Source organism: Dendrobates tinctorius, unplaced genomic scaffold (genome assembly GCF_039654945.1).
Source record: "Dendrobates tinctorius isolate UK_male_01 unplaced genomic scaffold, ASM3965494v1 ptg000077l, whole genome shotgun sequence".
Lineage (NCBI taxonomy): Eukaryota > Metazoa > Chordata > Amphibia > Anura > Dendrobatidae > Dendrobates > Dendrobates tinctorius.
Window position 1 is genome coordinate 6,530,815 of NW_027361745.1, and position 144,179 is coordinate 6,674,993.

The 144,179-nt window shown below is 45.1% G+C and overlaps 1 protein-coding gene across 1 annotated transcript; it reads right to left on the reverse strand.

The window, feature by feature from the left end:
* Positions 1–4,450: 4,450 nt before the first annotated feature.
* Positions 4,451–105,894, reverse strand: LOC141096665 (vomeronasal type-2 receptor 26-like). The gene is made up of 5 exons (XM_073583378.1): positions 105,890–105,894; positions 105,342–105,633; positions 28,169–29,197; positions 18,601–18,712; positions 4,451–5,355 (listed from the first exon to the last, which is right to left on the reverse strand). Exons 1-5 carry the CDS (start codon positions 105,892–105,894, stop codon positions 4,451–4,453), a joined length of 2,343 nt encoding a protein of 780 aa, XP_073439479.1.
* Positions 105,895–144,179: the final 38,285 nt, after the last annotated feature.

The following is a 144,179-nucleotide window of genomic DNA, read 5'->3' on the forward strand; positions in this document are numbered from 1 at the left end:
GTGTGCTTGTCCTTGGTAGTGCTTTGTAGCACTGGTACCTTCTGCTTAGTAACCGCGTTCCAGCACCGTCAGCTGGTCGACGGTTGTGCCATTGGCTCTTGTTCCTTCTGCTGCCCCTCCGGGTTCCAGCACCGTCAGCTGGTCCTCGCTAATTTCATTTGCTCTTGCAGCTTCTGTTACCCATCCGGGTTCCAGCACCGTCAGCTGGTTCTCGGCAGCGCCTTTGGCCTAGGTGCCTCCTTCTTGGTATCCGAGTTCCAGCAACATCTGCTGGTCCTTGATAGTGCTTTGGAGCACAGGTACCTCCTGCTTAGTAACCGTGTTCCAGCACCGTCAGCGGGTCCACGGTTGTGCCTTTGGCTCTTGTTCCTTCTGCTGCCCCTCCGGGTTCCAGCACCATCAGTTGGTCCTCGCTAGTTTCATTTGCTCTTGCAGCTTCTGCTACCCATCCGGGTTCCAGCACCGTCAGCTGTTTCTTGGCAGAGCCTTTGGCCTAAGTGCCTCCTTCTCGGTTTCCGAGTTCCAACAACGTCTGCTTGTCCTTGGTAGTGCTTTGTAGCACAGGTACCTCCTGCTTAGTAACCGTGTTCCAGCACCGTCAGCTGGTCCACGGTTGTGCCATTGGCTATTGTTCCTTCTGCTGCCCCTCCGGGTTCCAGCACCGTCAGCTGGTCCTCGCTAGTTTCATTTGCTCTTGCAGCTTCTGCTACCCATCCGGGTTCCAGCACTGTCAGCTGGTTCTCGACAGTGCCTTTGGCCTAGGTGCCTCCTTCTTGGTATCCGAGTTCCAGCAATGTCTGCTGGTCCTTGGTAGTGCTTTGGAGCACAGGTACCTCTTGCTTATTAGCCGTGTTCCAGCACCGTCAGCTGGTCCACGGTTTTGCCATTGGCTCTTTTTCCTTCTGCTGCCATTCTGGGTTCCAGCACCTTCACCTGGTTCTCTGTAGTACCATTGACTCTTGCAGCTTCTGCTACCCATCCGGGTTCCAGCACCGTCAGCTGGTTCTCGGAAGTGTCTTTGGCATGGGCACTCCCTCCTGCCCAGCCTGGTTCCAGCACGCCTGCTGTTTCCGGGTAGTGTCAATGTCACTTTGCCACCAATACGTTGTCCTGTCGTGTTGCGGTTGGGTCAGCCGAGTCTATGGTGCCTGCAGTTTCGGTGCTTCATATGTGGGCCGCGGGTTCTGGCAATAAAGGCTGGTTCCGTAGTGCCAATAGGACAAGCACCCCCTGTTGGACTGTGGGTTTCAGTAACTCCGTTCTGCTCGCAGCCTTGCAACTTTGTTGATTATGGGTAACTTGTGCTATCCATACGGTTTCCAGCACCGTCAGCTGGTTCTCGGCAGAGCCTTTGGCCTAGGTGCCTCCTTCTCGGTATCTGAGTTCCAGCAACGTGTGCTTGTCCTTGGTAGTGTTTTGTAGCACAGGTACCTCCTGCTTAGTAACCGCGTTCCAGCACCGTCAGCTGGTCGACGGTTGTGCCATTGGCTCTTGTTCCTTCTGCTGCCCCTCCGGGTTCCAGCACCGTCAGCTGGTCCTCGCTAGTTTCATTTGCTCTTGCAGCTTCTGTTACCCATCCGGGTTCCAGCACCGTCAGCTGGTTCTCGGCAGCGCCTTTGGCCTAGGTGCCTCCTTCTTGGTATCCGAGTTCCAGCAACATCTGCTGGTCCTTGATAGTGCTTTGGAGCACAGGTACCTTCTGCTTAGTAACCGTGTTCCAGCACCGTCAGCGGGTCCACGGTTGTGCCTTTGGCTCTTGTTCCTTCTGCTGCCCCTCCGGGTTCCAGCACCATCAGTTGGTCCTCGCTAGTTTCATTTGCTCTTGCAGCTTCTGCTACCCATCCGGGTTCCAGCACCGTCAGCTGTTTCTTGGCAGAGCCTTTGGCCTAGGTGCCTCCTTCTCTGTATCCGAGTTCCAGCAACATCTGCTGCTCCTTGGTAGTGCTTTGTAGCACAGGTACTTCCTGCTTAGTAACCGTGTTCCAGCACCGTCAGCTGGTCCACGGTTGTGCCATTGGCTCTTGTTCCTTCTGCTGCCCCTCCGAGTTCCAGCACCGTCAGCTTGTCCTCGCTAGTTCCATTTGCTATTGTTCCTTCTGTTACCCATTTGGGTTCCAGTACCGTCAGCTGGTTCTCAGCAGTTCCTCAGCCTTCTTGTACCTTCTGCTACTTTTCCAAGTTCAAGCTTGTGGAATTGTTTTTTGATTCTCACTCTGGATCTCCCTGACAATGACCCAGAAGACAATGACCCTGAAGACCACACCGAAGAAGAACAAAAAGATGACCCTCAAGAAGATGGCCAAGAGGACAAAGAACATGAAGACAACCACCAAGATGCAGAACAACAAGAGACAGAAGACGAAGAAGCTGAAAAACCAAAAGCAGAAGAACATTAAGCATAAGACTAAAATTAAGAGACAATGATATTGTCTAAATTATAAGCAGAAGACTAATCACTGTTTGGGGTGAGTCCATTCCTCCTCATGATGCCCCTGGAAAATGCCTGCTGCTGCAGGCCAAACAGAAAGAGGACAAATCCTGTTGTAAATCTTTTGTGACAGGCAAAACGGAAGGTGTAATCTTCAAACTTTTATAGATAACAACTACAGGAATGCCTGTCACAAATAAGAATATGATGAAGAAGAAGAATAGGAAGAAGATGAAGAAGTAGAATATGAAGAAGAAGAATAGTTAAATAAGAAGAATATGAAGAATGTAAAAAAAAGAATAATAGGAAGAAGGTGAAGAAGAAGAAGACGATGAATAAGGTGAAGAAGAAGTTGATGAAAAAGATGCTGCTGAGGATGATGAAGGAGAAAGTGTGGGAGAAGTGAAAAAGAAGGTGAAGAGCATAGAAGTAGTGAAACATACATATCTGAAAAAATATAAAAGAGGTTAACATAGTCAATATCTTTGTAACTCCAAACATCTTTAAAATAAAAAAAATATTCCTGTCATTCCATTTGATTGGTCTAAACCTCTATGGCTTTAATGACTCCTACAACTCCCACAATACATTCTACATTATTATTAGTTGTTTTTCTTCATGTAGAATTAACCTACAAGGAAAGAAAGGGTTTTTTTCAATTCCGATATTTCTGTTCCATTGACTTGAATGGGACTTCCGGGATCGGAATCGGCGATACCGGATATTTTTTTAGATCGGCCGATCCAATCCGATCCGATATTTTTCAATATCGGGTGGTATCGCTCAACACTACTTATGAGATAACTCTGAAAAGCGGCAGTGGATCCCGGTGATTCTGAGACTTTTTTTTCATGACTTCATATTAGTGGTTAAATTTCTTTGATATGACTTGCGTTTATTTGTGAAAAAATGGAAATTTTGCAGTTTTCAAACTTTGAATTTTCAGTTCCTTAAATCACAGAGATATGTCACACAAAATACTTATTAAGTAACATTTCCCATATATCTACTTTACATCAGCATAATTTTGGAAGCAATTTTTTTGTTATGAAGTTATAAATGTTAAAATTTGGCCAAAGATTTATAATTTTTATTACACCAGTTTTTTTCAGGGAACGCTTCACATTTAGAAGTTACTTTGAGGGGTCTACATGATAGAAGATACTCAAAGGTTACACCATTCTAAAAACTGCACCCATCAAGGTGCTCAAAACCACATTCAAAAAGTTTATTTAACCCTTCAGGTGCTTCACAGGAATTTTTGGAATGTGGAAAAAAATTTTTAAAAAAAATATAACTTCAGATCCAATTTTATTTATTTTAACAAGAGTAACAGGAAAAAATGGACCTTAAAATTTGTTGTGTAATTTCTTCTGAGCATGCCGGTACCCCATATGAGGGAGAAAACCACTGTTTGGGCGCACGGCAGAGCTTGGAAGGGAAGGATTGCTATTTAACTTTTTGAATGTAAAATTTGCTGGAACAATTGGCAGATGCCATTCTGCATTTGGGGAGCCTCTGATGTGCCTAATCAGTGAAAATCCCCACAAGCAACACGCTTTTCGAAACTAGACCTCTCTGGAAACTGAACTAGATGTTTGATGATCACATTGAACCCTCTGGTGCTTCTTAGAAGTTTATAACGTTGAGACGTAAAAATAAAAAAATATCAAATTTTCCTCAGAAATATGTTTTTAGCACAAAATATTGCATTTTCATAAGAGTAACAGGAAAAATTGCATCGCACAAGTTTAACATGGAGAAACTGGTAAAAGATTCTCTTCAAGGAGGAAGCAGATAATTTACTAAAACCACTGAGACATTTCTACATTTCCCAAACTCTAATACAAATATGGGACGTCCTGATAAATGCATCAATTACTGGAGATAACGGGATAAGAAATGTGTAAATGTTTCTTTTATATATAGGTTGATAGAGAATCTTGCATCTTACTTTATAATGGTTTCTATGGGTCTAATGTACAGAATTAGTCATTATCAGTGGTTACTAATAGTTTGCAGTCATTCTTTTCTTTTTCCGAGCAGCTCCGTTTTTTTATTCATTCCAGATTTAAACAAAATAATAAAGCATTTAGGGAAAAACACACAACCTAAAAGTCCAGCACTGGAAGCCATCACCGCAAATATCTCCACAGCCACCATGGTCTTCCCTCTGGTGCTCAGATAAGCGGGGATCATAGAAATCCAGACACTGAGGAACACCAGCATGCTGAAGGTGATGTACTTGGCCTCATTGAAACTGTCCGGTAATGTCCTCACCAAGAAAGCCAGGACAAAGTTCACAGCTGCCAGGAGCCCCAGATAACCAAACATGGAGTAGAACCAGCTATCTGAGCCTTCATTACACTGAATGAGGAGAATCCCAGGATGAGACTCAGTGTCCAGATCTTGGAATGGGGGAGAAATAGACAACCAGAAAACACAGATTACAACCTGAAGGGAAGAACACAACACTATGGTATAGGGCAGTTTCACATTCAGCCATTTTCTCCAAGTGCTTCCAGGCTTGGTGGACTTAAAAGCAACACAAACCATGACAGTCTTGGCGAGAAGTGAAGAGACGGCTACTGAGAAGAAAAATCCAAAACTGGTTTCACGTAATCTACAAGTTACATCATTGGGACGACCAAGGAACAAAAACACAGAGAGAAAGCTGAGAAAGATGGAGACAAGGAGGAGGTAACTCAGGTTCCGGTTATTGGCTCTCACAATGGGAGTGTCCCGGTAGGAAATAAATATCCCAAATGTGAAGCCGGTCACAAGGCATCCAAAGACCGAGATACAGGAGAATACAAAAGCCATTGTGTCATTCTGGTAAGAGTTGAATTCCACCACTTTAGGCAGACATTGGTCTCTCTTCTCATTTGGCCATTTGACATTTTGGCATTTCATGCAGCTCTCGCTGTCTGTAGGAAAATTTCACGAAGTGTTACTTTTATTGTGGGAAGAATAGCTATCTATCTATTATCTATCTATTTATCTATTTAGAAAAAATGGAGCCGAACACTTTCCAAATAGGTGGGTGCACAGGCCTCCCGGCAAACAATCTGTATACTTGCCAAATATAAAGTGGGTACGCAAAGTATTCAGACCCCTTGAAATTTTTAACTCTTTGTTTCATTGCTGCCATTTGGCAAATTCAAAAAATTTCTTTTTTTTCTCATTAATGTACACTCTGCATCACATCTTCACTGAAAAAAACAGAAATGTAGACATTTTTGCAAATTTATTAAAAAAGAAAAACTGAAATATCACATGATCACAAAGAAGGTCTAGGAAGAGTTCTGGTGGCCCTAAACGTCTTCAATTTAAGGATTATGGAGGACACTGTGCTCTTAGGAACTTTGAGTACAGCAGAAATTCTTTTGTAGCCTTACCCAGATCTGTGCCTTGCCACAATTCTGTCTATGAGCATCTTGGCCAGTTCCTTAGACCTCATGATTCTCATTTGGTGTGACATGTGCTGTTGCTTTTTCTGGAAAATTGGGCTAGTGTTTGGGTTATAGTTTGTTTTTTATGTTGAGTCTCAAGAATGGCTATTTCAGCATATAACGTGTTTATCTGTTTGTGTAAATAGGAGGAGATTGAAATCAGCTCTCCTCCGATAACCAATTTGTGGGCCTCCCACAGGATCAGGGCTGATACCTCACCATTGCTATTTTGGTCAAAATAATTAAATGTCTTGGTTATACGTTCACGCATTGGGGGGTTATGTAAAACCGATTAGTTAAGTTGCCAAGATCTGCAAGGGGAAAAGGGTTTATTTAGTCAGTCATTTCTAGAGTTACTATTGAGTGATCAGAGGAAACATTGGGTAATATATTGGACCTTTTTGCACTAGAGATATTTTTTGGGAATAAAAATATAGTCTAATCTATGATAGGACCCGTGGGGGTGAGAATAGAAAGTAAAATCTCAATCATTTGGGTGCAAGTATCTCCAAATGTCAATCATTTGCGAGGAGTGGACACGTTGCTTTATTCTGCTAAGATCTCTAACGGAAATTGCGCTCTTCTTTTTCATTGTGTCTATTCACGGTTCAAGCGCAACATTTAGGTCACCTCCTATAATAAGGAGACCTTCTTTAAAATGTTCTATTTTTTTCAGCATCGCTAACAACCATTTCAGAAGTTTCTTGTTGGGGGCGTATAGGCTGCAAATCGTAACTAAGTTCCCTGCCAATAGGCCCTTGACCAGCAGAAATCTCCCCATAGGGTCAGATAATATTTTTTGCATCTGAAAGGGTAGACCTTTTGCTATCACCACCGAGACACCCCTCGAGCCTGCTTGAGTGGTGGTAGCGTGGAACTATGTGTCATAGTGAGCACGTTCAAAATTGTGGATTTTATCTGGTTTTAAAGTGAGTTTCTTGCACTAGGAGAACATCCGCTTTTTGTTTTTTGAGATGGGCCAGAGTGTGTCGTCTAGTAGTAATAATAATAATAATAAAATTTATTTCTATAGCGCCGACATATTCCGCAGCACTTTACATTTCAGAGGGGATTTGTACAGACAATAGACATTACAGCATAACAATAATCACATAGATTATAACAAATAACACAAGGAATGAGGGCCCTGCTCGCAAGCTTACAGTTTATGAGGAAAGAGGTAGACACGAAAGGTGGGTGGTAACAGTTGCCCTGATTGTATGCACCAGCCATAGTGTGCAACAGTACAGACACAGAGGGCTAATGGATGCATAAAGCTTGAGGGAACATGATGCGGGGAACCTGGTTATGGTAAAACTTTGTACTGTGTCACCCAGGGATAGTTAGGTTAATGTGTTGAGGTGGTAGGCCAGTCTGAATAAATGCGTTTTCAGGGCACGCTTAAAATTATGGGGATTGGGGACTAATCGTATTGACCTGGGAAGTGCATTCCAAAGAATTGGCGCAGCACGTGTAAAGTCTTGGAGATGGGAGTGGGAGGTTCTGACTATTGAGGATACTAACCTCAGGTCATCAGCAGAACGGAGGGCGTGGGTAGGGTGGTATACTGAAACAAGGGAGGAGATGTAGGGTGGTGCTGAGCCATGAAGTGCTTTGTGGGTGAGGGTAATAAGTTTGTTCTGGATTCTGGAGTGGATGGATAGCCAGTGTAATGACTGGCACAAGATAGAGGCATCGGTGTAACGATTGGCGAGGAATATGATCCTGGCTGCAGCAGAGTAACTTGTGAATTAAGGCCATGTGCATTGAATATGGCAAAGGAAAATACCTTATCACGAGTATCCATGAGTATGAAGGGGGGAGTTGGTGGAAGTCTGTTGGATAGGTGTCCACTGTTGCTTCAGTTGTTCCATGACGTCCAAATTAGTCAGGTATGGAGGAAAAAGAATGGGGGGTGTAGAGGGGTAGAGAGACAGAAAGGGGGAGTTAAAGAGAAACAACATAAGTTTCATCTTTGAAACAATTCTTAGCAAACTACTAAAGATTTGGTCAAACAACCTTTCAAACATATTTGTCGGCAAACAAGGGAGACGAACTGCAGCACCTATAGCCTTGATGGGCATGTATTCTGTGGTAAGATGTGGTTAGGGGATGTGAAAATGGTAGGGGAGGGGATGAGTGGGTGTTAAAAGGAAAGGTTACGGTAAAGCAACACTCATAATGTCATGGGAATAGAAATACAATAACAACAGCATCGCCAGGAATAATGCAAAAGAGGGAAGAATTTTTGTGCCTGGGTGAAGACAGTTCGCATTTTCATGTTGCTTCTGTGTCCCCCTTTGATAATGGTATCTTTGTTGACTTCCTCTTCGGTCTCTGTGCCTTGGGAGAGCCTGCGGTATTCTACGGGGATGGGGCTATAAGGTCAGGAGAAGAGAAGCCGTGTGGAAGGTCTCTAGGTCAGGATAGGTTTCCAGGATGATATCTAGAGATTTGCAAGCATTTCTAATATCGGCGGATGACCTGGCCTGAAGCCTTTTTTCACCTGCGGAAATAGAGATCCCAAAAGGGAATAGCTAGCGGAATCGGTAGCCTTTATGAATCAGGGCATCTGTGAATGGTTTAAGAAGCCATCGCTTCTTGAGAGTAGTGGTTGAGAGATCTTGAAACAATTTCAGGTGTGAGCCTTCATAGACAATCTCCTCCGACTCATGAGATCTACGCATAATCAGTTCTTTTGTATGGAAGTCTAGAAAACGGCATAGGACATCTCTTGGGGGTTCACCCTGCTTTGGATGTAGAGACCTGTGTACTTGTATAAGTGCAATGTCAGTGGGGTCTTCATCCAGCAGTAGTTTTCCAAAGATCTCCTTGACCGCCTTGGCCAGAGCATCAAATGCCACAGTTTCTGGAAGACCTTTAATTCGAACGTTGTTTCTACGCTTGCGGTTCTCGTGATCCTCCAGGGTTGAATGGATGTCATGCAGTTTGTTTTCGTGGACTTTAAGCTGTCAAGGATGCTATTAGTGTGTTGTGACATAGCTGATTGGCTTTGTTCCATGTATTCTAGTCTGTGACGCTGTTGTGATAAATCATGTTTGATTTCAGGGAGTTCTTTTCCGATAGGTTTAAGAGCTTTGGACAAGATCCGTTTAATGAAGGAACGTGTTACCAAATTGTCGCTTGATTCTCCACCTGTGTCGGTGTCGCTTTCAAGATCATAGTCTGAGCCTTCTTCTATACCATGATCCATATGGCTTGGGGATCTAGTAGGGTCTGGAAGAGCAGTTTGCTTTTTCAAAAATGTATCCACTTCGGCTTCAGTAATGGATTTTAAGGGTTTAGATGTGGAACGTTGTGTCTTCACACCAGATTTCCCCATATTTATACACAGAGAGCTATAGGTTCTTGAAATTGTGGTTTAATCAGGCATCTCCCCTTGCTTGACACTAGAGGGCAGTCTAGGCATTCATGTCAACAGAACGATATAGGCCTGGGGAAGGGAGGCACTTTTCTGAATTGAAGGGATTTTAGCCAGCTATTGGGAACCAGAGTCACTGTGTGTGAAGAAGGCTGTCCAGTGTGAGCGCGGAGCCTCAGATGATCTTATGCAGCACAGTCCGCACAGTTAAAGAAAAAGGTTGGCTATAAGCCTTGGCTGAGGGGACTGGTGGGATCTGAGAGCAATGATTTGCTAACAGCAAGGTAGAGGGGGGGGTGAAGAGTGCAGGACAAGAACTCTTTACAGAGTGACTCACTGTGCCTGTTGAATGCCCCCAGTGCTGATGTAATTCTCCCTCCCTCACACAATTCCCCGCAGCCAATTTGTATGTAAACCAGGTCCTTCCGCAGTTCAGTGTATGTGCTTTAGTCGGCCTGTAGCACCGCAGCTCTGGGCCCCTGTCACACCTCCAGTCATTCAATGGGCGTGATCTGGATTATTATGAATAAGTGCGCCCATCTCCACTCACAAGCCAGGCCCCTATATGTGGAGAGATGCCAGAGGAGATGAGGAGGTGCAGGAGGAAGATGGCGGCAGCGCTCAGCACCACGCTGCAACGCAGTTCTCACCTCGCCCGCCGTGGGTCAGGAAAGCACCAGCCAGGGGTTGAATCACAGGTCAGCCTCCCGGGGGTCCCATGCAGTTAGTGGGGAGAGGTGAAGAGATGCCGGAGGAGATGGGGAAGCGTGGGAGGAAGATGGAGGTGGCCCTCAGCACTACACCGCGGTGCAGCTTTCACCTCGTCCTCCGTGGAACAGGGAGGCACCAGCCGTGGCATGGATCATGGGTCCATCTCTTGGGGGTCCCGCGCGGTCAGCGAGGAGAGGAAGTAGCCCTCCGGTGGTGTCAGGTGCATCTCCCAGCACCAGGCAGTATCTTATTTGCAAGGAAGGCCCAGCGGGGGAGGTAGCCCAGGCCGCGGGTCCACGAGGCAGCAAGTGAGTGGGTAGGGCTGGCAATACGCGTCTCAGGTGAGGTCCGGCCATGGGGGGTTGATAACAGGGCAACCCGGTTGTATGGAGGGGTTGGAAGTGGCTGGATGAGCCGGATGGGGTCTTGGCTAGACAGAGCTCCCTCACATGTGTCCTTCCCCGTCGGTGGCCATCTTGTAACTGTGACATGTACTGTGAGCTGTGACGTCTTAGGCTACTTAGGCTACCTCAAGTACCCTCACTTGTCTTCCCTTCTTTTGAGGTCCATGCCGTCAGACTCTACACCCCCTTCTCCATGCGAGTGGCGGTGGTGTATCGTCCTCCCGGCCCCTCCCATCAGTTCCTGGATCATTTTGCCACTTGGCTTCCACATTTTCTCTCCTGTGACATCCCTACCCTCATCATGGGTGATTTCAACATCCCCATTGCTCTTCCCCTCTCCCCATCTGCTACTCACCTTTTATCTCTAACCTCCTCATTTGGCCTTTCGCAGCTTACTAATTCTCCAACGCATGAAGACGGAAACTCCCTCGATTTGGTCTTCTCTCGGCTTTGTGCAGTGGATGATTTTGCAAACTCCCCTCTCCCGCTCTCTGACCACAATCTTCTTTCATTCTCTATCAAGAACTGCCAGGCTGCTCAGGTCACCCCCACTGTCCAGACTTATAGAAACATACAGGCCATTAACACCCAGAAACTTCTGAAGAACTTGCAGTCTTCATTGGCCCCTATCTCCTCCCTCTCATGTCCTGATTCTGCATTGAAGCATTACAATGAAACACTTCAAAGTGCCCTGGATGAATTTGCACCCCCTATAAATAGAACACCACAACGCAGACGGCGACAACCCTGGCACACGGTGCAAACACGTTTCCTGCAGCGGTGCTCCAGGTGCGCCGAACGTCTGTGGAGAAAATCCAATCTACCCGAAGATTTCATCCATTTTAAGTTTATGCTTAGAACATACAACACTGCCCTTCACCTCTCCAAACAAACCTATTTCAACACCCTCATCACCTCACTGTCCAATAACCCGAAACGTCTCTTTGACACTTTTCATTCTCTACTCAATCCAAGAGTACAGGCCCCAACCACGGAGCTCCGAGCTGACGATCTGGCCAATTACTTCAAAGAAAAAATTGACCAGATCCGACAGGAAATTATCTCCCAATCACCTCATACCATGCACTGTCCTCCCTCCCCCACTGCATCTAACTCACTCTCTGATTTTGAACCAGTCACAGAAGAAGAAGTAAGCAGGCTCCTTGCATCTTCTCGCCCAACTACTTGCACCAGTGACCCATTTCCGTCACAGCTCCTTCAGTCCCTCTCCCCTGCTGTCACCCCTCACCTAACTAAAATATTTAACCTCTCTCTCTCTTCTGGTATTTTTCCCTACTCATTTAAGCATGCCATCATACATCCACTACTTAAAAAACCATCCCTCGACCAAAACTGTGCCGCTAACTATAGACCTGTCTCTAATCTTCCCTTCATCTCTAAACTCCTGGAACGCCTGGTCCACTCCCGTCTTATCCGCTATCTCTCAGAAAACTCTCTTCTCGACCCTCTCCAATCCGGTTTCCGCTCTTTACACTCCACTGAAACTGGCCTCACTAAAGTCTCTAATGATCTGCTAACAGCTAAATCAAATGGTCATTACTCCATGCTAATTCTCTTGGATCTCTCTGCAGCATTCGACACTGTGGATCATCAGCTCCTCCTCACTATGCTCCGTTCCATTGGCCTCAAGGATACCGTTCTCTCCTGGTTCTGCTCCTATCTCTCCGACCGCTCCTTTACTGTATCTTTTGCCGGTTCCTCCTCCTCTCATCTTCCCCTTACTGTTGGGGTCCCCCAAGGATCGGTTCTAGGTCCCCTCCTCTTCTCCTTGTACACTGCCCCTATTGGTCAAACAATCAGTAGATTTGGTTTCCAGTACCATCTCTATGCTGATGACACCCAATTATACGCTTCTTCTCCTGACATCACGCCAGCCTTTCTAGAAAACACCGGCGATTGTCTAAACGCTGTGTCTAATATCATGTCCTCACTATATCTGAAACTGAACCTGTCAAAGACTGAACTCCTGGTGTTTCCTCCCTCTACTAATGTACCTATACCCGACATTGCCATTTCTGTGTGTGGTTCCACTATTACTCCCCAGCAGCAGGCCCGCTGTCTTGGGGTCATACTTGATTCCGAGCTTTCCTTTGCCCCCCACATTCGATCACTGGCTCGCTCTTGTCATCTGCACCTCAAAAACATTTCTAGAATTCGACCTTTTCTTACCTTTGACTCTGCAAAAACACTTACTGTTTCTCTTATTCATTTTCGTCTCGACTATTGTAACTCTCTTCTAATCGGTCTCCCTCTTACCAAACTCTCCCCCCTCCAATCTGTCTTGAATGCTGCAGCCAGGATCATATTCCTCACCAATCGTTACACTGATGCCTCTACCTTGTGCCAGTCATTACACTGGCTACCCATCCACTCCAGAATTCAGTATAAACTTATTACCCTCACTCACAAAGCCCTCCATGGCTCAGCACCACCCTACATCTCCTCCCTTGTTTCAGTATACCACCCTACCCGCGCCCTCCGTTCTGCTGATGACCTGAGATTAGCATCCTCAATAGTCAGAACCTCCCACTCCCGTCTCCAAGACTTTACACATGCCACATCAATTCTTTGGAATGCACTTCCCAGGTCAATACGATTAGTCCCCAATCCCCACAATTTTAAGCGTGTCCTGAAAACGCATTTATTCAGACTGGCCTACCACCCCAACACATTAACCTAATCTATCCCTGTGTGGCAGAGCCAAAAGTTTTACCATAACCAGGTTCCCCGCATCATGTTCCCACATGCTTTATGCCTCCATTAGCCCTCTGTATCTGTACTGTTACACACTTAACATTATGACTGGTCCATACAATCAGGGTAACTGTTACCACCCACCTTTCGTGTCTCCCTCTTTCCTCATAGACTGTAAGCTTGCGAGCAGGGCCCGCTTTCCTCTTGGTATTTGTTATAATCTACTGTATGTGATTATTGTTATGCTGTAATGTCTATTGTCTGTACAAATCCCCTCTGAAATGTAAAGTGCTGCGGAATATGTCGGCGCTATAAAAATAAAATTTACTATTATTATTATTATTACTTTCACACATCAGTTTTTTGCTGTCAGGCATGATCCGGCTTTTTTTAGAAAAAACGGATCCGGCATAAATTTTGGAGAACTGTAGAAACGGATCCGTTTTTTTGCTGGATCCGTCTCTGTTCCTGGAGGCTGGCCAATTGGATCTGAGCATGCGCAGACTTAAAAAACCGGATCCGGTTGCTGGATCCGTCTTTTTCTGGATCTGGCGCATTCCGGCGCCCATAGACTTTCATTGTAGCAAAAAGCTGGAAGCGCCGGATCCGGCGCTTCCGGCTTTTTCGCCGGAGACAAAAAATGTTACAGTAGACGTTTTTTCAAGACGCCGGAATGAGACAAGTTGCCGGATCCGGCAAAAAACGGATGAAACGCAATGCCATCCGGCACGATCCGGCGCTAATGCAAGTCAATGGGGAAAAACCGGATCCGGCATTGCATTTTGCCGGATCCGTTTTTTCCAAAAAAAGCCGGATCGCGCCTGAAGGCAAAAAACTGATGTGTGAAAGAGGCCTTATATAGACAGGTGTACGCCTGTACACATCAAGTCCTATCAGTTTAATTACACACAGCTGGATTCCAATGAAGGAGTAAAACCATCTCAAGGAGGATCACATGGAAATGGACAGCATGAGACTTAAATATGAGTGTCTGACCAAAGGGACTGAATACTTATGACCATGGGATATTTCAATTTTTATTTTTTAATACATTTGTAAAAATTTCTACATTTCAGTTTTTTTCAGTCAAGATGGGGTGTAGAGTGTACATTAATGAGAAAAAAATGAACTTTTTTGAATTTACCAAATGGCTGCAATGAAACAAAGAGAGAAAAATATAAAGGGGTCTGAATACTTTCCGTACCCACTGTATAAAGACCACAAATAGGGAGCAGCACTCTAAAAATTACTTGACACTTTTACCCCCAAGGGTGGTTTCCATGTTAATGCCCAGGCCAATTTTAACAATTCTGACCACAGTCACTTTATGAGGTAATAACTCTGGATTCCATGGAACCTGGAACATATTAACTTTTTTTCACAAAAAAATTATTTCAGGTCCAATTTTTTTTATTTTACCAAGGGTAACAGGAGAAATTGGACTGCAAAAGTTATTGTGCAATTTGTCCTGAGTACTCTGATACCCAGTGGCGTAACTACAAAGTTATGGGCCCCGTTGCGAACTTTCAAATGGTGCCCCCCGATGCCAAACTATCTGGTACCCCATCCTGTTATATACTTATCCCCCATACTGTCATTGTTCTGTAATGTATAAAAGAAAATAAACCATTATACTCATCAGGGGCTTACATGGAAGTCATGTGGATCCATAAAAGAAGTATAATGCACCCCCATAGTCCTCTATGCAATATACTGCACAGTTCATAGTCATCCATGTAGTATAATCAAGTGCACCTCCATAGTCATCCATAAAGTATAATGTAAAGCCCATAGTACTTCATAGTAGTAAAATGTACCTCCTAGTCCTCTTAAATCCGAGCCCCCTGGATCAGATTACACTGCTGGATTACAGATTCATTCATTTCCATCCTTTAGCACAGTATATACATGTATTTATATATATATATACCGTATATACTCGAGTATAAGCCGACCCGAGTATAAGTCGAACCCCCTAATTTTGCCGCAAAAAACTGGGAAAACTTATTGACTCGTGTATAAGCCGAGGGTGCACAGTGAGTGGCCTCAGTTATCTACACAGTATGTTGCCCCAGTTATGATGCACAGTATGTGGCCCCAGACTATGCTGCACAGTGAGTGGCCCCAGTTATCTGCACAGTGAGTGGCCCCAGTTATGCTGCACAGTGAGTGGCCCCAGTTATCTGCACAGTGAGTGGCCCCAGATTATGCTGCACAGTGAGTGGCCCCAGTTATCTGCACAGTGAGTGGCCCCAGTTATCTGCACAGTGAGTGGCCCCAGTTATCTGCATAGTGAGTGGCCCCAGATTATGCTGCACAGTGAGTGGCCCCAGTTATCTGCACAGTGAGTGGCCCCAGTTATCTGCACAGTGAGTGGCCCCAGTTATCTGCATAGTGAGTGGCCCCTGTTATCTGCACAGTGAGTGGCCCCTGTTATGCTGCACAGTATGTGGCCCCAGACTATGCTGCACAGTGAGTGGCCCCAGTTATCTGCATAGTGAGTGGCCCCTGTTATCTGCACAGTGAGTGGCCCCAGTTATGCTGCACAGTGAGTGGCCCCAGTTATCTGCACAGTGAGTGGCCCCAGATTATGCTGCACAGTGAGTGGCCCCAGTTATCTGCACAGTGAGTGGCCCCAGTTATCTGCACAGTGAGTGGCCCCAGTTATCTGCATAGTGAGTGGCCCCTGTTATCTGCACAGTGAGTGGCCCCAGTTATCTGAACAGTATGTGGCCCCAGATTATGCTGCACAGTGAGTGGCCCCAGATTATGCTGCACAGTGAGTGGCCCCAGATTATGCTGCACAGTGAGTGGCCCCAGATTATGCTGCACAGTGAGTGGCCCCAGATTATGCTGCACAGTGAGTGGCCCCAGTTATGCTGCACAGTGAGTGGCCCCAGTTATGCTGCACAGTGAGTGGCCCCTGTTATGCTGCACAGTGAGTGGCCCCAGTTATGCTGCACAGTGAGTGGTCCCTGTTATACTGCACAGTGAGTGGCCCCAGTTATGCTGCACAGTGAGTGGCCCCTGTTATGCTGCACAGTGAGTGGCCCCTGTTATACTGTACAGTGAGTGGCCCCTGTTATACTGCACAGTGAGTGGCCCCTGTTATACTGCACAGTGAGTGGCCCCTCTTATGCTGCACAGTGAGTGGCCCCAGTTATACTGCACAGTGAGTGGCCCCAGTTATACTGCACAGTGAGTGGCCCCTGTTATACTGCACAGTGAGTGGCCCCTGTTATACTGCACAGTGAGTGGCCCCTCTTATGCTGCACAGTGAGTGGCCCCAGTTATACTGCACAGTGAGTGGCCCCAGTTATACTGCACAGTGAGTGGCCCCTGTTATACTGTACAGTGAGTGGCCCCTGTTATACTGCACAGTGAGTGGCCCCTGTTATACTGCACAGTGAGTGGCCCCTGTTATACTGCACAGTGAGTGGCCCCAGTTATACTGCACAGTGAGTGGCCCCTGTTATACTGCACAGTGAGTGGCCCCTGTTATACTGCACAGTGAGTGGCCCCTGTTATACTGCACAGTGAGTGGCCCCAGTTATGCTGCACAGTGAGTGGCCCCTGTTATACTGCACAGTGAGTGGCCCCTGGTATACTGCACAGTTTGTGGCCCCAGTTATACTGCACAGTGTGTGGCCCCAGTTATGCTGCACAGTGAGTGGCCCCTGTTATGCTGCACAGTAAGTGGCCCCATCATGTTGCTGCTGCCCCTGACTCCCTTACAAAAAAAACAAAAAACCTGTATGCTCACCTCCGTCGCTGCCCCCTGCTCATCAGCGTTGCGCTCTGCAGTGACTGTGCAGGCAGAGAGCGATAGCGCTCTCTGACCTGAATGTCACTGCAGAGGATGCAAGACAGCAGAGCGCAGGGACTGGTGACTATGCCTCCCAACCCCCCCGTTCATACTCACCGGGTCCTGGCGCTTGTCTCTTCTGCAGCTCCCCTGCTTGTTCCATGTTTGTCGGCGCTGCTCTCTTCCTGGTTCAGCGGTCACGTGGTACCCACTCATTAAATATGCGCATATTTAATTTATCCTGTGGATTTCACACTCTATACATACATTTGAGGATTTCTTCTGTCACAGAGTGTGCCCGATTTGTAGTTCTCCCCTCTCTGAGTACTGTTTAGGATTAATTGAGGCTAGATATAATTATTTACATGTGACCATATTGTATATTGATCTAATAACATATGGTTTATATCTATATATATGATTACCTGCACAAGGTGTAGAAGCAGGGTTTGTGCGGGTTGCTTGATTGTTTTTAAATGTTTTTATTCATGTTGTCAATAAAGCTTTTTCCCTTTTATAATGTATTGGTGTGCACCTCATATAGTGGTCTTGTTAATAAACTTGTCAACTCTTGATCTGCCTCCTGTTTGTGACGACATCCCATATTCCTGCGATTTCTACAACAGCGGCGGTGACCACTGCAGACAGTGCTGAGTGGTGACTGGTGCAGACAGTGCTGAGTGGTGACTGGTGCAGACAGTGCTGGGCGGTGACTGCTGCAGACAGTGCTGGGCGGTGAACGCTGCAGACAGTGCTGGGTGGTGACTGCTACAGACAGTGCTGGACTGTGACCACTGCAGACAGTACTGGTCGGTGACCGATGCAGACAGTACTGGGCGGTGACCACTGCAGAAAGTGCTTGGCTGTGACCGCTGCAGACAGTGCTGGATAGTGATGGTGGCAGTGAATAGTGACCGCTGCAGACACTGCTGGATGGTGACCGCTGCAGACACTGCTGGGAGATGACCGGTGCAGACAGTGCTGGGCGGTGACCGCTGCAGACAGTACTGGTCGGTGACCGATGCAGACAGTGCTGGGCGGTGACCACTGCAGAAAGTGCTTGGCTGTGACCGCTGCAGACAGTGCTGGATAGTGATGGTGGCAGTGAATAGTGACCGCTGCAGACACTGCTGGATGGTGACCGCTGCAGACACTGCTGGGAGATGACCGGTGCAGACAGTGCTGTGTGGTGACCGCTGCAGACAGTGCTGGGCGGTGACCGCTGCAGACAGTACTGGGCGGTGACCGGTGCAGACAGTGCTGGGCAGTGACTGCTGCATACAGTGCTGGGAGATGACCGGTGCAGACAGTGCTGGGCGGTGACCACTGCAGACAGTGCTGGGCGGTGACCGCTGCAGACAGTGCTGGGTGTTGACCGCTGCAGACAGTGCTGGGTGGTGGCTGCTGCAGACAGTGCTGTGTGGTGACCTCTGCAGACAGTGCTGTGTGGTGACCGCTGCAGACAGTGCTGTGTGGTGACCGCTGCAGACAGTGCTGGGTGGTGACCGCTGCAGACAGTACTGGGCAGTGACCGGTGCAGACAGTGCTGGGTGGTGACCGCTGCAGACAGTGCAGAGGCTGAATTCCCTCACACCGATCCCTGAGTGACGTCCTGCTCTGCAGTGTGTGAATGAGGACGATGCGGAGCCCATCTTCTATAAGAAGGTGCCGGATGCCGGTTACACCCCTCAGACTGTACATACCGGTTATATTGGAGATCTCGCCTTCTGGACACGGGACGCAGTCATAGCAGCAGGTGTGAATTGTCGGTTTCCCCTTTTTCCAGCTTCCAGGTGAGCAGCGGGATACTGGGACCTGAGAAACAGAAGAGAACGTTACCGAGGGACAAAGACTGAATGCTGATAAATGAGACCAGTGAAGGAGCCACAGGGTGGACAGGCCGCAGGACAATTTAGAGGGTGGGAGTGAAGGGGTTAACTTGTGTGACAATCAGGAGGGGAGGGATTTGTGGTGGTGTTCTGGAGTCTGATTGGTGGGAGGGAGTTTTGGAGGTGGGGTTATGGGGAGATATATAAGGGATGGGGAAGGTTCCTGCCTTCTCTTGCACCCTGGATCCTGCTGCCCACCCTCCCTTCTTCCTGTCACATCGGTGGGGGATAGGTCCAGGTTAGAGGCTGGTCCAGTGGTGATGGCATTTGGTGGGAAGGTGCTAGTAGGGTATTGTGGCTTCTGTGACAGTCCAAGGCCATTTGGGGGCGTAAGTCCTGTGAAGTTAGGGGAACTAATTTAGTGCTATTAATACCTCATTCTCTGGGCTGGTGCGGTGCGACCGATGAAGATTAGGAAGATTGTGGGTTCTGCCTCTGCACCAGACCTATCAGCTGGGTAATGTTATATAATGTTCGGGGTGCCAAGGCTGTGAGCGCCCCAAATTTGTGGCAATGTTTAATAAAAGGCTGCTGCGGCCATTTTACCCAAGTCGCAGGAAGTCAGGGGTTTATTTCATGGATATTAGTTATACAGGTAAGAATTGATGGTTACATTTAACACGGCCAATAATCCCTCTTTAATTTGTCATGAGTAGAGACAAATGAATTAATCCTGAGAAATCAAATTTGTGATGAATGTTAAGAAATCCGCAGATCCCAGACAGTGCAAATGATTTGTGATTTTATTCATTCAAACCCCCCGAAAAAAATGCTGCCTCCATTTTACACATTGCACAAGATTACATTAGTCACAAAAGGGTCAAAAGACTTGAGGTGCAAACATGCAGTTACCTCATCACATGGTATAACTCAGGCAATGAGGTCAGACTATCACAGGCAGTATAAGAGCTGAGGCAGGGAATGCAGCAGACATTTTACAATTATTTAGAGTAGTGAGAGAACAGCAACACTCACAGCTCAGCAACAGATATCAGAAGAGAAAGCTCTAAACTATTGGACTAAAACTCCAGACAGTAACATGTTGTGTGGAGCTCTGCAGGCAATGAGAGTAGTATTCTGTAAAGAAAACAGAAATTCAAATGATAGGTGGGAGAGATAGGAGAGGAGCCAGCAGAAGCAGTGTCATACGCACCCGGTGTCCTTTAGAAAAGCCGGCAATTCAGTGCGCGATACAGTGAAATCATACTGACAGGTTTAATAAAGAACCGAAACAATAGATATAGACACATAGAAAACACACACACACACATATATATATATATACACATGTCCTTGAGACACATATATATATATTTATATATATTTATATTACATAGGGTTTATTTACATAGAGTTTCATAGATTTTATTTATTTAGATTATATAGAGATTATTTATATAGTTTCATAGAGTTTATTTATATTTCATAGAGTATATTTCATAGAGTTCTACATGAATCCAAAGGGAGTTTGTAGCTATATTCCGCGCTGCCGCTTTAGACAAATTCCAGGAGAATGCTGTATGATTGCAGTGGTTTTATTCTACGCGTTTCAGGGGTCTCATGCCCCCTTCATCAGGAAATACCACAAATACATACAGGTATCACAGACATAAATAGGTTTGTAAGGATGCTGGATTTCAAAAAAATGAGCGCCAACAAGTCAGATGATGCAGTGTCAAAGTTCAATGACACCACATGGTTAACAGTTAACCTAAGATATATTACAAAAGAATACGTATTTTAAAAGATTTTTTGATTAAATTTTCGTTTACAAAACAGATAATAAAGTCAAATTTACGATTTAAACAAAAAAAAAAACAAAAAAAAAACAAAAAAAACAAAAAAAAAAAAATATAGCTACAATATAGCTACAAACTCCCTTTGGATTCATCATTTCTTTGGTCACTGAAGACCTGTGGATCTGCAGCAGCCGCTACCTACACGCTCTTATCTCATCCTAACCAGGTGAGCATATTTCATGATATACTGTCTTTTGTAACGTGGATAAGACCCTATTGCGCTTTTTTGTCTCCCCCTTTTTTTGCAATAATAGAGTTCTACATAGCATAATAGCCGCAAAATCAATTGCCGGCTTCTATAAAATCATTCCCCAACCCGACATGAAATGACACATGGTTACATACAGTAAACCATTTCATTTCATGCATTTTATTAAATGTCCCTGACTAATAATTAAATTAGGGTTTGTGTGTAAAATTTGGGACGTCTAGGTGTTAAATTAAGGGGTTAATTCGTTGGGAAAAAATGCGTGGGCTCCTGCGGCAAAATCACAACCAGAGAGGTAAATCAGGTGAGTGAGAGCAGATTTTAATTGCCTTGAGAGAGACCATTGTTTTTACCCCCCGGCTACATGATCGCAGTGTACTGGGGATTAGGAAAACATCTGAAGTGATGGCCGGGGGACCACCACAATGCAGGGAGACTACGGTACACAAGATGAGGTGCAAAGAACAATGGGTTAATTTATTTACAGGCAAGGAATGTAGTGTTAGGAAAGTGTAAACAGGGGTATGCAATGACATAAAACAATTTACAATAGTGATATTCTCTAGCTGGACTGTACAAATGACACAGTGCACCAACTATGACAGATCAGTGTATTCTTTCAAAAGGCAAAACAATACAATAAAGTACAGTATTCTGCTACTCTAACTATAGCCTGACTCGCCGCTGCTATTTCGGCCACATGGCTACCGTGCTCTGACTATTTCAGTCTATCCTAAGCCCTAAACATGTGCTCACATGGGGTTAACACTCACGGTAAAGTTGGTGTCTCAGTTCCTTCCTGGGGGCCCCCTGCAGTTCTCTGCAAGATGATGCGATGTCCTCCCTGGCAGCTCTGTGCAGTGTGGTCCTGTCCTTGTGTGAAGATTCCAAGCCTGTTCCTAGAAATGGTGAACTCCATCTTCTGAATTCCTTCCTTGTAGATCTTCATGGCTCCTCACAGTATCACAAGAAAACCACCTTCGTTATCCCCAGAAGGGTATACACAATCCACAAGTTCAGTCAGTTACAAGCTGCACGTTTTTCTCCTCACGTCAGTCTCCTGCAGACTCCCAGCTCCAAACACTCACTGGCAAAACAGCCCCTCCCCTCTCCATAGCTGGAAGAGCAAAACAAAGCAGTCTTTTGAAGGGTAGAATAGAATGTACCATCGCATCAGCCAAGGGGGTGCTGTCTCTTAAAGGGGCAGCGTGTCTCTGCTGTCCATAGCAATGTCAGCCCCTTACACATCGGCAGGGAGGGGGCTCCCTGTGTGCTTCCCTGAGACCGCTGGAGCAGTGCAATGTGCTGCGCTGCTTCAAGAGTCTCCATCCCTGCAAACCCCTGGATCCAAGATGGCCGTGGGGGCTTTCGGGGGCCGGCCTGCAGGGAGGCGGCTTACTCAGTGCCTGATGAGGGTCTAGTTTCCAAAATGGGTCACTTGTGGGGGGTTCAACAGTTTAGGCACATCAGAGGCTCTCCAAATGCAACATGACACCGCAGACCATTCCATCAAAGTCTGCATTCCAAAACATCACTACTTCCCTTCCATGCATCGATGTGTGCCCATACAGTAGTTTTCTCCCACATATGGGGTATCAGCATACTCAGGACAAATTGGACAGCAAGTTTTAGTGTCCAATTTCTCCTGTTACCTTTGGGAAAATAAAAAAAATGGGGACTAAAAGATCATGTTTGTGGAAAAAATATGATTTTTCTATTTTCATGCCCGGGCGTTAAAAACTTCTGTGAAGCACTTGGGGGTTCAAAGTGCCCACCACACTTCTAGATAAGTTCCATGGGCAGTCTAGCTTCCAAAAAGGGGTCACTTTTGGGGGGTTTCCAGAGTTTAGGCACATCAGGGGCTCTCCAAAGGCAACATGACACCCACAGACCATTCCATCAATCTGCATTCCAAAACATCATTACTTCCCTTCCAAACCCTGACGTGTGCCCATACAGTAGTTTTCTCCCACATATGGGGTATCAGCGTACTCAGGACAAATTTCACAATAACTTTTGGGGTCCAATTTCTCCTGTTATCCTTGATAAAATAAAAAAATTGGACCTGAAGTAATTGTTTTGTGAAAAAAGTTAAATGTTCGTTTTTTTTAAACATTCAAAAAATTCCCGTGAAGCACCTGAAGGGTTCATAAACTTCTTGAATATGGCTTTGAGCACCTTGAGGGGTGCAGTTTTTAGAATTGTGTCACTTTTGGGTATTTTTTATCATATAGACCCCTCAGTGACTTCAAATGTGATGTGATCCCTAAAAATAAAATTGTGTTGTAAAACTGAGAAATCGCTGGTCAACTTTTAACCTTTATAACTTCCTAACAAAAATAAAATGTGGTTCCCAAATTGTGCTGATGTAAAGTAAACATGTGGGAAATGTTACTTATTAAGTTTTTTGTGTGCCGTATCTCTGTGATTTAAGGGCATAAAAATTCAAAATTGGAAAATTGCAAAATTTTCGCCAAATTTCCATTTTTTCACAAATAAACGCAAATTATATGAATTAAATTTTGCCACTAGCATGAAGTACAGAAATGTCACAAGAAAATAATGTCATAATCACCGGGATCCATGGAAGTGTTCCACAGTTATTACCTCATAAAGGGACAGTGGTCAGAAATGTAAAAATTGGCCTGGTCATGATTGTGCAAACCACCATGGGGGTAAAGGGGTTAAATAGGATATGTTTTTATTAAACACTAGCTGAAGAGCCCGGCGCTGCCCGGGCTTTGTAACTAACAGTGGTTAGTTATAACAAATTATAATTATCCTCCATCCCATAGTCCCATGTCAATATACCCATCATACATATCCACGATCCCATAGGCCCGTGCCCATATACCCATAATACATATCCTCCATCGCATAGTCCCATGCCCATATACCCATCATACATATCCTCCATCCCATAGTCCCATGCCCATATACCCATCATACATATCCTCCATCCCATAGTCCCATGCCCATATACCCATCATACATATCCTCCATCCCATAGTCGAGTGTCCATATACCCATCATACATATCCTCCATCCCATAGTCGAGTGTCCATATATCCTTCATCTCATAGTCCCATGCCCATATACCCATCATACATATCCTTCATCCCATAGTCCCGTGCCCATATACCCATCATACATATCCACCATCCCATAGTCCCGTGCCCAAATACCCATCATACATACCCTCTATCCCTTAGTCCAATGCCCATATACTCATCACACATCCTCCATCCCATAGTCCCGTGCCCATATACCCATTATGACATCATCATCATCATGGCAACCGTTATGACATAAACAACCCCATTGCAACCTATGATGAATCAGTGTCGCCATGACAACCATTGTGACATCATAATGAAGGGCGGGGCTTGATGCGCACACACTTTTTCCCCATTATGTAGATAGGGGCAAAATTGTTTGGTGAATTGGAACACGCGGGGTTAAAATTTCGCCTCACAACATAGCTAAGGACACTCTCAGGGTCCAGATGTGTGACTGTGCCAAATTTTGTGGCTGTAGCTGCGACGGTGCGGATGCCTATCCCGGACATACACACATACATACACACATACATACATACACACATACATACACACATACATACACACATACACACACACACATACATACACACATACATACACACACATACATACACACATACATACACACATACATACACACATACATACACACACATACATACACACACAAATTTAGCTTTATATATTAGACTAGTGTTGAGCATTCCGATACTGCAAATATCGGGTATCGACCGATATTCACGGTATCAGAATTCCAATACTGAGTTCCGATACTTTTTGCATATCGAATACCGGAATCGGAAGTTCCCATAATGCTATGAGCCAGTTTGATTTGATTCAGTCAATCAGGAATCCTAAGAAGTGTGGGCACATCCTGTTATGCATGTTAGGCATGTTAACTAATGGCATGGCTGTGACTGGCTGCGAGCAGAACACCCAGCCGCTCCTCCCCCAAACATACGCTGAACAATGATCTATGGAAATTGAAACTATTGAGGGAGGAGGAAATGACAAGTTCTTATTTCAATGCCAGAACACCCCCCTGGACGTTTATCTTAGAAGCAAGAGATGATATCTTGGAAACCGTGCAGACTAGCCACAGAAGGTAAATTACTTTTTGTCAGCATTCTGCAGCCCAGATATGCACTGAGATTATGTGAAAAGCCTGGACAGCCTGTTCTGTTATGTATTTCCGCCAACTTGGATCGCCCGCCAGGGCTGGTGGGGTACTCGGTACCGGGCCCATTGGTTTCAATGGAAGATGTCACGGTAGCTGTGACCCGGTCCGTGACCCCACCGGTGGTGTTTGGCAATGAAGATGTTAAGCCGACGCTGCAGACAGATCATCTGGGACAGATGGTGTGGTGCAGCAATGATGTTGTGGCCCTCCACAGGTAGGGCTGTAGTCCCAGGGCAGTGTAGATGGAGAGGTAGTGAAGAGACGTAGATGGTACCGTGCCAGGCACAGAGATGTAGCAGTGCTGAGTGTGTTGGCGCAGGAATAACTGGAGGACACCAGGGCTTGTAGTTCCAAAGCTTTACTCACTGTCTGTTGTGCATACAGGTGCCTGCATCCGTGCCGTGTCCTCCAGGTCAGGGGCTCAGTCAACCTCCAAGCTAGATGAAGCACTCCGTTCCAACACTCCGCCAACATATGCCTTTTCTGAACGTCTCCCTCTATTGCTACACAACCCCTTTAACATAGTCAATATCTTTGTAACTCCGAACAACTTAAAAAAAATTAACTCCTGCTATTCCATTTGATTGGGCTAAACCTCTATGCCTTTAATGTCTCCTCCACCTCCCCAATACATTCTACATTATTCTTAGTTGTTTTCCTTCATGTAGAATGAACCTACAAGGAAAGGAAGGGTTTATTTTAATTCCGATATTTCTGTCCCATTGACTTGCATTGGTTTCCGGTATCGGAATCGGCGATATCCGATACTTTTTGGGTATCGGTCCGATCCAATCCGATCGAATATTTCCCAATATCGGAAGGGATCGCTCAACACTATTAAACACCCCATTTGACTTGCATACACCCTGTTTGTGTTCCAGTGACCGAAAGTTCGGGTCACGTGACTGACGCAAACGCTGTGGTGCCTTTTACATATTGAAGGGGTGATAACAATTCGGACTAAATGGCCTGGAAAATCATGTGACGTGAGCTCCAGGAACCGGAAGCACAATGCACAAGCACTGGGCGCATCGAACAAATTGAGGCTGTATGCCCACGATGCGATTTTGAAGCGTTTTTGCCTCGATTTTCAGTGCAAAAACGTTGCGAAAACATTTTAAAAACTCGTGCAGAACGCACCCCATGCGTCCCTATGACATCCCGCACATGCGGTGCTAATGCTGTGCTTTTTCCGTGGCGAAATCGCATCATGGAAAAAGTTGCAGCATGCTCGTTCTTTTTGCGGAATCGCAAAGAATTGCCGCGATTCTGCGCCCATAGGAATGCATGAGAACCGGTTACTTCCCGCATGTGGCTATGCCCACCATGCGCAAAGTTAAGCGTCTCATGTGTGGATGGGACCCACGGTGTGGAGGAGAGGAGACTGTCCTCCAGGCCCTGGGTACAATAACTGTAAAAAAAGAATAAAAAATAAAAAATCGGGCTATATTTACCTTCCGGCGTCATGCGCAGCCTTCCCGGGCCTCAGTGTTCCCAGTAATGCCTTGCGGCAAGGACCTATGATGACGTAGTCTCGCGCTACTCTAGCGGTCTCGTGAGATCACTACAGCACCGCGAGACCAACGTCATCACAGGTCATGCAAGGCATCACTGGGAACGGGAGCGTCGCTGAGACTGCGCGGGACGTCGGAAGGTAAATATACCCCGATTTTTTTTTTATCATTTTTAACATTCTATCTTTTACTATTGATGCCTCATAGCCGGCCTCAATAGTAAAAACCTGGTCACACTTGTCAAACACTATGTTTGATGAGTGTGACCAACCTGTCAATCACTTTCCAAGCGATGCTTCAAATCACTTGGAAAGTGCTTGAATTTCGCACGCGAAAATCGTGGCAAAAACGCGAACATAATCGCGGTAAAATCGCGCTGGAAAAAAAGGCGCGGTTTCTGGGAAGGAGTCCGGTTTTGAGTGTCCGGTTTAAAACGCTACTTGGGCACATAGCATGAAGGAGTTTTTTTCATGTGGGTTAGAAGCCCGGTAACCACCGCAGTGTGCGTTCCATGGACCGGAAGCGCCTTATATCAGCCTGAAGTGCCTGCCTGCATCATAGAGGAGATTATACTATACCATGTTATGTCGAGGGCTTTCTTAACAGAAAGTGGTGAGTTTTTTCTGAGCACTATCTCCTTTTTAATTCAGCCCTGTCCTTCCTTTCACTCTCTGCAGACTGGCATAGACAGTGGAGGGACCACGTGTCTCTATAGCACTTAGCACTTTATCTCCTATTACAAGCGAGTCTCCTGATGATTATGAATGAAACGCGTTGGGACACCACCTGAGGGAGAGTGCAGGGTATGTTTAGCACAGGGGTAGTTGTGGACTGCCCTTGTCAGGGCAGAGTCTGGGGAATAGGCCATTGTTAGCCCCATAGGGACCGACAGGGTATTTTCTATTCCACAAATTGACTGAGGATCAATCTGCGACACAATATTTACTACTCCCCCTTCATACGGTCATCTGATTGATTTCTCTGTATGTGACCATTACTGGCAGTGACATCATGCTGCCACATATGTTATACTCCTCAGATTACATGCAGATACGATTATACTGCCGGTATTTGGTGACTAGGTGCAATCTATCGGAGCACAGGTTTTTCCCTCATGACAGTATTTCTTGTATTCATATAGATTCTGATCCCGGCTACTGCAGGTTGAATCCTTTTCATCCTGGGTCGGGGTTTTTCCCGCAGTTGTTGTCTCATTGACCATAATCTGCTGTGGATAAAACCCCACCTTTTTGCACATTAATAGGTGGCACTTATTGTTTCCACATTTTAATAGGTAGATTAATAGCGCCATAGCTTGAGAATAAGCAGGGACCCGATCATATTCACTCATCTCCACTCTCTATCCCTATTCCCATCACTTGGGCTCCTACAGTCTCCATCTTGCTTTTATCTTTATCTTCAGTTTTATTTGGGGTTTATGATTTTCATTTTGGATTTGTTCTGTCAGACTAAAACAGGAATACAGATAATGAATTACAAAGTAAGAAAATTATGTAGATGAATTCAGTATGTAAAATATATTATGCAGAATTCATATTGATGGTTAGGGGAATGACAGAGGCCGTGTATGATCACATCTGTAATATAACGCTTCTCACCTCTGCGTGTTTCCATGTTATAGACTGGGTGCTCATGTAAAGCTCTTGGCCACTGACCGCCCATGGTGTAAAATGTCCTACTTCAATATTTTGTACAACCTTAAGACCAGTATTATGAGTAAATCTCCAGTTTGTTATCATATATGAATGTACAGCTTCCCCGTGTTCATTGAAGTAATTTATAGGCTTCGCTGTATCCGGTGAATTCTTCGTCATTTGGATGAAGCGCTGTAACTTCCGTGTGTATTGTACAAATCCGGGTGTGGAATTTTCTTGATATTTGTCTTTTACAAATAAGAACATTTCATGTAGAGCTTTAGCCAGAACTTCTACTGCGTAATATAATCTCGGAGAAAACCCTGATGAGAGGTAATTCCTTATACTTGGCACAATAAACTCAATCGAATCAATATCATCGTCCACTGTCCATTTAACTGAAACAAAGGAATCTTTATCTCCATTATCTAATAGAGAATCTAATATTTTCCAAAATTCTTTATTTTTGGTTATAGTGTGAATTTTCGTGTAGTTTTTCACAATGTCTTCCACACCAGGAAAAGTTTGTGATGAAATGTCCACTGCTAGACTTCCGTTCAATAATGGAAAGTCTTCTTCTCTAATGAGGTAACTGCAGACCCAGAATGGTGGAAAGATGAAAGTTTTGTCAATAAACAGAAAAGTTAAGCGCCCTATTATATCAAACTCATAAGAGAAGCTTCCACAAATGATAATGATACTGACTTCTCGATGCTTAAAAATCGGTAAAATATTATACAAATCTATAGCCGTTTTAAGTTTTATGGTGAAGGCCACACAGATCCCATGTTCTCTCATGAGATTTGTTAGTGTCTGCAGTTCATTCTCTCCATTATCATCATCTGATACTAAAATCCCAACCCAGGTCCAGCCAAAATGCTTCAGCAGTTTGGTGATTACCATGTTGTGGATGTGGTGATTTTGGACTGTTCGAAAAACATGTGGATAGAGGCGTCTGTCAGATAATGAGCGATCGGTGGATCCATAACTGATCTGCAAAATCCAAAAAAACATTTTGGGGGCGACTGATTAATGTGATGGAAAAACACCTTCATAAGTCGCAATATTTTTTAGCAAAAAGGCAACAAACAGGTCTGGGGGCTGAGAAAAAAGCTGGAATGGATGGAAAAGAGTGAAAACTAAATAAGACCAGCATGGAGATGATGCCGGCATGACTTTCTGGCTTGCATATGGGATCTGGGAATAATGTTGTCAGACTATTGCGCTGGTTTTATAGATTTTAAAAAAGACCTACCAAACCAAACCAAAAATCTTTTTTAAAGGGAAAAATGCTAAGAAACATTATTTCAGTCATAATTATATATTTATAGGGCAAAATAATATATATAATATATATATATAAATATAAATATATATATATATATATATATATATCTCCTTTCACACATGTTCACAAGGAGCGTTTTGACTTTATTTTTTACTTTAACATTTGTGAGGGCGCTCAATGCTATATTTGGGAGGACCCTCCCTTATGCCAAATAGCTATCAATAAAGTGGAAAAAATATTCCCCATCACTTTACAATGCCAGATAAAACATGCCCAAACCACAACCATCATGTCCACCGCCATGTCATTATGTGGCCCTCGCTGACAATTAGCAGACCGCCTGTTGATGCCATGGAACCTGAGTTTGGTAAGGGCCCTCAGGTGGACCTGTATCATACGTTTGGGAGAGTTCTCACTCCTACATTTGGGAGGACCCTCCCTCATGACAAATACTTACCAGATAGCGGAATACATATTCCCCATCACTTTAGAATGCCAGATCAAACAAGCCAGTTTGCATTTTGGGTTTTGCCCGCCACCACCATGTCCCCCGCCATGTCATTATGTGGCCCTCACAGACAATTTTCAGAGCGCCACCAGGTGCTGTGAAACCTGCATTTTGTGAGCTCCACAGCACATTTTGGCTCCCGTATCCCAGTGGAGCCGCTGTCATAGTGGGTGAAGCCGCTGTAAGGTGACTATAATACAGGAGTTGGGGAGCTGTATGATCAATGTCAGGAAATTGTATTCTACCAGACACCAAAAGCATTAGAATTAAATTCTGAATCCAGTGTAACAAGTGAGGGCCGGTATTGTGCTCAGTCTGTCAGGCCTGAGACCCATGTCAGGAACATGGACAAGCCTCATGTTACTTGGAAGCAGCCTCCTCAAGGGGAAGAGTCAGCAGCGCCATTGACAAATCTGCACAAGACCAAGCACTTCTTCTGGAAACTTCCCAACCAGGCAGAATGTATATTTTGCATGGTGTTGAGCAACAATGAAGTAATTACAGGATACAGTATGTCCCAGAGAGTGATGAGGTCTGTGGAGTGTATTACTCAGGTGACAGGCAGTGCTACAGAGCTCAGGTAAAGGCCTTAGTTTGGCAATGACAATAGTCCAATATGTAGATAAGGAAAACAGCCACACTCAAAATAGTGTTTTTCTTGAATGCAAGTGAAAACGTTTATTGAATACACCACAGAAAGGTATGACAAAATATTAAGGTAACATTTTGACCCGATCACGGGTCTTTAACAAACCTCACTTAGGTAAGAAAAAGAATGGCTGAGATGAGCAAGGAATAGGCCAAGGCAGAAGAAAATAGAAGTCCCAGCTGTGGCTTAATGTTATTGAAGGGCAAGCACCGTCTGTGGTGGTATGTGTCATTTAGATGCCTGGAAAAGTCAGCAGTGGTCTTTGTCCAGCACCAGACAATGTAAAGTGCTAATGAATGTGTATGCCCTATCTAACTAACAAATTGTGAACAGACATGTATGCCGACAACTGACAACTGAACGCTGCGCTGGGACAATGAACTGGACGTGGTTGCTGACTGTTGTGTCTGTTCATGCTGCAGGATGTGGATAGGAGACCTCATTGCCTGCTTCATGGACAGCAGATTGGGAAGGGCCAGTGGTTTCACCATCAGACACAGATTTTGCACCCAGGCGTTCCACCCTCCTACTGGGGTGCTGCGTATATGAGGTATTATGTCAAATTTCCCTTTATAAAGGGATGTGTGGGTAAGATTTTAAAGCTAGCAGCATATATAGAGAGCATGTTTCATTACTCAAATTATTATTCTGTGTAAGGCTGAAACCTGAAGAATTGTGTGGAGCATATTAATGAATTCATGTTCCAAAATGCCCAAGTGCAGACGCAAAAATCAACATCAGGCTGCCAGATACACGCTTAAAGGGACTATGAGAAGGACAACACAATAAAAAAAAGTATAATAATAGAATATAGAGAGATTGAGAGAAGAAAGTGACAGCACATGTGAAAAAGACTTGGGTATACTAATAGATCACAGACTGAATATGAGTCAACAGTGTGATGCAGCAGCAAAAAAGGCAAATGCAATTCTAGGATGTATTAACAGAAGCATACAGTCTAGATCACGTGAAGTAATTATTTCCCTCTACTCCTCTTTGGTCAGACCTCATCTGGAATATTGTGTCCAATTTTGGGCACCACATTTTAAAAAAGACATCAACAAACTGGAGCAAGTTCAGAAAAGAGCGACCAGAATGGTGACCGGTCTGCAAACCCTGTCTTATGAGGAAAGGTTGCAGGATTTGGGAATGTTTAGTTTGCAAAAGAGAAGACTGAGAGGAGACTTAATAGCTGTCTACAAATATCTAAAGGGCTGTCACATTGTAGAAGGATCAACTTTATTCTCATTTGCACAAGGAAAGACTAGAAGCAATGGGATGAAGCTGAATGGGAGGAGACACAGATTAGATATTAGAAAAAACTTTTTGACAGTTAGAGTGATCAATGAGTGGAACAGGCTGCCACGAGAAGTGGTGAGTTCTCCTTCAATGGAAGTCTTCAAACAGAGGCTGGACAGACATCTAACTGGGATGATTTAGCGAATCCTGCTTTGAGCAGGGGGTTGGACCAGATGGCCCAGGAGGTCCCTTCCAACTCTACGATTCTATGATTCTATGAAATTTGACCATTGCACAATGTACAAAGGTTTCCAAAAATTACCCCAAGGGGTCTGTATCATACACGCTGAAAAAGAACATGATGGGGACCTCACAATACTTTTTGCAGTTATTACAATAGGTGGAAGTAGGGAGAACAAGTTTCACCATTTCACAATGTGCAAAGGTTTAAAAAACTAGCCAAGGGTAGAGATGAGCGACTTTGCCTTTTTTAAGGACGAATCAGGTTTTCATGAAACTCAACTTTCTTAAAATTCGAGTCGAATGAAATCGGCCGACTATAGGGAAAAGTTGGGGCCAACTGAAACACGAAACCCAATGCAAGTCAAAGGGGAAGCAAAGTCGTCAGGGAGTGGAGGACAGTAAACTCATTTACAGTGCCCATTTCAATGCCAACAACATCAATTCTTATTACTTAAGCTTGTCAACTTTAATTTACTTTATAATAATAGTTAGGCATTGAAAACTGGGGGTTATTTGGCTAAAGTTGTGGGGGGTAGGGCTGGCTCCAGGTTTTCCTGTGGCCCGGGCCAAAGAGTGTCAGTGCGTCCCTTTAACACATACTACAATTCAAGATGCTCCGATACGGCAGAGAAATATTGGTATATTACCATGTAAAATACTTCACTTCTTATATGACATGACTGATATCTATTTTAAATTCTCCAATAGCTCAAAAAATGGACAGTATATTACTCCATACAGTATTATGGCCACCACATAGTGCGCCATACAGAATAATGAGCCCCATATATTTCTCCATACAGAATAATTGGTCCCATATAATGCTCCATACAGTATATGACGAGCTCCACATAATGCTACAGTATATGTTTGGTCCCCATGGATGATGCTCCACTGTCTTATGAGCCCAAATAATGCTCCATATATAATGGGCCCCATTTCTAATGCTCCAGTGTATAATGTGCCCCGTAAATGCTGGTCCAGTGTGTGATGTCCCCCATTTGGAATGCTCCAGTATATGATGGGCCTCATGGATGATGCTCCAGTGTATGATGGGCCCAAATAATGCTCCATATATTATCTGCCGCATTTAGAATGCTCCAGTATATGATGAGCCTCATGGATGATGCTCCAGTGTATGATGGGCCCAAATAATGCTCCATATATTATCTGCCCCATTTAGAATGTTCCAGTATATGATGGGCCCCATGGATGATGCTCCAGTGTGTTATGGGCCCAAATAATGCTACATATCTAATGGGCCCCATTTCTGATGCTCCAGTGTATAATGTTCCCCGTAAATGCTGCTCCAGTGTCTGATATGCCCCATTTGGAATGCTCCAGTATATGATGGGCCAAATGGATGATGCTCCATTGTATGATGGGCCCCATATCTCATTCTCCAGTGTATAGTGCTGCCCAAATATTGCGGCCAACCTTTAAAAAAGTTAAATACCTCTCCTTGCTGGGCACTGCTCTACTCTGGACTCCTCAGTGTCAACATCTTCCAGCTCTCTGCACTTGGACTGTTTAGGCAGAGGGCATACAGACGTGATGTTACCGCACTCTCTGACCTGAATGTCACTGTCAGGAAACACGGAAGATGTCACGGCGGTGGAGCAGGGAGAGGTAAGTATTTCAAGTGCTGTGGCCATGAGCAAGCGGGGGGCACTCGTGGGCTGCGGCACTGGCACAGGGCCCCTCATAATACGCCAGTGTGTCTGATGGCGAGTGGGCTCCCCCACCGGCAGAGACACTTTTGCGTACTATGAGGGGCCCTGTGCCAGTGCCGTCGCCCAAAAGTATGCCCCCCCACCTGCTCAGGGAACCGGCATAAATTTCCTGAGTCACATACAGACAGTCAGCAAGTATTTCTCCGTGATACCAGCCAGGACGCGGTACTGTGTGAGGAGCGTACAGCTCTATACGGTGTGTGAAATAATGAACATTCGTTCGCTGTGCCAAAAAAAAGAATAAAAGTAGGAGTGCTGTGTAAAAAGCAGTCTGCACAGCAGTGTACACACAGCAATAGTGCTATAAGGCAGGCTAATACCACGCTGCTTCACACAAGAAAATCCTCCCTGTCACTGGCAGGCAGACTAATAACTAGTGCTGCTTCACACAAGAAAATCCTCCCTGTCACTAGCAGGCAGCTTAATAACTAATGCTGATGCACAAAAGAAAATCCTCCCCCTGTCACACCACAGTAACTGTACACAACAATTGCGTTCTGCACAAGAACATAATAACTTCTTTTTACAGGCCTAAGTGTCTCCCTAATGTTAAACAGCGTCACCAACCTCTCCCTACTGTAAAGATGGGCAGAAGAAAAATGGCTGTCGGCTTTGAGGGCTTTTATACACACTCTGTATATACAGTATTTCAGGAGTCACCCTCAGACGCTCAGTCAGTATGGATTTAACCGTAATCCAAAATGTTGAAAAAAGGTACTGTATCATCAGATACCAGGTGTATCCAGTCTAGGGCTAATTGTAAATCTCCGTCTATATTTCCAGAGTCAGACACAAACACTCACAGGCTCAGTATGGATTATATAAAAAAGAATAAAAAGGGAAATGTATTTGAAGCGTACACCAGTATACAGTGTTGATGTACTTTTAAATGTTCGCATATATTTCAGTAACAATAATCCAGTCCAGACTCTCTGCTAGGAAACTAGATGGTTACAAGTACAAACATAAAGTCGAGTGATTGCTGAAATTTGGGAATTACTAATCACGGGAAAACCTCCCGGGAGATTTCGCAGAGGCGATGCTGACCCGCAATTACTTTGTCTGCGGAGACAGCGAAAACGGTTCTTTGTTAAGAAAGGTTTGCTGTATCGCAGTAATGTGGATCCCATCACTGTAACTCGTCTCCATCAAATAGTGATCACAGGGAGAGATGTAGACAAAGTATCTCATACAATCCTTATTGAAAAATGACTAAGTATGGAATGGACAAGGCAACTGTTAGGTGGATCCATAACTGGCTTAGTGATCAGACCCAAAGAGAGGTCGTAAATGGCTGCACATCCAGTTGGAAGAATGTCTCAAGTGGGGGAGCACAGGGCTCTGTCCTGGGCCCTGTATTGTTCAAAATCTTTATCAACGATTTAGATGAAGGAATTGAGGGTAAACTGATTAAATTTGCTGATGACACAAAGCTAGGAGGGATAGCTAATACTAGAGAAGAGAGAGGATTCAAAAAGATATAAATAGACTGGAGCAGTGGGCAGCAACTAACAGAATGGTTTTTAACAGGGAAAAATGCAAAGTACTACATCTGGGCAATAAAAATGAAAAAAGCATATACAAAATGGGAGGAATAGGGCTAAGCAACAGCACATGTGAAAAAGACTTGGGTATACTAATAGATCACAGTCTGAATATGAGTCAACAGTATGATTCAGCAGCAAAAAAGGCAAATGCAATTCTAGGATGTATTAACAGAAGCATACAGTCTAGATCACGTGAAGTCATTATTGCCCTCTACTCCTCTTTGGTCAGACCTCATCTGGAATATTGTGTCCAGTTTTGGGCACCACATTTTAAAAAAGACATCAACAAACTGGAGCAAGTTCAGAAAAGAGCGACCAGAATGGTGACCGGTCTGCAAACCCTGTCTTATGAGGAGAGGTTGCAGGATTTGGGAATGTTTAGTTTGCAAAAGAGAAGACTGAGAGGAGACTTAATAGCTGTCTACAAATACCTAAAGGGCTGTCACATTGTAGAAGGATCATCTTTATTCTCATTTTCACAAGGATAGACTGGAAGCAATGGGATGAAACTGAATGGGAGGAGACACAGATTAGATATTAGAAAAAACTTTTTGTCAGTTGGAGTGATGAATGAGTGGAACAGGCTGCCACGAGAAGTGATGAGTTCTCCTTCAATGGAAGTCTTCAAACAGAGGCTGGACAGACATCTGACTGGGATGATTTACCGAATCCTGCTTTGAGCAGGGGGTTGGACCAGATGGCCCAGGAGGTCCCTTCCAGCTCTACGATTTTATGATTCTATGACATGTTCCTCACTGCCTATCATGATGTGTTTGGTCACTTTGGATTGCAAAAGACAGAAGCCACAGGCCGTAGGCGATTTGATTGGATTGGCATGAGAGGAGACATTGTAAAATGGTGGTAGGAATGTCACATGTCTGTGACTAGGAAAACTGTCAAAGCTGATCATAAAGCACCACTGCATCCGATTGTGAGTCGATGTCCATTATGAATGGTAGCCATTGATCATCTGAAGGTAGAGGCCAGCAGGAAAGGCCATAGCTACGTATTAACTATCATCGATCAGTTCACCAAATTTGTTGTGGCCGTCCCTGTGAAGGATTTCACTGCCCAGACTACACAGTGTTGGAGCAGGGAGAGATAAGTATTGCAAGTGCTATGGCTGCAACAAAATTATGGCCGTTATTACTGACTACCTTGCTTGCCTCAAGATGTAGACTGCCCAGCCATGATGCAGTTTGTCGCTGCAAGTAGTTGGCCAGTACCTCCGTGTTGAGTCTGCTGTCGCCCAAAAATTCGGTCTTTCACATGCAGGAGGAGGGCAGGGATGGCTTTTCGAGAAAAGAAGTGCCGACTGGGTAGGTCATAGCGTGGGACAGAATAGGCCATGAGCTCTCGGAATGCTTTGCTTTCAAAGAAACGTAAGGGCATCATCTCTAATGAGATCAGTTTGGCAGTATAGCCGTTCAAAGCCAGTGTACGCAGGTGAGAGGATGAGTACTTTCTTGTCCTACTCAGAGTGTCTGATATGGTTAGCTGGACTTGAGAGCTGCATATGGAGGAACTAGCGGTGGACCTGACGGATCAAGAGGGGGTTTGTGATGGTGATGGTGGTGGTGGTGGTGGCCTAGATTCAGTCTTTCGTAGCCAAAACATAGTGATTCCCCGACTGCTTTGCCATTGCGACGAAGCCTCAAGATTGCTGGTGGTGTGCTTACTGGTGGGCTTTCAGTGGGGGAAGCGATGGAGCGTTGCTCAATACCTTCAGATGGAGCAGGTGCAGATGTGCTACCTGAGGTTTTGTAGTCCACCCATGCTTGCAAGTGCATGGTAGTTAAATGTGTAAGCATGCAACTGGTATTCAAATTTCTGAGATTTTTACCTCGGCTAAAGTTCCTTCTGCACTTCTTACAGATAACCTTTGCCTCATCAGGATTTTGGTTAAAAAAGTGCCACACTGCAGTCTTCGTACTATAGTATAAATTTGCAGGCCTTGCACGCTGTGCTAATTTGACCGTCTGGCCAAGCTGTCCTGCAATTCTTTTTTTTAAACAAGATTTTGTACAGCTACGGTCCTGCCAGATAACCACTGCTGCGATGTCGATGCCTGCTGCGGATCCTTCTCCTCTTGTGAGCTATTGCCAGCGCTGCCCTCTTCCCCCAGTGGATGCCAATCCGGGTCAACAACTGGGTCATCCATCACCTCCTCTTCAATTTCATCTGCACTTTCCTCTGTGTCACCGTGTAATGTGGTATAGTATGCGGGAAGAGGCAAATGAGTTTCATCATGGTCTGATTCAGGCTCACTAGACTTCGAGGAAAATGTATTGCTCTGGGTCAATGTACCAGCAGAATAATCTAGCAGTGGCTGTGTATCAGTGCACTCCATGTCAGATTCATCTTGGACTGGGGAATTCAGGATTTGACTTGATAACCCAGGCATGGTATGTGAAAAGAGCTCCATGGAGTTTTCTAAAGTGTGGCCTGCCGCATTCTTCACTTTTGGTGGGGGTGAAGGACACAAGGAAAAAGGTTGTTCCTGACATTTTTTTGAAACTTCAGAAGAGGAGGCAATAGAGCTGGATGCTGCTTTGCCAATGTAAGCCAAAACCAGTTCCTGATGCTCTTGCTTTAAATGCGTCTTACGGGGCTTGGTTTGCAGGGGAAGAGAGCAGACCTGTTTATCACGTGCGCCTGGTATTCCCCTGTTTAATCCTGCAAAAGCGTACTAAAAGCGGAATTTTGGAATTAAAATCTTGTTGGAACATGCCTGGAGTAAGAAAGAAGGAAGAAATTCAGGACCCGATGAAGACAAACTTTATTGATGGCCAAAGAAGTTCACTGAGAAGATCCGAGGTAGACCTCCTCTCTCCCAGAGCAAAACAACTTAACCAGCTGTCTGAACAAGCGAGATGGAAGCCGATGGCTCAGGAGGCTCTGGGAAATCCCCAGGCTGCGGGCGCGAAGAGGAGTCTAAAGGCCACAGCAAATGTGCCAGAGGAGACGTGCTGGCATCAGCGTCGGGAGACAGTGGAAAGGCGCGACTCAGGAAGACTGCCGATTAAAGCTGTAATGGCATCGTTGTCGGGGCTGGTCCTGAGCGGTGGTAAGCCTGCTGCTGGGCATGACACAGGGAGCTGTGTTATCTGCAGCGGCGGGGAAGGAAGCAGGCAGTAGCCCGGGGAAGACGGCGGTATACACTTCAAAGCCAAAGCCAGTGACAGCGCATGCAGGCAGGAACCCGAGAGAAGCAGCGGTAAACTCTTCAGAGGATGCAGGAGCAACCAGGAGCCCAGGAGAAGCGGCAGTGGTCTCATCAGCGGCTGCAGGAGCGACTGGGAATCCAGGAGAAGTGGCAGTAAATTCATCAGGGGTGCATGAATAATCGTTGACAGCTGCAGGGATAGGCTTCAGGTTTGCGGTGGAGATGGGGAGTGAAGGCATCGCGTAGCAGCAGAGGAGACAAGGTGGCGGAGACGCTGTGGATCAGAGGAGGGAGAAACTGCATCCTCCATACTGTGCAAGATTTGTCACATATTGGACTTAGCAGTGCTTAAAGAGGAAAATCATTATGATCGTAACAATTTCTGTATGACAAAACCCTGGCAGATCCCTTTCACCCAAATTGATTGCTGATGGCAGGCTCATGTACAATGCGCCGGTGTTTCTCCCAGGGAGGAATGGGGAGAAAGATAATAGGATATGGGAAGGAGAGAAAGAAGAAGGCTGTAATCTTCAACTTCTAAAATGGCATAATAACAAAGATAAATTATCAGACCACTCATATAACTTCAATTCACTTGAAGATTTGCATACTGTACATTCGGCGGAAGTTATGGAGGGTATAGGGGTCATCTGAAACGGCGGGAAGTAACTTACAGTATCTGCTGACACGGATTATGAGGAATCTAATTCCTCAGGCTCAATCTGTGACGATATTGTCAAACATGACAGCTGTAACTATGATTATGAGTCCCGAGAAAACTATACCACCCAAATCGATATAGATTATTGGGATCATGAGAAGCCATACAACAATGGAAGGCATAATACTTCTAAGACATCATTAATTGATGAAATACCTGCTTCAGATGAATACCCTACAGTGGGGTTTAGGGCTAGAATGCTCTAAGCTTTGTAAAAATCCAATTTTTTTTTTTTTAAATATTAGAGATAATGTTTCCGAAACACTGATTGATTTAAAAGCAAAAAACACAGGCTCTAAGCAAGCTAAGGCCTCCGAAGCTTTAATAAAAAAGCTATTCCAAAAGACACCATTACTATTTTTAGAAGATTTTCATTTGAATGCTATCGAAATTTCAGACACTCCTTCTCATGACAACAATAGGTTTAAATCTCCTTATTCAGAATATGCGTCTCTATCTGCTGGGGTAATTAAGATTTTAGCTACAGTTACAGAATCCGGGTTGAAAATTCAAAAGGACATAGATTCCTTTGCAAACAGTTTGGTGGCATATGAAGATTTTAAAAGGAGAACCGATATCAAGATTATGGATGGTCCATGAAAAAATCCCGTCCTTCCACTTGAAAAGCTCCATTTCTTCTATGATTCACCCCACTATTCCAAACATTGAAGAGAGAAATCTAATCGAGAAAGCTTTTAGAATTCGTAGACACCCTTATCTTCTACCTGATGTAGCCATGGACGTTAGCATCTCATAGAATCATAGAATCATAGAATCATAGAATCATAGAATCGTAGAGTTGGAAGGGACCTCCTGGGCCATCTGGTCCAACCCCCTGCTCAAAGCAGGATTCGCTAAATCATCCCAGTCAGATGTCTGTCCAGCCTCTGTTTGAAGACTTCCATTGAAGGAGAACTCACCACTTCTCGTGGCAGCCTGTTCCACTCATTGATCACTCTAACTGTCAAAAAGTTTTTTCTAATATCTAATCTGTGTCTCCTCCCATTCAGTTTCATCCCATTGCTTCTAGTCTTTCCTTGTGCAAATGAGAATAAAGTTGAGCCTTCTACAATGTGACAGCCCTTTAGATATTTGTAGACAGCAATTAAGTCTCCTCTCAGTCTTCTCTTTTGCAAACTAAACATTCCCAAATCCTGCAACCTTTCCTCATAAGACAGGGTTTGCAGACCGGTCACCATTCTGGTCGCTCTTTTCTGAACTTGCTCCAGTTTGCACATCTCATTCTCCCCCAACTGGGTCAGGAACACGGTTCTAAAAATCTCCAAGGAACCAACATTTATTTCATCTCCATATAGCCACTTATCCTTTTACAAATACCATTCGCAAGACACTTGGATAAAAAGGAAATAATTTCAAACTACAACAAAACAACTCCATCGTGCAGGCCTTCCCTACAATTGGACTCAACACTCTATTCTGCAGGTCCAATTTTCATCATAAATGACTGTTATATCCTCACTAGAGGAGGGGGCTGAGTTCTTGTAAAATATAGGAATATTATCTTCTATGGCTTCTCCTGGACTCTCCAGACTATCTAAATCGGATGTTCACCCTAATTGAAAGCACTTGAAGATTGTAAGGATTCCGACATTAATGGCGGCTTTATTTCTTCTTCTTTCTTCAGGAGTTAACTATTTGTGTCTAAACTATATAATTCACTTGATTAGTATTATATTTATGTAGAGTTGAAGAAGATTATTTCGCTTTTGTAGTGTTTGAATGCACAATTTTTTCTTTTGCCTCCACATCGGTCCTAGAACCACCAACGGTGTTCACGGACGGGACGGGGAATCTTACATTTATAGGGAATATTTTGTTTTTTAGTTTAGGGATAGGTAATCAGTACGTGCGCTATGTCACAATTTTTTATATTACAATGCTTTCTAAGGTCCTATATACAATATAAGGCTTAGGTGACAGTTTGTTTATTTATAGCTGATGGTTTTAAGCAGCGTAAATTTTATGCTTTGTGATCTTTGCATTCGGATGACAAACACGCTCATGAGACAGGTTGTTTATTTTTTGAATATGATACTAAGCAGTGGACTAAAACAATCTTAGGGAACTGAATGCACTGAATTTAAAAATTGTAACATTATTGTTTATATAATTATGTCATTACTTTGTATGTCTACCTGTCTATCCACCATCTGAGGGGCTCCCTGTCTTCACAAGGGGTTTTCATTCCTAATCCTAACCCTTCCCTTTCTTTCCCTTCCACTTAATATTTTAATGTAATACAAAATTTTTAAAATAAAAGCGGTTTACGAATCCCTGAAAAGGTAGCCTTCCAGGTCTTCCTGAGCCAGACCATGGCGCAGTCTCAACACCTCCTGCCTTAGCTGCTATTATGCTTTTGGCAGTAACAGCAGATGCACCACCACCACACCATCAGTACCAGCTGTCCCCCCACGTCCGCGGCCTCTTCCACCATAGTTCCAAATTGTTGTCTAAAAAAAACCCAAAATACCAACACATATATGGTACTGTATGAGAAGCGTACAGCTGTATACAGTCTAGGGATAATTGTAAATCTACGTATATATTACATGAGTCAGACACAGACGCTCACAGCCTCATTATGGATTACACAGTAATATAGTTGAGAAAGGGTACAGTAACACCAGATACCAGGTATATATATGGTATGGTTTAAACATTATAAATGTACAGATATATTTCAGGAGGCAGACACAGACGCTCTCTGGTTTATTAAGGATTACATCACAATTTAAAAAGCAGTAAAAGGGTAATGGATCTGAAGCATACAGCTGTATACAGTGTAGGGGTCATTGTTAGAGATGAGCGACTTTGCTTTTTTTAGGGTCGAGTCGGGTTTCATGAAACCCGACTTTCGCAAAAGTCTGGTTGAACGAAATCAGCCGACTATAGGGAAAAGTCGGAGGCCAACTGAAACACGAAACCCAATGCAAGTCAATGGGGAAGCAAAGTCGGCAGGGAGTGGAGGACAGAAAACACACCTACAGTGCCCATTTCAATGCCAAAAACATCAATTCTTATTACTGAAGCTTGTCAACCTTAATTTACATCCATAATAATAGTTATAGCAATGAAAACTGGGGTTTATTTGGCTAAAGTTGTGGGGGGGTAGGGCTGGCTCCAGGCTTTCATGTGCCCTGGGCCAAAGAGAGTCTGTGCGCCCTTTTAACACATACCACAACTCATGATGGTCCGATACAGCACAGAAATATAGGCATAGTACAATGACAAATACTTCACTGCTTACATGACATGACTGATCTATTTTAAATTGTGCAATAGCACAAAAAAAGACAGTATATTACTCCATACAGTATTATGGCACCCACATTGTGAGCCATGCAGAATAATGAGCCCCATATATTTCTCCATACAGAATAATTGGTCACATATAATGTTCCATACAGTATATGATGAGCTCCACATAATGCTACAGTATATGATAGTCCCCATAGAGGATGCTCCAGTGTGTTATGGGCCCAAATAATGCTCCATATATAATGGGCCCCATTTCTAATGCTCCAGTGTATAATGTGCCCCCTAGATGCTGCTCCAGTGTCTGATCTGCCCCATTTGGAATGCTCCAGTATATGATGGGCCTCATGGATGATGCACCAGTGTATGATGGGCCCTAATAATGCTCCATATATAATGGGCTCCATTTCTAATTCACCAGTGTATAATGGGCCCCGTAAATGCTGCTCCAGTGTCTGATCTGCCACATTTATAATGCTCCAGTATGTGATGGGCCTCATGGATGATGCTCCAGTGTATGATGGGCCCTAATAATGCTCCATATATAATGGGCCCCATTTCTAATGCTCCAGTGTATCATGTGCCCCACAGATGCTGCTCCAGTGTCTGATCTGCCCCATTTATAATGCTCCAGTATATGATGGGCCTCATGGATGATGCTCCAGTGTATGATGGGCCCTAATAATGCTCCATATATAATGGGCCCTATTTCTAATGCTCCAGTGTATATTGGGCCCCGTAAATGCTGCTCCAGTGTCTGATGTCCCCTATTTGGAATGCTCCAGTATATGATGGGTCCCATTTTTAATTAACCTAGGCATGGTATGTGAAAAGAGCTCCATGGAGTAATTTGAAGTGTGTGCTGCTGCATCCTTCACTTTTGGTGTGGGTGAAAGACACAAGGAAAGGAGTTGCTCCTGACCATAAGCTGCACTTTCGACTCAGTGCTTGCATTTTTTAAACTTCAGAAGAGGAGGCGATAGAGCTGGAGGCTGTTTCAGCAATGTAAGCCACAAACAATTCCTGATACTCCGGCTTTAAAAGCAGTCTACCTACTCCCAGAAAAGGGAGCCTTTCAGGCCTTCCAGAGCTACACCATGACGCTGGCTCAACACCTCCTGCCTTAGCTGCTATTGTGTTTTTGGCACTACCAGCAGATGCAACACCACCACCTTCAGTGCCAGGTGGCAACCCATGCCAACATCAGCATTCACGTCCTCTTCCACCATACTTCCTCATGTTTTGGAAAATAGACCTAAAATACCAGCAGATATATGGTACTGTATTAGAAGTGTACAGCTCTATACAGACTAGGGATAACAGTAAATCTCCGTATATATTTCATGAGTCATACACAGACGCTCACAGACTCAGTATGGATTACCCAATAAAGATAAAAAGTTGAAAAAGGGTACAATATCACCAGATACAAGGTATATGTAGTATAGTGTAAACATTCTGAATCTCCGTATACATTTCAGGAGGCAGACACAAATGCTCTCAGGCCCAGTATGGATTACACAAGAATATGAAAAGCTGTAAATTTGTAATGTAACACAAACGTACAGCTGTATACAGTGTTGGGGTAATCTTAAAGCTCCTAATATTTTGCCGGAGTAACAGACAGATGTTCATAGGCTCATTATAGATTACACAAGAATATAAATAGCTAAAAAGGTTACTGTATCAGAAGCGTACAGCTGTATGCAGTGTTGGCAAAATTTGAAATCTCAGTATATTTTTCTGGAGTCACTCTCACACGCTCACTCAGTCTGGGTTTGACCATAATAAAAATTGTTGTAAAAAAGGTACTGGATAATAAGATAGCAAGTATATATATTATAGGATACAATTTAAATCTCTGTATACATAGTCCCATAGTCACTCTCAGATGCTTACTCAGTATGGATTTGACCGTAATACTAAATGTCGAACAAAGGTACTGTATAACAAGATACAAGCTGTATCAAGTATGTTACACTGCTGATGACGGGAGCAAGAGTGGACCCACTGAACCGTGATGTAGAACCCTCCCCGAGCGAGCGCACCAGGTGGACCAACCCCTATACAGGGACCATTTGGGAGCAGGCTCAAGGAGTTCAAACGTCACGGCAGCCAGGACCAGGGGTCGGCTCGAGAGGATGAGCAGCTGATGAGCGGTGGGGATTCCAGAGAGATGTCCGGGATAACCAGAGTCCAGGGGATGGAGAGAAAGTTGCTGATGGAACAAGGGAGGACAGCGGGAACCTGGTGAAGGCAGGAGGACAGCAGACTGCAAAAGGAAACAAGACACAGAAGGGTTAGCAGAGACTCAGGCAGCAGAGACATGGGAACCAGGAGAGCGAGCTGGAGCATGGGACTAGCAGAAGCGAGCAGGGCCTGGACGAAGCGAGAACTAACTCTATAGTCAGGCGCCTCCCCTAAGGGAGGGTGACCTGAAATACCTAGTGGTAGCCCCTGATTGGCCAGGAGGTGGGTCCGGGTCAGGTCACGCTGGTGGGCGTCCGTACTGCAGGGCTGAGCGGTCTGACACCCTGGCGCGTGCACAGAGGCACAGTGCGCGCGGCCGAGGGCAGAGGAGGAGTGCGCCGGGAAGCTGCCCGCTGGAAAGGAGGAAGACCAAAGGAGCGCGCCGGAGCAGAGAGGAAGGAGGAACCCAGGCTGGAGGGAGAAGCGGCGGGACCAGCGGTGAGTACCGAGGCCGCAGCGGCAGCGGGACCAGCGGCGGCGGTGCTGACAGTACCCCCTCTCTTACACCCCCCTCCACTGTGCCTGGATAAAAATCTCTTAAGGATGCGTGGGGCATTGATGTTCTCTAGCGGCTCCCAAGACCTCTCCTCGGGACTGAAACCCTTCCAATCGATGAGAAAAAATGTTTTACCCCTCACCCTTTTCGAGGCCAAAATGTCTCTCACCTCAAAGACATCATCAGAACTGACAAGAGGAGGATAAGAGTTCGGAGCCAGATGGAAACGATTCAAGACAACCGGCTTAAGGAGAGAGACGGGGAAGGTGTTGGGAACTCGGAGCGAGGCGGGCAACTCCAACCGGTATGACACGTTAATGCATTTGAGAATTTTGAAAAGCCCAATGTAGTGAGGTCCCAGCTTGTAGGAAGGGAGCTTCAGCCTAATATACTTGGCCGATAGCCAAACTTGTTGTCCTGGACAGTAAATCGGCGAATCCAAGCGTCTCTTGTCAGCGTGTCTCTTCATGCGCTCCCCGGACTTCTCGAGAGCTTTTTTAGTCTCGGACCAGATCTTGGGAAACTCTATGGCAAGGGAATCCACTGCAGGCACACAGGAAGTAGTGGATATCGGTAGCAGAATACCAGGATGCATCCCAAACAACACAAAAAATGGAGACTTGGCCGAGGACTCGCTGGAATGATTATTGTAGGAGAATTCTGCCCAGGGGAGGAGACGGACCCAGTTATCTTGGTGAGCATTAGAGAATAGGCGTAAATATGATGCTAGCACCTGATTAACGCGTTCCACTTGCCCGTTAGACTGAAGGTGGGATGCGGAAGAAAAGTCCAATCTGACCTCTAGAAGTTTGCATAAGGCTCTCCAAAATCGAGAAGTGAATTGTACACCACGATCAGAGACAATATGTTGCGAGAAGCCATGAAGGCGGACGACATGCTGGATAAAAATCTTCACCAACTCTGGAGCGGAAGGCAGTGCTGGAAGAGGAATAAAATGGGCCATCTTGGAGAAGCAATCGACCGCTGCCAGGATAGTAGTACATCCGGACGAGTTCAGCAAATCCGTGATGAAATCCAAAGCTATATATTGCCATGGAACCGAGGGGATCGGCAGAGGAAGCAGAAGACCGGAGGGTGGCCGTCTAGGAACCTTGACCTTGGCACAAGAGGAACAAGAAGCCGTGAAGTCAATCACATCCTGGCGAAGTCAAGGTCACCAATAAAAATGAGCAATGAGATCCAGAGTCTTTTTGACTCCGACATGTCCAGAAACTTTAGAGGAATGTCCCCAATGCATCACCTTTTTTCTGTCTGCCTCAGGAGCATAGGTCTTGCCTGGCGGAGGAGTGATTAGTCTCACAGGGGCCACCGTGATGATCTTGGCTTGATCGATGATGTGAGTTGGTTCTTCCACCAAATTAGGAGACTGCAGAGACCGGGACAATGCATCTGCCTTGACGTTTTTAGGCCCAGGATGAAAACGCATCTCAAAATCAAAGCGGCCAAAAAAGAGCGACCATCTGGCCTGCCAGGGGTTAAGTCTGTGGGCTGACTGGAGATACGCCAGGTTTTTGTGATCGGTAAAGATGTTAAATGGGTGGACTAACCCCTCCAGAAAGTAGCGCCACTCCTCCAGTGCCAATTGCATGGCCAGCAACTCGCGATCCCCGATGGCATAGTTACACTCTGCAGGAGAGAAGGCCTTTGAGAAGAACCCACAGGTAACCAGTTGTCCAGACGGGGACCTCTGAGAGAGCACTGCACCAGCTCCCTTGGATGAGGCATCTACCTCCAAAATGAATGGCTTGTTAGCCTCAGGTCGGCGTAGCACAGGTGCCGTCGCAAAGGCTTGTTTCAAACTGTAAAAGGCCTCTTCAGCCTCTTGAGGCCAGAGAGATGAGTTGGTGCCCTTGCGAGTGAGACTGGAAATGGGATGATGACTGATGAAAAATGTGGCACAAATTGATGATAGTAATTGGCGAAGCCGAGGAACCGTTGAATCGCCTTGACCCCCACTGGACGGGGCCAATGAAGAATTGCTGACAATTTTTCAGGATCCATCTCCAGCCCAGAATCCGAGACAATGTAGCCCAAGAAGGGCAACGAAGACTGCTCAAAGAGACACTTATCCAGCTTCGCGTAGAGGCGATTCTCCCGCAGGCGCTGTAGAACCTGATGAACACTCCTCCTGTGGGACGCCAGATCTGGGGAAAAAATAAGGATGTCGTCCAGATACACTACCATGCAGGAGTACAGCAGGGCTCTGAAGATGTCAATAACGAACTCCTGAAACACCGCGGGAGCATTGCAGAGGCCGAAGGGCATAACAAGATATTCATAATGCCCGTCCCGGGTGTTAAAGGGAGTTTTCCATTCATCACCAGAGCGAATGCGGACGAGATTATAGGCTCAGCGTAGATCCAACTTCGAGAAGACACGGGCTCCACGTAGCCGGTCGAAGAGTTCAGGGATGAGAGGCAAGGGATACTTATCCTTTATAGTAATGTTGTTTAGTCCCCAGAAATCAATGCAAGGACGGATTGAACCGTCCTTCTTTTTCACAAAGAACAACCCAGCCCCGGCAGGAGAAGAAGACTTCAGTATGAACCCACTGGCTAAATTATCCCGAATGTACTCGGACATGGCCGTAGTCTCGGCTGGAGACAAGAGAAAAATTCTTCCACAGGACAATCATACGGGCGATGCGGGGAAGTGTCTCTGCCTCCTTCTTATCGAACACGTCAGAAAACGATCAATATGCGGCAGGTAAGCCCGCAGGACCCGAGGAGACTGGAGGAGGAGTGGCAGGAAGGACGGACCTCAGGCACCTCTCTTGCCAAGGATGCCCCCAGCAGAGGACTTCACCGAAACTCCAATCCAGAATGGGTTCATTTGTCCTAAGCCAGGGAAGACCAAGTAGCAGAGTGTGGGATAGGTTGGGTAGGACATAGAACACGATCAGCTCCTGGTGCAAGGCCCCGACTTGCAGACGCACCTCCTCCATAACCAAGGACACAGACACTTATAAAGGTCTCCCATCAACCGAGGCGATAACACGTAGAGTCTTCAGAGAAATAACAGGAATCCGGTACTTCCTCACCTCCTTCAACCGGATGAAGCTCCCCGCCGTGCCCGAGTCCACATAAGCCACCTCCGAACCACGTCCCCGACCAAAAACCAGCTGAACAGAAAGGGTAACAGGGTGAGAGGAGTGAGACACACCTAGGATGGCCTCTCTTACCTGGCCTAGGTGGAGGAGTTTCCCGGCCTCTCAGGGCAGGAACGCAGAAAGTGAGACGCGCTGCCACAATACAGGCACAAGCCCTCCGTCAATCTCTCCCTCTGGCGTTGTTCTGCCAACTTGATCCGATCTACTTGCATCGGTTCTGGTGTCGGACTGGAGGATGACCCAAGAGGACGTGGACTGGATGGCCTGTGAAGAGAAGATGGTCTAAGCAGTCTCCTCTCCCTAGCAGCCTCACGGGTGCATTTATGTGACCGGAGGTCAATCCGTGTGGCCAAAGAAATGAGGTCCTCTAGGGTAGTTGGGGTATCTCGCCCCGCCAGTTCGTCCTTAATTTTCCCGAGAGACCACGCCAGAAGGCCCCAACCAAAGCCTCATTATTCCACCCCAACTCAGAGGCCAAGGTACGAAACCGGAATGCACATTGTCTGACCGTAAGAGTACCCTGAGTGAGGCAGAAAAGGGACTCTGTTGTGGAAGCTAACTGACCGGGCTCGTCAAACACTTTGCGAAAAGTGTCCATGAAGGTCTGGACACTAGAGACTATGGGATCATCTTGCTCCCACAGGGGATTTACTCAGAAGAGAGCCTTTTCCTCCAAGTGGGACACAATGAAGGCTACTTTAGCCCGGTCCGAGGGATATTGCTGAGGCAGGAGTTCGAAGTGCAACCTGCACTGATTCAAGAAACTCCTGCACAGCTTTGGGTCACCGCCATACCACAGCGGTTTTCCAAGCCTAGGAGGACGGGTCAGGTACAGAGTCTGGACTGCGAGATGGTCTCGTGCTACAGCCGACTGGAAGGAGAGCAGCTGTTCGTCGACCAAAGCCATATAGGAGAGAATATGGGTCTGGGTATCTCGTTGTTGAACCAGCTCCTGCTGAAGGCTGGCCAATTGGGAGGCATTGCCGGGATCAGCGGCCTACAAGGCCAACAGGTGGGAGACCATAGTCTTCATAAAAGACATTATACGGGTTTGGTTCTCCAGTAAGAACACTAGCTCTTTTTGGGCAGCGGCCCCGGCAGGGTCCATGGCCTGGCTATTCTGTTACACTGCTGATGACAGGAGCAAGACTGGACCCACTGGACCGTGATGTCAAACTCTCCCCGAGCGAGCGCACCAGGTGGACCGACCTCTATACAGGGACCATTTGGGAGCAGGCTCAAGGAGGTCAAATGTCATGGCAGCCAGGACCAGGGTCGGCTCGAGAGGATGAGCAGCTGATGAACGGTGGGGATTCCAGAGAGATGTCCGGGATAACCAGAGTCCAGGGGATGGAGAGAGAGTTGCTGAAGGAATGAGGGAGGACAGCGGGAACCTGGCAGAGGCAGGACAGCAGACTTCAAAAGGAAACAAGACACAGAAGGGTTAGCAGAGGCTAAGGCAGCAGAGACACAGGAACCAGGAGAGCGAGCTGGACCAAGGGACTAGCAGAAGCGAGCAGGGCCTGGACGAAGCGAGAACTAACTCTATAGTCAGACGCCTCCCCTAAGGGAGGGCGACCTGAAATACCTAGTGGTAACCCCTGATTGGCCAGGAGGTGGGTCCGGGTCAGGTCACGCTGGCGGGCGTCCGTACTGCAGGGACGCGCGGTCTGACACCCTGGCGCGTGCACAGAGGCACAGTGTGCGCGGCCGAGGGCAGAGGAGAAGCGTGCCGGGAAGCCACCCGCCGGAAAGGAGGAAGACCGGAGGTGCACACCGGAGCAGAGAGGAAGGAGGAACCCAGTCCGGAGGGAGAAGCGGCGGCGGGACCAGCGGTGAGTACCGAGGCAGGAGCTGCAGCGGGACCAGCCGTGGCGGTGCTGACAGTGTATAGGGTAAAAATTGGTATCTCCGATTCACCGTATATATAGTAGACATAAACCACACACGCTCATTCACTATGGATGATAATGTAATACAAAATTTTGAACAAAGGTACTGTATCAGCACATACCCTGTGTATCCAGTCTAGGGGTAATTGTAAATTTCCGTCTATACTTCCGGAGTCAGACACAGACACAGGCTCACTATGTATTACACCAGAATTTAAAAAGTAGAAAAAGGGAAAGGTAGTCGAAGCGTACAACAGTATACAGTGTTGTGGTACTTTTAAATCTTCGTATATATTTCAATGTCAATAAGTCAGTCCAGACTCTCCGCTACTGCAAACTACATGGATACAAGTACAGATGGAAAGTCGAGTGTTAGCAGAAATTTGGGAATTACTTATCGCGGGAAAACCTCCCGGTAGATGTTGCAGAGGCGATGCAGACCCTCAATTACTGTGTTTGTGGAGACAGCGAAAACAGTTCTTTGTGAAGAAAGGATTGCTTTATCGAAGTAGCGTGGATCACATCACTGTTACTCGTCTCCATCAAATTATGATCACATGGAGAGATGTAGACATGATCCTCACTGCTTATCATGATGTTTCTGGACCATTTTGGACTGCAAAAGACAGAAGCCACAGGCCGTAGGCAATTCTATTGGATTGACATGAGAGGAGACATTGAAAAATGGTGGCAGGATTGTCACACGTATGTGACTATCACAACTATGAAAGGTGATCATAAAGCACCACTGCATCCACTTGTAAGTTGACATCCATTACAAATGGTAGTCATTGATCATCTGAAGGTAGGGGCCAGCAGGACAGGCCATAGCTACATCTTAACAATCATCAATCAATACACCAAATTTCTAGTGGCCGTCTCTGTGAAGGATTTAACTGCATAGACTACACAGTGGTGGAGCAAGGAGAGGTAAGTATTGCAACTTGCAAGTGCTGTGGCCATGACCAAACAGGGGGGGCACACTCATGGTTGACTGTACTGGCACAGGGCCCCTCATAGGACGCTGGTGTGTCTGACGGCAAGCGGGCCCCCCCACCATCAACCATCAGAGACACTGTATTGTACTCTGAGGGGCCCTGTGCCCGTGTTGCTGGCCATCAGTGGGCCCATCCACCTGTTCAGAGCAACGGCACTTGCCCGGGTGCACCAGGTGTTGACTCCAGCCATTGGGGGGTGGGTGGGCAGCCAACTTAGGGAGGTTTAAAAAAATGTCATATGTTGATGTGTTGGCTGGACATTCAGCTGCTGCAAAGGGTGGAATTGGGCAAGTCTGAGGAAGAGGAGGACAAAAGCAAGGCAGTTTTCTGGCAACCTATGTGTCATCAGGGGAAGGTGGGACAAAATCATTTGAAACCCATGCATGGTTCATTTTAATAAAGGTTAGATCATCAACATTTTGGGTCGACAGAAGGGTCCTTTTTTCTGTCAGGATTGATCCAGCAGCACTGAAGACTTTTTCAGGTAACACACTAGCAGCAGGGCAAGCAAGCTCCTGTAAGGCATATTGTGCTAATTCAGGCCAGGTGTCCAGTTTAGAGGCCCAATAGTCAAAGGGGAATGACCTGTGTGGAAGAACATTGATATGGGAGGAGAAGTAGTTTGTAACCATAGTTGACAACTGCTGTCTCCTGTCACTTTTAATCGATGCAGTATTAGCAGTCGTGTGAGCGGTAGTTGAGAAATCATTCCAAAACATGGTCATTAAACCCCTGTCTCCAACGCCACTTTGGCTGTGTACACCACAAACAACTCTTCCATTGTGCCCACTAAGGCTCGTGGGAGAACCAGCACTGCTGCTGTGTTCTGAGAAAGCCTCAAACGGTTAACCAGAGTTGCTTGTTTGTTAGCCAATAATATCTCTAGGTTCTCCTGTGGCATGATGTGTAATTTGCCTTTGTAGCATGGACTGAGGATGCTGGCCAGCCAGTAGTCATCATCCCTCATCCTTTTTGGCAATGCGGGGGTCCCTTTTTAGGATCCGCAAGGCATAATGTCACATGTGGGCCAATGTTCCAGGTGTCAATGCTGCACTGCCACTGTTGGGTGGAGGAGCACTTTCTGGCAAATCCACATCCCTACAGTCACGCACAAACACTGTACCTGACCTTGGAATGCCAACATTTTCTCTTGCCCCCTGAGAAGCATCCTCCTGCCCAAAATAATCATCCCCTTCATCCTCCTCCTCTTCCTCTTCTTCCTCCACCTTATCCAGGACTGTTCCCTGACTGACTGTCATCAAGGCTTCCCTCCTCCTCCTCCGCTGCAGATGCCTGATCCTTAATGTGCATCAAACTTTGCATGAACAGACGCATAAGTGGGATGCTCATGCTTATGATGGCGTCCTCTGGGCTTACCAGCCATGTGCATTCCACAAAATACTGAAGGACTTTACAGTGGTCTTTCAGCTTTGACCACTGCATACCCGACAATTCCATGTCTTCCCTCAAACTGACTGCCCGTGTATCCACCCACAAATGCATTACAACATGCCTCAGTTCGCACAGCCTCTCAACCATGTGCAGGGTGGAGTTCCACCTTGTTGCAACGTCTATGATTAGGTGGTGCTTGGGGAGGTGGAGCAATCGCTGCAGCTTCTGCATACGAGTGGAGTAGACGTTTGAGCGATGGATGTGCGAGCACAGTCTTCGCACCTTATGTAGCAGGGATGTTAACTCCGGATAATTATTAAGGAAGCACTGCACTACCAGGTTCAAAGTGTGAGCCAGGCAAGGTATGTGTGTGAGTTTTGCATGGGTTATGGCTGCCACAAAATTACAGCTGTTGTCACTGACTACCTTGCCTGCCTCAAGATGTAGACTGCCCAGCCATGATTCAGTTTGTCGCTGCAAGTAGTCGGCCAATACCTCCATGGTGTGTCTGTTGTTGCCCAAAGACATCATCTTTAACACAGCCTGCTGATGCTTACCACTAGCTGTTCAATAGTGGGACACCTCGTGTGCAACACTGCCAGCTGCGGATGGAGTGCTCGTGGACGAGCTTTCGCTGAAGGACGATAAGGAGGAGGATCGAAAGCCAAGAGCGAACTGATTCCTATACCGTGGGCTAAGCAGCACTGTTCCACTGCCACTGTCCCCTGTGGAGCCTGCATCCACCACATTAACCCAGTGAGCAGTGATGGACACGTAACGGCCCTGGCCATGCCTACTGGTCCATGCATCTGTTTTGAGGTGCACCTTTCCACTCACTGACTGTGTTAGTGCATGGACAATGCCGTCTTTCACATGACGGTGGAGGGCAGGGATGGCTTTTCCAGAGAAGAAGTGCTGGCTGGGTAGGTCATAGCGTGAGACAGCGTAGGCCATGAGCTCGTGGAAAGCTTTGCTTTCAACCAAACGGTGGGGCATCATCTCTAATGAGATAAGTTTGGCAATGTAGGCGTTCAAACACAGTGCATGCGGATGAGAGGATCAGTACTTTCTTGTCCTACTCCTACTCAGAGTGTCTGGTAGGGTGAGCTGGACTGGAGAGCTGCATATGGGGGAAGTAGCGGTGGACAGGACGGAGTGAGAGGGGGTTGGTGATGGTATTGGTGGTGGTGGTCTAGATTCAGTGTTGTGTTGCAAAACCATTGTGATTCCCCGAGTGCTTTGGCATTGCAATGACTCCTACACATTTAGTGATGGTGGTGTGCTTAACGGTGGCGGTGGACTTACAGTGGTGGAAGCGATGGAGCATTGCTGGCTACCTTCAGTCGGAGCAGGTGCACATGTGCTACCTGAGGTTTTGTAGTTCGTCCACACTTGCAAGTGCATGTTGATTAAATGTGTAAGTATGCAACTGGTATTCAAATTTCTGAATTGTTTACCTTGGCTAAAGGTCCTTCCACACTTCTTATAGGTAATCTTTGCCTCATCAGTAGGCTTTTGGGACAAAGAAGTGCCACACTGCACTCTTCCTACTATGGTATACATTTTCTGGCCTTGCACGCTATGCTAAGTTGACCGTCTGGCCAAGTTGTCCTGCAAATCTATTAGTTTTTGGTCCACGTTTTTGGACAGCTATGGGCCTGCCAGATAACCGCTGCTGCGATGTCAATGCCTGCTGCGGATTCTTCACCTTATCTGGACTATTGCCAGCTCCACCCTCCTCCCCCAATGGATGCCAATCCGGGTCAAGAACTGGGTCATCCATCACCTCCTCTTCAAAGTCATCTGCACCTTCCTCTTTACCTTCCTCTGTCACTGTGTAAGGTGGTATAGTAAGCGGAAGGGGGCACCTGAGTTTCATCAGGGTCAGATTCTGACTCAATAGACTGCGAGGGCAATGTAGTGCTCTTGGTCAATGTACCAGCAGAATCATCTATCAGTGGCTGTGCATCAGTGCACTCCATGTCAGATTCATCTTGTACTGGGGAATTCAAGATTTGACTGGATAACCCAGGAATGGTATGTGAAAAGAGCTCCATAGAGTAATCTGAAGTGTGGGCTGCCCCATCCTTAACTTTTGGTGGGGGGTGAAGGACACAAGGAAAGGTGTTTTTCCTGATCAGAACCCTGCACTGATGACTCTGTGCTTGCAGGTTTCGAACGTTCAGAAGAGGAGGCAATAGAGCTGGTGGCTGTTTCGGCAATGTGCACCAAAACCTGTTCCTGATGCTCCGGCTTTAAAAGCGGTTTTCCTACTCCAAGAAAAGGGAACCTTACAGGCCTTCTTGGGCCAGACGATGATGCAGGCTCAACACCTCCTGCCTTAGCTGCTATTGTGCTTTTGCCAGAACCAGCCAATGCACCACCACCATCAGTACCAGCTGCACCCCCCTGCCCACGTCCACAGCCTCTTCCACCATACTTCCTCATGTTTGGGAAAATGTACCAAAAATACCAGCAGAGAGATGGTACTGTATGAGGAGCGTCCACCTGTGTAAGGTGTATTTAAAATTTTTAAATCTACGTATATATTTTGTTAGTCAAAGATGCTCTCACAGTATGTATTTGACCATAATCCAACAAGCAGATATACGGAACTGTATCAGAAGTGCACAGCTGTATACATTTTTTGCGTAACTAACAATCTCCGTATATGTATTTACGGAGTGTCACACACACGCTGACTCTGCATAGATGTGACTGTAATGCGAATGGCATATATACAATACTGTTTGAGAATCAGACAGCTGTATATGGTGTGTGTATGGAAAATTGTCAGTCTCCATCTATTTTTATACGGACTGACACACGCTGTCCCTGTCTAGTTTTTACCGTGATCAAACAGCAGATATATGAAAATGTTTGAAAAGCAGACAGCTCTATAAGGTGTAGGTCTGGAAAAATGGAAAATCTCCTCAGCTTGATTTTCCAGAGTCACACACAGATAGCGCCTATTTGTCCATGATACAAGGCGGTACACGGTAGTGTGTGAGGAGCGTACACCGCTATACGGTGTCTCTATGGAAAATTGTCAATCTCCGTCTATTTGTATATGGACTGACACACGCTGTCTCTGTCTAGCTTTGACCGTGTTCAAACAGCAGATATACGAAACTGTTTGAAAAGCGGACAGCTCTATAAGGTGTAGGTCTGGAAAAATGGAAAATCTCCTCTGCTTGTTTTTCCAAAGTAACACCCAGATAGCTTCTATTTGTCTTCTGATACCAGCCAGTACACGGTAGTGTGTGAGGAGCGTACACCGCTATATGGTGTGTGAAAAAATTAATGCTCAGTAACTCACCAGAACAAAATAATAAAAGTTGGAGTGCTTTGAAAAAAACAGTTTGAACAGCAGTGTGCACACAGCAATGAAGCTAGCAGGTAGCCATAAAAGGCAGCCTAATCACCACCAGCGCTGCTGCACACAACAAAAATATTCTCCTTTCACTGCACACTAACTGTACAGTGAAAAGCTCTATCAGCAGAAGCAATTTTTTTTTCTTCTTCCCTGCCTAACGCTCTCCCTATTCAGAATCAGCAGCAGCACCTCTCCCTATTCTAAGATCGGCAGAAGTAAGATGGCGGTTGGCGGTCACAGCCTTTTATACCCACTGTGATGCCACACAAAGCCAGCCAATCACTTCAATGCCCTTCTCTAAGATGGTGGTGGCCGCTGCGCATGTGATCGTGTTGCCCCCATTGTGCGTCCTCCATCATTGGCTGAGAAAAGGCACTGGAAGCATTATTTGAAACAAGACTTTGGCGCTCGGCTTGGCCACCTCATGGCCGACCTCACACTATGGTCGGGTTTCAATCGGCGAAATCCGACTTTAGCTAAAGTCGGCTATTTTTGAATTTGACCAACCCGTTTCGCTCAACTCTAGTCATTTGAAATCTCAGTATATATTTCCATAGTCATAAACAGTCATAAACAGACTCTCACTGGCTCTGTATGCATTAGACCAGAATATAAACAGCAGTAAATGGGTAATGTATCACAAGCTTACAGCTGTATGCAGTGTTGGGATAATTTTTAAATCTACATATATATTTCAGAAACCACAGAACAAAACACAGTGTAGACAGTCCAATGTATATAAAGATAAAAAATGTTTTTGTTAATTAACAGGTAAGGCAAAACAAGGCTAAAAAGTGACACTGTAACACAAGACATTGTATTACCAAGCAGCACATCCTATATTAAGAATGGATATCGTATTCCACTGGAAAATGAATCACACTATACAGAAATGATAAGAAACCATGGAACACACTGTATATTTATGTATAAAGGATAATTCCCAGTAAACCATGTAGAATAACATACTGTCAAAGTGAGAGAAACATACCAGGGAGGAGGTGCAGCACGGTATACACTGGCAGACCCCGACGCGTGTTTCGGATGTAGTTCCTTCCTCAGGGAGCGTGTGCTACTGGCGGTGTCAGAACCCTTTATGTGAATTCCCAGGAAATGATCACTAATTGCCCCGGTGTACAGAAACCCTCCCCCACAACCCAGCATGGCAACAGTCGCTTGCGCTGACATAACACGGGGCCCCACATCCCAGCATGGCAACCGTCGCTGGCGCCGACATAACACGGGGCCCCGTGATGTCAGACACACAGACGGCGGGCGGGAGGGAGGCAGGGAGTGGTTAATCTGTGGCGCATCATCAGCGCATGCGCAGAGCACATAAAATGGCAGTAACCATCTTTGTTGAGGGAAATCACAATGGGCAAATATAGGGAAAAGTAACAATAGAGAGCCACATGTAACAGTGCGAGGTTAAATGCAAAGGGCGCAATACCAATTACATGAATATAATTATAAAAATAAGAATAAGCAAAATCGTGACACGCCTCCCTCCCTCCCGCCCGCCGTCTGTGTGTCTGACATCACGGGGCCCCGTGTTATGTCGGCGCCAGCGACGGTTGCCATGCTGGGATGTGGGGTATGACACAGATAGAAGGTATATATAGTATAGTGAAAATAAAACAAATTCCGTATGTCTTTCATGAGGCAGACACAGATGCTCTCAGTCTCAGTATGGATCAGGCAATAATATACAATAATATACAAAGTTGTAAAAAGGGCACAGTATAAACATATCCCAAGTATATATAGTAGAGTTTAGATATTCTAAATCTCCCTATATATTTCAGGAGGCAGGCACAGATGCTCTCAGGCCCAGTATGGATTCAACTAGAATATAGAAAATTGAGAAAGGGTACAGTAACCACAGATACCAGGTATATATATGGTATAGTTTTAACATTCTAAATCTACGTATATATTTCAGGAGTCAGACACAGATGCTCTCAGGCTCATTATGGATTACACCACAACAAGTTAAAAGCAATAAACGGGTAATGGGTCAGAAGCTTAAAGCTGTATACAGTGTAGGGGTCATTGTAAATCTCCATATATATTTCCATAGTCATAAACAGACTCTCACTGGCTCTGTATGCATTAGACCGGAACATAAACAGCAGTAAATGGGTAATGTATCACAAGCTTACAGCTGTATAAAGTGTTGTGTTAATCGTAAATCTACAAATATATTTACGGAGTAATAGACAGACAATCACCGGCTGAGTATGGAATACAACAGAATGTTAATTGCAAAAAATGGTACTGTATCAAAAGCGTACAGATGGATACAGTGTTTGGCTAAATGTAAATCTCTGTATATATTTCCAGAGTCACACTCAGACGCTCACTCAGTCTGGATTTAACCATAATACAAAATGTTTAAAAAAGGTACTGGATAACAAGATAGCAAGTATATGTATTGTAGGGTACAATTTAAATCTCTGTATATATTTCCGTAGTCACTCTCAGACAGTCACCTGGTATGGATTTGACCACAATACAAAATGTCAAACAAAGGTACTGTATCACAAGATACGAGGTGTATATAGTATAGGGTAAAATGCTTTTCTCCGTATATATTGAATGAGTAAACCACACCTGCTCACTCAGTATGTATTATACCGTAAGCAAAAATTAAAAACAAAGGTACTGTATCATCCAATACCAGGTGTATATAGTATAATAGAAAATGTAAATCACCCTTTATATTTCCGTAGTCTCATACAGATAGTCAGCATGTATTTCTCTGTGATACCATCCAGTACACGGTAGTGTGTGAGGAGCGTACAGCTTTATATGGTGTGTGAAATAATGAACGTTCTTTCACTGCAGGAAAACAGAAGAAAAGTAGGAGTGCTGTGTAAAAAGCATTCTGCACAGCAGTGTACACACAGCAATACTGCAATAAGGCAGGTTTATAATCAGCGCTGCTGCACACAAGAAAATCCACCCCTGTCACTGCACACTAACAGAACACAACAATTGTGTTCAGCGCAAGCACATAACAACTTCTGATTACAGGCCTAAGCGTCTCCCAAATCATAAACAGCATCAGCAACCTCTCCCTACTGTTAGGCTGTGTGCCCACGATGCGATTGTTAAGCATTTTTGCCACGATTTTCAGCGCGAAAACGCTGCAAAAACATTTAAAAATCTTGAACAGAACGCCCCCATGCATTCCTATGGCATTCCGCACATGCTGTGCTAATGCTGCGCTTTTTTCCGCGGCAGAATCGCATCGCCGAAAAAATCGCAGAATGCTCATTCTTTTGTACGGAATCGCAAAGAATTGCCGCGATTCCGCACCAAGAGGAATGCATGAGAACCGCTTACTTCCCGCATGTGGCTATGCCTACCATGCGCGAAGTTAAGCGTCTCATGTGCGGTTGGTACCCACGGTGTGGAGGAGAGGAGACTGTCCTCCAGGCCCTGGGTACCATACCCCTGTAAAAAAAAATTAAAAATTAAAAATCGGGATATATTTACCTTCCGACGTCACGTAATGCATTCCCGGGCCTCAGTGTTCCCAGTAATGCCTTGCGGCAAGGTCCTATGATGACGTAGTCTCGCGTGACTCTAGCGGTCTCGTGAGATCGCTATAGCAACGCGAGACCAACGTCATCACAGGTCTCGCAAGGCATCACTGGGAACGCTGAGGCCCGGGATGGCAGCGCCGGACGTCGGAAGGTAAATATACCCCGATTTTTTATTTTTTTATTATTTTTTACATTCTATCTTTTACTAGTGATGCCGCATAGGCCTCAATAGTAAAAAGCTGGTCACACTTGTCAAACACTATGTTTGATGAGTGTGACCAACCTGTCAATCACTTTCCAAGCGATGCTTCAAATCACTTGGAAAGTGCTTGAATATCGCACGCGAAAATCGCGGCAAAATCACGAACATAATCGCGGTAAAATCGCGCGATTTCTGGGAAGGAGTCCGGTTTCAGTGTCCGGAATAAAACACTATGTGGGCACATAGCCTAAAGATGGGCAGAAGAAAAATGGCGGCCTGTGGTGAGGGCTATTATACACACTCCGTATATACAGGGGTTGGACAAAGTAATGCAACCAAACACCTAACGTGTTGTCATCATAATCTTCAAACATGTTATAAACATGCAAACCATGACATATGGTTATGTTTTGTAGTTGATTACTTGTGTTATGTGATGTGTGTATGTAAATTAACTGTTTGTTTTGCATAATTCTAATAACATTGAGGAAAAACTTATACCAATTGCAGACCTCTCTGATTTTCAAAGAGCCCAAATTGTTGATGCTGGTATGGCAGGCGCTAGTGTAACAGAAATTAATGACTGCGTTTGAAAGAGAAGGATAAATGTCCATAGCAAAGCACAGGTCCGGCCGAAAGTCATAGTTGACAGAGAGAGTTACTGTCAGACTGTAAAGAAAATTTGGATAGAGGATCGCAAGACCACTGCTCGGAAAAACAATGCAGAGCTCAATGAACACCTACAGAACCCAGTTTCCACGAAAAAAGTTTGTCGCAAGTTGCGCAAATCTGGATTCCACGGAAGATCTGCAATTGTAAAAACTCTTCTCTCAATGACAAATGTTTCCATGCATTTAGAGTGGTGTAGAAACCTCCAGAAAATGACTATTGAGCTGTGAAAACATTTTATATTCTCAGACGAATCATCGTTTACCCTATTTACTACCTCCGGCCGAGTGCACGTTTGGAGACAGCCTAAAGAAACATTCAATCCAGACTGCCTTCTCCCAACCGTAAAACATGGCGGATGTTCTGTGATGATCTGGGGTGATATTTCGTGGAGATCCGCCGGGCCAATGACATCCCTTAAATGAAGAAGTAACAGCCGCAATTTTTTAGGCATTTTGGGCAACCAAGTGCATCCTGTGGATCAAGCACTGTTCCTGGAGGGGATCGCCTTCTTTCAGGGTGATAATGCACCAATTCATACAGCTGGAATCATTAAAGCATGGCACGAGTAACTCTGTAATGAAGTTGAGCATCTCATCTGGCCCCCACAATCCCCAGAGCTATACATTATTGATCATTTATGGCAGATTTTTTAGATTATAGTTTTACATCGATTTCCACCACTATTGTTGCTCAAAGAACTGTTTGGTGTTTTAACTGAAGAATGGACTACAATTCCTTTGGAAACAATTCACACCTTGTATGAATCCATACCTCGGATAATCGAGGCTGTTATCGCCACAAAAGGTGGACCTACACCATATTAACCTAAGTTTGGTTGATGTTTCCATGTGTTTCCATTATTTTTTCCAACCACCAGATTTCATGAGTCAATCACACCCGCTCACTCAGTCAGTATGGATTTAAACGTATTCAAACAAGTTGAAAAAGGTACTGAATCAGCAGATGCAAGGTGTATCCAGTCCGGGGTATATTTCCAGTTTGTCTCTGCAGCCTTCTCTTTCTTTTCTATTAGGCGGTGACCCGTTTTTGTACCCAGTCCTTAGATCTTTCAGGGACCCCTGTTCTCCTATCTATAGGTCTTCACATGAGATTAACCTAGGATCATCGGTGGGTCTATTCACAAGGAATGGGTCGCCCACTTCATCGTAGGGTATCAGCCTAGTCGCAGTGCAGGGTCAGGTTCCCCCCCTCCTACCTTAGCCCTGTGCTGCAGAACGGTAAACGGGAAGAGGACTGCACATAGCAAGGCTAGACCTGCAATACAGCGGTGAGGCACCACCAGATGACAGCAGAGTAGTCAAACAAGCCAGGTCGATATAACACACTGTAGTGCAGTACAAAAGGAATTAGCAAATACAGAGTCAAAAACAAACCAAATGCGTCAGTACCAGTGAGGAGCAGATATGTCAAAGACAAGAGACAAAACAGCCAGTCAGAGTCCAAGCCAAGTCAAAACCAGGGAGTCAATATACGAAAGAGAAACCCAGAGTCAGGAAGTGACAAGGGGATAAACAGACACGGGTTCAGTAAGCTATCGGCAGGATAAATTAAGGTACATGGGGTCAGCTACACATGCCATAGGCAGAAGCTATAACTGACATGATCTGCAGGCCGCAACGGAGATAAATAGCAAACCTGAGACCAGACAAAGGCTGAGACAGTTAACCCCTGGCATGATCAGACCGGCAAAAAAGGAAGACAGTACCCAAAATCTCATCTGGATTATGACACTCATGCAGCCTTTAACTACCCATCAATTCATCAAGATGGTTGGGCCATCATTGTAAATAAGCACCTGTACTTTGGGTCACCCCATCACATTATAGATTGCAAGCTCAGAGGAGCAGGGTCATCATTATTGTAGCTTTAACACCCTTCTGACATCAGACATAATGATCCGACCATGTTGACCTGGCACAAATTGACCATGGACGGATCATTATGTCTAAGCGATTGGCCGCACTCACGGGGGGAGCATGGCCAATTGCCACCAGGTGTTAGCTGTTTCTGATAGCTGACATCAGCACTAGGTGCCAAGAGCGGTCACAGACTACTCCCAGTGCTTAAACCCCAAAATACTTCTATCAAAAAAGATTGCAGCATTCCAGGAGCCGACACAGGGACTGACAGCCCCTCTGCCTTTGGATTAGAGAACCCGCGGTGTGACTTGGGATCGAAATCATTGCCATGGTGAGTGCATGTAGTCATGATGACATCCGGCTCACCAGAGGTATTAAACTTGCTGATCATGTGCAGTGCATGATCAGCAAGTTCCCCCTGTCAGTGCAGCGCTGACCGTTTCTATAGCATGCAGATGGTGCTTTATCTGCATGCTAGAGAAGCGATCAGCCTGCAAAAATGATTGTCCCATAGTAAGTAAAAGAGTTAGTAAAAAGTAAAAAAAAAAAAAATAAGGAATTGAATTTTTTAAAAAAAAAATAAAAAATTATAATAAAAAATCAAATTATATTCCATCTCTAAATAAATATTTGAATACAAAAAAAATTAGACATATTTGATATCGCCATGTCCATAACGACCTGACCTATTAAATGGTTCCATTAGTTAACCCCTTAAGTGAACACTATAAAAAAAGCAAAAAACAATGCTTTATCATCATACAGCTGAATAAAAAGTGGAATAACACGCGATCAAAAAGTCGGATATAAATGAACATGATACCGCTAAAAACATCATCTTGTCCCACAAAAAAGGAGCCACCATACAGCTCCATCAATAGAAAAATATAAAAGTTCTAGCTCTCAGAATAAAGTGATGAAAAACCAATTATTTTTTCTACAAAATAATGTTTTTTTTATATAAAAGCACCAAAACATAAAAAATGGGTTATCACTGTCATCGTACTGACCCAAAGATTAAAACTGCCTTATCAATTTCACCACACATGGAATGATATAAACCATCCCCCCAAAAAAAAGAAATTCATGAATTGCTGGTTTTCGCTCATTCCGTCTGCCAAAAATCAGAATAGAAAGCGCTAAAAAAATATCATACGCCCGAAAATTGTATCAGTAGAAACTTCAGCTCCTCCCACAAAAAACCAAGACCTGACGTGACTCTGTGGGCCAAAATATGGAAAAATTACAGCTCTCAAAATGTGGTGATGCATAAACTATTTTTTGCAATAAAAGGAAACTTTTAGCATGTGACATCTGGCAAACATAAATACCCGCTATAAGGCCTATTTCACACATCCTGATATTTCTGGTACTGGAGATGTCAGTGTCCGTAATACATGTGTTAGGTGTTGAGTTAACCCCACTGCACAGTGGGAATCCCAAGGAATGTCCTTTGCGGTCTCCCATTCTACTGCAGCCACAAAGGTTCCTGCTCAGCAGACACCTTGGTCCCAGCATCTTGCTCAGGCTAATGCTAAGCATCTGGTGGCTGCTGCTCCAGGTTCAGCTATAGCATTCAGCACTAGTCATCGGCATGCAGACACCCCTGGGACTAAGTCCTGCTTTTCTCCATCAGAGAATGCACATGAGACAACTGCTCATTGGTGGTCGGAGGTCACATGCTCAGGTCCTCAAGCAACTCAGATTGGGCCATCAGGAAGATCCTGGTTATTAAAGGATCGCATTGCCACGCGCTTGTATAGACAATATGGAGTGTGTGCTGTATGCATGTCTCCAGTGACTGATTCATTAAGAAACCCCTACCCTTTCTTAGGCGCCGAGGTTCTCCCACTGCACAGGGGGAATCTCAAGCCATGCCCATTGTAGTCTCCCATTCCTCTGTGGCCCCAGAGGATCCCGCTCAGCAGAGACGTCGGTCGCGGCATCTTGCGCAGGCTAATGGTATGCGTCTGGTTGCTAGTACTACTCCAGGCTCAGCTATAGCATCAGACATTAGTCAGTGGCGAGCAGACGCTCCTGGGACTAAGTCCTGCTTTTTTCCAACTGAGCATGCCCGTGGGACGACCTCTCATTGCTCACATGCTCAGGTCCTATTGCAGCTCAGATTGGGCCATCAGGAAGGTCCCGGAAGGCTGTGTCTATAAAAGGATTGCACGGCCGTGCGCTAATAAAGGCTGAATTATCAGACTATGTGGAGTGAGTGTTGTATGCACATATGTATGTCTCAGGTAAATGACTCATTATGAAACCCCTACCCTTGGTTTGCATGTGTTGTGTAGCCTAGCCTGATAAGCGCCCAGGCTGAGGTGCAGGTAGGAGGCAGAGTCGGAGACTAGCATCAGCGTCAATTGGTGGCTTTGTCTGTACGCCACGGTGCTCGTGCTCGGCACTCCATGTTAGCCAGCATATATTAGTGGCGTCCGCAGGTGCGATGCCACACGCTTAGTAGGTCTAGAGAGACTCTAACCCCATGTCCTTGGGTCTGAGTTCTGTGACCGTTTACTGAGCGCTCCCTTTGCCGAACTCTGTGAGCTTAAACAGGCTCCGGCATTAATGTTCTGTGGTAGTGCGGCTCTGTGAGGTAACAGAGTTTGCCCTGTACACACCGGGTGATGCTAACCCACGTGTATTCTTCCTTTATACCTCCATATAGCGTCCGCTATTACCGGGCAGCAGTTAACCATCTCTGCACGGTGGACACCGGGCTGCGAACGCACCTTATTACCATGTTTTTATTATTTGGTGCATTCTGCCAGCCCTAACATTATATTAGCGCCAGGGTCTGACTAGTAATGGCAGACAAACAGTGACTGCGGCGGAACATACAGCAGCTAGAGGGCAGGTTGGCGGCTCTCGAGCGCACAACCGCAGCTGTGGATGTTACCGCAGTAGCTGTTCAGGATGCTAGTGTGGCTGCAGCTAGTTTGTCTACTAGTTTGCAGGGACTGGAAGAAAGAATAGCAACATTGAAGGTAACTAAAGAACATGAGGACTTCTTGTATGAAGCAGAAGCAAAAATTCAGGATGGGGAAAGTGAGAAAAGCTTCAGAGCACATACAGAGGCTTAAAAGTGGAGCCATGTGACGAAAAGAAACAAACGGATCAAGTGGTCATCACCACCCACACAGCTTAGTAACCAATATGAAGACCTCATGCTGGAGAATGAAAATGGTACAGCTCAGGATGATACCGCATCTACAAGAGAAGACACACTATCAACAAAAGAAGTTACTGTGTCAACAAAGGCGGAAACAAATGACACTCAAAAACACTCACGAGCAACAAGCAGTGCGTCCAGAAAGAAAAGAAGAGTGGTAGTTATGGGCGACTCACTACTAAGAGGCACGGAGGCAACTATCTGCTGGCCGGACATAACCGCACAAGAAGTATGCTACCTCCCAGGAGCAAAAATCAAGGATTTGGCCAACAGGATACCAACTATCCTCAAATCCAAGGACGACTACCCTTTCCTACTGATACATGTAAGTACAAATGACATGGCAAGAAATGACCTACCAACTATCTGCGAAGACTTTGAAATTCTGGGGAAGAAAATAAAGGAACGGAACGTACAGGTTGTTTTCTCATCAATCCTCCCAGTCGATGGTCATGGCATCAGAAGATGGAATAGGATACTATAGGTGAACAACTGGCTACGATGGTGGTGCAGGCAAGAAGGATTTGGATTCTTGGACCATGGCATGAATTACCTCTACGATGGACTTCTCGCAAGAGATGGGATACACCTCACAAAACCTGGGAAACACACATTCGCCAGAAGACTTGCCACACTCATCAGGAGGTCTTTAAACTAGAAAAAGAGGGGATGGGAGGAAAAACAGCAGACAAAAACATGCATCAGAAGGACAAACTAATCAAGGATACTGGATGTGGTAAAGAGGACCCAAGACAGGGTACTCAGAAGGAAGCTAAGAAAAATGAAGCAAAACTTCTTTCCTGCATGCTGACCAACGCAAGAAGCCTGACTAATAAGATTGAAGATCTGGAGTTGGTAATGTATGAGGAAAAATACGACCTAGTAGGAATAACTGAGACATGATTAGATGACAGCTATGACTGGGCAGCTAACTTGCAAGGATATGATTTGTTTAGGAGGGATCATAAAAAAAGGAAAGGGGGTGGAGTCTGTCTATATATAAAGTCCACTTTAAAGCCCACACTAAGAGAAGATATACAAGAGGGAAATGAAGAGGTGGAGATACAAGAAGGGAAAAGTTATAAAATCCTCATAGTGGTTTGTTATAAGTCACCAAATATAACAGAAGCCACTGAAAATGCATTATTGAAACAAATAGACAAAGCAGCAAATCCCAATGAGGTGATTATTATGGGGGACTTCAACTACCCCGACATAGACTGGGAAAATGAAACCTGCGTATCTCAGAAAGGAAACCAATGTCTGTCAGTGACCAAGGATAATTATCTGTCACAACTTGTGCAGGGCCCAACAAGAGGGACAGCCCTTCTGGACTTAATTTTAAGCAACAGGCCAGATAGAATAACAGAAGTCCAAGTCGATGGGCACATAGGGAACAGTGACCACTAGAGTTGAGCGAAACGGGTCGAAAAATTACAAAAGTCGCCGACTTTTGGCAAAGTCGGGTTTCATGAAACGAAACCCGACCCTAGGATGAGGTCGGCCACGAGGTCGGCGACTTACGCGCCAAAGTCGCATTTCAAAAGTTTGTTTTGCGCTCTTTTTCAGCCAATCAGGATCCACGGACACTGTGGGCAACGTGGTGACATAGGCAGGGGTCACCACCATCTTTCAGAAGGGCATGCAAGTGATTGGCTTGCTTTGGTGGGCGTCACAGGGGGTATAAAAGGGCATGCACGCCGACCGCCATCTTACTTCTGCCGATCTCAGTATAGGGAGAGGTTGCTGCTGATTCTGTAGGGAGAGCGTTAGGCAGGGAAGAAGACAAAAAAACTGCTTCTGCTGCTAGCGATTTGGCCTGCACAACACACCAGTCACTGTGTGTGCAGTGCAAGGGGAGACTATATAGTGGTGTATCAGTGGTGTTGGTTGTTGGGCTGCCTTCTAAGGCTTCCTGACATTCCTGCATTGCTGTTTACCCACTGCTCTGCAAACTGCTTTTTTAAAAGCAATCCCAATTTTTTTTTTTGTCCTGCTGAGAAGAAAAAAAAACTGCTTCTGCTGCTAGCGATTTGGCCTGTACAACACACCAGTCACTGTGTGTGCAGTGCAAGGGGAGGCTATATTGTGGTGTATCAGTGGTGTTGGTTGTTGGGCTGCCTTTTAAGGCTTCCTGACAGGCTGGCATTGCTGTTTACCCACTGCTCTGCAAACTGCTTTTGTAAAAGCAATCCAATCTCCCTTATCCTCTAGTCACTTTTGTCACAGCTGTGCCATCGAGCCTGTGACATAGCGCTCAGATATCAGTGGGCCTCACACAATCCAAAAGTGTCCAGTGTCCACAAGTGTCTGCAGAAATTCAAAATCTCCCTTATCCCCTAGTCACTTTGGTCACAGCTGTGCCATCGAGCCTGTCACATAGCGCTCAGATATTCATTGGGCCTCACACAATCCAAAAGTATCCAGTGTCCACAAGTGTCTACAGAAATTCAAAATCTCCCTTATCCTCTAGTCACTTTGGTCACAGCTGTGCCATCGAGCCTGTCACATAGCGCTCAGATATTCATTGGGCCTCACACAATCCAAAAGTGTCCAGTGTCCACAAGTGTCTGCAGAAATTCAAAATCTCCCTTATCCTCTAGTCACTTTGGTCACAGCTGTGCCATCGAGCCTGTCACATAGCGCTCAGATATTCATTGGGCCTCACACAATCCAAAAGTGTCCAGTGTCCACAAGTGTCTGCAGAAATTCAAAATCTCCCTTATCCTCTAGTCACTTCTTTGGTCACAGCTGTGCCATCGAGCCTGTCACATAGCGCTCAGATATTCATTGGGCCTCACACAATCCAAAAGTGTCCAGTGTACAAAAGTGTGTGCAGAGATTCAAAATCTCCCTTATCCTCTAGTCTCTTTGGTCACAGCTGTGCCATCGAGCCTGTCACATAGCGCTCAGATATTCATTGGGCCTCACACAATCCAAAAGTGTCCAGTGTCCACAAGTGTCTGCAGAAATTCAAAATCTCCCTTATCCTCTAGTCACTTTGGTCACAGCTGTGCCATCGAGCCTGTCACATAGCGCTCAGATATTCATTGGGCCTCACACAATCCAAAAGTGTCCAGTGTCCAAAAGTGTGTGCAGAGATTCAAAATCTTCCTTATCCTCTAGTCACTTTGGTCACAGCTGTGCCATCGAGCCTATCACATAGCGCTCAGATATTCATTGGGCCTCACACAATCCAAAAGTGTCCAGTGTCCAAAAGTGTGTGCAGAAATTCAAAATCTCCCTTATCCTCTAGTCACTTTGGTCACAGCTGTGCCATCGAGCCTGTCACATAGCGCTCAGATATTCATTGGGCCTCACACAATCCAAGAGTGTCCACAAGTGTGTGCAGAAATTCAAAATCTCCCTTATCCTCTAGTCACTTTGGTCACAGCTGTGCCATCGAGCCTGTCACATAGCGCTCAGATATTCATTGGGCGTCACACAATCCAAAAGTGTCCAGTGTCCAAAAGTGTGTGCAGAGATTCAAAATCTCCCTTATCCTCTAGTCACTTTGGTCACAGCTGTGCCATCGAGCCTGTCACATAGCGCTCAGATATTCATTGGGCCTCACACAATCCAAAAGTGTCCAGTGTCCAAAAGTGTGTGCAGAGATTCAAAATCTCCCTTATCCTCTAGTCACTTTGGTCACAGCTGTGCCATCGAGCCTGTCACATAGCGCTCAGATATTTATTGGGCCTCACACAATCCAAAAGTGTCCAGTGTCCAAAAGTGTGTGCAGAGATTCAAAATCTCCCTTATCCTCTAGTCACTTTGGTCACAGCTGTGCCATCGAGCCTGTCACATAGCGCTCAGATATTCATTGGGCCTCACACAATCCAAAAGTGTCCAGTGTCCACAAGTGTCTGCAGAAATTCAAAATCTCCCTTATCCTCTAGTCACTTTGGTCACAGCTGTGCCATCGAGCCTGTCACATAGCGCTCAGATATTCATTGGGCCTCACACAATCCAAAAGTGTCCAGTGTCCACAAGTGTGTGCAGAAATTCAAAATCTCCCTTATCCTCTAGTCACTTTCGTCACAGCTGTGCCATCGAGCCTGTCACATAGCGCTCAGATATTCATTGGGCCTCACGCAATCCAAAAGTGTCCAGTGTCTACAAGTGTGTGCAGAAATTCAAAATCTCCCTTATCCTCTAGTCACTTTGGTCACAGCTGTGCCATCGAGCCTGTGACATAGCGCTCAGATATCAGTGGGCCTCACACAATCCAAAAGTGTCCAGTGTCCACAAGTGTCTGCAGAAATTCAAAATCTCCCTTGTCCTATAGACACCTTGTACCTTGTTTTACATTACTATATAGTTTGTTGGATTTTGTCTACATTTCTACCAAAAATGAGGAAGGCTGGTGGAAGAGGCCGTGGAATTGGGCGGGGGTTGGCAGCTGGTAATGATGGTGTTGGTGGTGGATCTGATGGTAGTGGCAAGAGCAAAATAGGACCGAATGCAGGAGGTGTTGAGCCTGCGTCATCGTCTGGCTACATAAGGCCTCGAACGCTTAGTTTTCTAGGAGTTGGCAAACCGCTTTTAAAGCCAGAGCATCAGGAAAAAGTTTTGTATTACATTGCTGACTCAGCCTCCAGCTCTATCGCCTCCTCTTCTTCAGTTGGAAAAAGTAAAAGCACTGAGTCGTCATTGGAGGCTCATGTTCATGAACCACACCTTTCCTTGTGTCCTTCACCCCAACCAAGATTGAAGGATGACGCAGGCCATACTACTGATTACTCCATGGAGCTGTTTTCACATACCATGCCTGGATTATCAAGTGAAATGGTGAATTACCCAGGCCAAGATGAATCTGACATGGAGTGCACTGATGCACAGCCGCTGATGGATGATTCTGCTGGTACATTCACTCAGAGCACAACATTGTCCTCGCAGTGTACAGAGCCAGATTCTGACCCTGATGAGACTCAGGTGCTCCTTCCCGCACACTATATCACCATAAACGGTGACACAGAGGAAGGTGCACATGACATAGAAGAGGAGGTGATGGATGACCCAGTTGTTGACCCAGATTGGCATCCATTGGGGGAAGAGGGTGCTGCTTCCAATAGCTCAGATGAGGAGGATCCACAGCAGACATCGACATCGCAACAGCTGTTATCTGGCAGGCCCGGAGCACTCCAAAGACAGGTTCCAAACATCAAAAGAGTTGCTGGACAGCTTGTCCAGAGGGTCAAAAGATCACAGCATGCTAGGCCACAAAATGTCTGCCAAAGTAGGAAGAGTGCAGTGTGGCACTTTTTTGACCAAAATCCTCATGATCAGGCCAAGGTTATCTGTAAAAAGTGCACAAAGACCTTTAGCCGAGGGAAAAATCTGAAAAATTTGAATACCAGTTGCATGCTTAGACATTTAACCAGCATGCACTTGCAAGCGTGGACACAACACCAAACCTCAAGTGCCACATGTGTTACTGATCACAACGAAGGTAGTCAGCAACGCTACATTGTTTCCCCCACTGTAAGCCCACCGGTTAGCACAGCAGCAAATGTTGAGGTGTCGTTGCAAGGCCACAGCAGTCAGGGAATCCCACTGTTATATCAACGAAAGACTGATTCTAGGCCATCAGAAAGAACACCAACTCCATCACCATCATCAACCCTCTCTCAGTCCGCCCTGTCCACCGCTACTTCCACCATATGCAGCTCTCAAGTCCAGCTCACCCTCCCAGACACTATGAGTAGGTCAAGAAAGTACTCAGTCTCTCATCCGCGTACACTGGGTTTGAACGCCCACATTGCCAAACTAATCTCGTTTGAGATGATGCCCTTTCGGTTGGTGGAAAGCACAGCTTTCCGCGAACTCATGGCCTATGCAGTACCACGCTATGACCTACCCAGTCGCCACTTCTTCTCTCGCAAAGCCATCCCAGCCCTCCACCGTCATGTGAAAGACCGAATTGTCCATGCACTCAAGTAGTCAGTGAGCGGAAAGGTGCACCTCACAACTGATGCATGGTCCAGTCGGCATGGCCAGGGCCGTTACGTGTCCATCACTGCGCACTGGGTTAATGTGGTGGATGCAGGGTCCACAGGGGACAGCGGTGGTGGGACAGTGCTGCCTAGCCCACGGTATAGGAAACAGTTGGCTGTAGGCGTTCGACCCTCCTCCTCCTCCTCCAGAAGCGAAAGCTCGTCCACAGAGCGCAGTCGTACAAGCACTCCATCTGCAGCTGCCACTGTTGCACATGATGTGTCCCCCTATCGAGCAGCTAGTGGAAAGCGTCAGCAGGCTGTGTTGCAGATGATGTGTTTGGGCAACAGACACACCGCCGAGGTGCTGGCCGAGTACTTGAAGCGACAAACTGAGTCATGGCTGGGCAGTGTACATCTTGAGGCAGGCAAGGTAGTTAGTGATAACGGCCGTAATTTTGTGGCAGCCATAGCCCTTTCAAAACTCAGCCATATACCTTGCTTGGCTTACACCTTGAACCTGGTGGTGCAGTGCTTCCTCAAAAATTATCCGGAGTTAACAGCCCTGCTCCAGAAGGTGCGAAGACTGTGCGCGCACATCCGCCGGTCGCCTGTACACTCCATTCGTATGCAGAAGCTGCAGCGATTGCTCCACCTTCCCAACCACCGCCTCATTATCGACATTGCAACAAGGTGGAACTCCACCCTGCACATGGTGGAGCGGCTGTGCGAGCAGAGGCAGGCCATAATGCATTTGTGGGAGGATACACAGCCAGGCACTTTGAGAGCAGACATGGAGTTGACAGGTGTGCAGTGGTCGAAGCTGAAAGACCTCTGTAAAGTCCTTCAGTGTTTTGAGGAATGCACACGGCTGGTAAGCGCAGACGACGCCATCCTAAGCATGAGCATCCCACTTATGCGTCTGCTCATGCAAACTTTGACGCACCTTAAGGAGCAGGCGTCTGCAGCCAATGTTGATGAGGAGGAAGAGGAGGAGGGAATCCTTGATGACATTCAGCCATTGTCTGCTCAGTGACCTCTCCTGGACGAGGTGGAGGAAGAAGAGGAAGAGGAGGAGGATGATTGGGATGATTACTTAGGGGAGGAGGATGCATCTTGTGGGGCAAGTGAAAATGTTGGCGTGGCAAGGTCTGGTACAGGGTTTGTGCGTGACTGGAGGGATGTGGATTTGCCAGAAAGTGCTCCTCCAACCAGCACTCGCAGTGCATCATTGACACCGGGAACATTTCACATGTCAGATTATGCCTTGCAGATCCTAAAAAGGGACCCACGCATTGCCAAAATGATGAACGATGACGACTACTGGTTGGCCAGCATCCTGGATCCACGCTATAAAGGCAAATTACAAAACATCATGCCACAGGAGAAACTTGACCTAATATTGGCTAATAAACAAGCAACTCTGGTAAATCGGTTGCTTGAGGCATTCCCAGCACACAGCAGCGGTGATGGTTCTCACACGAGCCGTACGGGCCGGGGGCAGCTTGGCAGAGGTGTTCGTGGTGCACACAGCAGAAGTGGCGTTGGAGACAGGGGTTTCATGACAATGTTGTGGACTGATTTTTCAAGTACCGCTCACACAACTGGTAATACTGCATCGATGGAAAGTGACAGGAGACAGCAGTTGTCAACTATGGTTACAAACTACTTTTCCACCCATATCGATGTTCTCCCACACAGGTCATTCCCCTTTGACTATTGGGCCGCTAAACTGGACACCTGGCCTGAATTGGCACAATATGCCTTACAGGAGCTCGCTTGCCCAGCTGCAAGTGTGCTATCGGAAATAGTCTTCAGTGCAGCTGGATCAATCCTGACAGAAAAAAGGACCCGTCTGTCAACCCAAAATGTGGATGATCTAACCTTCATTAAAATGAACCACGCATGGGTTTCCAAGGATTTTGTCCCACCTTCCTCTGATGACACATAGGGTGACAGAAAAATGCCTTGCTTTTGTCCACCTCTTCCTGGGACTTGACCTATTTCATCTTTTGCATCAGCTGAATGTCCAACATCAACATATGCCACTTTCTAAAACTCCCTAACTGTGCTGCCTCCCCCCCCATGGCCGGGGTCACCACCTAGCGCACGACACCGTGCGAGTGCCGTTGCCCTGGACAGGTGGGTAGGCCGACTCTTGGACGCGGGCACTGGTACAGGGTCCTTCATAGTGCAATCAAGTGTCTCTGATGGTGGTGGTGCACACCCGCCGTCAGACACACCGCCGTACTATGAGGGGCCCAGTGCCAGTACCGACGCCCACGAGTGGGCCCCCCTTGCTTGGGCAGGGCCCCAGCATTTGCAAACTTTACCTCTCCCTGCTCCTCCACTGTGTAGTCTGGGCCGTCAAATCCATACTGTGCCTGACACCGTCTGAGCCTGCCTCCTGATGTATAGACATATATTTTGAATGTGTACGCTATCCATACATGTTATCGGGGGAAACAGTACCCTTTCTAACCTTTGTGCAATCACGTGCAATCCATACTGGACCTAACACCGTCTGAGCCTGCCTCCTGAGACATATATTTTGAATGTGTACGCTATCCATACATGTTATCCGGGGAAACGGTACCCTTTCTCACCTTTGTGCAATCACGTGCAATCCATACTGGGCCTAACACCGTCTGAGCCTGCCTCCTGAGACATATATTTTGAATGTGTACGCTATCCATACATGTTATCCGGGGATACGGTACCCTTTCTAACCTTTGTGCAATCACGTTCAATCCATACTGGGCCTAACACCGTCTGAGCCTGCCTCCTGAGACATATATTTTGAATGTGTACGCTATCCATACATGTTATCCGGGGAAACGGTACCCTTTCTAACCTTTGTGCAATCACGTGCAATCCATACTGGGCCTAACACCGTCTGAGCCTGCCTCCTGAGACATATATTTTGAATGTGTACGCTATCCATACATGTTATCCGGGGAAACGGTACCCTTTCTCACCTTTGTGCAATCACGTGCAATCCATACTGGGCCTAACACCGTCTGAGCCTGCCTCCTGATGTATAGACATATATTTTGAATGTGTACGCTATCCATACATGTTATCTGGGGATACGGCACCCTTTCTCACCTTTGTGCAATCACGTGTAATCCATACTGGGCGTGAGAACGGCTGGCGAGCTGTTAAGCAAGCTACAGCACCTGTGGTTTGCACACGTAAGTTTTTCATTTTTCAGGAATGACGGTTAGGCCTAATTCCGGAACTGCGGTTGACCTGCACTTACTGGGAAATCATTGTTCGCGGGTAATAATTGTAATCAGTGATCCCCATCACTAACGTTGTTCAGCGGGTTATCTGCACCTGTAAGCGACAAACGCTGGCCTTTTCAGTGTAGCGCACATGCAGCCACGGACATGTAAGGGCATGACACACCAGTTATTGGCCAATCTCATGTGCCAGAGCCTCACGTGTCCCTCTAGTAAGCCGGACTCGGACCGCGGGGCATGACGGAGTCTCGTTCATTAACGGAATTAAGCTTGCAATGTGTGAATCTGTTCTGTAGCTGGCATGGTTGAGGTTTCCCAGGTGGAGTCGAATTTAACCGTAGGCTCCACTCCTGGTGGTGCCCTTCTGGACATTCCTTTTAGGTTCAGCTTTGCAGCCATACTGCCCACGTAAAACAAACACTTTGCCTTCATGAACGCTGTTTGGAGGGTCATGACTTTTGGGAATAACGCCGCCCAATCAGTTAACCTGCTAGAAAGATCCTTCGTTGCTCCCAAGCATGACATCACACTCCCTAGGAAGAAGGTAATGCCACTGTGGCGACCGTACTCCTGGGGGCGACACAAGTGCACTGATGCCCAGCCACTGCTCAATGAATCTGCTGGTACATTGACCCAGACCACTACATTCCCCTCGCACACTACACGACCTGAATCTGACCCTGATGAAACTCAGGTTACCCTTCCCATATACAGTTCCATCTTACACGGTGACAAAGAGGAAGCTGCAGATGAAAGTGCAGGTTCGGCCCACCCACCATCAGACACACCACCGTACTATCAGGGGCCCTGTGCCAGTGCAGTCTCCAACGAGTGGGCCCCCCCTGCTTGCCCAGGATCACAGCACTTGCAAAGTTGAAATACTGTGCAGTGAGATGGAAGATGGGGACGACGAGGAATCCAGACAAGTACAGGGATTCCCTAGCGAGGAGACTTATTTGATTGTTTTCAATGTTGGGACAGCAATTTTTGGGGAGCACTATACTCTGGAGAATGATAGATGGGGCCCACCATACAGTGGAACATTCCAAAGGTGGACATCAGACACTGGAGCAGCATTTACAGGGCCCATTATACACTAGAGCATTAGAAATGGGGCCCATTATGTTTGGAGCATTATTTGGGCCCATAAGACAGTGGAGCTTCATCCATGGGGACCAACATATACTGTAGCATTATGTGGAGCTCATCATATACTGTTTCAAACATTATATGGGACCAATGATTCTGTATGGAGAAATAGATGGGCCTCGTCATGAGATGTAAAAAGTGAGGTATTTTTCATTGTACTATACCGCTATTTCTCTGCCGTATCGGAGCATGATGAGTTGTGGTATGTGTTAAAGGGGCGCTCTTTCGCCCAGGGCACATGAAAACCTCCAGCCAGCCCTCCCCCCCCCCACAACTTTAGCCAAATAACCCCCATTTTTCAGTGCGTAACTTGTATTATGAAGTTAATTAAGGTTGACAAGCTTAAGTAAGAAGAATTGATGCTTTTGGCATTCAAATGGGCACTGTAGGTGTGTTTCCTGTCCTCCTCTCACTGCCGACTTTTATTCCCCATTGATGAACATTGGGTTTCGTGTTTCGGGACGACCCTGACTTTTCCCTATAATCGGACTATCTTGCTCGACCCGACTTTTGGAAAAGTCGGGTTTCACGAAACGAAACGCGACCCTAAAAAACCAAAAGTCGCTCAACTCTAGTGACCACAATATAACACAATTCCACTTGTCCTTCAGTAAGGTGCCCTGGAAGGGGGTTACGAAAATGCTGAATTTCAGGAAAGCAAAGTTTGATCACCTTAGAGAGGACCTTCGCCGAATTGATTGGGACAATGTCCTCAAAAATAGGAGCACAGAAAATAAATGGGAAATATTTAAATCAGTTTTCCACCCCCACTGCGAGCTAGCCATACCGTACAGAAATAAAAGGGCTAGGAACAGGAGAACACCAATGTGGCTAAATAAGGATGTAAAAAGGGCAATAAGTAACAAGAACAAGGCATTTAGGAAGCTAAAACAAGAAGGCAATGAAGAAGCATTAAAAAGTTATAGAGAAAAAAATAAAATGTGTAAAAAACAAATACATTTAGCAAAAGTGGAAACTGAGAGACTCATTGCTAAGGAAAGTAAAACAAACCCCAAACTATTCTTTAATTATATAAACAGTAAAAAGATTAAAATTGATGGTGTCGGCCCTTTAAAGAACAATGAGGGTGAAATCATAGAGAGCGATGTGGAAAAAGCAAATGTTTTAAATACTTTTTTCTCAACAGTGTTCACACAGGAAAAGGATTTGCCAGGGGAAAGGCAGGGTGATAATGTAAACTCCCCATTAAGTATTACCTGCCTAACCCAGGAAGAAGTGCAGAACCGCCTTAGTAAGATTAAAATTGACAAATCACCAGGCCCTGATGGCATTCACCCTCGGGTATTAAGGGAGTTAAGTAATGTGATAGACAGGCCTCTATTCCTTATATTTAAAGACTCTATAGAAGCAGGGTCTGTTCCTTTTGATTGGTGGCAAGCAAATGTGGTACCAATATTCAAAAAGGGGTGTAAAAGGGAACCTGGAAACTATAGGCCGGTAAGCTTAACATCTGTTGTGGGTAAAATTTTTGAAGGGTTTCTAAGGGATACCATTATGGAATATCTCAATGTTAATAAATGTTTAACTCCATATCAACATGGATTTATGAATGATCGCTCCTGTCAAACTAACCTGATCAGCTTCTATGAGGATGTAAGCTCTCAAAAGGACCCAGGAGAATCATTGGATGTCATTTATCTCGACTTCTCTAAAGCATTTGACACTGTCCCACATAAAAGATTGGTAAGTAAGATGAGAAAGCTCGGGCTAGGGGAAAATGTGTGTAGATGGGTAGGTAGCTGGCTTAGTGATAGAAAACAAAGAGTGGTTATTAATGGGGCATCCTCAGATTGGGCCAGGGTTACTAGTGGGGGACCACAGGGTTCTGTTTTGGGCCCCCTGCTATTTAATATATTTATTAATGATCTAGTGAATGGCTTACACAGTAAAATATCAGTAATTGTAGATGATACAAAACTATGTAAGGTAGTTAACACAAAGGAGGACAGTTTGCAAGTACAGACAGATTTGAGTAAATTGGCAAATGATGTTTCACATAGATAAGTGTAAGGTTATGCACATGGGAAGGAGAAACAGAAGCTACAATTACTTACTAAATGGGAAACTGCTGGGGAAATCAGACATGGAAAAAGACTTAGGCATCTTAGTCAATAAGAAGCTAAATTGGAGTGCCCAGTGTCAGGCAGCTGCCACCAAAGTAAATAGGGTCATGGGATGCATTAGAAGAGGTCTGGGGACACGAGATGAAAACATAATTCTCCCTCTGTACAAATCACTCGTCAGGCCACACTTGTGTATTGTGTGCCATTTTGGACGCCGGTGCTCAAGAAAGACATTACTGAACTTGAAAGGGTTCAAAGGCGGGCTACTAAAATGATAAATGGAGTTGGTTCACTACAATACCCAGAAAGGTTATCAAAATTAGGTCTATTTACTCTAGAAAAGAGAAGACTTAGAGGAGACCTAATATATATGTACAAGTATATCAAAGGGCAATTCAGAGATCTCTCCAATGAACTGTTTGTACCAAGGACTGTGCCAAGAACAAGGGGGCATTCTCTACGTTTGGAGGAAAGACAATTTCTGCACTAGCATAGAAGAGGGTTCTTCACAGTAAGAGCAGTGAGGCTCTAGATTTCTCTTCCTGAGGAAGTGGTGATGGCCAACTCACTGAATGAATTTAAGAAAGGAATGGATGCTTTTCTTGTAACAGTATAGAAGGTTACGAATAGCATAATATTATAGGTAGATGATTGACCCAGCTTAGGGGAAGGAATTTTTTTCCCTATGGAGAAAATTGGCTTCTACTCTGTGGGTTTTTTGCCTTCCCCAGGATCAACAATGCAGAACAGCTGCACTAAAAATAGGCGGAACTAGATGGACATAAGGTCTTCCTTCAGCCTTCAAAACAATGTTACTATGTTACTATGTTACTGCCACCCCTGTTCCGACCTTATCCCGCCTCCTGCTGCCAGATAAGTATTCTGGCAATAGCAAGTCATGTAGGGATTCGAGAGCCAGTGTGTGATACACCTGGAGCTCCTGGCTGCATGTTTCCCCTCAGAGCGGGCTAAAGTAGGATTTATCGTATCTCTTTTGTCGGATAGGGTGTTGGAGAGGGCTACACCATTATGGGAGCGCGACGATCATGTGGTGCAGAGTGCTTCACGGTTCCTGAGCACTCTGAAACAGGTCTTTTTGGGACCTCAAGTCATCCATGATACGGCGCTCCAGCTGCTGGCACTGTCACAGGGTTCATCCATGGTTAGGCACTTTTCAGTCCACTTCCGGACGTTAGCATCTGAGCTGCAGTGGCCAGATAAAGCCCTTATCCCTGTAGGGTGCTGGCTGACCATGTGAGGGATGCTTTGGCCACTTGGGAGATTCCCGCCACACTGGAGGAGCTAATAGCGGTCTCCACTTGCATCGACCTCTGTTTTCACGAGCGAGGGTTGGAGTGAGCCCAGTGTAGAGAGAGGTTTCGGCTGGCTCCCATCTTCGCCAGAACTCTGGAATCTCCGGTTCAGGCATCCAAGCCACAGGAGCCCATGGAGGTTTCTCGAGTGAGGTCTAAGTCCGGGGTTGCTCGAGTACCCGTGGCCTGTCCTGTTTGCTAGCAGTCTGGACATTCTTCCAGGAGATGTCCCCAGTGACATTTTCTCTCAAATTGTCCTTCAAGGGGACAATTACTATAGGCCCATCCACTCACACGGTTGAGCTTTGTGTGGATTCCAGGGCGGAGGGCAACATCATGTCTTCGGCAATACCCCTGATGATGCTTGCCAAACCAGTGACCGTACGATTGGTGAATGGGGCGACACTGCCCTCACAGATAACACATCACACCATCCCATTTACTCTTTCCATGTCCCCATCCCATCAGGAGATGATCTCTCTTCTTGTCATTCCGAGGGAATTGATGAGATCCTGTTAGGGATACCTTGGTTATGGTACCACTCCCCAAATATAGAGTAGTCCACAGGGAGAATTTTGGGATGGAGTGAATCTTGTGAGGGTAGATGTCTGAGGGAGTGCGTTCAGATTGCCACTACGGAAGTACACGCAGATCTTTCCTCTCTCCCTAAGCACTATTGGCCCTATGCAGATGTGTTCTCCAAGAGGGCTGCGGAAACCCTTCCACCTCACTGCCCCATGACTGTCCTATTGACCTCTTGACTGGTGCAGAGCCTCCCTGGGGTCCAGTGTATCCCTTGTCTCTCCCAGAGACAAAGGCAATGACCCAATACATCCAGGAGAATCTGGCAAGAGAATTCATTAGGAAGTCAGTGTCACCTGCAGGGGCGGGATGCTTCTTAGTGCAGAAGAAGAATGGAGAACTGCGTCCATGCATAGATTACAGGGGTCTTAACGACATCACTGGTAAGAACAAGTATCCTATGCCCCTGATATATTAGCTCTTTGATAGATTGCGGGTAGCGAGAGTATTTACTAAGCTGTATCTGCGGGGCGCTTACAACCTTATTAGCCTATGTGAGGGGGACGAATGGAAGACTGCATTTAACACCAGGGATGGGCACTATGAATACCTGGTGATGCCCTTCGGGCTTTGTAATGCTCTGGCTGTCTTCCAAGACTTTGTGAATGACGTCTTCAGGGATATGCTCACCACCTCAGTTGTAGTCTATCTGGATAATATTCTCATCTGCTCTCCAGATATACACTACCGTTCAAAAATTTGAGGTCACCCAGACAATTTTGTGTGTTCCATAAAAACTCATACATTTATTGATCAAATGAGTTGCCAAATGAATTTAAAATCTAGTCCAGACATTGACAGGGTTCGGAAAAAAGATTTTTATTTGAAATAATAATTTTCTCCTTCAAACTTTACTTTTGTCAAAGAATACTCCCTTTGCAGCAATTACAGTATTGCAGACCTTTGGCATTATAGCAGTTAATTTGTTGAGGTAATCTGGAGAAATTTCACCCCATGCTTCCAGAAACCCCTTTCACAAGTTGTTTTGGCTTGATGGGCACTTTTTGCGTACCATAGGTCAAGCTGCTCCCACAACAACTCAATGGGGTTGAGATCTGGTGACTGCCCTGGCCACTCCATTACAGATAGAATACCAGCTGCCTGATTCTTCCCTAAATAGTTCATGCATAATTTGGAGGTTTGCTTTGGGTCATTGTCCTGTTGTGGGATGAAATTGGCTCCAATCAAGCGCTGTCCACAGGGTATGGCATGGTGTTGCAAAACGGAGTGATAGCCTTCCTTATTAAAAATCCCTTTTACATTGTACAAATCTCCCACTTTCCCAGCACCAAAGCAACCGCAGACTATCACATTACCTCCACCATGCCTGACAGATTGTGTCAGGCACTCTTCCAGCATCTTTTCAGTTGTTGTGTGTCTCACAAATGTTCTTCTGTGTGATCCAAACACCTCAATCTTGGATTCGTCTGTCCATAACACTTTTTTCCAATCTTCCTCTGTCCAAGGTCTGTGTTCTTTTGCCCATATTAATATTTTCCTTTTATTAGCCAGTCTCAGATATGGCTTTTTCTTTGCCACTCTGATCTGAAGGCCAGCATCCTGGAGTCGCCTCTTCACTGTAGATGTTGACACTGGTGTTTTGAATCATAGAATCGTAGAGTTGGAAGGGACCTCCTGGGCCATCTGGTCCAACCCTCTGCTCAAAGCAGGATTCGCTAAATCATCCCAGTCAGATGTCTGTCCAGCCTCTGTTTGAAGAATTCCATTGAATGAGAACTCACCACTTCTCGTGGCAGCCTGTTCCACTCATTGATCACTCTATTTTATGAAGCTGCCAGTTGAGGACCTGTGAGGTGTCAATTTCTCAAACTACAGACTCTAATGTACTTGTCTTGTTGCTCATTTGTGCAGCGGGGCCTCACACTTCTCTTTCTACTCTAGATAGAGCCTTTTTGTGCTCTCCTCTGAAGGGAGTGGTACACACCTATGAAGGAAATCTTCAGTTTCTTGGCAATTTCTCACATGGAATAGCCTTCATTTCTAAGAAAAAGAATAGACTGTCGAGTTTCACATGAAAATTCTTTTTTTCTGGCCATTTTGAGAGTTTAATGTAACCAAGAAATGTAATGCTTCAGATTCTCAATTAGCTCAAAGGAAGGTCAGGTTTATAGCTTCTCTAACCAGCCAAACTGTTTTCAGCTGTGCTAACATACTTACTTGCACAAGGGTATTCTATCCATCCATTAGCCTTCTTACACAGTTAGCAAACACAAAGTACCATACGAACACTGGAGTGATGGTTGTTGGAAATGGGCCTCTATACTATATATATATATATATATATATATAATATGAACATATTGCATTACAAACCAGACATTTGCAGCTAGAATAGTCATTTAGGACTTTAACAATGTATAGAGTGTATTTGTGAATCATTTAAATTAGCTTCACTGGAAAAAACAGTCGTTTTCTTTCAAAAATAAAGAAATTTTTAGTGACACTAAACTTTTGAAAGGTAGTGTACACTCCCACCGTACAGATGTTTGCAAAGTCTTCGACCTCCTTCCGGCAAACTCCTTCCATGCCAAGTTGGAGAAGTGTGTGTTTGAGCAGAAGTCCTTGCCTTTCCTGGGCTATATCATCTCCGCCCAGGGATTGGCAATGGATCCTGCCAAGCTACAGGCGGTGATGGATTAGCAAGAGCCTCATTCCCTTAAAGCGGTGCAGCATTTTATGGGATTTATCAACTACTACCACCAATGTATTCCCCACTTCTCAATTTGGTAGCTCCCTTGGTTGCCCTCACCAAGAAGGGAGAAAATCCTAAATTGTTTTCGGAGGTGGTCTCCAAGGCCTTCCTCTCTATTAAGTCCCACTTAGCTAGCGCTCCCATTTTATATTGCCCCGATGTGGATAAACCATTTATTATGGAGGTGGATGCCTCATCCGTCGGTGTTGGAGCAGTCCTGTTCCAAAATGATGCTCAAGGTCAGAAGCATCCTTGCTTCTTCTTTTCTAAGACCTTTACACCGGCGGAGAGGAGCTATTCCATCGGGGACAAGGAGTTTCTAGCCATGAAGTTGGCCTTTTCAGAATGGAGACACCTCCTAGAGGGGGCTCGCTATCCCTTCCAGGTCTACACCGACCACAAAAATCTGGTGTACCTACTTACCGCCCGGCGGTTAAATTCTTGACAGGCTAGATGATCCTTGTTCATCTCCTGGATCCACTTCACCCTCCACTTTCTTTCCGGGGAGAAGAACATTTGTGCTGATGCTCTCTTTTGTTCCGTAGTGTCATCAGAGGAGGAGGACGAGCCTCGGATAATTGTCCCTTCAAAGAGCTTGAGAACTGTGGCCCCGGGCAAGACTTTCCTTCCACCTAATTTGCGACCAGAGGTTCTCTCTTTTGCTCACTCGTCCAGGGTGGGTGGACGTTTTGGGACCAAGAGGACATCTGAGCTCCTGGAGGGGACGTACTGGTGGCCACATATGGCCCGTGACATTGGAGACTATATTCAGACGTGTGTCTCCTGCGCCAAGAATCGGTCTCCTCGGCAATGGCCTGCTGGGTCACTTTACCCTCTGCCGGTGGCAGACAGGCCCTGGGAGATGGTCGGGATGGAATTTGTGGTGGGCTTACCCAAGTCTCGTGGCTGCACCGTTATTTGGGTAGTCACCGACCATTTCTCCAAATTGGTGCACTTGGTGCCTCTTCCGCGGGTGCCTTCTGCACGGGCCTTGGCAGCGTTGTTCATCAGGAACATCATCAGGTGAGAAGGTGTCAAAACCTGAAGTATGTGGCATGGAGAACACAGGCAAGAGTTTTTCTGCAGTCTACCCCTTACCCCTCAAAATACACTACAAAACCTGATGCATCCGCAGGACCCCGGTATTCAGTTGTATTTAAACTGCAAATTGGTTGTATAATGCCAAGGGAAAGACATGAATATACATGCATGGCTGCTCATAGTGCCAGTAACAAAACAGAAGGAAAATTATAATGCCGGCATGAGGGAAAGAATAATATATTCACAATAGAGATATCTAACCTCGTTGTATCATGTATTATACATCCAGAGAAATAAAAGATGGTTTCATTTCAGAAGGCAGAATAACCCTGAATTACGTATGAGCTATAGGCCTTAAATACGCTCTGATGTATAGGTAGAAGTTTATTATTTTGTGAGCCCTTAAGAGAATAATACATTTCAGCTGAACAAGTGATAAACTCAGCCAAAAAGTAGCCCAAACACGGTCCCCTTAATATGCCAACAACTTAAAAAATGGACATAAGTGTATAGGATACCAAAACTATTACAAGACTGTATAGTGCAGAATATTATTATTCAATGGCCACACAGAAAAGAATTCCTCCAAAAAGGAAGAAAGTATGGCCAGAAACCCCAGGTAAGTAAATAACTGAGATCTGAACATGCACAAATAAACATATAAAATTGAAAACATAAAAAATAGAGAAAAAATGATATGCTGTTTATGACACTCAAAAAGAAGAACACAGTCTAAATACCAGGTATTATAAGCGAGCGGGATCCAGTATACAGATGACAACAGTAAAAATAAACTATTTTGACAAAAGCAAAATGGAACAAAGATGGCAGAAATCATGTTTGTTTATAGAACCCAGTAAGCAATAGATCTTCATTGAGACCTGAAGGAACTAAACATTTGAGATCAAAAATCCACTTAGCCTCGCGTCTAAGAAGTTCCAGAGTGATATCTCCACCTCTAAAGTTTGATTGAACTGATTCAAGTCCCAAAACCCACAATATTCTCAATGATTGCTTTATGTTCTTGTGCATATAACGAGGGTGTTATACATTTGTTCTATCCTAATAGCGGCCTCATAACCAGTAGATAACCGGATTACTTACCGGTAATACTCTTTTGTAGAGTCCACGACAGCACCCACTGAGAGAGGGGATCCGCCCCAGGAAAAGGAAACCTACAGAGAGATAAATGGGGCGGTCCCCCTCGCTCCCTCAGTTTGTATTGCCGAGAACAACGGAGGAACCGTCATACATGTTTTAGTCATTTTGCTTGGGCGATTCATATATCTTACCCATATAGCCTTTAGATTCGCTAAGTTTAATCACATATTAAATTCTAATTACAATCTCCACCACCAAGGAGACCCATGTGTGAAAAATTTTTACGGGGGGGAAGTGAGCGGGTGCTGTCGTGGACTCTACAAAAGAGTATTACCGGTAAGTAATCCGGTTTTTCCTCTTCGCCACGACAGCACCCACTGAGAGATTTCCAGAGATAATCACTTGGGAGGGCATACCGTGTTAAGGACCGATCTACCAAAGGTCAAATCCTTTGTAGAGGACAAATCTAGTCTATAGTGACTATAGAAGGTAGATGGAGAAGACCAGGTTGCAGCCTTACATATTTGTTCAATTGGGACGTTTGCCCTCTCGGCCCAGGAGGATGATATGGCTCTAGTAGAGTGTGCCTTAATCCCCAGCGGAGGTTCTTCTCCTTTAGCCAGATATGCCATTGTGATCGCATCTCTGATCCATCTGGATAATGTGCCTGTTGTGACTCCAGACCCCTTTCTGCTGCCCTGGAAGGAGACAAAAAGAGACCTACTCTGCCTCCAGGGACTGGTCCTATCAAGGTAGGCTAGTACCGCTCTTCTTACATCTAAGGTGTGATATTTCATCTCGTCCTGGTTTGACGGGTTCTCATAGAAGGAGGGTAGGCATATCTCCTGAGACCTATGAAACTTAGTTGCCCGTTTGGGAAGGTAGGCCGGGTCTGTCTTCAAAATCAGTCTGTCTCGAGTTATTGACAGGAACGGAGGGTCTACTGATAAAGCATGAAGATCACTTACTCTTCTAGCTGATACTAAAGCTACTAATGTATCAGTTTTTAATGAGAGGCACTTTCCCGATGTCGAGCTTATGGGCTCAAACGGGGCCTGAGTAAAGGCATCCAAGACCAGAGTAAGGTTCCATGCTGGAAGCCGAGGAATATGCACCGGTTCTGACCGTTGACAAGCTGAAACAAAACGGTTTACCCATCTATTTGCTGCCACGTTATAGTTAAATAGAGCTCCTAGGGCCGATATATGGACCTTTAGAGTATTAACTGAGAGGCCCAATTCTCGGCCTCTTTGAAGAAACTCTAAGATGGGCGTAATGGGTACTTCACCGGCTAGCTCTGATGGGTGAAAGGCTAGGAATTTCCTCCACACCTTAGCATATATTTTTGTAGTAGACTCTTTCCTACTTTGTAGCAGGGTATTAATTAGGTTTTCAGAAAAGCCCTTCTGCTTCAATAGTTCCCTTTCAAATTCCAGGCCGCTAGGAGTAGGGCTTTGGCCTGTGGATGGTAGCAGGGTCCCTGCGAGAGAAGGTCCCGGTGCAGCGGCTGGATCCACGGGTCGGTTATTGACATGGCTCTCAGCCATGAAAACCACGGCCTTTTGGGCCAAAACGGGGCTATCAAGATGACCCTCGCCCTCTCTTGTCTTATTTTCCTGATTACAGATGGAAGTAGAACCATTGGAGGAAAGGCATAGGCTAGCCAGAATGCCCAGGGTGCTTGGAGGGCATCTAGAATGTCTGGGTTGTCTGACCTGTAGAGCGAAGCGAACCTCTTTACGCATCTGTTGGCTCTGGTAGCAAACAGGTCTATTTCCGGTCTGCCCCATTCTGTCTCTATCGTCTCGATGACGTGCCTGCTGAGGACCCACTCGCCCTGATATAGGACCTGGCGATTGAGATAGTCTGCTTGAGAGTTGTCCACTCCTCTTATGTGGAGTGCCGACAAGGAGTGAAGATGTACCTCGGCTATTTCTAGGATCTCTTCCGCGATAGACATCAACGGTCCCGACCGTGTACCTCCCTGTCGGTTTATATAGGCCACCGCGGTGGTATTGTCTGTCTGGATTCTCACGTGGGTTCCTCTTAACTGCGGGAGAAATTGAGATATCGCATAGTAAATTGCTTTTAGCTCCTTTACATTAGAGGAGGTTTCTATCTCATGTTTACCCCACCGGCCTTGTGTCATGTGCTCCTCCAGGTGGGCCCCCCAGCCCCAGGGGCTAGCATCCGTGGTGAGCACCTTGGAGGGAGTTACCCACCATTGCACTCCCTTAGAAAAATTGGTAGGATTTAACCACCACTTTAGGGATTTAACAACTTCTGGCGATAGGGACATCCTCCCTTCCAACCGCCCCTGCAGTCTCTCTGTTTCCTGCTGAATAGTCCACTATAGTGTTCTAGAGTGGAACTGGGCCCATTGCACCGCTGGGATGCACAATATCAGGGACGCCAGCAAAGACATACCCTGTCTTAATGATATTACGGGTCTTTCTGTAGTATTCTGTATCTTATTGATTATGGCCACTGCTTTAGCGTCTGGCAGAAAGCATTTCTGACTTACAGAATCTACTTGCAGGCCTAGGAACCTCTGACAGGTAACTGGTTCTAGTCTGGACTTCTCCCAGTTGATTAGCCATCCTAGCGTTTGTAGGGATGAGATAATCTTGGTCATTCTTGTTTTGCACTGAGAAACAGAATTCCCCACTACAAGCAGGTCGTCCAAGTAAGGGACCACTAGTGTGTCATTCAGCCTTACATACGACATCACTTCCAGCATCAATTTGGTAAATACCCGAGGAGCCATGGATAGCCCGAATGGCATTGCCACAAACTGGAAATGCTGAACCCGACCCTTGAACCAGACCGCTACCCGCAGGAACTTCTGGTGCTCTTGGTATATGGGTAGATGGTAATAGGCATCCTTTAGGTCCAAAACTGCCATGTAACACCTGGGAAACAAAAGTTTTATTGCAGAATTTATTGACTCCATCTTAAATGGCCTCGGCCTTAAGAAGGTATTAAGCTTCTTTAAATTTATTATGGTCCTAAAAGAGCCATCTGGTTTTGGGACTAAAAATAGAGGAGAATAAAAGCCCATTCCTTCTTCGTCCCCTGGGACCTCTATTAGAACCTGTTTAGTTAGTAATACTGCAATCTCCATCTCCAGTGCTTCCTGCTGTATCTGGGACTTCATGGAAGTCAATAGGAAGAAGTTCGGTGGATGCCGAACAAATTCTAGTTTTAGGCCTGATGAGACTATATCAATGGCCCATGGGTGTGATGTTACCTTCCCCCATTGGTGGCTGAACTTCAGTAGTCTGCCACCTACCGGTGTACTGGTATTAGCGGAACCTGTCTCCTCTGAAGGGACGCTTCCCGAATAGATTGCCCCTCTGTTTGGGGTCCTTATATCCCCAGCGATCCTGGGGTTTAAAGTCCTTCTTTTTGCCAAACGGTTGCTTTCTGTAGGACCTCCTATTGAAGGGAACATACGGGTTAGGAAAACCTCTTTTTCTCTCTCCCGCTTTTGTTAAAATCTCGTCCAGTTCCGTGCCAAATAGGTACTTACCCTGGCAGGGTATAGCACACAGTTTAGTTTTTGTCTGCGTGTCCCCTTTCCACCCTTTCAACCATAAGGCCCGCCGGCCTGCATTGGTTAGCCCCGCTGCTCTAGCCGATAAACGGAGAGAGTCCGCCGAGGAATCGGAGAGGAAGGCCGCTGCTCCTTTTATGAGGGGCATAGAGGACAGGAGTTTATTCCTGGCCACTCCGTTTTTAATATTGTCCTCTAGGTCATTTAGCCATACCAACAATGATCTTGCTGTGCACGTGGCTGCTATTGCGGGCTTAAAAGCTGCCGCACATGCTTCCCAGGATCGTTTAAGGAGTGTATCGGTCTTACGATCTGATGAGTCAGCCAAAGTTCCTGAATCCTCTACCGGCAGGGAGGATCTACGAGAGGTAGAGGCCACCGCCGCATCCACTTTGGGGGCTCTCGACCAAGCTGTCAATTCCTCATCCTCATGGATATTTACGCTTTGACGTTAAGGGCAGGAAGGTTTTCTGCCCCTGTTTTTCCCACTCCCTTTTCACCAGCTCTTTTATAGCTAGGACCACTGGGAATGCTCGGACCTTCCTACGGGAAATGCCTGCGAACATTATGTCTTGTGGAGTCTTGGGGTCCTTACTCTCAGGTAGCCCCATGGTATTTCGGACAGACTTAACTAAGTTACTGACGCTGTCCGTAGGTAAAAACACGCCTGCTTCTCAACCTCTGAGGAAGGGTATTCCTGGGATCTATCAGAGTCTAGCTCCCCGGATTCTGATGGCGACCTTGACGCTGGCGAAGCTCCTCCTCTTGGTGAACTTATCTGTCTCACGGAGGAGTGACCCCCCAGACTACTGGTGCTGTCCAAGGCCCGTAACTCTTCCCTAATTATCGCTCGGATATCCTCTTTTTTCCATGAGGATTCCTCTTGTAAGGCCTCCTCAATACACGCTTGGCATAATCTTTTAGGGTGGCCGTCTGGGAGGGGCTGAGAACATAAGGCACACTCTCTATTTTTCGCCTTCTCTGTTCTTTTGGCCTAAAGGGGGGTATGGACCAGAAAAAAGAGGGCCATCAGTTATTTATCCTGACTAAATACACTCACCCGTGAGTCTCGTCAGCAAACTACCGGCTGCGGGGTCAGCGCCTCAAGCTGAGGCTAGGCGTGGGATGATTTCTTCTCCTTCCGTTTTTTCTCCAGGGGCTCAATTTGCCTGGAAGGTCCACTAGATTCCTTCCTGGAGCTGCCACTTCTTCTGGTGCTGCTGCTTCTCCTAGTAGCACCGCTTTGTCTGTTGCCATGTGGGGATTCCACTGGCTGACTTAGCGGGAGCGAAGCTGGGTCATCTATGGATGACATGACTGCGCACTGGTGCTGCCTCCGTGGCTTCCTTTTATAATCTTACCATTTTTTTTTTCATCCTCCATTTTTTTTTTTTTTTTTTAGCCTCTTCTGCGCATGCGCAGGCATTCTCTCGCGAGTGCCGACTCCTGCGCTGATCCCGGAAGTCTTCCATGCTCCTACTTCCAGGTTGCCTGCCTGGGAGCGCCGCTGGAAGCGCTGATGCCGCGGCCCCGACAGTGACCCACGCACACGGCCCCACGTTAACCCCTGCAGGTATGACCCCCGGTAGCGCTGCCTGGCACAACGCTCAGGCTCTTCTGTCTCTCTCGGGGGAGGGGGGGGGCGCGCGGCCACCATCCGTGACTGTGTAATGCGATTCGTCCCCTTCCTGGGGGGGGATATACGCCCCTGTCCCCTTAGTGAGCCTTGGCACCATCTTACCTCTGGCCTCACCTGCATTACCAGCTCTGGGGGGGAAACCATCACCTCTCCGCCCGACGCTGCCTCCGGTCCTGGGGCCCCTGCTGCTCATATTATGCAGGCAGGCGGCTACCAGACCAGGTATCCTCTTCTGCGGGTTCCTTCCTAGGAACAGGAAACCAAACTGAGGGAGCGAGGGGGACCGCCCCATTTATCTCTCTGTAGGTTTCCTGTTCCTGGGGCGGATCCCCTCTCTCAGTGGGTGCTGTCGTGGCGAAGAGGAAAATAATCTATTACATTATGTACAATATGTGTTTCACTGGGCTTGACGCCACTTGTAGTAACCGCCCTCTGTGGGGGCTGGAATGTATCATGCATGCGTCACATCTCCGGACACTTTTTTGCCTTAATCTATTACTATCATCTGAGCTTACCAGGTGCATGACTAATAAACATCTTTATTGCCCACATTAAGTGTGTACCGCTAAGGTCTATGTGATTTCCTGCTACCTCACTATTATGCATTGCCTTTTTTTTGCTTAATTATTAAACGTCCTCCTAGTATTTGTTTTTATTCTAGTTACGTCCTACCCTGGACTACATATGCATCTGGCGTGGTTTATACCTTTTGGATTGCACTTTCTTAACCTTTTCATGTCTAAGATTTTGGTATGTTTCTCTAGTTTGTATTTATATTGCGTCTCACCTTGGACTATATATGTATATATATATATATATATATATATATATATATATATATATTTATTTAACGCGGTGTTAGGGCTGGCGGAATGCACCAAATAATAAATGATAGTAAGGTGCATTCGGTGCGAACAGGAGTGGACTCTTACATCACAAAGCCGCAGTACCGCGGAACATAAATGCCGGAGCCAGTTGAAACTCAACAGCACTCGGCAAGAGAGCGCTCAGTGTATGGTCACAGAACTCAGCCCCAAGGACACGAGGTCTGAGTCCCTCTAGACCTACTGAGCGTGCAGCGTCACACCTGCGGTTACCTCTAATGAATGCTGACCACTGAGGAGTGAAGACTGTGTGCAACAGGGCGTACAGACAAAGCCACCGGTGTATGCTGATGCCAGTCTCTGACTCTGCCTCTACCTGGACCTCAGCCTGGGCGCTAGCAGGCTAGGCTACACAACACATGCATACCAAGGGTAGGGGTTTCATAATGAGTCATTCACCAGAAACATTCATACATGCATGCAACACTCCACATGGTCTGTATCTTTCTCTTTATTAATGCATGGCCGGGTGGCCATGTGAGCCTTTTATAGTTGCAGCCTTGCGGGACCTTCCTGGTGGTCGAATCGGAGCTGCAATAGGACCTGAGCATGGGACCTCCGACTTCCAATGAGAGGTCGTCCCACGGGCATGCTCAGTAGGAGAAAAGCAGGAGCGTCTGCTTTCCACTGACTCATGCATGGTAGAATAACTAAGCCTGGAGGAGCAACCAGACACCTAGCATTAGCCTGGGCAAGACACTGGGACTGACGTCTCTGTTGAGCAGGAACCTCTGCGGCTGCAAACGAATGGGAGACCGCAGAGTACATGACTCGAGACTCCCACTGCGCAGTGGGAAAAACTTGAGCCTTGCTTTGTTCAAAAGCTGCAATGAGCTGAGGAGCACGAATGTGCTCCCCAGGCCCTGTCCTCTGGACCATGAAGCTTCCAGTCCACTGGATGATATTTTTTGCCCTGAACCACCTTACAGCCCACGATGGCATTCACCTCGTACTTGTCCGAGGACAAGCTTGATTTCCTGATAGATGGCTCCGAAAACTGGGACATATGAACCGGTTTAAGGAGGGCCACGTGGAAGGTGTCAGTGACACCCAGGTGTGGAGGAAGGGCCAGATGGTAGACCACAGGGTTAACCTGCTCAAGGACCTTGAAGGGACCTATAAAGCGAGGCACAGTCTTAAAGGGCTCAATGCGTAGCCTGATATTACAGGTGGAGAGCCAAACTAGGTCGCCAGGAGCAAAGGTCGGAGCGGGGCGCCGGTGAGCATCGGCTGAAACCCTCATTCTATCCTTGGAGGCCTGGATGGCATCCTGTGTGCAGTCCCAAATGTCACGTACCTCCACCGCTCAGTCTGCCACCCTAGAGTTGGTGGAAGACACGGGCATGGGCACAGGAACCCGCGGATGCTGGCTGTAGATAAGGAGAAATGGGGTTTGTCCGGTGGAATCGGCTACGGCGTTGTTCAGCGCATACTCTGCCCATGGTGGCAAGGACACCCAGTCATCCTGCCTGGTTGAAACAAAAAGCCGCAGGTATGTAACCAAAGTCTGGTTGGCCCTCTCTACCAACCAATTCGTCTCTGGATGGTAAGCTGAAGAGAGATTCAGCTCAAGGCTGAATAACAGACAAAGCTCTCTCCAGAACCCAGACGCAAACTGGGGACCCCGATCGCGGACAATTTTGTCTGGCATACCATGTAAGCGGAAAACATGCTTTATAAACAACGCCACTAAGGCCCGTGCAGACGGTACCTGAGAGAGAGGTACTAGGTGCACCATTTTGAAGAAATGGTCAGTGACTACCCAGATGACGGTGCAGCCACGAGACTTGGGTAAGCCCAACACGAAGTCCATTATGACCATTTCCCAGGGCATGTCTGCCACCGATAGAGGGTAAAGTAACCCAGCAGACCGTTGCCGAGGAGACCGATTCCTGGTGCAGGAGACACACGTCTGAATATAGTCTCTGACGTCACGGGCCATATGCAGCCACCAGTATGTCTGCTCCAGGAGCTCAGATGTCCTCTTGGTCCCAAAATGTCCACCCACCCTGGACGAATGAGCCGAAGAGAGAACCTCCGGCCGCAATTTAGATGGAACAAAAGTCTTGCCAGGGGGCATAGACTCTAGCGAAACCGGGGCCACAGTCCTCAGGCTCTCTGGAGGGACAATTAACTGAGGCTCCTCTGATGATGATGATGTTGATGACACTACGGAGCGGGAGAGATCGTCGGCCCGAATGTTCTTCTCCCCAGAGAGAAAATGGAGGGTGAAATGGAACTGGGAGAAGAACAGAGACCATCTAGCCTGGCAGGAATTTAGCCGCTGGGCAGTTTGCAAATAAACTAAATTTTTGTGGTCAGTGTAAACTTGGAAGCGATAGCGAGCCCTCTCAAGGAGGTGTCTCCTTTCAGAAAAGGCCAATTTCATGGCTAGCAACTCCCTGTCCCCAATGAAATAGTTCCTCTCTGCCAGTGAGAAGTTCTTGGAAAAGAAGAAGCAAGGATGCTTCCGACTTTGAGCATTCTTTTGGAACAGGACTGCTCCAGCAACGACGGACAAGGCATCCACGTCTAAAATAAATGGCTTATCCACATTGGGGCGATGTAAAATGAGAGCTCTAGCGAAGTGAGACTTGATGGAGAGGAAGGCCTTGGAGACCTCCTCTGACCACAATTTAGGATTCATTCCCTTCTTGGTGAGGGCAACCAAGGGAGCTACCAAAGTCGAGAAGTGCGGGATGAATTGGCGGTAGTAGTTAATAAATCCCATAAAGCGCTGCACCGCTTTGAGGGAGTGAGGCTCCTGCCAATCCATCACCACCTGTAGTTTGGCAGGATCGATGGCCAACCCCTGGGCCAAGATGATATAGCCCAGCAAAGGCAAGGACTCCTGCTCAAACACACACTTCTCCAACTTGGCATAAGAGGGAGTTTGCCCGTTGGAGATGAAAGACTTTGCAAACCTCCCTCCGGTGGGAGCCTATATATGTTTTTAAACAGTTTTTTTTTTATTTTTCATTATATTAGTTGGAAAGGTTGAGGGAAAGAGAGGGGGAGGGAAAGAGAGGGAGGAGGGGGAAAAGAGGAGACTGGGGAAGAAAGGGAAAAAGAGGGGGATAAAAACTAGAAAACCAGAATAACATTTTCAAATAGACCTATTTGGTCAAAATAACAGTCCAATCATTTAATCATACAGAAGGATCAGCCGGTCCGGAATTGGTCGTTCCACACTTTCCATTTCTTGAGGTATCTCTCGATACCGTTGTTACTGATAGCTGATCTCCTCTCAGTATTGCTATGTTGGTGTATTTTTTCGAGTACATCGACAAATCTGGGAGAGTCCTGTTTCTTCCACCATTGCGCTATTTCATTCTTTATTACCAAAAAAAGTGTATAATTATGTACTTTGTTTTGGGGGTTTTTCCACCCAAGTCCAGAGAGAGCAAAGCTCTCTGTGGAGTAATAAGGAAGTCTTCTTCAAATGACTTTATATGCCTTGAGGCTTCAGCCCATAGGGTTTTAAATTTAGGACATCCCCGAAACAAATAATACAAGTTTCCAATTTGAGTGCATCCCCTCCAATACAACGGGGAATGTTCCTTATTTATGTGCGCGAGCCTTGATGGAGTATAATACCACCTGGATAATATCTTGAAATAAGATTCTTGCAAAGAGGCAGATATGCTAGACGAGTAAGTGGATCTGGTAGCGATGTCCCATTGCTCTGTAGAAAGGCTTACCTGAAGTTCCGATTGCCATCTCTTCATGTAGGGATTTTTACGATTAATGTTATCATTATTGAGACATCTGTATATGCTATTTAGACACCACCTAATTTTTTGTGTTACATAGTAACAAAGTCAGATTCTCGACATTCAATGAGTAGCCTTTCAGTAGTTTATGGACGCCTTCCTTGATTAAGAGAAAGGGGATCAGTTCTGATGCAGGTAGCTTATATTTTTGCTTGATCTTACTGAATGTCAGAAGCTTTGATTCATTGAAGATGTTATGGGGGGGATGCATTTCCATATTGGGTTCGGAATTTGTGAGGTATTTAAGGCAAATTTGGCCAAGACCGGACAATGGTCTGACACAGATTTTTTAATATTTCAATTTTTTTAATTTGTTTAGCGTAAAGACGTTGGTAATAATAAGATCTATTCGTGATGATGTCATGTGGACGTCAGAATAGTGAGTGAATTCAACGGAGGATGTGTTGAGGCATCTGATGATGTTGTAATGTTCATTCTGGATTAACCAGTTCCTGAGTGTGGGGGGGGCCTTGTGGCGAACCAACGATGAGGAATCCAACTGGTCATCGGGTACGATATTAAAATCTCCTGCCCAAATGGTGTCTCCAGATCTGACTTTCTCAACCTTTTTATTTAGTCTATTCAGAAATGAGATGGGTTTTTTTGGTGCATATACATTAACCAGTGTACAAAGTCTGTCATTTATCTTACATATGAGGATGTGGAACCTTCCAAGTTCATCTGAAACCTCTTTTATGAGCTTAAATGGGACATCGCTAATTACCAGGGTCACCACCCCTGCCTTACTGGATGAATATAGGGATTTGAATGTGTGTGCGTATTTCTTGTGTTGAAGGTTTGGGCACCTATCCTTTGCGAGCTTCACCTCCTGCAGACAGACGACATTGGCGCGTAAACGGATTAATTCTCTCCGTATATAAGATCTTTTATTTGGGCTATTAAGTCCTCTCACATTGTATGTTAGGACTTACATGTAACTTCTGCAGGAACAAGCAGATAAATATAATTAACAAAACAGTACGAACAGATCAATAATGAATTTTGACCTAATAATTGCAGTCAAATACTAACTGCAGTTTCTCCTGGAGGACTTAATATAAGATTAAGTCTCAACTAGAACAGGGGGAAAAAAAGAAAGTTTATGGCATAGATCTAGTCAAGACTACATAAGTATCGAGGCAGGTCTTGTTTTGTTTCCTCAGTCTTTGTCTCTATAGTCGAGCTCCTCTTCTAGGAATTTAATAAATCTGACACCCTCTTGAGGAGTAAGGATTGGATTATCTTTACCTTTATTGCAAACTATTATTTTAGTGGGGAAGCCCCACTTGTATAAAATCCGATATTCTCTCAATTTGGTCGTAACATCTTTAAATGCCTTTCTGGAGTCAATCGTAGCTTTAGAGGAGTCAGCAAATATTTTTACATCTTTGAAAGGATCAGGAAGGGAGCCTTTCTCTCGGGCACTCATAAGAACCCTATCCTTTGTTTCAAAAAAATGCACCTTCATAATTGTGTCTCTAGGTTTATCTGGGGCTACTCCTCTGGGTTTTGGGAGGTGGTGAATACGATCCAATTTAAGATCTAGCTCCGAAAGGTTCGGAACCAGTTTTTTGAAGAGATCCTTAGTATAGTTTGGGAGTTCCCCTTGTGGAACGGACTCAGAAAATCCCCTTATTTTGAGATTCTCCGATTGGAGGCAGAAATTTTGTTTGGTAAAGAAGGAATTATCTCTCAATTTTTTTGAGGCCATTCTCAATTTTTTCCATTTTTTTATTAATATTGGCGCAAGTTTCTTTAATAATTTTGTTCTGTTGTTCAAATCCCAGTTTAACTGATTCGTTAAAGGATATAAATAGGTTAGCAAGGAAATCTTCTTTGACAACTGTATTAGAGCCTACAAAGGCTTTTAGGTCTGGAGAAGAAAAAGGGATATCAGTATTTTGTGCCGTTTCTGTATGAAGCTTTTTTGCTATTTGTCTATTGGGACTCAGATTGGGGGAATAATCCTCCGATTGGTCATCTGAGTCACTGTTAAGGAGATCTGTCTTTTTTCCCACATAATCTGTTCCTCTTCTTTTATGTGAAATAGAGGTGTCAATGTTGTCACCTATGGGCTTGTTTAGTTTTAGCGTTCTGGCAGTACCCTTATTGTTTTCTTTGAGAGGAAATGAGGAGATGGGTAATTTTGAAGGAGGGGTACCCTTATTGGACCCCTCCTTCGAAACTTTACTATTTAATGGGGTATGTTTAGTTAGTCTTTGATCTTGAGTTCCTGGTTTCAAAGGGGATCTGCTTCTGCCTGGGCTTAGTAGATCGGGCAGATCTTCTATAGACTTGGTCTGTCTAATTTGGAAGGATCTCAAATTATTTTCTCGTTTTGATGTACTCATTTTGTGACTGGATAATATGACCAGAGTTTAAATAGTTAGCAACAATTTAGAGTTCAAGGCAATGTTATGTTGATAGGGTATATTAACTATCCTATTACACTGTCTACCACACAGCTATAGGTACCTAAGAGTTAAATACATAAAATTTAAATTCTGTTGAGAAAATGATTATATACAGCTATTCTTAAACCGAGGGCTAAGGCAATTATATGATGAACAAATGACAACAGCTTGCATATACGCTACTATAAAACAAATAAGAAGTTCTCTTCCAGGAGAATAATTCTTTTCCCCTACATCCTAGGGGGGTGACAGGTATTCCTAATGACTCTCTTTGAGTGTCCCACTTCAGTTTCTTCTGGTTCCTTTTTAGGCGTAATCAGGCAGACCAAATCTACATTTAAACCTTTAATGTATAGATTGGATGTGTCTCCAATAGAGCTTCTTATATTCAATAAAGGCAGATATAGAAGGACCCCTTATTAAGAGTTAACAAAACTGCAAATGAAAGTCAGGGAAGTCTCTCCTTCAGACGATATCCTTTTGCAGGTCTCAAGCCAGCCTCAAGCTGATTTATAACACCGCAAAATCCTATGTTGCTTGAAAGTACTTGAACTTTGTATAATTCCATAGGGTATCTCTATAAGAACCAGGACCCCTAGGAACTTCCATGAAATAAGCAGCAGAGAGGCCACAGATAGCCTTTTTGCTGAGGAGCTATTTAAGCATGCAGGGGAGGGATCTCTGTCCAGCAACCAGAGACCACCGACTCTTTCCTTGCTTTAAAACTGGGAATATCCGTGATTTCTCTATAAGGCAGGGTTTTCTGAAGAGTTTAGGGGTTATTAACATTCACCCCTGACCAGCACTGGCCTAAAATTCGGCTCTTAGAGCTATTCAAAGCTTCAATACCTGCGGCGTCGCGCTGGATCCCTCCACCGGTTACTGATTCAAAAGAGTCCCAGTGGCGTTTCTTCTGCAACGTCTAGTTGCGATCAGCCGGTTATGTTCTCAGAAGAGTCCTGGTGGCATCTCAGTAGCGTCACAGCGTCACCGATTTGTGATCCTAAGTTGCGATCGCGGCTTGAACAGAGAAGCAGCAAAGATCTCGGAGGTTACAAATTGACCCCAAATACATAGAGGGATGCTGGCGTACCTTATTATCTTCTCTGCTTTGTCCGCAGGTCCTATTTATTTCCTCTGTTTTGTCCGATGATCCATTGAGGCAAGGAAGTTAGGCATCGGATCCTCTTGAGGCCTGCTTCGCTAGGCAATATGCCTCTGCCAACAGGCTCCCTCCTAGGCCTGAGTTCTGAGGCGAGGAAACTACAGATTTCTTTTGTTTATTTTCCCAAAATTGGAATCAAAGGTGACCGGATTGGTCACAAGGCATTCCTATATTAGTGGGGAGCTAAAAGGTTGGCTTCCAGTTGCTTTTAAGTCGCTTTCTGTGTAGTGTTCACTGGAGATCTATACTCCTGCTGCCTACATTACAGGAGTCCAAGGCCACGCCCCCAGGAGTCTATATCTGGAGAGTAGATGAGGATATCATCCAGATATACTACAACCGAGGTGGTGAGCATATCCTGGAAGATGTCATTCACAACATCTTGGAAGATGACAGGAGCATTACAGAGCCCGAAGGGCATCACCAGGTAATCATAATGCCCGTCGCTGGTGTTAAAGGCTGTCTTCCATTCGTCTCCCTCAGCACCCCGCAGACCTATCAAAAAGCTCAGATATCAGGAGCAGCGGGTACTTGTTCTTAACTGTGATGGCGTTAAGACCTCTGTAATCAATGCATGGCCGTAGTTCTCCGTTTTTCTTCTGCACAAAGAAAAACCCCGCCCCTGCAGGTGACGCTGACTTCCTAATAAAGCCCCTTGTCAGATTGTCCCGGATGTACTGAGACATAGCCTCTGACTCCAGGAGAGGAAGAGGATAAACTCGACCCCGAGGAGGCTCAGCGCCCGTCAAGCGGTCAATAGGGCAGTCAAAGGGGCGATGAGGCATAAGGGTCTCCACTGCCCTCTTGGAGAACACATCCGCATAGGGCCAATAGTGCTTGGGAAGAGGGGAAAGATCTGCAGGTACCTCAGTAGTAGCAAACTGAATGCACTCCCTCTGACATCTACCTACACCGGATTTACTCCATCCCAGAATTCTCCCTGAGGACCACTCTATATGAGGGGAGTGATCTCCTGATGAGGAAGACATGGATAAAGTAAAAGGGACGGTCTGATGGGTTATCTGCGATGGTAGTGTCAACCCATTTATCACCAAAATGGTCACTGGCTTGGCGAGCATAACTAGTGGAATTGCGTGCCGTCGGGTGAAGGTAGAAGACATGAAGTTGCCCTCTGCCCTGGAATCCACGCAAATCTCTACCATATGGGTGGATTGACCAATGTTAACTGTCCCCTTAAATGTATGTTTAGAAGAAGGCGCCGCTGCGTCTAGTGAACCAGCTCAAAAGGACACTAAACGAGGACGTTCCTCCAAACGCCGAGAACATCTGGAGGTGAGATGTCCTGACTGCCAGCAGATGTAACAAACCATGAGAGCACGAGCGGTCTGGGACTTAGAACCCACTCGCGACACCTCCATGGCCTCATGTGATTCGGACGCCTGGCCAGGAGATTCCAGTGGTTCGGCGAAGGAGGGAGCCAGCCGAAACCTCCGCTAACACTGGGCTCGCTCCAAACCCCCGCTCACTAAAACGAAAGTCGATGTGAGTGTAAACTGCTATAAGCTCCTCCAGTGTGGTGGGAATCTCCCTGGTGGCCAGGGCATCCTTCACATGATCAGCCAGACCCCTCCAAAAAAACAGAATGAGGACTTTATCCGGCCACTCCAATTCAGATGCTAGGGTCCGGAAGTGGACGGCAAAATGGCTGACCATGGACGTACACTGTGTCGATGCCAGCAGTTGGAGAGTTGTATCGTGGGTGACCCGAGGTGCCAAAAAGACCTGTTTCAGCGTGTTCAGAAACTGCGGAGCACTCTGAACCACACGATCATTGCGCTCCCACAACGGTGTGGCCCACTCCAATGCCTTGTCCGACAAGAGGGATATTATGAATACCACCTTGGCCTGCTCTGAAGGAAAACGTGCTGTCAGGAGCTCAAGGTGTATTGCACACTGGCTCACGAATCCTCTACAAGACTAGCTATCGCGAGAAAACTTATCTGGCAGCGGGATGGGGGATAATGCCGGAACAGGGATGGCAGTGGACAACGCAGCTGCAGCCACGCTAGCGGCCTGAGCAGCAACTGTGGTAACATCCACAGCTGTAGTTGTGCACTCAAGAGCCACCAACCTACCCTCCAGCTGCTGGATGTACCGCTGCAGTCGCTATTCATCCGCCATAACTAGTCAGGCCCTGGCGCTAATATAATATTAAGTACACAAACTAAGATAACCAGAGTGTAATGACCCTAATGGCCACCGGGGGGAAAACTACAACTGAAATCACCACAGTGCAATGACCATAATTGCCACCGGGGGCAAAACCACCTTTGGCACACAGCCAAGTGGAAATAAAAAGGTTACTTTGTGCATTTACTCTCTCAGATCCAACCTGGATCGTGACAGTACCCTTCCCTTAATAAGGGGCCTCTGGACCCTCAAGACCACACCTCATCAGGGAACCACCTACAGTGGAGATGCCTATGGTGTTGGACCCGGTTGGAGGAAAAGATGCACGCAGGTGATAAGCTCTGTTGCTAGGAGCGTACGCAACAGAGCAAAGCTAAGTGGTGTTTCCCCTGTTTTGTCACTTTTCCTTATGTGTGTTTAGTGCAGTGGTGGGATTAGTTTCCGCACCGACCAATTCCGTAGTGAGGGTTTAGGTGCAGGGCGAGCTAGGGTTAAAAGGTATCCTGATCGTCGCCCCGTGCGTAACCGCCCTAGGGAATGTTAGGAGTGTAGAGACACTGACTCAGGGGAGTGCAGGAGGTCTCCACGTCCCTATTCTCTATCGCAGGGCCACCATTGTTATTGTTACCCAGGTTTTCCCTTTCCCTTTGTCTTATTGTATTAGTTACCGGCCTGCGGGTCGCGTCACATAGGACAATCACACGTGCCGCGTCCTGTTGTATCAGTTACCGGCCGGCTGCCCGTGTCACTCAGGACGGGGCACGTGACACTGCCACCACCAGAGGGAGCCCAGAAAGAGAACTCATAACTCCTCTGTCAGCACACCCAGCTCCCTCACTATAAACCAGAGGCAGACCAGAAAATGTGTTCACAACAGTGAGCACTGGTGTATAGACACAGGACTCTACCTCTGAGACACAGGGTTAGAGTCCGTCTAGTCACACTAGTGCTCAGCACCACAACAGTGGTGCCAAAAAGAATCAAATTAAGTAAACAAAAGTGCACTATGTGCAAACAGCACTGCTCTTGTGGACACCACTAACCACCCGGATCAAAGGAGGAGAGCGCTAGACTAGCGCACAGCGTCGCACTGGCGGATGCAGCGGCTTAATCCGGTACTGAAGGAGCCCAGCTCTGGACTGCGCCATATGGCGCTGAGTAAGGTGCTGAGATATTGAAGCACTGTGGTGCAGACCAAGCCACTAGTAGGCACTGACTCTCACCAGATACATGCACTCACACAATGTACAATAAGAGTCTATACTAGCGCATGGCCGAACAGCCATGTGGCTCTTTTATAGCGACGTCCTTCGGGGACCTTCCCAGTAGTGGATCAATCCGAGCAGGAACGGGACCTGCGCATGTGACCTCCGGCCTCCAATAAGAGGTCGTCCCACCGGCATGCTCAGTACCCAAAAGACAGGACTTAGTCCCAGAAGTGTCTACTTGCTGCTGACTCAAGGATGGAGTTATAGCAAAGCCAGAAAAAGCAACAAGATGCCTAGCATCAGCCTGGCAAGACGTCTGGACTGAAGTCTTTGCTGAGCATGAATCTGCGGCTGCAGAGGAATGAGAGACTGCAGAGGACATAGCTCAAGATTCCCCCTGTGCAGTGGGCAAAATTTGTTGCTTAACAGAGGGTATCTTGGTTTTCTCTAATTGTGGCAGTTTTTATGGCATTCTTTACATGACTGTTCCTCTGCCCTTCAGGGTATGTTATCTCCAGGATCTTTGACCCCCTGCTGCCTTGTGTCTCTGGCTCTCTATTAGCATTTACTTTGTTCTGTTTCTTTTGTTCCAAATTAACATTTTCCATTTTTATAATTCTAATTCTTATTTCTGATAATTTTAAGTTCTAGCAGTGTGTTGAGGCTGAGGATGGTCCTACCTGAAGGTTCTTGCTGTCCTCTGGATGTCAGACCTGGTGCTGCCTGGAGGTTGCTGTCTGTCCTCCAGGAGATTCTTGTTTTGTCCCTTAAAGCTTATTTTTCCTCCTTTTTCATAAAAATCTTTAGTTCGGCTCCGTCCTGCTCACTTCTGTATTCCACGGGGATGAATTTTTCCAAGTTGTGTCCTAAAGTTTCCTCATTACAAGGTGTAAAGTGATGAAAATTCAGGAGCTCATGTTCAGTGCTGCTTACTCCTGGAATGGTGGGCGGGTACATTATACTAATTTCAGTAGTTATACTATATTGAAATTGATTTCACTTTGTCTGCCACTAATTTTTGGAAATGTGTAGACTCCTTGTTGGGTCTCCTTCATGTCTGTTGCCTGTAGCAGTAGGCCTCTGAGACCGGCAATCCTCCACCTCCTTTGAGTTAATTGCTCATGTTATTATCCTTACATTTTTCTGACAATAGTAGTCTACAAAATTGATTTTGTGCCATCTGGGAGTGGATGAGCATAAAAGCAGGTTGAGCTGTTGCATGAGGTATCGGGGCTCCCAGGACAGCAGGCCTACACATACCTCACCCACCTCGTAGATGATCATAATCCCAACCAAACACTGAAATATTCGCTCATCTCCAGTCTCCACACTCTGTAATGTCTGATATTATTTGTACATGGACCACTGAATTATAAAGAGCTGTGAATTTTATTGGTGCCATATAAATAAAATCATTATTTTCCGTTTTGCTTATTTCAATCACTTTCTCCTTTACATCCTGGATGAATAAAGAACCAATATTGATGTTTCCATATGTAACAGATAACTTTACATGGGGAATCTTTCCTTTCTCTAGTGACTCCACAGAACATGAGATGATGGTGTAGAAGGTGTGCTGTGCTTACTAACATTACTGATTTATCACAGATATTACAGATATTATTAGAGAATAATTATTCAATCATATTGTCGGGGTCGTAAACGACAATGAATCCTCATTCACCAGTCATTCCAAATCATTGTGCGAGCGCAAAACATCTGGTACCGATTAAGAATGACTCAGACACGCAGCTGATTCAGTCTTAGCTAATGTCCCGCATCCACACCTGTCAGGAGCAGTACAACAACTGGCTTTTATTTACAAATACACAATACTATATTGAGTGTTAGGGGAAGGCGTGCATTAGGCGGGGTTTATGCAGTATACAGTGGGGAAAAAAAGTATTTAGTCAGTCAGCAATAGTGCAAGTTCCACCACTTAAAAAGATGAGAGGCGTCTGTAATTTACATCATAGGTAGACCTCAACTATGGGAGACAAACTGAGAAAAAAAAATCCAGAAAATCACATTGTCTGTTTTTTTTTCATTTTATTTGCATATTATGGTGGAAAATAAGTATTTGGTCAGAAACAAAATTTCATCTCAATACTTTGTGATATATCCTTTGTTGGCAATGACAGAGGTCAAACGTTTTCTGTAAGTCTTCACAAGGTTGCCACACACTGTTGTTGGTATGTTGGCCCATTCCTCCATGCAGATCTCCTCTAGAGCAGTGATGTTTTTGGCTTTTCGCTTGGCAACACGGACTTTCAACTCCCTCCAAAGGTTTTCTATAGGGTTGAGATCTGGAGACTGGCTAGGCCACTCCAGGACCTTGAAATGCTTCTTACGAAGCCACTCCTTCGTTGCCCTGGCGGTGTGCTTTGGATCATTGTCATGTTGAAAGACCCAGCCACGTTTCATCTTCAATGCCCTTGCTGATGGAAGGAGGTTTGCACTCAAAATCTCACGATACATGGCCCCATTCATTCTTTCATGTACCCGGATCAGTCGTCCTGGCCCCTTTGCAGAGAAACAGCCCCAAAGCATGATGTTTCCACCACCATGCTTTACAGTAGGTATGGTGTTTGATGGATGCAACTCAGTATTCTTTTTCCTCCAAACACGACAAGTTGTGTTTCTACCAAACAGTTCCAGTTTGGTTTCATCAGACCATAGGACATTCTCCCAAAACTCCTCTGGATCATCCAAATCCTTTCTAGCTAACTTCAGACGGGCCCGGACATGTACAGGCTTAAGCAGTGGGACACGTCTGGCACTGCAGGATCTGAGTCCATGGTGGCGTAGTGTGTTACTTATGGTAGGCCTTGTTACATTGGTCCCAGCTCTCTGCAGTTCATTCACTAGGTCCCCCCGCGTGGTTCTGGGATTTTTGCTCACCGTTCTTGTGATCATTCTGACCCCACGGGGTGGGATTTTGCGTGGAGCACCAGATCGAGGGAGATTATCAGTGGTCTTGTATGTCTTCCATTTTCTAATTATTGCTCCCACAGTTGATTTCTTCACTCCAAGCTGGTTGGCTATTGCAGATTCAGTCTTCCCAGCCTGGTGCAGGGCTACAATTTTGTTTCTGGTGTCCTTTGACAGCTCTTTGGTCTTCACCATAGTGGAGTTTGGAGTCAGACTGTTTGAGGGTGTGCACAGGTGTCTTTTTATACTGATAACAAGTTTAAACAGGTGCCATTACTACAGGTAATGAGTGGAGGAAAGAGGAGACTCTTAAAGAAGAAGTTACAGGTCTGTGAGAGCCAGAAATCTTGATTGCTTGTTTCTGACCAAATACTTATTTTCCACCATAATATGCAAATAAAATGAAAAAAAAACAGACAATGTGATTTTCTGGATTTTTTTTTCTCAGTTTGTCTCCCATAGTTGAGGTCTACCTATGATGTAAATTACAGACGCCTCTCATCTTTTTAAGTGGTGGAACTTGCACTATTGCTGACTGACTAAATACTTTTTTTCCCCACTGTACATCTAGTGTCCAGTCTCTCTCTGATTCGTCAAAACGTCTCCCGATGGTTACTTCTTCTTCACATTCCTGAGTTATCTTTTTTAGGAGAAATGAAACTTAACTTAACTCTTTAGACACTGAATTTAAGTGAAAGTGAACACTGGCAGCCATCTTTAATACAGTTACATTTGCATTAGCAAGCAATTAGGAAAAACTTATTGTTTCACAGTATAAAAATATAAAAGTTATATAAGAAAATATATTTTCACCTTGACAATATTACAACACTTGTACTAAAGAAATGCAGAGAGTGTCCAGTACCTGAGGGTATCCGTATAATCCAAGGATTTGTGCTGCTGCCATAGTGGGAGATGAGTACTGATCACCAACGACACCAACCAGCCGACCACGGCCCATAGAAGAGTAATTCGGTATTATCCCACCTGGGCCAGACAGAAAATGTAACACATGTCGTGCTGCCAGTCGTCCATTAGAGCACGAGTCATAAAGATGATATCCCAGAGTAATATTGGGCAAAATGTCAGGATTCTTGTTGATATTTTCAATGGCAAAAAGAAAAATCAGATAAGATAATATTCTTTGAAAGCTGTCCCTATAAAAGATGAAAAAAAATCTTTATATATATATAAGTATATTTATTATGTGGTGTGACGGGTGGTCGCATGGTGAATGGGAGGTATATGTCACATGGATGGATGCTCCCTGCAATAGAACCCAGAGTATTTTGTTGTTAGTGTACATGAGCACTAATGTGCCTTTTGGTGCACTGGGTCTGGGTTGCGGGTAGCTATGTGAGACGGGAGGGTCTGGCTATCCATATTGCCATTTAGAGAGGATGCGGACTGTACCCCATTTTGCCTGAAGATATGTGTATGTTCTGGACCTGTGGTGAGGCCCTGACCATGTGACCAGCTCATGTGATCCATACCTCACCTACGGGTGTGGTTACAGGGCTATGTAATTGAGGTGTTTAGCAGATGTGAGAGAGTGTGAGGGAGTCTGTCAGAGTGTGGATAGCCTTCCATGTATCCAGGTGGGACACTACAGAGTGGTCTGTGTTCTAAAGAAGGAGAAGCCTTCCTGTGTCTGCAGCTGCAGATAGAGCTCTGCTATGGACATTGCCCTGACCTGTGTGTGCACAGGTCCTGAGGGCACGAAGCCCAGCTAAGGACTGTTTTTGTGTTGCAGTAAGTCTGTTTGCCTTTTGTTCATGCTTCAATGGTTTATGGAGAAAATAAACCAAATGGACTCGTTTTAACCCTGCGTGTGCCAGTGTTTACCTCCAAGACCTGCAAAGTGAGTAAACCCCGTCAACAGACAATGTGGAATGTTACAATTGGTGGAGCATGCTCTGAGCCAGGAGAGCGTATGGTCTGACAGCCGTGTAATGCTGATCGGGGTCAGAAAGAGACTGTATTGGTTATTTGTGGGATACCACTGAGTAGAAGAGGCGTCCGGGAACCTGTGTGGCTGTCACCAACAGGTAGCAGACAGGCGTCTGTGGTATGCTGACCGGGGTCAGGGAAAGACTATATGAGAAGTTGCTAAAGGGTGCCTCTTTAGATAAGAGGTACCCGGGAACCTGTGTTGTCAACACCAGCAGGTAACGGACAGGAATCCATGTTGTACTGACCAGGGTCAGTGAGAAACTGTGTATGTGTGTTTTATTTTTCCTTTTTTCTCTTTTTCTCTGTAAGACCTGAAGGTGATTGCTGTGGCTCAGAGGGGTCATGAAGGTTTTTCCAAGATGGCTTGTGGTGGCTGGGCAGGGCCACGATGGTGACAAGCATCAGGTTGTAACTCGGCGGGGTTACAAAGCTTGCAGTGGATCGGCGGGTACACGAAGTCTGTGGTAGCGGGAGCTGCAGTTGCATGTTGCAGCAAGAGGTTCTGCAGCAGCAGGAGCTGCAGTAGCAGCGGCTTATGAGCGGCATCTGGAGGTGCCAGTGGTTTGTGAATGCAACAGGATCAGTGGCTGTGCCAGTAGGAGCTGGTGATGTATCATAGGAGGACAGTGTAAACCAGGTCACACAAACTATTAAAAGGCCAGTACAAGCCCAGAAAGTCCTAATTGTACTGTGGTACTGTTGGAGCAGATAGACTGCTGTGTACAGACCTCTAGAGGGGACATGGGGAAACCCTGAAAGGGGGTGGTGACCCAAAAGGGGTGGAGAAAACAAGGGGAACAGCTACCTTGGATCTAATCCTTATAAACAGGGAGGAAATGGTTGAGGAGGTAAAAGTGGCTGGGACCGTAGGAGGTAGCGACCATGCTATTTTAGAATTTTGGATAAATAGAGGAGGAAGACCTGTGAAGACTCAGACGTCAAGGTAAGATTTCAGAAAGGCAGATTTTAAGGGATTCAGAAAGAGAATTGGAGGGATCCAATGGCTGGATATCCTTAAAGACAAAAATGTCCAGGAAGGATGGGAAATCTTGAAAAATGAAATTATCAAAGCACAATTGTTAACAATTCCAAAAAGAGGGAAGAATGGGAAGCATTTAAGGAAATCAGGATGGATGAACACAGAACTTAAGCACATGCTAAAAAGGAAGAAAAAAGTTTATAAAATGGAAAGAGGGATGCATATTTAAAGAAGAATATAATGCTATCTGCAGAACCTGCAGGGCACAAATCAGATTAACTAAAGCTGACAATGAATTGAGGCTTGCAAGAGATGTCAAAAGCAATAATAAAGGATTTTGGGGATATGTCAAAAGTAAAACAAAAGTCAAAGATGCTATAGGATTTTTACAGGATGAAAATGATGAAATGGTAAGACAGGATGTTGAGAAGGCCGAACTTTTAAATTCCTATTTTGCATCTGTTTTCTCTCAGAAAGGAAATGTAACATCATCTGTTCTTCACTGTCCTATTAAGGGAATAGAAGAATCCAGGATATCTATAAACAGAAAGATAGTGAGGAAACACTTAGCTAACCTAAATGATTTCATGTCTCCAGGTCCAGATGAATTACACACCAGAGTACTGAAGAAGATAGCAGAAGAAATTTTTGAACCCCTCTCCATAGTCTTTGAAAATTCTTGGAGAACAGGAGAAGTCCCAGAAGACTGGAGAAGAGCAAATGTTGTTCCTATCTTCAAAAAGGGGAAGAAGGTGGACCCAGGCAACTATAGGCCGGTGAGTCTGACTTCTATACCAGGAAAGATCTTTGAACAAATTAATAATCAACATGTATGTCAGTACCTGGATAAGAATGAAGTGATTAAACAGAGTCAGTGTGGGTTTGTAACTAATAAGTCAAGTCAGACTAACTTAATTTCCTTCTATGACGGAATCACTGATTGGATGGATCAAGGAAATGCTGTAGATATAGTATATCTTGACTTCAGCAAAGCATTTGACAAAGTCTCTCATACAATCCTTATTGAAAAAATGACTAAGTATGGAATGGACAAGGCAACTGTTAGGTGGATTCATAACTGGCTTAGTGATCGGACCCAAAGAGTGGTCGTAAATGGCTGCACATCCAGTTGGAAGAATGTCTCAAGTGGGGTACCACATGGCTCTGTCCTGGGCCCTGTATTGTTCAACATCTTTATCAACGATTTAGATGAAGGAATTGAGGGTAAACTGATTAAATTTGCTGATGACACAAAGCTAGGAGGGATAGCTAATACTAGAGAAGAGAGAGGATTCAAAAGATATAAATAAGCTGGAGCAGTGGTCAGCAACTACCAGAATGGTTTTTAACAGGGAAAAATGCAAAGTACTACATATGGGCAATACAAATGAAAAAAGCATATACAGAATGGGAGGAATAGGGCTAAGCAACAGCACATGTGAAAAAGACTTGGGTATACTAATAGATCACAGACTGAATATGAGTCAACAGTGTGATGCAGCAGCAAAAAAGGCAAATGCAATTCTAGGATGTATTAACAGAAGCATACAGTCTAGATCACGTGAAGTCATTATTTCCCTCTACTCCTCTTTGATCAGACCTCATCTGGAATATTGTGTCCAGTTTTGGTCACCACATTTTAAAAAAGGCATCAACAAACTGAAGCAAGTTCAGAAAAGAGCGACCAGAATGGTGACCGGTCTGCAAACCCTGTCTTATGAGGAAAGGTTGCAGGATTTGGGAATGTTTAGTTTGCAAAAGAGAAGACTGAGAGGAGACTTAATAGCTGTCTACAAATATCTAAAGGGCTGTCATATTGTAGAAGGATCATCTTTATTCTCATTTGCACAAGGAAAGAGTAGAAGCAATGGGATGAAGCTGCATGGGAGGAAACACAGATTAAATATTAGAAAAAACTTTTTGACAGTTAGAGTGATCAATGAGTGGAACAGGCTGCCACGAGAAGTGGTGAGTTCTCCTTCAATGGAAGTCTTCAAACAGAGGCTGGACAGACATCTGACTGAGATGATTTAGCAAATCCTGCTTTGAGCAGGGGGTTGGACCACATGGCCCAGGAGGTCCCTTCCAACTCTACGATTCTATGATTCTATGATTCTATGAGTCCCAGAGGGAGGCAGAGTCCCAAAGGGGTTACTTGCCCAAAAAGGGCCAGAGCTTTCAAAAGGGGCAGCGCTGGTTACCTCAGTGGAAATGACTGGGGAACAGTGGTGTTTGTGTCTGACTTTTTCTGAGTGCGGCACATTCTTTCGGGATAATGATGGGCCGCAGGTGTGTACCGTTATGCTACACCGGGAAGGAGTCTCTGGACAGCAGGGTTCAAAGAGTCAGGTGACTCTGACAGGAACTCCTCTCATTTTCTGTCTGATCGAGAAAAAGGTCAAGGTTCGCTGCTTGGCAGAGGAGCGAGATGGAGTTCTCCGAGAGCTCAAGATAAAGGAGACTAATACACTGCTCCAGAAATCCACGGATGACCGAGAAATCAAACTGTTGCGCTCTCCCGAGCTGATCACAATGAAGGAGAGTAGGGGCCTTCACGGAGGAAGAAATCCAGCTGGTGAAGTGCCACGCAGATGGCCATACAAGGGATGCTGATGTCTTGGAAAACTGCGCTGACACTCAGGATGAGGAGGTCCACCAATATATCCAAGAAGGGGAGACTTCACTTTTCAAGTGTATAATAGAGGTACCCGAAGACATGCGAGAAGTGTGTGCCATTGAGGATGTGCATGAGGCCTTTAGGAAGGCTATAGAAGCATGTAGTGTGAACTGGGCACCAGAGACGAAGCAGTTGGTCATTCTGTCAACTACGGAAGTCACAAGGAAGCGGGTGGCTATCCTGAAGGATATGCATCTACAATGCCTCTGTACAGAGCAGATGATCCTGTTGAAGAATAAGGAAGCCGATCAATGTCTAGAGCATGCGAGAATAGTTCAAAGTCAGCGGGGCATTGCAGAAGACATCATTCAAGTGCCCAGACGTCTGGTGAGGAAAGTCATTGGAAGGTTTGGGAAAGTGATGCAGGAGATGGTGAACAGGTCCGGCATGATGAGAGTGAGGATTCCGGCTGATGACAAAGCCCAGGACATGGGTGAAGATGGGATGGTTCCATTCCTCATTGTTGGATCCATGAAGAGCCTTGGGAATATACGGATGCTCCTGGAGTATCGTATGGCCTACCTGAAAGAAGTAGAGCAGCTAAGATTTGAGAGGGAGCAGATCAACAGAGAGCTGCAGGAAATGGAAAGAAGATGGCTGTCACCTTCAACTCGTGGTATAGAAAGGTGAAGAGATTCACTTAAGACTGGGAGTCCTCAAGCTGGAGATAAAAGAATACATAGAGATAAATGGAAGGGCTGCTTTCGGGACCATATAGACCATAGGAAAAATGGCCAGCAGAGAGATGACAGTAGGTGGCCTGATAGAAGTGGAAGAAGTGATGCCTCAGCTAGCTCAGGGCTGAGTGACCTAGGCTGGAGACCCTGTAGAAGATGTGGTGACAAAGAGTCAGTTCAGACAAGAGTTATGGGGGCAAGGGAGTCGCAACACCACACTGACCGCCGGGGATGCGGGTGGTCTGACATGGGCCCATCTGTATCAAAGAACAAGACAGAGTCAGATAATGGACACCTACTGAAGGGTTCAGTAGCAGGGCCTGACTTTGATAGATGATTTGACTGGCAGAGACGACCGAGAAGGATCTCTGGTCGAATAATAGAAAGTGCCAAGCCCCACAGCTTTAGGCAGAGGGGGGAATATGTGGTGTGACGGGTGGTTGCGTGGTTAATGGGAGGTATATGTCACATGAATGGATGCTCCCTGCGATGCAACCCGGAGTATTTTGTTGTTAGTGCACATGAGCACTAATGTGGCGTTTAGTGCACTGGGTCTGGGTTGCGGGTAGCTATGAGAGATGGGAGGGTCTTGCTACCCATATTGCCTCACCTTTGGGTGAGGGTGCGGACTGTACCCCATTTTGCCTGAAGATATGTGTATGTTCAGGACCTGTGGTGAGGCCCTGACCATGTGACCAGCTCATGTGATCCATACCTCACCTATGGGTGTGGTTACTCAGCTATGTAATTGAGGTGTTTAGCAGATGTGAGAGAGTGTGAGGGAGTCTGTCAGAGTGTGGACAGACTTCTATGTGTCCAGGTGGGACACTACAGAGTGGTCTGTGTTCTAAAGAAGGAGAAGCCTTCCTGTGTCTGCAGCTGCAGATAGAGCTCTGCTATGAACATTGCCCTGGCCTGTGCGAGCACAGGACCTGTGGGAACCAAGCCCAGTTAAGGACTGTTTTTGTGTTGCAGTAAGACTGTTTGCCTTTTGTTCATGCTTCTTTGTATACCAGATAGTTTTGATTTGACAGAATTTAAGATTGATTTATTTAAATCCATCAGGAAGATGCATCTGCATAAGCAATTTTTACAAAAAAACCCCATTAACACTCCATTATCAGGGGAGGTGCAATGTGAAGTGGGGCCTTTGGGATTTATGGCAGGAGTAGGTACATTGGCAGAAGTGCATGAAGATGCTGCCCTATTGTTGAGTATCACTGAATCTAGGGGTGACTACCCACAAACGATTTATACACCTTTTTTAGGGGGGGTAACATCACAATATATGTCCCCTGTCTCCCCAGGAAATCTTATTGATTTATTTGAGACATTAGTCATTAAAGATGTAGAGGCATTAGTATATCCCACAGCTCCCTCAAATTTGACAGTGGCAGAGAAGTCAGCATTGAGAGAAATTAGAGAATGGACAGACACAGTGGTGAGACCATCAGATAAAGGAGGGAATACAGTGTTATTGCCGATAGATATGTACCTAGCAGAAGCCCACCGACATCTATCAGATACAGTCACATATACAAAATTGATGGGGGATCCTAGCCACAAATTCATAAAAGATTTGAGGTCTTTACTCAGGCAATATGTTATAAAAAATATTATTTCTGAAAAAAAGGCAGAAAAATTGTTGCCTGATTTTCCTACGCGTCCCCATTGGTACCATGTACCTAAGATACACAAATCCCTATCCTGTCCTCCAGGTCGTCTCATTGTTTCTGGGATAGGATCAGTGACGGAGGCACTTTCACAATATGTAGATTGGCTATTATGGCCATTGCTTATTCAGATCCCTTCCTATATAAGAGACACTAAAGCTTTTCTAGAAGTAATACATGGGTTTGGGTGGGAACCTGGTTTCTTTTTAACATCAATAGATGTAGAAAGTCTCTATACAAGAATTCCTCAACAATTGGGAGTTGACACTATTAGGGAAATTTTAGGTACGACAGGGAAAGAGCAAGGTTTCACAGATTTCGTTTGTGATGCATTGAGTTTTATTCTAACACACAACGCTTTTACTTTTGATTCGAAATGGTATTGTCAAAATGTGGGAACTGCGATGGGCACGCCGGTATCTTGCACATTTGCGAATTTGTTCTTGGGAGCTTTTGAGGAGAAATACGTTTATAATATGCAGAGGTATTTCAGACATATCAGATTATACCTCAGATATGTGGACGACGTGTTCATAATCTGGGAGGGTACAAAAGAGACATTTGTTGAATTTGTTCACTATTTAAATGACATGAATCACATGAACATGGTGTTCACATATAATTTTGGAGGTACCAGATTGGAGTTTCTTGATGTCCTTTTGGAGATCAAGGATGATACTATATGTACATCGGTTTTTAGGAAACCTATAGCCACCAACTCCGTATTGCGGTTTGACAGTTATCACCCCACACATACTGTTAATTCATTACCATATAGTCAATTTTTACGAATATTTCGTGTCAATAATACAGTCGAGGGTCGGGAACGACAATCCAGAGAATTACATGAGAGATTGAGACAACGAGGGTACCCTGACCATTTATTAGATACTACACTTCAAAAAGTGAAATCACAATGGGATGACAATAGGAGATGCATAATAAATCAACAGAGTAAAGAAAGTAAGAAAGAAAAAAGATTTACCTTTTGTTTTCGTTATGGCCCCATGGATAGACAAATCAGATCCGCAATAAGGAAACATTGGCATGTTTTGGAACAAGACAGGGAATTGATTGATATAGTGTCCAGAGGACCTTTGATTTCCAATAGACGCAGTACAAGGATTAGGGACGTTTTAGTCCAGAATCGTTTAATAACTCAACGTGACACATGGTTAAATCAAGGAATACCTAAAGGTAATTATAAATGTGGACAATGTCCCTATTGCAGGTATCATTGTACTGATCGTACACTGCAAATGGGTGCAGATAGACATACGGTGTCCAGCTTTGTTACATGCAAGACTGATCATGTGGTTTATGTTATCTTCTGTACATGTCGGTTTTTTTATATAGGAGAGACAATACGCCCGCTTTATGTTCGATTTCGGGAGCACTTCAAGTCGATAAAATCTGGGAAAGGAGTGCCACGTCTCATTGACCATGTCAGGACTGTACATGGGACGGATCCGGGTGTCCTTACTTTTGCGGGTATTGAAAAAGTGATGTTACCCCCACAAGGGGGGAACTTGCATAAATTATTATTGCAGCGGGAATCGAAATGGATCATGGATACACGGGCGACGGGTCCCGCAAGTTTCAATGATAAAGTAGATATGGCCATTTTTTTTATGATAACTGATTCATATAAAGGTATTTTGCTTAATATCATGAGATTATAACACAAGAATCATGTTTGGGTGGTATATACATTTATGACATTCAGCGTGGTATTTTGCTTGATAAAAAATTCATATAAAATTGGGGCAGTTTATTATTCGCTTAATTTTGTACTACATAGTTAAATTTGTCTTAATCCGTTTTGATCGTGAGAAAATAGTTTTTCTAGGACATTATTATAATATAAATGGCAAAAAGATAGGTGTCAGTGATTTTTATCCTGGTGACAGGAGCTACGGCATAGTTGCAATATATCATAATTATATTATATTTAATGGGAGCACATATTTGGTCCGGAATAGATTATCCAGAAGAGTTAACTTAATTATAGGGGTTAACCAGTAATACTGATAATGATTTATTGATCCTTGTAATCTTTGTAATTTTACATGTAAAGTTATTGTTCCCGCTGAGGCGGTAAATTGTATGTTTTTATATGTCTGCACGTACACTTGTCTGTTTCACTTGTTAGTTTTGTAGTGGCTGGCAGGAGGAGTGATTGGTATGCATAAGTATCCGTCATTTCCTCCTGCACTTTGACCCGTGGAAGCGCTCGAGTAGCGTGAAACGGCCGTAGTCAGCCATTTGACACACTCTCCTTCACATCTCCGACGTGACATGTAATTCATTGTCAATAAACATTCATCATTATCCCGCAGAGTGCGACCTTTTTCTCTTGGAAACTACATATATATATATATATATATATATTTACACAGAACTTTGTATAAGTATTCCTTTCCTGTGAACTTTTCCACACTTTTTCACGTCACACTCGTAAACATAAAGCGTAACCTTCGTTATAATTTTTATTTCATAAATCGATAGTAGATGTGAAAATAAGCGGCTTTGTAAGATATCTAATCCAAGGGGGCCACTTCTTTCTCTTCCAAAACTGATTAGAGTTTAAGTTCTTATCTCTAAGGTAACACTGGAGTTCAGTAAATACTTTCCCATTGCTGAGATAGGAGATGGCAGTAACTGACTGACTGTGACTGTCTAATTCAGAGCGTGTGCGCAGCGCAGACAATGATTTTTGCCCATCTGTATTGCTAGTTACATTTTACCGCCATAATCACCGGGCCAATACACAGTCTTCTAGCAGGTCCTGTTTCATGGTATAATCCTAGATTTTCTAATTTTTACATCTACCTGTACACAGGGCCACAGCTATAATGAGGCGATTTGAGCCAGCTGCTCAAGCGGCAGGCAGCAGGGGGCGGCATTATGCGCTCCTCTACCCACAGCACCTACAATTTAGCCTCTGCATGCTGGTGCTGCGGTTGTGCAAGAGGCTTGTAATTGAGGGAAGGAGTCAGGGCCCCCTGATCATGTGACCTCTGACTCCTCCCCTCCTGAGACCTCATCACAGGTCCTGTGCACATCAGCACTTGGTTTATGTAGGACTCTGCTGTCTGTCATCGTGAGTGAGCTACTTGTGTGGGTGAGCTGTGATACATGCGTGTGTGAGCTGTGTGTGTGAGCTGTGTGTATGAGTTGTGTAATACATGTGTGTGTGTGATACGTGTGAGCTGTGTGCGTGAGCTGTGTGTGAACAGTGTGTGTGTAAGCTGTGTGATATGTGTGTGTGAGTTACTTGTGTAAGCGTGAGCTGTGTGAGCTACTTGTGTTTGTGAGCTGTGTGTGTGATACGTGTCAGCTGTGTGTGTGATAGGTGTGAGCTATGTGTGATACGTGTGAGCTGTGTGTGTATGTGTGATACGTGTAAGCTGTGTATGAGTGTATGTGTGATACATGTGAGCTACTTGTGTGAGCTGTGTGATACGTGTGTGTGTGAACTAAAGCAAAAGTTGGCACAACCTGCCAGTGTTCTCTGATTTGGGTGAGGACATTCATTGTATGTGGGCTGGTGAATTTTTTTGTGTGTCAGGGCTGCTTTTTGGTCTCAGCCCGGCCCTGTGTAAGGAGCAGAGCCGTGTGTGTGTGTGAGGTGTACGGAGCAGAGCCGTGTGTGTATGACGTGTAAGGAGCAGAGCCGCACATGTACGAGGTGCAAGGAGCGGAGCCGCACGTGTACGAGGTACACGGAGCGGAGCCGCGCATGTTTGAGGTGCACGGAGCAGAGCCGCGCATGTGCGAGTTGTATGGAGCCGTGTGTGTATGGAGCGGAACTGCGTGTGTACAAGGTGTATGGAGCAAAGTCGCATGTGTACAAGGTTTACGGAGTGGAGCCATTTGTGTACAAAGTTTACAGAGCGTGGCCACGTGTGTACAAGGTGAACGGAGCAGAGCCGCATGTGTACGAGGTTTACAGAGTGGAGCCATGTGTGTGCAAGGTGTACAGAGCAGAGCTGTGTGTGTACAAGGAATAAAAAGCGGAACCGTGTGTTTATGATGTGTGCAGAGCCATACGTGTACAAGGTGTATGGTGGGGAGCATTCATACCTCCCAGTGGGACAGTCCCGATTTTGAGAGAGATTCTGCCCCACTGATTCGGCTGGGAGCTTACTTTTCCCGCGGACACAGGAGTACACGGCGGAGCCCCGAGGAGTACTTTAAAATTCACACGTAACGTTCCACCGGAGGTGACGTGCTAGAGGCTGACCAGAAATTATGTAATTTCGGGAGGAGATTGTGACGGAACCATGTTTCAGATCCATCACCGTGTCCTTCTCCAACAGCGCGGACAGCAGGATTGCCTTGGAATCGGGGATGCCGGCCATGTGAGCGGATCATGATGTGTCCTGCATCGGGAGGCTCAGGTGGGCACTACAGTGGGAGCCGGGCTGCTATAATATCTTTATAGAATCTTTCTCTCGCTGTATCTTTATCTCTCTAATCATTCTTTTTTTCTCTCTCTTTGTTCTTTCTTTCTCTCTCTGTTTCTTTTTTCTTTCTTTCTTTCTTTCTTTCTTTCTTTCTTTCTTTCTTTCTCTGTTCTTTCTTTCTTTCCCCTCTTTCTTTCTCTCTTTGGTCTGTCTTTCTTACTTTCTTTCTCTCTCTCTCTGTTTTTTTTCTCTCTGTTCTTTCTTTTCCTCAGTACCAGTCAGTGTACCCACAGTACCAGTAGAATAAGAGGGGTAGGAAACTAGGTAGCACTGGTCACATTGAGCCTCTCATACTTTTTACTGGTGTAAAATCATATGCCCTACGCACCCCCATAAAGTGGGCCAGCCCCAGACAACAGGGTACAAATAAATCACTATTACTATCAGTCCAAGTGGACAATTATATACATAAAGTTAATGATGTCCCTGTGCCAAGCAGTGCGAAGGATCAGAATACGCTGAGGAGAACAGAGCAGTGTGGTTTGGGGAGAAGAATTATATGGGGCCCATTATACTGTATGAAGTAATATATGGGGCCCATTATACTGTATGATGTAATATATGGTGCCCATTATACAGTATGAAGTAATATATGGTGCACATTATACTGTATGCAGTAATGTATGGTGCCCATTATGCTGTATGAAGTAATATATGGTGCCCATTATACTGAATGAAGCAATATTTGGTGCCCATTATACTGTATGCAGTAATATATGGTGCCCATTATACTGTATGAAGCAATATATGGGGCCCATTATGCTGTATGAAGTAATATATGGTGCCCATTATACTGTATGAAGTAATATATGGGGCCAATTATACTGTATGAAATAATATTTGGGGCCTATTATACTATATGAAGTAGTATATGGTGTCCATTATACTGTAAGCAGTAATATATGGTGCCCATTATGCTGTATGAAGTAATATATGGGGCCCATTATACTGTATGAAGTAATATATGGTGCCCATTATGCTGTATGGAGTAATATATGGGGCCCATTATACTGTATGCAGTAATACATGGTGCCCATTACACTGTATGAAGTAATATATGGGGCCCATTATAGTGTATGCAGTAATATATGGTGCCCATTATACTGTATGAAGTAATAAATGGGGCCCATTATAATATATGAAGTAATATATGGGGCCCATTATAGTGTATGCAGTAATATATGGGGGACATAATACTGTATGGAGCATTATGTGGGGATAGGGGATGACTTTGTGTTTGTTGTGGATCTGACCGCTGGGACCCCATGATTCTGGGAAACGTAGCTTTGAAGAGCACCATATAAATGGAGCTGTGGTCAATCATACGCAATGTGGCGTCATTCACATGTGGCTCTTCAAATAACTCCTTAAAGAGAGCGATGAGGGGACGACAAAGTATAGCTAAAATTCACTGATCGGGCTGATGAATGCTATAGTTTGTGGGCTGGTGGGGTTTGTGGCAGGGCTGCTTTTTTGTCCCAGTCCGGCCCTGTGCCAGGCCTACCATTGCCATTAATGACCCTTTTTCTGGATACTTCTGTGTTGTTCTTGTATGTGCAGGGGGTGTCGTTTTGCTGTTCACCTCAGGCAGCAGAGAGGCTAATATATAACATGTGAAGAAAGAGAAAAACGCGGACGGCACCGCTGTTACCATGTAACTTCTGGTGGTGTGCGGTATCCGGAGCACTTGATGCTGGCAGCTTCTGGTGCTGGTCTGGAAATCCACAATGCGAATATATCCAAAAGGAAAGAGAGACCGCACTCCATGAGCTGGTGTGAATAAAGCTTGATTTATTGGCACATGCGGTACATGTCGGCCGGGGGAGTGATATCAGGAGAGGAAAAACAGCTGACAACGGCCGTTTCGCGCTATCAAAGCGCTTCGATGGGACCCGTCGAAGCGCTTTGATAGCGTGAAACGGCCGTTGTCAGTTGTTTTTCCTCTCCTGATATCACTCCCCCGGCCGACATGTACCGCATGTGCCAATAAATCAAGCTTTATTCACACCAGCTCATGGAGTGCGGTCTCTCTTTCCTTTTGGATATATTAGCAGAGAGGCTAGATTCACCCCTGCCTGTACATGTCTGTTTTACCACCTTAAAGCGCCACTCCAGCTTTTTCTCTTGCAGCACTGCAGTGATGCTACTAATGTAAGTTCCCTGCACTTTGTCTCATACTTACCAGGTGCCATCTTCATCTTCTGCAGTTTGTGACCTGTCTGATTGCTCTAGTGCGTGACTGATGAGCTGGATGTCACTACTTAATGCAAGTCTATGAGGCCAGAGCGAGACTCCCATAGACTCACACTGAGAGCTTGTGACCATTACCTCTGATTCCCGGTCAGATAGAAGCTGCCGTCACAAGATAGTGCGGTGCAGATGAAGATGGAGGGTGGTATGTATAATACTAGGTGCAGGGAGCTTAGATTATTAGCAGCACTCCAGCGCTGCCTTAAAAAATGCTGGAGTGTTGTTTTAATTGGACAATGATACACACCACACATACAGTATATTTCACACTGGTGCCACGATCTGTTTTCTATATGTACAGTTGTGTGAAAAAGTGTTTGCTCTTTCCTGATTTCCTATTCTTTTGCATGTTTCAGATCACCAAACAAATGTAAATATTAGACAACGATAATACAAGTAATCACAAAATGCAGTTTTTAAATTAAGGTCTTTATTATTAATGGAAAAAAAATCCAAACCTACAGGGCCCTGTATGAAAAATTGTTCCACCTTCCTTAACGCATAAATTATCTGTGGCCTATCACATCTTTGGGAAAGGAAGCTGCGCTCACATTCCTTAGCCACACCCAGGCCTGATTACTGCCACAACTTTTCTTAATCAAGAAGTCGCTTAAATAGGACCTGCCTGAGAAAGTGAAGTAGACCAAATGCTCCTCAAAAGCCAGAAAAGTGAGAAACAAAGTAACTGAGATCTATCAGGCTTGTAAAGGATATAAAGCAATTTCTCAAGCTTTGGGACTCCAGCGAACCACAATGAGAGCCATTATCTACAAATTGAAAAAACAGTGCTGAATCTTCCCAGGAGTGGCCAGCCGACCAAATTTACCATAAAAGCACAGCGACAATTTATCCAAGCTATTACAAAAGTCCCAAAATCTAAAGAACTGCAGGCCTCACTCGACTCAGTTAAGGTCAGTGTTCATAACTTCACCATAAGAAAGAGACTGGGCAAAAATGGCTATATGGCAGAGTTCCAAGATAAATATCACTGCTGAGCAATATGAGCATAAATACTCATCTCAGTTTTGCCAGAAAACATATTTGGATTCCCAAGACTTTTGAGAAAATACTCTTTGGACTTACGAGACACAAGTTGAACTTTTTGGAACATGTATGTCCCATCACATGTGGCGTAGAAGTAAAACAGCATTTCAGAAAAAGAACCTCCTGCCAACGGTAAAATATGGTGGTGGCGGGGGTGTGGCCTGAGCTCTACTTGTGTAGGACACAGGGGCACTCTTGTACCTCATTGAAGTGACCTACAAAGCACACAAGAGGTTCTTTTATCCAGAACTTTATCTGGCTTTTTTCCCCTAATCGATACTGATCATTCTGACACCTGGATGGTTGAATTGGGATAAAGACATCAGAAGTTAAAGCCCCTCAGGAGCTGCAGCTGAAGCTGTGAGGTGAAAGGCAGAAGGATACACTGCCACACAGCTTCTCAAAAGAACCAGCCTCAGCCCTAATCCACTGGCTCACCCTGAAAGGTATTTCAATAGAGACCCTCTTCGGGGTGGAATAAATCATAAGGGGCATATTACAACACCCTGTATCAGCCCAAGAAACTTATGCAAGACTAAGAAATTTTGATTGGTATACAGCAAAGACACGGCAGCATAGCAGAGCCGAACCTGTAAGGCCAGATACTATAGGCCTATTAACACTAGTGTTAAGCAGCAGACCATCATAACTGTACCTGTGTATGCACCTGAATTCTGCACGGTGGTAGGAGATATAAATGATAATCTCTAACCATAAAAATATATAAATGCCTGTCACGTGCCCCATCCTGTGTGACACGGCCAGCAGGCCGGTAACTAATACAACGAGACAAAGGGGATAGGGAAACATTAACAACGGTGGGCCCTGCGATAGGGAACGGGGGACGAGGAGACCTCCTGCACTCCCCTGAGTCAGTGTCCCTAACACTCCTAATGTTCCCTATACAGGCTCCTCACCTGTCGCCGATCAGGATATTTGTCACCCTGGCACACCCTACACCTATCCCTTGCTAGGGAGCTGGGTGGCACAGGCACTGGCCCCACTGCTGCACTAACACCAACATGAGGAAAAGTGACAAACAGGGAAACACTTAGCTTTGCTCTGATGCACTTGCTCCTGGCAACAGAGTCAAACACCTGAGTGCATCTTCCTCCCACCGTGTCCAACACCTGGGTGCAGCTCCCCAGCCACAGCGTCCAGCACCTGAGTGCCGCTTTGGAGCAACAGAGTCCAGCACCTGAGTGCAGCTGTCCAGCAACAGTGTCCAGCACCTGAGTGCAACTGTCCAGCAATGGAGTCCAGCACCTTTGCAAAGATTCTTCACTGACACCATAGCTGCCACTCCACCATGCTTTACACTAACTCCTCGCTGACACCATAGCTGCCATTCCACCATGCTTTACACGAACTCCTTGCTGATACCATAGCTGCCACTCCAGGACTCTCCTAGCTCCTTCCTTCACCCAGGATGGTTGGAAAAGCCCAACAATAATATCACCAACATCAGTGAGCACAACTGACTCACCTTTATTGAATAAACACACCTGTTAGTGATTCCCGTGCAATTACACTAACCATCACCGGGGGCAAAACTATCTCTAAAAACACCAGTGCAATGACCATACTGGCCACCGGGGGCAAAACTATCTCTAAGCACAAAGCTTAGAGAGGGAAAACAAAGGTTACCAGTGCTCTTATCTGACATGATCCCGCATGGATCATGACAATGCCCTTTACCAATTAAATTCCTACTCCGCACAAGAGACCAATATAAATAAGCATACTCAAATAGAAGTGCTAGGCTGGTGGAACGCACCAAGTAATAAAGGAGTTAATGAGGTGCGTTCACAGCCTGGAGTCCACCGTGCAGAGATGGAAACTGTTGCTAGACAATGACAGATACGATATAATAGGTGAAAAGTCGGATACTGGCGGGTAACCACAGACCCGTTGCTTGCAAGAGCGGACTCTGTTACCACACAGAGTATGCACTAGCCGGCATATAACCGTGCCCTGTTAAGCTTCACAGGACGTGACTGAGAGTAGTAAACCGCACAGAACGTATGCTACCACTACTCTGGTGGTCACCACCAACCAGTGCTGTATAGCAACTGCGCACAGCGCCTCACGGATAGCCGCTGCGGTAACTGCGGAGTTATGATGTCTGCACTGCCTGGAGCCCACTGGCACTAATAGAACCAGAGCTAACTGCACTGCAGCGCTAAGCAGTACTAGTGCTAAGTGCTGAGACTGACTCTAAGACCCAAACTCATACACAACCGAGGAAGGGGATCTTAATGAGTCAGTCACCAGAATCATACATCCATCATCAGACACACATAGAATCATAGAATCATAGAATTGTAGAGTTGGAAGGGACCTCCTGGGCCATCTGGTCCAACCCCCTGCTCAAAGCAGGATTCGCTAAATCATCCCAGTCAGATGTCTGTCCAGCCTCTCTTTGAAGACTTCCATTGAAAGAGAACTCACCACTTCTTGTGGCAGCTTGTTCCACTCATTGATCACTCTAACTGTCAAAAAGTTTTTTCTAATATCTAATCTGTGTCTCCTCCCATTCAGTTTCATCCCATTGCTTCTAGTCTTTCCTTGTGCAAATGAGAATAAAGTTGATCCTTCTACAATGTGACAGCCCTTTAGATATTTGTAGACAGCTATTAAGTCTCCTCTCAGTCTTCTCTTTTGCAAACTAAACATTCCCAAATCCTGCAACCTTTCCTCATAAGACAGGGTTTGCAGACCGGTCACCATTCTGGTCGCTCTTTTCTGAACTTGCTCCAGTTTGTTGATGTCTTTTTTAAAATGTGGTGCCCAAAACTGGACACAATATTCCAGATGAGGTCTGACCAAAGAGGAGTAGAGGGAAATAATGACTTCACGTGATGTAGACTGTATGCTTCTGTTAATACATCCTAGAATTGCATTTGCCTTTTTTGCTGCTGCATCACACTGTTGACTCATATTCAGTCTGTGATCTATTAGTATACCCAAGTATTTTTCACATGTGCTGTCACTTAGCCCTATTCCTCCCATTTTATATATGCTTTTTTCATTTTTATTGCCCAGATGTAGTACTTTGCATTTCTCCCTGTTAAAAACCATTCTGTTAGTTGCTGCCCACTTCTCCAGTTTATTTAAATCTTTTTGAATCCTCTCTCTCTCTTCTCTAGCATTAGCTATCCCTCCTAGCTTTGTGTAATCATCAAATTTAATCAGTTTACCCTCAATTCCTTCATCTAAATCATTGACAAAGATGTTGAACAATACAGGGCCCAGGGCAGAGCCCTGTGGTACCCCACTTGAGACATTCTTCCAACTGGATGTGCAGCCATTTACGACCACTCTTTGGGTCCGATCACTAAGCCAGTTATGAATCCACCTAACAGTTGCCTTGTCCATTCCATACTTAGCCATTTTTTCAATAAGGATTGTATGAGAGACTTTGTCAAATGCTTTGCTGAAGTCAAGATATACTATATCTACAGCATTTCCTTGATCCACCCAATCAGTGATACCGTCATAGAAGGAAATTAAGTTAGTCTGACATGACTTATTAGTTACAAACCCATGCTGACTCTGTTTAATCACTTTATTCTTATCCAGGTATTGACATACATGTTGTTTAATAACACTGGTCAACAGCATTTTTGGTGCCAAAGATATTTCATCGAATTTAGGGTATTTTTGGGGTGCTGATTCTGAATATGTCATCAGTTTTGCCAGATTGGCTCAAGTTTTTGAGATTTTTGGTATCTTATTTATAGCACTTGTTGGTAAATGCGACGCATCATCTCATTAATTTCTTTGGATTAGTACTTGAACTGAGCAGTTCTCAATATAGTTTTGTGTTAATTAGTGTTCTAAAAGTTTGTTCATAGCTTGATTTTTGCACTAACTTTATGTTGTTGTCTGTTTTCCAGTGAAAAGCATGAACTCATCAAGAAGAAGTTGTCTTAACGATCCAGACTCATTCTGTTACATTTGTGGTGAATACACACTGCCAAAACATAGAAGAAACATAACAGACTTCGTAAAAAAAGTGTATTTTGCCTATTTTGGGGTTATGCTTGGGGACCAAGACAAGTTTTGGGCACCACACATAGTGTGCAAAGCATGTATCGAATTATTACGAAAATGGAGCAAAGGACAAAGAAAAAGCTTCAAATTTGGTGTTCCAATGGTGTGGAGAGAGCCAAAAAATCATCATGATGACTGTTATTTATGGTAAACACAGGTACAGGCACATCTTCACAATGAGGGACAGGCCTTCTTGCAGATTCCATGTTACTCCCATTTTCGTTTCTTATGCTTATTGAATCCTTGCACTTGCACTGCACAGAAATAACAGTCATCATGATGATTTTTTGGCTCTCTCCACACCATTGGAACACCAAATTTGAAGCTTTTTCTTTGTCCTTTGCTCCATTTTCGTAATAATTCGATACATGCTTTGCACACTATGTGTGGTGCCCAAAACTTGTCTTGGTCCCCAAGCATAACCCCAAAATAGGCAAAATACACTTTTTTTACGAAGTGTGTTATGTTTCTTCTATGTTTTGGCAGTGTATATTCACCACAAATGTAACAGAATGAGTCTGGATCGTTAAGACAACTTCTTCATGATGAGTTCATGCTTTTCACTGGAAAACAGACAACAACATAAAGTTAGTGCAAAAATCAAGCTATGAACAAACTTTTAGAACACTAATTAACACAAAACTATATTGAGAACTGCTCAGTTCAAGTACTAATCCAAAGAAATTAATGAGATGATGCGTCGCATTTACCAACAAGTGCTATAAATAAGATACCAAAAATCTCAAAAACTTGAGCCAATCTGGCAAAACTGATGACATATTCAGAATCAGCACCCCAAAAATACCCCAAATTCATTAAAATATTTTGGACACCAGAAAAAAAATTTTTTTTCGTTGACCTGTGTAATTTGTTCAAAGATCTTTCCTGGTATAGAAGTCAGACTCACCGGCCTATAGTTGCCTGGGTCCACCTTCTTCCCCTTTTTGAAGATAGGAACAACATTTGCTCTTCTCCAGTCTTCTGGCACTTCTCCTGTTCTCCAAGAATTTTCAAAGATTATGGAGAGGGGTTCAAAAATTTCTTCTGCTATCTCCTTCAGTACTCTGGGGTGTAATTCATCTGGACCTGGAGACTTGAATTCATTTAGGTTAGCTAAGTGTTTCCTCACTATCTTTCTGTTTATAGATATCCTTGATTCTTCTATTCCCTTAATAGGACAGTGAAGAACAGTTGATGTTACATTTCCTTTCTGAGAGAAAACAGATGCAAAATAGGAATTTAAAAGTTCAGCCTTCTCAACATCCTGTCTTACCATTTCATCATTTTCATCCTGTAAAAATCCTATAGCATCTTTGACTTTTCTTTTACTTTTGACATATCCCCAAAATCCTTTATTATTGCTTTTGACATCTCTTGCAAGCCTCAATTCATTTTCAGCTTTAGCTAATCTGATTTGTGCCCTGCAGGTTCTGCAGACAGCATTATATTCTTCTTTAGATATGCCTCCCTCTTTCCATTTTATAAACATTTTTTTCTTCCTTTTTAGCATGTGCTTAAGTTCTGTGTTCATCCATCCTGGTTTCCTTAAATGCTTCCTATTCTTCCCTCTTTTCGGAATTGTTAACAACTGTGCTTTGAGAATTTCATTTTTCAAGATTTCCCATCCTTCCTGGACATTTTTGTCTTTAAGGATATCCAGCCATTGGATCTCTCCAATTCTCTTTCTGAATCCCTTAAAATCTGCCTTTCTGAAATCCAACCTTGACGTCTGAGTCAGGTCTTCCGCCTCTGTTATCCAAAATTCTAAAATAGCATGGTCGCTACCTCCTAGGGTCCCAGCCACTTTCACCTCCTCAACCATTTCCTCCCTGTTTATAAGGATTAGATCCAAGGTAGCAGTTCCCCTTGTTTTCTCCCTTACCTTTTGGAAAATAAAGTTGTCAGCAAGAGAGGAAAAGAATTTCCTTGACCTGTTAGTTTTGCCTGAGAGAGATTCCCAACAAATGTCTGGATAGTTGAAATCTCCCATGACAACTATGTCATATTTTTTGGAGAACTTGGCCATTTGATGCATAAAGAGTTCATCCATATCTTCAGCTTGCACAGGCGGCCTGTAGTAAATGCCTACAATGGTGTCCTTTCCATTGTTCTGTCCTTGTATTCTTACCCAAACAGTTTCCACAGAACTCCCAGTCTCTGAAGCTTCAATCTCTGTGCAGATATACGCGTTTCTAACATACAATGCGACACCTCCTCCTCGTTTATCAAGTCTGTTTCTTGCAAATAAGTTGTATCCTTCTAGTCTTGTATTCCAATCAGGTGTATTGTCCCACCAAGTTTCAGTGATTCCAATGACATCATATTTCTTTTCCTGTGTTAGTAGTTCCAATTCTCCTTGTTTGTTGCTCATGCTTTGTGCATTAGTATAGAAGCATTTTAGTTTGTGATTGGTTTCTCTTTCTCCAATATTTTTATTAATTAGATTCTTTTGTCTTTGTTCTTCCTTTCCACTTCTAATAGCAGAGTTCTCAATAGCATTTGTCAGATGTATGGCTTTTTCTGGTCTTTTGCTTCACTTCCCATATTGTTCTAGTTTAAAGCTCTCCTTACAAGTGTAGCAAGGCGACTTCCAACTACATGCTTTCCAGTCTTCGTGCACCCCATCTCTAGCAAGTAGTCCATCGTATAAGTAGTTCACTCCGTGATCCAGAAATCCAAATCGTTGCTGACGGCACCATCGACGTAGCCAGTTGTTCACCTGCAGAATCTTATTCCACCTCCTTGTTCCATGGCCATCCACTGGGAGGATGGAAGAGAAGACCACCTGCGCTCCCAGTTCTTTCACTTTCTTGCCTAAGTCTTCAAAGTCTCTGCAGATGGTTTCCAGGTCGTTTCTTGCGGTGTCATTTGTCCCTACATGTAGTAGCAGGAATGGGTAGTCATCTGTAGGTCTGAAGAGTCCTGATATCCTGTCAGACACATCTTTAATTTTTGCACCTGGAAGACAGCACATTTCTCTTGAAGTTAAATCCGGTCTGCAGATAGCGGCCTCTGTTCCTCTCAACAGGGAATCCCCCATGACCACCACTCTCCGTTTCTTCTTCACAATATTTTTCTTTCTCCATCCAGGAGGACTCTGAAGGCGTACAAGGTTGCTGTTTGTGGGCAAAATCTTATCCTGATGTATTTCTTCATCGTTTTCCTGCGTGAGAGCCTGGTACTGGTTCCTGAGCAGTATGGGTGCTGACTGCCTCCTGATCCTCCTGCTTCTCTGGGTCACATGTCTCCATTCCTCTGTTTCTTCAGGTGCACTTCGAATTTCTTCTCTTTCTGTAACATGAAGAGATAATTCTGCTCTGTCCAAGAACTCTTCACCTTCCTTAATGATCTTCAACGTAGCTAACCTCTCTTCGAGATTTTGCAACTTTTCCTCCAACAGGGACACAAGCTTGCATTTGTGGCATGTGAAGTTTGGATTTTCCACTGGTAAGTCTGTGAACATGTAGCAAGAAATGCAGCTCACCAAATGGCTCCTGGCCTCTTCCATCTTGAGATTTCTTAAAAACGATGAAAGATGAGCCAAAATTTTTCTGATTTCCTCTTTTCAGCTGCAACGGCCAAAACCCAGTGATCGTTGAGCTCGCGGAGACTCTTCACTTATCCCAGAAGGCACTGGGAATATGCAAATGATCTCCTCAAGACTCTTCCCCTACTCTTCCACTAAAGCAAAACAGTTAATGTCTATCATAGCGCATGGCGGGGTGGCCATGAAAACCTTTTATTGCAGCGTCCTTCCAGGACCTTCCTGATGGTCCATTCCGAGCTGGAGAAGGACCTGAATATGTGACCTCTGATCTCCAATGAGAAATCGTTCCACGGGCATGCTCATTGGACCAAAAGGAGGACTTAGTTCCAGGAGTAGTTCACTGCTGGCCAGCATGTGTTGCTATAGCTGGACCAGAGGTGGCAGCAGCAACCAAACCTACAATGCTGGTCTGAGCAGAGCGCCGGGATCGACGAGACTTCTGAGCAGGCTCCTCTGCGGCCGGAGAGGAATGTTAGACCATGGAAGGAAAAGCTCAGGATTCCTGCTGTGCAGCAACAGGAACCCGACGCCTAACAGAAGAGCACCTGTATTTTCTGTAGTTTCTATATCTTCTTGCTGATCCCTGTGTTAGAAACCTAAAGAGACACACATAACATAAGGTTATCCACCTCCATCACTGCACCCAATGTGTCGGCAGAGGGGCACAGAACATCTAAATAAACTTTTCCTGTGATTCACATAAATAGGTAAACACAGGAGACATACGCATAATGTCTAGTGTGTGCGCAGTAGTGTAATGACAAAAAAAATTTTTTTATGAAACCATGTGCAATGGAGGAACTTTTATGGGCTATTTAAGAATAAGTATTGCTTTTTTTTGTTTTTTAAAAAAAGTTCCCCCTTTCATTCAAATGAAATAAGGCAAAAATGGTATTTTTCCGCCAAAAAAAGGACATGCAATTTTGCATTATTATCTTTTATGTTGACAATAGGAGGGCAGATTCCTCGTCCAGATAGACCTGTTTGCTTTTACACTGTTGCTGGAATTTCTAGAAGACATTTTCTGAATGCACTTCTTGATCGTAAAACTTGAAGCTTTGCACTGAAAATGAAAAGATAATACTAAGTTCCAAAATATTTTAAAATATTCCAGAATGTTCTAGATGTGAATAAAATACCACTTCTTGTTACAACTTAGAAAGATATTTTCTTTAAAGATTAAAATTAAAAGACGAAAAATCTTTTGAAAAAGAGGGGGAACTTTTTTGAATATTTTACAAATTTGATGATACTAATGTCATTTGAATGCAATTGTTCCTCCAATGTAAGGGTTTCATTTTCGTTTTGCAAAATTTTTAAAATTGTCATCACCCTAGTGTGCAGCACCTCATATTGCACCCTAAGGATAACAGCAAAACCTACTGGTACTTTGACTAATTTTCTCAGCAAATTTATTGTCAAGGCCAATCTGAAAAGCTTCACCCACAGTTAATGGTTGTACACAAAGATGTGGATAAATCCAATTGTGATAGAGACAAAATGCAATATTTGAGCCACATCTTTCCTGCCTACATAAACCTTTTCTGACAAATACCCACAATAATAGGACACAGGCAGCTGGAAACTGTTGGCATATACAGCAGAAATGGACTTATTATAAGTAAAGGGAGGACTTTACACTAGCCTCACAACAGATGGCGATAGTGTGAAGTTATATGTTTGCTGTATTGTGGGGAGGGAAGTTCTCTGTTGCTTATGTTAATTTTTCTTTCACTTTTGACTGTATTATACCAGCAGCATGGGCTGTGTGCTTCTGAATCCTTTTCTCATGTTTACCAATAAGAAGTAAATGCTGATTATTCAAGATAACTTGCTCAGTGAAGTTCTCCTGTGTACGGGTGAATTCTCAAAAGATACACTCTGCTACGGGTTATGGGCCCAGAACAGGAGATAGTCCCAGACACCCAGGACAGAGAAACCCAGAAGATAACGCCAAGCAATAAATCCAGACACCGGAGAAGCAGATAAGCTCTGTTAACAGAAGTAGATAAAACCCAGTGAATGGAGGCTGAAAAGAAAAATTCCAGATACATAGGAACAAAAGGAATTTATGTTCCAGGAACTGGATGACCGCACACTGGAGATCATTACAGAGAATTACCACACAGAATATACAGGAACTCTCAAGAAGAAAGAATATCTTCATAAAACACGTAAGATTATATAAAAATGATGTGCAGCACTGAGCTGAAACTCACAGTAGCTAAGCTGAACAGTGAAAATTAACAGTTATAGAAATTCAAAGTAGAGATGTTGTTATCTAAGGACGATTTATGGGAAGTAATCATTACAGATAGACCTGATGAAGATAATCAGACATGGGATAGAAAGAATAGAAAAGCTAGAGCCACCATTAGATTATTAGTGGATGGTGCTCAATTAAGACACATATGGAATGAGGATACAGTGAAAGGAATGTGGGGAACATTGAAAAAGCTACATGAAAGACCCAGTTTAAATTACAAGTTATTTCTATTAAGAAAGCTTTACAGTATGAGATTGAGTGCAAATGACGATATGCAGAAGTACATATTCTCAATGATGGAATTAATATCACAGCTAAGGTCTATTGGTGAAGACATTAAAGAAAGTCATGTAGCAGCAATATTATTGTGCAGGTTACCAGATTCGTATACAGCCTTGATAAATGCCCTTGAGACAAAACGAGAAAAAGACATCACATTAGATTTCATGAAAACCAGACTAATAGATGAATATCAGAGAAGAAAAGAACAGACAAATGATTCTTCTACTGAAAAGGACAGTGGAAACTCTCTTAAAGCTACAGAATTTAAAAAACCCTATAATAAAAGACAAGAGAATGTTTCAGATGTGAGAAAAAAGGTCATTTAAAGAAAGACTGTACCATATGGAAAGCAGAACAAAAATTACAACATAAACAGCAGACACAGAAAGTGAAAAACACAATTTCCGATTCATGTGAGAATAATTGCAATGGCACATTTAAAGTATCGGACAAGAAATCATCACTTGGTTGGTTTATTGATTCAGGAGCAACGAGTCATATGACAAGTGACAAGAATTTCTTCACTGATCTTCATTTCTATAAGAAAGAAGCCATTTATCTTGCAGATGGAAGCAAAATAACCGCAGAAGGTATAGGACAAGGTATGCTAAACTGTTTAAACAAGATTGGACAAGATTTGAAGATACTTGTACAGGATGTGTTGTATGTTCCAATATTGGAAGGTGGATTGTTATCTGTGAAGCGTTTAAAAGCCAATGGACTCACTGTAAAATTCAAAGACAACGAGTGTGCAATTTTAGCAGGAAACAAGGTGATAACCAATGTCAAGGCAGATGAACAATTATATCATCTTGACACACCAAAGAAACAGATGAAGGTATGTACACATGATCACAAGAACTGTATTCACATGTGGCATAGACATCTAGGACACAGACACCCTTACAGTATAAGGGAACTACAAAGAAAAGAATTGACAAAAGATCTAAAGATTTCAGATTGCTCAATTACCGTAAGATGTGAATGTTGTATAAAATCTAAAGCCACAAGAATCTCCATTCCAAAAGAAAATGAAATGAAAAGCAAAAGACCTCTTGATTTGGTGCATACTGACGTATGTGGACTCATGAAAGTGACTACATCAGGAGGAAATAGATACATGGTGACTTTCATAGATGACTACATAGATACACAGTCACATACTTAATTAAGACCCAAAGTGAAGTTTTTGATAAACTTGTAGAATATGTAACAAGGTCGAGTTACAAATTTCAAAGGAAGCCAATTGTCATCAGAAGTGATAATGGAGGTGAATTTACAGGTCACAAAATAGAAAACTACTTAAGACAAAATGGTATAGAACACCAGAAAACTGTTCCATACACACCTGAACAAAATCGAGTAGCAGAAAGGAAAAACAGAACTCTGACAGAAATGATGAGATGTATGCTAACAAATTCCAAACTACCAGAGAAATATTGGGGTGAGGCAGCAATGAGAGCTACATATCTACAGTTGTGGCCAAAAGTATTGACACCCCTGCAATTCTGTCAGATAATGCTCAGTTTCTTCCTGAAAATGATTGCAAACACAAATTCTTTGGTATTATTATCTTCATTTAATTTGTCTTAAATGAAAAAACACAAAAAGAATTGTCCTAAAGCCAAATTGGATTTAATTCCACACCAAACATAAAAAAGAGGATGGACAAAAGTATTGGCACTTTGAAAAATCATGTGATGCTTCTCTAATTTGTGTAATTAACAGCACCTGTAACTTACCCGTGGCGCCTAACAGGTGTTGGCAATAACTAAATCACACTTGCAGCCAGTTGACATGGATTAAAGTTGACTCAACCTCTGTCCTGTGTCCTTGTGTGTACCACATTGAGCATGGAGAAAATAAAAAAGACCAAAGAACTGTCTGAGGACTTGAGAAACCAAATTGTGAGGAAGCATGAGCAATCTCTAGGCTACAAGTCCATCTCCAAAGACCTGAATGTTCCTGTGTCTACCGTGCGCAGTGTCATCAAGAAGTGTAAAGCCCATGGCACTGTGGCTAACCTCCCTAGATATGGACGGAAAAGAAAAGTTGACAAGAGATTTCAACGCAAGATTGTGTGGATGTTGGATAAAGAACCTCGACTAACATCCAAACAAGTTCAAGCTTCCTGCAGTCCGAGGGTACAACAGTGTCAACCCGTACTATCCGTCGGCGTCTGAATGAAAAGGGACTGTATGGTAGGAGACCCAGGAAGACCCCTCTTCTTACCCCGAGACATAAAAAAGCCAGGCTGGAGTTTGCCAAAACCTACCTGAAAAAGCCTAAAATGTTTTGGAAGAATGTTCTCTGGTCAGATGAGACAAAAGTAGAGCTTTTTTGGCAAAGGCATCAACATAGAGTTTACAGGAGAAAAAAAGAGGCTGTTATGAATGAGTCACCGAGGAGGAAAAACAAAAACAAGCTAAGCCACAGAAAACCAGAGAGGTTGGTAACTAAGCAGATTGCAGACCCCTGATCCTAACCACACAACTAGCAGTAGCCGTGGAGTGTACCTGCGATGATCCTAGATGCCTCGTCACAGCTGGAGAACTAAATAAGCCTAAAGCAAGAAAAGGGGAAATCTAAACTGCCCCTAAGCAGACCCCAAAGCAATATACAGCCCCCAAACATGTATTGTCGGTGAGATAAGATGAAAACACAAACACAGATGAAAAATAGGCTGAGCAAACGATGGGGCCCACACAAACTAGAAAGGACAGGAAAGGAAAAATGCTGTCTGCAATCATGCACAAAACCCTGCCAAAAAATGTGCAACACTTTCTGATAACAAAAACCCTGAAGTCACTAGACTTCAGTTCCCTATATCAGCACTCTGGTATATTCTGAAGACAGAGCAAAAAGAGACCAATCTGATCAGGGACAAAAAGCAAACTGGCATAAACAGAGACATAAGAATGGAAATTCAGCACAGCCCCAGCAGGGGCGGCTGACCACAAAAACTGAGTAAACCAGACCAAATCTTATGTGAAAAAATAGTAGAGCACACTTAGCTTAAGAAGGCAGGAACAGAACTGGAAACCAGAAGCCAGAGGTAAACCAGAAAATGAGTTCACAACAGAGGCATTCAAAGAAAAGAACACGGTCCCTACAGTCAAACATGGCAGAGGTTCCCTGATGTTTTGGGGTTGCTTTGCTGCCTCTGGCACTGGACTGCTTAACCATGTGCATGGCATTATGAAGTCAGAAGACTACCAACAAATTTTGCAGCATAATGTAGGGCCCAGTGTGAGAAAGCTGGGTCTCCCTCAGAGGTCATGGATCTTCCAGCAGGACAATGACCCAAAACACACTTCAAAAAGCACTAGAAAATGGTTTGAGAGAAAGCACTGGAGACTTCTAAGGTGGCCAGCAATGAGTCCAGACCTGAATCTCATAGAACACCTGTGGAGAGATCTAAAAATGGCAGTTTGGAGAAGGCACCCTTCAAATATCAGGGACCTGGAGCAGTTTGCCAAAGAAGAATGGTCTAAAATTCCAGCAGAGCATTGTAAGAAACTCATTGATGGTTACCGGAAGGGGTTGGTCGCAGTTATTTTAGCTAAAGGTTGTGCAACCAAGTATTAGGCTGAGGGTGCCAATACATTTGTCTGGCCCATTTTTGGAGCTTTGTGTGAAATGGTCAATGTTTTGCTTTTTGCTTCATTCACTTTTGTGTTTTTTCATTTAAGACAAATTAAATGATGATAATAATACCAAAGAATTTATGTCTGCAATCATTTTCAGGAAGAAACTGAGTATTATCTGACATAATTGCAAGGGTGTCAACTTTTGGCCACTACTGTACAGAACAGACTTTTTTCCAGAAAACTGAAGCAAGCTCCATATGAACTGTGGCAAGATATAAAACCAAGTGTCAATCATTTAAAAGTTTTTGGATCTAAAGTTTTTATATTCATTCCAACAGAAAAATGTTCCAAACTTCAAAACAGACCCATGGAGGGAATATTTATTGCATATAGTGAAAATTGCAAGGGATACAGAATCCTAGATCCCAAAACAGACAGTCACGGTGAGTAACAGTGTGACATTCATTGAGGATCTAAATGAAGACACTATGATTTCACTGGAAGCAAAATATGAGAAAAACAGCAGTGACACAACTGAAGAGATATCTGATGAGAAAGTAGTTGAAATTGATGAAGAACAGAATACTTAAAATGAAGAAATACAGCTACAAACAGACACAGAACCAAGACGTTTAATGAGAGAAAACAAAGGTAAACCACCAAAACGTCTCTCATACAAGACAAGCACAAGTAAAATTTATGAACCTACTTCTTGGGAAGACATATCTAAACTCCATAAAGAAGAAGCTAATAAATGGATAGAAGCAACAGAAATTAAATCCATGCATGACTCAAATACATGGACACTGACAGATTTACCAGAAGGAAGAAAAGCCATAGGATGTAAATGGATTTTTAAAGTAAAATACCAAACAGATGGCACACCTGAAAGATACCGAGCAAGACTCGTAGCTAAAGGGTATTCGCAAAAATATGGAGAAGACTATGATGAGACATTTGCTCCAGTTGTCAAACTTACTACAATAAGAACTTTACTTACAGTTGCAGTAATGAAACAGATGGAACTGATACATCTGGATGTAAAGACAGCTCTCATGAATGGGTCACCGAGGAGGATAGCAGGCCCAGGCTATGGCTGGTTTCACATTTGCGTTTTTTTGCGCTGGAAAAAAACGCATACGTGCGCATGCACTTTTTTCCCCTATATTTAACATGGTCACGCATATGTGCACATTGGCATGCGCACGTATGCATTTTTCGTGCGCTGCGTTTTTTTGTGGTGTGCGTTTTTATTTTCCAGACGCTACAAGTTGCATTTTTTGGTCCACCCAAACACTTCAAAAAAGCGCATGCGTACGTATGCTCACGTTTTGCGCTAAAAAAGGCCATCATGGCCTATGAATGCGCATACGTGCGCACTGGCATGCGCATGTATGCTTTTTTTAGCGCTGCGGTTTTTTTGGTGTCCACTATTTAGACAAGTTATAAAATTCAAATGTCAAAAAAAAAGTCTATATAAAGGAGGTGTTTGCCAACACTGTACCACAACTACAGTGACAGATTGGAGAGCAGACATTCACCAACGAACCCATCTTCTATCAGCGTCAAGAATGTGAGTATTATTACATCGTATGCCTGTCCTTTTAAATTGTTTATGTACTAATGATTTTTATTATTTTTACATGCAGTATGTCTTCAGAATCAGAATATTCCTGTCAGGAACACCGCACTGCACTTGCTCACTGAGCCAGTGCGGGTGTCTGGAGTACAAAGACAGTACTCAAAGATACCTGTGGAGCAGGGCAGCAGCGTGCTTCAGAGTATCAGGACCTGAAGCACATGACTGCTGGGGGTGTGGCCTAAGCTCCACAGATCTAGGAGCTGCAGGGAAACTCCTAGAAAGGTAACTACGGGACAATGTTACCAAGGGGCATAGACAGAGACAGAAACCAGATAAAGCCAGGGTCAAAGAACAAGATAGAAATACAGTACCACAGGGTTTAGACAGAAAGGATAGTCAGGACGTAGCAATAGGTCAGAAAACCAGAACGGGCAATAGACGGTACAATAGGGACAAACTGTAACGGAGTAACGATAGCCAAGCCACGAGGTCAGAACCGGAGAAGACAATAGTACCAAAGCGAGAGACGGAGTACAGAGTGAGGGAACAGGCTGGGTCATACACGGGAAGCAAACAAGCAATGCAGAATACACGCACACCAGGGGTCAGACACACCAGAACAACAGTATAGCTGACAGAGAACCCTGGTAAAGAGTGAGTATAAATACCCCTGCCAGATCCAGAAAGAGGCCACGAACACTTAACCCTGTGAGTGCAGGACAAGAACCCTGTTCAAACCATGACAGTACCCCCCTCTTAATGGGGGGCCACTGGACCCCCAGGCTTGTCTGGGTATCTGGCGTGGAAAGCCCGCACCAGATGATCGGCATGCACCGAACTGGCCGGAACCCATGACCGATCCTCCAGAGAGTACCGCTTCCAGTGTATCAGATACTGGAGTCTCCGGCGCACCCACCGGGAGTCAACAATGCGCCCTACTTCATACTCCAGCTGCCCCTCTACCAGCACTGGCGGAGCATTTGATGAGGGATCCTCTCTCACCATCCCCACAGGCTTTAACAGGGACCTGTGGAAGATATTAGAAATTTTAAAGGAGGTGGGCAGCTGCAGTCGGTAGACTACTGGGTTAACAACCTCCACAACTTTGTATGGGCCAATAAACTTGGGGCCCAGCTTTATAGAAGGTATCTTAAGCTTGATATTGCGGGTGGATAGCCACACCTTCTCCCCTACTGCAAATGCTGGACCTGGCCCCTCTTCCTGTCAGCAAACCGCTTATAGTTTTCCTGGGCCTTGGAAATATTCCTCTGAACCTCCCTCCAAAGAATTCTAAGACGTTGTGTCACATCCTCAGCACCAGGACAACCTGAATCCATACGGGAAAACTCTCCAAAATGTGGGTTAAACCCATAGTTGACCTGAAAAGGAGACTTCCCAGTAGACTGACTCACACAACTGTTGAATGCAAACTCTGCCACAGGCAATACCTCACACCAGTCCTCCTGCCTGGAAGAGGCCAAGCATCTCAGAATCTGCTCCAACGATTGGTTCGTGCGCTCCGTCTGTCCATTAGACTCTGGGTGGTAGGCAGAGGAGAAGGACAACGAAATCCCCAGCTTTTTGCAAAAAGCCCTCCAGAACCTGGCAACAAACTGTACCCCTCTGTCTGACACCACATTCATAGGCACTCCATGTAACCTAATTATATGCTGCATAAATAAGCGGGCCAGGGTTTCAGCAGATGGTAACACGGGGAGAGGTACAAAGTGAGCTTGTTTTGAAAACCTATCCACCACCACCCATATCACCGAGTTGCCCCTGGAAGGAGGAAGATTTGTGATAAAATCCATGGACAAATGTGTCCATGGTCTATCCGGAATTGGCAAAGGCACCAATTCCCCGGCCGGCCGGACCTGAGAACTTTTAGAACGAGCGCACACCCCACATGCAGTCACAAACTTTTTAATATCTGTTACCACAGAGGGCCACCAGAAATCCCTCGCAATTGCCCCCCCGGGTAGCTGCAATCCCAGGATGAGCACTCAACACCGAATCGTGAAATTCCTGCATAAGACCGAGACGGAAACGTTCTGGTACAAACAATTTACCTGGGGGTTTACCACCAGGAGCCCGAGCCTGGGCCTCCAAAATCCCTCTCTGTAACTCAGATGAGATTTCGGCCACCACTACTCCTGGCTGAAGAATGGAGGAGGGAGGTTCTGGAGGGGACACCGAATCAAAGCTTCGGGATAAGGCATCAGCCTTGATGTTTTTAGATCCCGGGCGGAATGTGATGATAAACTGAAATCGAGAAAAAAAAAGCGCCCACCGAGCCTGTCTGGAGGTCAATCTCTTGGCAGACTCGATATAGGCCAAATTTTTGTGATCAGTGATGACTGTAATGGGATGAACAGATCCCTCCAAGAAATGCCTCCATTCTTCAAAAGCCAACTTTACCGCCAACAACTCTCTATTGCCGACATCGTAATTTCTCTCGGCAGAGGAAAATTTTTTAGAGAAGAAGGCGCAAGGCCTCAGGTTAGTAAGGGTAGGAGGGCCCTGAGACAAAACTGCCCCCACCCCCACTTCCGAGGCATCAACCTCCACAACAAAAGGTCTTGACGGGTCGGGTTGTACCAATACAGGGGCTGAAGAAAAGCACTTTTTTAATGTCATGAAAGAGTTTTTTGCAGCTACAGACCAATTTTTTACATCAGCTCCCTTGAGAGTGAGGTCCGTTAGCGGCTTTACCACCTGCGAGAAGCCCTTAATAAATTTCCTATAAAAGTTGGCAAAGCCCAAAAATCGTTGCAACCCTTTCAAGTCATGAGGTTGCACCCACTCCGTAACAGCCTGGACTTTCTTAGGATCCATGTGGAACCCCTCCCCTGACACAAACAACCCCAGAAAGGATACTTCTTGCATGAAAAATGAGCATTTTTCCAGCTTGGCATACAAATGATTCTCCCTCAATCTCATGAGAAACATCCGCAAATGGTGCAAGTGAGATTGACTGTCCACCAAGTACACCATAATGTCATCCAAATAGATAACCACAAAACGACCGATTAAATCAGAGAAAATTACATTAATAAAATTCTGAAAAACAGCAGGAGCGTTGGTGAGACCAAAGGGCATAACCAAGTTTTCGAACAGCCATTCAGTCGTCATGAATGCTTTTTCCATTCGTCCCCTTCACGGACTCTTATAAGGTTATATGCCCCACGTAAATCCGGTTTAGAGAACCACTTGGCCCCGGTGAGTTGGTTACATACATCAGGAATTAGGGGGAGAGGGTATGTATTTTTCACAGTAATTTTGTTTAATTCCCGAAAGTCGAGGCACGGCCGCAAACCACCATCTTTTTTCTTAACAAAAAAGAAGCCCGCTGCCACAGGTGAAACAGAAGGCCTAATATGCCCTTTGCGGAGACTCTCAGTAATGTACTCCTTCATGGCTAGACGTTCGGGCCTGGATAAATTGAACAGGCGAGCCTTGGGTAACTTGGCTCCAGGGACTAGATTAATGGCACAATCAAAGGGTCTATGTGGTGGTAGCGCCTCAGCCTCACTTTCAGAAAATACGTCTTCAAAATCTTTCAGGCACTCCGGAATACCTTCCAGATCGACAGACGACACTGACACAGATTTTACTGGGGTGACAAGGGTTGTCAAGTTACAACATAGACCGTTAGCCATACAACCCCACTGAATGATCTCCCCTGTGACCCAGTCAATAGTAGGATAGTGACGTTGAAGCCAAGGCATACTCAGTATCAGTCCAGCCGGCAGATTATTTATGACAAAACATCTTAATTTTTCCACGTGAGTGGAACCCACTTTCAGAGAAAAGGTATCAGTCATGGAACAAATTCCCTCCTGGGTGATAGGAGAAGAATCAATTGCCACGATTTTAACAGGATTTTTTAACCTGACTGTCCCTATCTTATGAAAAGTCACAACTTTGGCATCGATCAGATTAATAGATGAACCACAGTCAACAAAGGCGGTAGTCCCAACAGGACCGCCTGTAAGTTCCAGTTCCACCGGAAGCAGAATTTTAGTAAGTGAGTAAAAGGGTACCTGGGAGTCTGGGCAACCTCCTTGATTGTTACCCAGACTCAGTCGTTTTCCTGATGGCTTCACTGAAGGGCAAGAAGGACAGTTCCTTCTCCAATGTCCAGCGGATCCACAGTAAAAGCACAATTGGTTTTTTCTACGGCGTCTCCTCTCTTTTTCCTCCAATGACGTGGCACCAACCTGCATGGGCTCAGGACTAGATGCAGAGTCTCTCAGATTGGAGAATAAAGGGGTCTCCTGCAGCATGACCCCTCTTGCCCGCAGCCTACGGTCCATGCGGACAGCCTGGATCATAGCGTCCTCCAAAGAATCCGGTGAAGGATGAAGGGCTAGGGCATCTTTCAAACGTTCGGACAGGCCTCTACAGAACAAACCCCGGAGGGCAGCATCATCCCAGGAGACCTCCGCTGCCCAGCGTCTGAACTCAGAGCAGAACCATTTAGCAGAGTTCCTTCCCTGTGTCACACTCATCACCATATCCTCTGCCAGACGCACTCTATCAGGCTCATCATAAATGTGCCCCAGAGCCTCAAAGAACAAATTCACAGACATGCGTTCAGGAGCAGAGGAAGAGAGAGAGAAAGCCCATGCCTGTGGAGCCCCCCGAAGTAGGGAAATGACGACCCCCACCCTCTGGAACTCATCCCCGGAAGAGCGGGGCCTCAGAGAAAAAAAAACCTTGCATCCTTCTCTAAAAGACCTGAACTCCTTTTTATCCCCTGAGAAAAGGTCTGGCAATTTGACCGGAGATTCTGGGAATGCCAATGACACATCTCTATCCCCAGAACTAGGAGCCCCTGCAGCGACAGCCCCCTGCACAGTATCCACCAACTGTTGCTGGGTCTGGGCCATCGTGCACTGTTCCACATTAAGTTTGTGGAACATTTGGGTCAGGTGTGTGACCTGATCAGCCAGAGCTTGTATGGGATCCATGAGGATAACACACTTTTTTTTTTTTTTTTTTTCCTCAGAGGGGGGAAAAAAAACCTGAAATGGTCAGCTATAATGTCAGGAACACTGCACTGCACTTGCTCACTGAGCCAGTGCGGGTGTCTTGAGTACAAAGACAGTACTCAAAGATACCTGTGGAGCAGGGCAGCAGTGTGCTTCAGAGTATCAGGACCTGAAGCACATGACTGCTGGGGGTGTGGCCTAAGCTCCACAGATCTAGGAGCTGCAGGGAAACTCCTAGAAAGGTAACTACGGGACAATGTTACCAAGGGGCATAGACAGAGACAGAAACCAGATGAAGCCAGGGTCAAAGAAAAAGATAGAAATACAGTACCACAGGGTTTAGACAGAAAGGATAGTCAGGACGTAGCAATAGGTCAGAAAACCAGAACGGGCAATAGACGGTACAATAGGGACAAACTGTAACGGAGTAACGATAGCCAAGCCACGAGGTCAGAACCGGAGAAGACAATAGTACCAAAGCGAGAGACGGAGTACAGAGTGAGGGAACAGGCCGGGTCATACACGGGAAGCAAACAAGCAATGCAGAATACACGCACACCAGGGGTCAGACACACCAGAACAACAGTATAGCTGACAGAGAACCCTGGTAAAGAGTGAGTATAAATACCCCTCCCAGATCCAGAAAGAGGCCACGAACACTTAACCCTGTGAGTGCAGGGCAAGAACCCTGTTCAAACCATGACAATTCCCCATCGCGGCAGGAATTGGCGCAAGCAGACCGTGAGGTGATTATTTTTGGGCATCTGGTAAGTATATCTGCTGCTACTCCAAATCTCTTACTTTTTTGTTTTTTTTTAAGACATCGTCATCTTCTCCAGACGGGACTACTGAGGGCGAAGAGCAGGAGCAGCGAAGCCAAGTCCCGGTGGTGATACGGAATGTATGTATCAAATGATTTGTAATGTTCTTTATTTTTTATCTTCTATTTTTCATCTTTTCTGTATTTTTTTTTGTAACTTTTTATTCAATTTAAATTTGATTATTCTAATGAATGTGTTTTGTCTAGGTTCCACAACGGGATGAAGACGTCTACCTGGATAATGAGCAGCTCATCAGCCTGGTCCAGGAGCGTGCCCCGTTGTGAGACAGCCGTGACCGGCTGTACAAGGACAATGTGGTGACACGGCGGCTATGGAATGAGGTGGCCGCAGCGTTGATGGATGGCTGGGACAGCGCCACTGCATCCTCCAAAAAGGTGTTTAGTAAGTATTTCCCTGCTCTGTATTGTGCCGCAGTGACTGTTGTCCTTGATGTCACTGTTGGGTTTCATGCTAGATATATTCTAGCCGGAAACCCAACAGTGTCATTTGGCTCTACATTGACTGCTTTGAGTATTGTATTGCTGTATTGTGCCGCAGTGACTGTTGTCCTTGATGTCACTGTTGGGTTTCGTGCTAGATATATTCTAGCCGGAAACCCAACAGTGTCATTTGGCTCTACAGTGACTGCTTTGAGTATTGTATTGCTGTATTGTGCCGCAGTGACTGTTGTCCTTGATGTCACTGTTGGGTTTCATGCTAGATATATTCTAGCAGGAAACCCAACAGTGTCATCGGGCTCTACAGTGACTGCTTTGAGTATTGTATTGCTGTATTGTGCCGCAGTGACTGTTGTCCTTGATGTCACTGTTGGGTTTAGTGATAGCATATGTCGTGCATAAAAAACACAAGTGACATGTTGTTGTTTTTTTTCCAACAGTAGACAAAGTCCAAACACGTTGGCGCTCGATCAAGGACCGCTTCAACAGTGATGTTCGTGCTGAGGGCCAGGTTCGCAGTGGATCTGTGTCAAGGACAAGAACTAGATACCGTCACTATCACGCGTTGCAGTTCCTAAGACCGGTCCTTGCCACCAGATTGTAAGTATTATACATTTTGGGTTTTTATTTTTATTAATCTGTGTTTTTCTAATCCACTGCTGATGCTTCTTGTAAAGGCATGGTAGTAATGATATTCCTTTCTTCCACAGCACCTGGAGCAGCACCCTGCAACCTGGCCCTGGAGCGGTCCTTCCTCGGACGTCCTCTGACCCATCCCAGCCATCCAACAGCCAGGAAGCACCTTGCAGGTCAACCACACACACAGCTGGTGACCAGGAAGCTGGACCATCAGGTGTTCCCCTGTCCCAGGTCTCTGCCACTGGTTATGCGGGCACTACCCGCCAGCGGCAGAGGGCCTTGGACAGGAATGTCTTGCCCGAGTTTATGCACTTGAGCGAGGCCTTTAATGCCAGCCTCAAGTCACTGTCCGACAGAATTGAAAGCGGTTTTGCACTCATGGAACGTGGTTTTAACCACTTTGAACACCGCTTCAATTCTGTCGAACAGCGCCTTGACCGTCTGGAGGCCGACCTCAACAGACCAGCGCACCATTTTTTTTAGTAAGATTGAAAAGGGCATGGCGGAACACCTTAGTCCTGAGCAACAGCTGAATGTGCTGCAGGCCTGCAACAATGCTTTCTTGCAGGCTATGCAGCATAATCGGTACGGGTAGCAGTCAGTGGTGTCATTTCCACCTGTGCCACCATTGACTCGCTTCACCTCACTACCGACTTGTGCTGCATACCACTGCACGGACACCTCTATTCAAAGCCAGGACACCCACCGTTACACCACCACAAGTCTGAGTGCAGCTGGTCACTTCACCAACACCACCATGGCAAGCGCTGCTCTTGTCTGGAGCACCACCGCCACCCCCATGCATGCGTGGAGCACAGCCACCACTAGGCAAGCGTGGAACAGCCCTGCCGCTACAACAACATGTAGTAGCCCTGCCACCACCACTCCACAAACCTGGACCATCACTGCCGCCACCAGTCCTCCTGCAAGGACGAGCACTGCCAACACAGAGCATCAGCCACAGCAGCAACAGCCACCGCAGCAGCAGCCACAGCAGCAGCAGCCACAGCAACAACAGCCACCGCAGCAGCAGCCACAGCAGCAGCAGCCACCGTAGCAGCAGCAGCCACCACAGCAGCAGCCACAGCAGCAGCAGCCATAGCAGCAGACGGGGACCTACACTCAATATTTGCCCCAAGTTCCAGGCGAAATCAATCAAGGTGGGCATTGGGCCCAAGTAAGTCCAGGCAGACAAGCTTACGGCGACATGCACTTAGAATGAATGTACCTGAACCTATTTCCTCTCCTCCAAGTGTTCCTAGTTTAATTCCCTTAACTGGACTACCTTCCCCCACAAGTTTTGTTGCCCCTTCCCCTCAAACACCTTCTTCAACTGCAAGTGTTGCATCTTCCCTGCACACCCCCAAATTGCAACCATCTGCCCTCAAACACAGAAAAAAATAAAGTTTTTTTTTTATTTTTGTGGTTAAAAATAAATTTACATTTGTGGTTCACCATAACAAAGTTTGATTAATGTTTTTGGCGCCGCTCACACACACTGCGCCGTACACACATATGTTAAATACAAAGGCCTAGTATAGTCATATGTGAAATACCAAGGCCTAGTATAGTCATTTGTTAAATACCAAGGCCTAGTATAGTCATATGACTATACTAGGCATTTTTATTTAACATATGTTAAATACAAAGACCTAGTATAGTCATATGTGAAATACCAAGGCCTAGTATAATAAATACCAAGGCCTAGTATAGTCATACCAAGGCCTAGTATAATAACTCGAGTTT

Coding starts and splice junctions, on each gene's coding strand:
- LOC141096665 (XM_073583378.1), bottom strand. Junction 18,713..28,168: donor TAACATGGAAACACGCAGAG/GTGAGAAGCGTT, acceptor TCTGTTTCTCAG/GTCCCAGTATCCCGCTGCTC. Junction 5,356..18,600: donor CGAGATCTCCAATATAACCG/GTATGTACAGTC, acceptor ATTTTCCTACAG/ACAGCGAGAGCTGCATGAAA.